This window comes from Pecten maximus, chromosome 11 (genome assembly GCF_902652985.1).
Source record: "Pecten maximus chromosome 11, xPecMax1.1, whole genome shotgun sequence".
Taxonomy (NCBI): Eukaryota; Metazoa; Mollusca; class Bivalvia; order Pectinida; family Pectinidae; genus Pecten; species Pecten maximus.
The window spans coordinates 35,690,352-35,813,263 of record NC_047025.1 but is presented as its reverse complement, the minus strand read 5'-3'; the positions used below and the strand labels follow the sequence as shown (position 1 = coordinate 35,813,263).

Here is a 122,912-nt window from a genome sequence, read left to right as displayed (position 1 = left end):
GTCTAGTTAGGTCAACCAGATACCATCTTATAGTGTATCATAATAGTAAGTGTCTAGTTCAGTCAACCAGATACCATCTTATAGTGTATCATAATAGGAAGTGTCTAGGTTCAGTCAACCAGATACCATCTTATAGTGTATCATAATAGGAAGTGTCTAGTTCAGTCAACCAGATACCATCTTATAGTGTATCATAATAGGAAGTGTCTAGTTCAGTCAACCAGATACCATCTTATAGTGTATCATAATAGGAAGTGTCTAGTTCAGTCAACCAGATACCATCTTATAGTGTATCATAATAGGAAGTGTCTAGGTTCAGTCAACCAGATACCATCTTATAGTGTATCATAATAGGAAGTGTCTAGTTCAGTCAACCAGATACCATCTTATAGTGTATCATAATAGGAAGTGTCTAGTTCAGTCAACCAGATACCATCTTATAGTGTATCATAATAGGAAGTGTCTAGTTCAGTCAACCAGATACCATCTTATAGTGTATCATAATAGGAAGTGTCTAGTTCAGTCAACCAGATACCATCTTATAGTGTATCATAATAGGAAGTGTCTAGTTCAGTCAACCAGATACCATCTTATAGTGTATCATAATAGGAAGTGTCTAGTTCAGTCAACCAGATACCATCTTATAGTGTATCATAATAGGAAGTGTCTAGTTCAGTCAACCAGATACCATCTTATAGTGTATCATAATAGGAAGTGTCTAGTTCAGTCAGCCAGATACCATCTTATAGTGTATCATAATAGGAAGTGTCTAGTTCAGTCAACCAGATACCATCTTATAGTGTATCATAATAGGAAGTGTCTAGTTCAGTCAACCAGATACCATCTTATAGTGTATCATAATAGGAAGTGTCTAGTTCAGTCAACCAGATACCATCTTATAGTGTATCATAATAGGAAGTGTCTAGGTTCAGTCAACCAGATACCATCTTATAGTGTATCATAATAGGAAGTGTCTGGTTCAGTCAACCAGATACCATCTTATAGTGTATCATAATAGGAAGTGTCTAGTTCAGTCAACCAGATACCATCTTATAGTGTATCATAATAGGAAGTGTCTAGTTCAGTCAACCAGATACCATCTTATAGTGTATCATAATAGGAAGTGTCTAGTTCAGTCAACTAGATACCATCTTATAGTGTATCATAATAGGAAGTGTCTGGTTCAGTCAACCAGATACCATCTTATAGTGTATCATAATAGGAAGTGTCTAGGTTCAGTCAACCAGATACCATCTTATAGTGTATCATAATAGGAAGTGTCTAGTTCAGTCAACCAGATACCATCTTATAGTGTATCATAATAGGAAGTGTCTAGTTCAGTCAACCAGATACCATCTTATAGTGTATCATAATAGGAAGTGTCTGGTTCAGTCAACCAGATACCATCTTATAGTGTATCATAATAGGAAGGGTAGTTCAGTCAACCAGATACCCTTATAGTGTATCATAATAGGAAGTGTCTAGGTTCAGTCAACCAGATACCATCTTATAGTGTATCATAATAGGAAGTGTCTAGGTTCAGTCAACCAGATACCATCTTATAGTGTATCATAATAGGAAGTGTCTAGTTCAGTCAACCAGATACCATCTTATAGTGTATCATAATAGGAAGTGTCTAGTTCAGTCAACCAGATACCATCTTATAGTGTATCATAATAGGAAGTGTCTAGTTCAGTCAACCAGATACCATTTTAGTGTATCATAAATGGAAGTGTCTATTCAGTCAACCCCAAAACCACTTATAGGATCAAATAGGGAAATGTCTGTTTACCTCTTATAGGTACATAATAGGAATGTCGGGTTTGTCAACAGATACCTCTTATGGACATAATAAAGTGTCTATTTACCATCTTTTTAGTGTACTAATGGAAGGTTATTTTCCATCTTATGTTATAAAAATAGGAAATTTCATTTTACCATCTTTTAGTGATCCTAAAGGAAGTGTCTAGTTTACCATCTATAGTGTTCATAAGGAAGTGTCTGGGGTTTTTACCATCTTAGTGATATAATAGGGAAATGTCGGTTTTCCATCTTTAGTGTACAAAAGGAAAGGGCTGTTAAAAACCCTCTATATGTATCATTAGAATGTTGGAGTTACCATTTATAGTGATCTAATAGGAAGTGTTGTTCTCAAAAAATACCTCTATAGTGTATCAAAAGGAAGTGTCAGTTACCAAACTTTTAATGTATCATAATAGGAAGTGTCTAGTTCAGTCAACCTAGATACCATCTTATAGTGTATCATAATAGGAAGTGTCTAGTTCAGTCAACCAGATACCATCTTATAGTGTATCATAATAGGAAGTGTCTAGTTCAGTCAACCAGATACCATCTTATAGTGTATCATAATAGGAAGTGTCTAGGTTCAGTCAACCAGATACCATCTTATAGTGTATCATAATAGGAAGTGTCTAGTTCAGTCAACCAGATACCATCTTATAGTGTATCATAATAGGAAGTGTCTAGTTCAGTCAACCAGATACCATCTTATAGTGTATCATAATAGGAAGTGTCTAGTTCAGTCAACCAGATACCATCTTATAGTGTATCATAATAGGAAGTGTCTAGTTCAGTCAACCAGATACCATCTTATAGTGTATCATAATAGGAAGTGTCTGGTTCAGTCAACCAGATACCATCTTATAGTGTATCATAATAGGAAGTGTCTGGTTCAGTCAACTAGATACCATCTTATAGTGTATCATAATAGGAAGTGTCTAGTTCAGTCAACCAGATACCATCTTATAGTGTATCATAATAGGAAGTGTCTAGTTCAGTCAACCAGATACCATCTTATAGTGTATCATAATAGGAAGTGTCTAGTTCAGTCAACCAGATACCATCTTATAGTGTATCATAATAGGAAGTGTCTAGTTCAGTCAACCAGATACCATCTTATAGTGTATCATAATAGGAAGTGTCTAGTTCAGTCAACTAGATACCATCTATAGTGTATCATAATAGGAAGTGTCTAGTTCAGTCAACTAGATACCATCTTATAGTGTATCATAATAGGAAGTGTCTAGTTCAGTCAACTAGATACCATCTTATAGTGTATCATAATAGGAAGTGTCTAGTTCAGTCAACTAGATACCATCTTATAGTGTATCATAATAGGAAGTGTCTAGTTCAGTCAACTAGATACCATCTTATAGTGTATCATAATAGGAAGTGTCTAGTTCAGTCAAACTAGATACCATCTTATAGTGTATCATAATAGGAAGTGTCTAGTTCAGTCAACTAGATACCATCTTATAGTGTATCATAATAGGAAGTGTCTAGTTCAGTCAGCCAGATACCATCTTATAGTGTATCATAATAGGAAGTGTCTAGTTTACCATCTTATAGTGTATCATAATAGGAAGTGTCTAGTTCAGTCAACCAGATACCATCTTATAGTGTATCATAATAGGAAGTGTCTAGTTCAGTCAACCTAGATACCATCTTATAGTGTATCATAATAGGAAGTGTCTAGTTCAGTCAACTAGATACCATCTTATAGTGTATCATAATAGGAAGTGTCTAGTTCAGTCAACTAGATACCATCTTATAGTGTATCATAATAGGAAGTGTCTAGTTCAGTCAACCAGATACCATCTTATAGTGTATCATAATAGGAAGTGTCTAGTTCAGTCAACTAGATACCATCTTATAGTGTATCATAATAGGAAGTGTCTAGTTCAGTCAACCAGATACCATCTTATAGTGTATCATAATAGGAAGTGTCTAGTTCAGTCAACCTAGATACCATCTTATAGTGTATCATAATAGGAAGTGTCTAGTTCAGTCAACCAGATACCATCTTATAGTGTATCATAATAGGAAGTGTCTAGTTCAGTCAACTAGATACCATCTTATAGTGTATCATAATAGGAAGTGTCTAGTTCAGTCAACTAGATACCATCTTATAGTGTATCATAATAGGAAGTGTCTAGTTCAGTCAACCAGATACCATCTTATAGTGTATCATAATAGGAAGTGTCTGGTTCAGTCAACTAGATACCATCTTATAGTGTATCATAATAGGAAGTGTCTAGTTCAGTCAACCAGATACCATCTTATAGTGTATCATAATAGGAAGTGTCTAGTTCAGTCAACTAGATACCATCTTATAGTGTATCATAATAGGAAGTGTCTAGTTCAGTCAACCAGATACCATCTTATAGTGTATCATAATAGGAAGTGTCTAGTTCAGTCAACTAGATACCATCTTATAGTGTATCATAATAGGAAGTGTCTAGTTTACCATCTTATAGTGTATCATAATAGGAAGTGTCTAGTTCAGTCAACCAGATACCATCTTATAGTGTATCATAATAGGAAGTGTCTAGTTCAGTCAACTAGATACCATCTTATAGTGTATCATAATAGGAAGTGTCTAGTTCAGTCAACTAGATACCATCTTATAGTGTATCATAATAGGAAGTGTCTAGTTCAGTCAACCTAGATACCATCTTATAGTGTATCATAATAGGAAGTGTCTAGTTCAGTCAACCAGATACCATCTTATAGTGTATCATAATAGGAAGTGTCTAGTTCAGTCAACCAGATACCATCTTATAGTGTATCATAATAGGAAGTGTCTAGTTCAGTCAACCAGATACCATCTTATAGTGTATCATAATAGGAAGTGTCTAGTTCAGTCAACTAGATACCATCTTATAGTGTATCATAATAGGAAGTGTCTAGTTCAGTCAACCAGATACCATCTTATAGTGTATCATAATAGGAAGTGTCTAGTTCAGTCAACCAGATACCATCTTATAGTGTATCATAATAGGAAGTGTCTAGTTCAGTCAACCAGATACCATCTTATAGTGTATCATAATAGGAAGTGTCTAGTTCAGTCAACTAGATACCATCTTATAGTGTATCATAATAGGAAGTGTCTAGTTCAGTCAACCAGATACCATCTTATAGTGTATCATAATAGGAAGTGTCTAGTTTACCATCTTATAGTGTATCATAATAGGAAGTGTCTGGTTCAGTCAACCAGATACCATCTTATAGTGTATCATAATAGGAAGTGTCTAGTTCAGTCAACCAGATACCATCTTATAGTGTATCATAATAGGAAGTGTCTAGTTCAGTCAACTAGATACCATCTTATAGTGTATCATAATAGGAAGTGTCTAGTTCAGTCAACCAGATACCATCTTATAGTGTATCATAATAGGAAGTGTCTAGTTCAGTCAACTAGATACCATCTTATAGTGTATCATAATAGGAAGTGTCTAGTTCAGTCAACCAGATACCATCTTATAGTGTATCATAATAGGAAGTGTCTAGTTCAGTCAACTAGATACCATCTTATAGTGTATCATAATAGGAAGTGTCTAGTTCAGTCAACTAGATACCATCTTATAGTGTATCATAATAGGAAGTGTCTAGTTCAGTCAACCAGATACCATCTTATAGTGTATCATAATAGGAAGTGTCTAGTTCAGTCAACTAGATACCATCTTATAGTGTATCATAATAGGAAGTGTCTAGTTCAGTCAACCAGATACCATCTTATAGTGTATCATAATAGGAAGTGTCTAGTTCAGTCAACTAGATACCATCTTATAGTGTATCATAATAGGAAGTGTCTAGTTCAGTCAACCAGATACCATCTTATAGTGTATCATAATAGGAAGTGTCTAGTTCAGTCAACCAGATACCATCTTATAGTGTATCATAATAGGAAGTGTCTGGTTCAGTCAACCAGATACCATCTTATAGTGTATCATAATAGGAAGTGTCTAGTTCAGTCAACCAGATACCATCTTATAGTGTATCATAATAGGAAGTGTCTAGGTTCAGTCAACTAGATACCATCTTATAGTGTATCATAATAGGAAGTGTCTAGTTCAGTCAACCAGATACCATCTTATAGTGTATCATAATAGGAAGTGTCTAGTTCAGTCAACTAGATACCATCTTATAGTGTATCATAATAGGAAGTGTCTAGTTCAGTCAACCAGATACCATCTTATAGTGTATCATAATAGGAAGTGTCTGGTTCAGTCAACCAGATACCATCTTAAGGTATCAAAATGGAAGTGTCGGGTTTAGTCAAACCGATACCATCTTATGTATATAAAGGGAGTGTTTTCAAGGGCCAGATACCATTTTTTGTGATCATAATAGGAAGTGTCTGGGTTTAGTCAACCAGTACCAAAATTATAGGGTACATAAATAGGAAGTGCTAGTTCAGTAACCGATACCATTTATGTGTATCATAATAGGAAAGGGCTGGTTTGTCCCCGATCCTCTTTACTTTTCTTTTTCGTCCTTTTTCCTTTTTTTCCCCCCCCCCTTTATTTTCAAATTAGGGGGCCCCCAGTCCCCCTACATCTTTTGTTACCTAAAAAATTTCTTTTATCAAAAAAACCCCCCCTTTTTTCTTTCTATTTATTTTCAGTACCATCTTATTTTCTTGGGGGTTTTTCCCCCAGATCCCTTATTTCTATTCTGCTCCCTCCCTTTGAAAATTTGCTTTTTCAAAAATACCTCTTTTTTCTGAATTCCCGTTTTTAAAAGAACTTCAGTCAACCAGATACCATCTTATAGTGTATCATAATAGGAAGTGTCTAGTTCAGTCAACCAGATACCATCTTATAGTGTATCATAATAGGAAGTGTCTGGTTCAGTCAACCTAGATACCATCTTATAGTGTATCATAATAGGAAGTGTCTAGTTCAGTCAGCCAGATACCATCTTATAGTGTATCATAATAGGAAGTGTCTGGTTCAGTCAACTAGATACCATCTTATAGTGTATCATAATAGGAAGTGTCTAGTTCAGTCAACCAGATACCATCTTATAGTGTATCATAATAGGAAGTGTCTAGTTCAGTCAACCTAGATACCATCTTATAGTGTATCATAATAGGAAGTGTCTAGTTCAGTCAACCAGATACCATCTTATAGTGTATCATAATAGGAAGTGTCTAGTTCAGTCAACCAGATACCATCTTATAGTGTATCATAATAGGAAGTGTCTGGTTCAGTCAACCTAGATACCATCTTATAGTGTATCATAATAGGAAGTGTCTAGGTTCAGTCAACCAGATACCATCTTATAGTGTATCATAATAGGAAGTGTCTGTTCAGTAACTAGATACCATCTTATAGTGTATCATAATAGGAAGTGTCTAGTTCAGTCAACCAGATACCATCTTATAGTGTATCATAATAGGAAGTGTCTGGTTCAGTCAACTAGATACCATCTTATAGTGTATCATAATAGGAAGTGTCTAGTTCAGTCAACCAGATACCATCTTATAGTGTATCATAATAGGAAGTGTCTAGTTTACCATCTTATAGTGTATCATAATAGGAAGTGTCTGGTTCAGTCAACCAGATACCATCTTATAGTGTATCATAATAGGAAGTGTCTGTTCAGTCAACTAGATACCATCTATAGTGTATCATAATAGGAAAGTGTCTGGTTCAGTCAACCTAGATACCATCTTATAGTGTATCATAATAGGAAGTGTCTAGTTCAGTCAACCAGATACCATCTTATAGTGTATCATAATAGGAAGTGTCTGGTTCAGTCAACTAGATACCATCTTATAGTGTATCATAATAGGAAGTGTCTAGTTCAGTCAACCAGATACCATCTTATAGTGTATCATAATAGGAAGTGTCTGGTTAGGTCAACCAGATACCATCTTATAGTGTATCATAATAGGAAGTGTCTAGTTCAGTCAACCAGATACCATCTTATAGTGTATCATAATAGGAAGTGTCTGGTTCAGTCAACTAGATACCATCTTATAGTGTATCATAATAGGAAGTGTCTAGTTCAGTCAACCAGATACCATCTTATAGTGTATCATAATAGGAAGTGTCTAGTTCAGTCAACCAGATACCATCTTATAGTGTATCATAATAGGAAGTGTCTAGTTCAGTCAACCAGATACCATCTTATAGTGTATCATAATAGGAAGTGTCTGGTTCAGTCAACTAGATACCATCTTATAGTGTATCATAATAGGAAGTGTCTGGTTCAGTCAACTAGATACCATCTTATAGTGTATCATAATAGGAAGTGTCTAGTTCAGTCAACCAGATACCATCTTATAGTGTATCATAATAGGAAGTGTCTGGTTCAGTCAACCAGATACCATCTTATAGTGTATCATAATAGGAAGTGTCTAGTTCAGTCAACCAGATACCATCTTATAGTGTATCATAATAGGAAGTGTCTAGTTTACCATCTTATAGTGTATCATAATAGGAAGTGTCTAGTTCAGTCAACCAGATACCATCTTATAGTGTATCATAATAGGAAGTGTCTGGTTAGGTCAGCCAGATACCATCTTATAGTGTATCATAATAGGAAGTGTCTAGTTCAGTCAACCAGATACCATCTTATAGTGTATCATAATAGGAAGTGTCTAGTTCAGTCAACCAGATACCATCTTATAGTGTATCATAATAGGAAGTGTCTAGTTCAGTCAACCAGATACCATCTTATAGTGTATCATAATAGGAAGTGTCTAGTTCAGTCAACCAGATACCATCTTATAGTGTATCATAATAGGAAGTGTCTAGTTCAGTCAACCAGATACCATCTTATAGTGTATCATAATAGGAAGTGTCTGGTTAGGTCAGCCAGATACCATCTTATAGTGTATCATAATAGGAAGTGTCTAGTTCAGTCAACCAGATACCATCTTATAGTGTATCATAATAGGAAGTGTCTAGTTCAGTCAACCAGATACCATCTTATAGTGTATCATAATAGGAAGTGTCTGGTTCAGTCAACCAGATACCATCTTATAGTGTATCATAATAGGAAGTGTCTAGTTCAGTCAACCAGATACCATCTTATAGTGTATCATAATAGGAAGTGTCTGTTCAGTCAACCTAGATACCATCTTATAGTGTATCATAATAGGAAGTGTCTAGGTTCAGTCAACCTAGATACCATCTTATAGTGTATCATAATAGGAAGTGTCTAGTTCAGTCAACTAGATACCATCTTATAGTGTATCATAATAGGAAGTGTCTAGTGCAGTCACCTAGATACCATCTTATAGTGTATCATAATAGGAAGTGTCTGGTTCAGTCAACTAGATACCATCTTATAGTGTATCATAATAGGAAGTGTCTAGTTCAGTCAACCAGATACCATCTTATAGTGTATCATAATAGGAAGTGTCTAGGTTAGTCACTAGATACCATCTTATAGTGTATCATAATAGGAAGTGTCTAGTTCAGTCAACCAGATACCATCTTATAGTGTATCATAATAGGAAGTGTCTAGTTCAGTCAACCAGATACCATCTTATAGTGTATCATAATAGGAAGTGTCTAGTTCAGTCAACCAGATACCATCTTATAGTGTATCATAATAGGAAGTGTCTAGTTCAGTCAACTAGATACCATCTTATAGTGTATCATAATAGGAGTGTCTGGTTCAGTCAACCTAGATACCATCTTATAGTGTATCATAATAGGAAGTGTCTAGTTCAGTCAACTAGATACCATCTTATAGTGTATCATAATAGGAAGTGTCTGGTTCAGTCAACCAGATACCATCTTATAGTGTATCATAATAGGAAGTGTCTAGTTCAGTCAACCAGATACCATCTTATAGTGTATCATAATAGGAAGTGTCTAGTTCAGTCAACCAGATACCATCTTATAGTGTATCATAATAGGAAGTGTCTAGTTCAGTCAACCTAGATACCATCTTATAGTGTATCATAATAGGAAGTGTCTAGTTCAGTCAACTAGATACCATCTTATAGTGTATCATAATAGGAAGTGTCTAGTTCAGTCAACCAGATACCATCTTATAGTGTATCATAATAGGAAGTGTCTAGTTCAGTCAACTAGATACCATCTTATAGTGTATCATAATAGGAAGTGTCTAGTTCAGTCAACCAGATACCATCTTATAGTGTATCATAATAGGAAGTGTCTAGTTCAGTCAACCAGATACCATCTTATAGTGTATCATAATAGGAAGTGTCTAGTTCAGTCAACCAGATACCATCTTATAGTGTATCATAATAGGAAGTGTCTAGTTCAGTCAACCAGATACCATCTTATAGTGTATCATAATAGGAAGTGTCTAGTTCAGTCAGCCAGATACCATCTTATAGTGTATCATAATAGGAAGTGTCTAGTTCAGTCAACCTAGATACCATCTTATAGTGTATCATAATAGGAAGTGTCTGGTTCAGTCAACCAGATACCATCTTATAGTGTATCATAATAGGAAGTGTCTAGTTCAGTCAACCAGATACCATCTTATAGTGTATCATAATAGGAAGTGTCTAGTTCAGTCAACCAGATACCATCTTATAGTGTATCATAATAGGAAGTGTCTAGTTCAGTCAACCAGATACCATCTTATAGTGTATCATAATAGGAAGTGTCTAGTTCAGTCAACCAGATACCATCTTATAGTGTATCATAATAGGAAGTGTCTGGTTCAGTCAACCAGATACCATCTTATAGTGTATCATAATAGGAAGTGTCTAGTTCAGTCAACCAGATACCATCTTATAGTGTATCATAATAGGAAGTGTCTGGTTCAGTCAACCAGATAACCCCTTTTGTTATTTTTAAAAGGAATGGTTTTTTCAACCAGATACCCCCTTTATATTCTAAAGGAAGTTTGTTCAGTCCCAAAACCCCTAATTATCTAATAGAAGGTCAAAAAAAATTTTTCCTAATAAATATAAATATTCTAAAGGGAAAGGCTGTTCTTTAAATTGTAATTTATTATTTATAAAATAGGATTTTTTTAAAAAATTATACCTAATACCATCCCAAAATTTTTTTATCTTTAAAAATTCCCAACCCGATCCACATGTTTTAAAAAATAAAGGGAAGTTTTATTTAAAGTCCCAAGATCAATTTTTACATAAAAATTTTTAAAAAAACAAACCATCGTTTTTTTTTCTAAAAAAAAAAAGGTTATCCATGTAAATTTTTAAAAAAAATGATGATAAAGGGGGGGAATTTTTGTAATTAAAAACATGAAGGGGAAAAAAAGTACCCCTTTTGTTTTAAAAGGAAATTTTTATAATTTCCCAAAGAACCCCTTTGGGTCCCCGGGGGGGGCCCCCCAGTACAAATTTTTAATCCCAAAAGGGAAGCCCCCTTAAAAAAAAGATACCTTTTTTGGTTTTAGGGGGGATAAAACCCCAATAATTTTAATAAAAGGGGCCCCACCGACCCCCAAAAATTTTGGGGCCTTTTTCGGGGCCCCCGCCCCCTTTGGGTTTTTGGGGGGGCACCCCCCCCCCAAAACAATTTTTTGGGGGAAAAAAAATTTTTTTAAAATCCCCCCACCCCAATAAAAAAAAACCGGGGGGGAAAATTTTATCCCCAAAAACTTGGGGGCCCCCCCCCCCCCCCCCCCCCCCCCCCCCCCCCCCCCCCCCCCCCCCCCCCCCCCCCCCCCCGCCCCCTTTTTTTCCCCCCCCCCAAAAAAAGCCCCCCCCCCCCTTTTGGGGGGTTTTAAAAAAAAATGTGATTAATATGAGACCTGGTTTTCCCATTTACCTTGCATCCCGAAATGTTTATCTGTTTGAGGCATTCCCATACTTGTACTTGACCAATGCATAAAGTTTGATATAAATACATACGAAGTTTTATCAAAGTCCTAGATGATGACAACATTTTAACATACAAACATAACATTTGAATAAGCAAACATTCACACAAATATTTCCTGTTTAAATACATCAACTATAATTCAAAACAAGAGGCCCAGAGGGCCTGTATCGCTCACCTGGTTTCATGAGATATGAAACAAGAATGATGCTTAAGTATATTTGTTGCTGGTATTGCTATGTCAATATATATCATAAGCATTTTATATGGGAACATGTACATCGGTTTTATTTTAATACTAAAAATGCCAAAAGTGCATTAATCCATGAAATGAAGTTGTTTAAACAAATTGACCAATTTTGGCCCCGCCACTCAGGCCCCTGGGGGGGCAGCCCCACCATTTGTACAATTTTTAATCCCCACCCCATAGGGAAGCAACCAGTAAAATATGAGCGATATCCATTGCTTAGTTTTAGAGGAGAAGTCGTTTATATAAATTCTGCAAACTGACCCCTTTTGGACCCGCCCCTCAGCCCCCAGGGGGATCGGCCCCGTCATTTGTACAATTTCAAATTAATTCCTACCCCAAGGTGATGCTACCAGTAAAATATGAGAGATATCCATTGCTTGGTTCAGGAGAAGAAGTCAATTATATGAATATAGCCCGACTGACCACATTTGGCCCCGCCTCTCAGGCCCCTGGGGGGGTCAGCCCCATCATTTGTAAAATTTTGAATCCCCACCCCATAGCCGGATTGATCACATTCGGCCCCGCCCCTCAGGCCCCTGGGGGGTCAGCCCATCATTTGTAAACTTTTGAATCCCCACCCCATAGTGATGCTACCAGGCAAATATGAGTGATATCCATTGCATGGTTTCAGAGAAGAAGTCCTTTAACAATAGCACCAAATTGACCCCTTTTGGCCCCGCCCCAGAGGCCCCCAGGGGGTCAGCCCCATCATTTGTAAAATTTTGAATCCCCACCCCATAGCCGGATTGATCACATTCGGCCCCGCCCCTCAGGCCCCTGGGGGGTCAGCCCATCATTTGTAAACTTTTGAATCCCCACCCCATAGTGATGCTACCAGGCAAATATGAGTGATATCCATTGCATGGTTTCAGAGAAGAAGTCCTTTAACAATAGCACCAAATTGACCCCTTTTGGCCCCGCCCCAGAGGCCCCCAGGGGGTCAGCCCCATCATTTGTACAATTTTGAATCCCCACCCTATAGTGATGCTACCAGGCAAATATGAACGACAGCATTTGTTCGGTTTCAGAGAAGAAGTCGTTTATCTGAATATAGCCAGATTGATCACATTCGGCCCCGCCCCTCAGGTCCCTGGGGGGTCAGCCCCATCATTTGTACAATTTTGAATCCCCACCCCATAGTGATGCTACCAGGCAAATATGAGCGATAGCCATTGCTTGGTTTCAGAGAAGTCTTTTATATCAATAGCGCCAAATTGACCCCTTTTGGCCCTGCCCCAGAGGCCCCCAGGGGGTCAGCCCTATCATTTGTACAATTTTGAGTCCCCTACCCATAGGGATGCTTCTGACCAAATTTGTTCAAATTCCGATCAGCAGTTATGAAGAAGAAGTCAAATAAGTCAATTGTTGACGGACGGACGGACGGACGGACGGACGACAGACGCAACGGTATGGCATAAGCTCACCTTGGTCCTTCGGACCAGGTGAGCTAATAATCATGTAAAATTTAACAATTGATAGTATTAATGGGTGTCAAAGTAATTTTTTGTAAAAAACACAGACTCAAGTTTTTCAATATCTTGTTTTATTTAAACGAACATCCATACAAGTGACAATTCAAGTAAAACAGTGAAAATTTAAAATTTTGACAATCTATTTAAAAATACAAAAAATCTTCAACATGATGAAAAAGATGATGAACAGACGGTTTACTGGCTGTTTACATAGGGAAGAAAATAACTAAAGTATCCCTGTAAATAAACTACATTGTCTCTAATAGTGAGAATATAATGTAAGTGTACATGTACATAGAGTATACCTGTACATAGAGTATACCTGTACATAGAGTATACCTGTACATAGAGTTCCCCTGTACATAGGGTATACCTGTACTACATAGAGTATACCTGTACATAGAGTATACCTGTACATAGAGTATACCTGTACATAAAGTATACCTGTACATAGAGTATACCTGTATATAGCTATACCTGTACATAAAGTATACCTGTACATAAAGTATATATGTACATAAAGTATACCTGTACATATAGTATACCTGTACATAGAGTATACCTGTACATAGAGTATACCTGTACATAGAGTATACCTGAACATAAAGTATACCTGTACATAGAGTATACCTGTATATAGCTATACCTGTACATAAAGTATACCTGTACATAAAGTATATCTGTACATAAAGTATACCTGTACATAGAGTATACCTGTACATATAGTATAGCTGTACTACATAGAGTATACCTGTACTACATAGAGTATACCTGTACATAAAGTATACCTGTACATAAAGTATACCTGTAACATAAAGTATACCTGTACATAGAGTATACCTGTACTACATAAAGTATACCTGTACATAGAGTATACCTGTACTACATAAAGTATATCTGTACATAAAGTATACCCGTACATAAAGTATACCTGTACATAGAGTTCACCTGTATATAAAGTATACCTGTACATAGAGTTCCCCTGTACATAGAGTATACCTGAACATAGAGTATACCTGTACTACATAAAGTATACCTGAACATAGAGTATACCTGTACTACATAGAGTATACCTGTACTACATAGAGTATACCTGTACATAGAGTATACCTGTACATAAAGTATACCTGTACATAGAGTATACCTGTACATAGAGTATACCTGTACATAGAGTATACATGAACATAACATATACCTGTACATAAAGTATACCTGTACATAGAGTTCACCTGTATATAAAGTATACATGTACATAGAGTATACCTGTACATTGAGTATACCTGTACATATAGTATACCTGTACTACATAGAGTATACCTGTACATAGAGTATACCTGTACATAGAGTATACCTGTACATAAAGTTCACCTGTACATAGAGTATATCTGTAGACAGAATATACCTGAACATAACATATACCTGTACATAAAGTATCATTGTACATAAAGAACATGAACAATATTGTAATGTATGTACTAAAGTATGTTGTTGTAGTTAATTCAGTTGCATTTATATTACATTTGTGCTATTACCTGTGAATAATTGAGGCTTATTTTGTGGTTTAACTATTTATCTCCATTGTGGTTTAATTATTGATCTCCATTATGGCTTATTTTGTAGTTTAACTCTGGGTAGTGTAGTTCATTTCTTAGTTTTAAATTATGATCATGGTAGAGTTACATGATAGAGAAACTCCTGTCATGTGTGACCATCCAAGGGAGACAACTAGAAAGGTCACATATGACAGGAGAGGGGGTCACTTAATCAGTTTGTCACTAAGGCAGGTAAGACCCTAATTACATACAGTATGTACAGTAGATTGCTCCAAACCATTCTGACAGGGAATATGTGTTATGTTCAGTTCATTAAAACAGGTATCCTCGATACTCCTTAAAAGAGCTTATATGATTGTAACCCCTGGAGTATCAAGGATAAAAAACAAACTTTTTAAGTGAGGAAAATGGCAGGAGTTCAGATAACAGAATTTGGATATGTTTGTTCTACTGTGATTGCTGTAACAAACATCCCACATACATACAAAAATCCATTTTTAAAATATACAAATGTATTCAATAAATAACACTACATTCAACCTATCAATTCATTATACACAATCAACCGAGAAGGATTTCATTCTCATAACAGAACACATGTAATGAAAACAGAAAGATGATTCAGTAACGCAATGTACAGATGTGGGGAAAGATCTGGTTCAGTAACAAGATCTGGTTCAGTAACAATGTTCACATGTGGGGAAATATCTGGTTCAGTTACACAATGTACAGATCTGGGGAAATATCTGGTTCAGTTACAAAATGTACAAATGTGGGGAAAGATCTGGCTCAGTTACACAATGTACAGATGTGGGGGAATATCTGGTTCAGTTACACAATGTACAGGTGTGGGGAAATATCTGGTTCAGTTACAAAATGTACAAATGTGGGGAAAGGTCTGGTTCAGTAACACAATGTACAGATGTGGGGAAAGATCTGGTTTAGTAACAATGTACAGATGTGACGATGTTAACACTCTCTCTCTCCACTGGTTTTCCTCTCACAGTTTATAAAGCTTATAAAACAGAAAGTTTTCTTTCTTTTTCCAAACATTGTAAATATATACCACAGAATGCTGCATATCTAAACTGATAACGGAACAAATAATTTGTTTAGTAATGTATGGGGGGCACAACAAGATAACATACAGTCTGGACATACTACAGAGAGCTTGGATACAGTGACAAATATACCACGTTAATCTGTAATATGTTAATCACCTTATTCAGTGTCCAGACTAGAAGTCTCACCATATAATTACATTACTGAACTATAAACCCATTCTTCCTCTATTAGCTCTTGTGCTCCACCTTGCGTGGCTGTTTCCTGCGTGGTGAGCTTCCATCTGATGATTCACTTACACCAGAGCTGCCAGATTGAGTATTAAGTCGTTCCTTCACATCCCTTAAAAGTTTCTTCAGTTCCTCCTACAATACAAACAAAAACACATTATTCAGAACAACAGGATTTGGTCAATCAATCATAATCCCAAATGCCATGGGAAAGCTATATACCAAATTTATTTCAAGTTACAGTATTTCAGACATTTTGGTCTAAATCTTTTCAGATATCCTTTGAAAAACACTTTATTTTCCTTTCTCTGTGATTTTTTTCAAATATCCTATTAATTTTTAATTAACATTTATCTTGTAATAAGCCCTGGGGGCCCAGTACACTGAGTTTTTCACAAAGTATAAGACTGGGCTTACTGCCAGACATGCACTTATTGATAAATATGGTACATAGAATTCATGTCCAATAACATAATCCAAGAGGGATCTTGGCAACCACCACTTAATGATCTGTATTGGTGCTATGTCAGATTGATCTTCTCTCTATTTTTCCTGTCTTTCTTAATAATCTTATAACAAGAACAAGTTGAACCTACATGCAAAATTTGAGAAACATCCCTCCAGTTCTTTTCAAGAAATACAAATAGTGATAACAAACTTCAATTCTCAAAATCTAAGTTGGTCCCCTGTTGTCCTTTCTGTTTTTCTGATCAAACATCTAAAAATTTTAATTGGCCAACTAGGTACCAAGGGGAACCTACACATAAAGTTTGAGAAATATCCCTCCAAAAATTTCAAGAAAAAGTGTTGACAAATAAAATCCAAGATGGATGCTAGTCAGCCATTTTGTTTTCCTGGTCAAAAATCTGAACTGAATTGGCACCACAAGGGGGACACTGGGAACCTACACATGAAGCTTGAGGTATATTTCTCAAGTTCTTTTCAAGAATTAGCGATAACAAAATCTAAGATGACCACCTGTTGGCCATTTTGTTTTCCTGGTCAAAATTCTAAATTGAATTGTCATCACCAGGGAACAAGCGAAACTCTTTTCAAGAAATAGCGATAGTTGTTTAAAGACGGACAATTGCCCACTGACGCAGGGCGATTGAATTGCCCACCATCTGACCATCTGATGATGGTGGGCTAAACAAATCCAATCAGACAGGGCAGCTGTGTGTCTGTGATTACCAATATTATGAAATATCCATTGACCTTCCTTGTCCTGTAAATAACACTTGTTCATTAAAACAGGTCAAGAATTTCCTGAGATGTCAAAACTTACCTCCGTGTGACGGTACATCAGTTTACAGGACCGGATATTGCGTTTTTTCTGAACATGAGCTAGTCCATGTTCAAGTGAAAAGGCCAGGTCATCAACTTCATTCAAAACCTTCAAAAAAATTAATTAAACCAATGAGCAAATCTTTTTCTAAAATATCATAGGATACAAGTTTCATGCAGATATTGCATACCTAATTTTAGGGCAAGACTCTCTGATGACACTTACTAATGACAGATAGCAGATCTTCTTGGACACATCACATGTTGTTATGATTTCCTCAACCTGACAGGCCCCTCTCGAAGGTAGATTACCCGTGGTACACATACGCTTGGAAGACTTTAGGCCTGCCTCGAACAACTGCTGCCTGTTATCCAGCTCACGTTCACTGTTAAAATATAGTAAATGGTATTCTCATTGATATACCTAGTATACAGTAAATAACTGCATTTCCAGACTGCTGGAAAGACATGCCATTTGGTTCAATTCGGCAGATGTTGGTTTATAACAATAAGTAATACAAACTCAATTCAATGTATCAGTAATTCTATAATTAGTGTTGGTGTATTCATTGTTAAAGGAGTACATCTTCTGGAGCAACATTATTTCAATATTTTCCTTCTTAGTAATGTAACCATTGGAAACTGTAATGGATGAATGTAACTATTGGAAACTGTAATGGATGAATGTAACCATTGGAAACTGTAATGGGTGAATGTAACCATTAGAAACTGTAATGGATGACTGTAACCATTGGAAACTGTAATGGATGAATGTAACCATTGGAAACAGTAATGGATGAATGCAACCCTTGGAAACTGTAATGGATGAATGTAACCATTGGAAACTGTAATGGATGAATGCAACCCTTGGAAACTGTAATGGATGAATGTAACCATTGGAAACTGTAATGGATGAATGCAACCCTTGGAAACTGTAATGGATGAATGCAACCATTGCAAAATATAATGGATGAATGAAACTATTGGAAACTGTAATGGATGAATGAAACTACAGTCAAACCTCGATGATTCGAACTTCGTTGATTCGAATTTCTCGCTGTATCGAACTTTTTGCTTGGTCCCGAATTTTCTCACTATATAACACTACTAACGAAACTATGTATGATTCGAATTTTTATAAATCGAAGTTTTCGATGTATCGAACTTTTTTCGTGACCCGTTAGCTATGATATTATAGGTAATTGACATCTCATGATTCGAACAAAAAATTCACCTGTACTGACCACTGGACAGGTGGTTGTCGTGACCCCTGCAGCAAGATTTCACACCTCTCCCCCAAATGCCCTGACTGACAAAAGGGATAACGATAGCGTGTGTTGTCACTCCCGGTCATGGGGTTAATTAATAATCAGACCAAATTGATAGATAAAAGGTGTATTTAGGAGCCATGACATTTAATCACTCCGGTAAAACATTTCGGTAGTCGCCTCTGATAATCTCCGCCGCCATTTTATATGCACATAACGTAAACGCACGTGTCTTTAGCAGAAAAGCCTAACGACTTACGTAAGTGTGCATTGTACTTCTTTTGCTTTATCTGTTAAACGCGATATAAGTGTTTTGTAACCAATACATATTTTGTTTAATTAATAAAATGCTTAGGTATAATAAATGAAAAGAATTTTTATTTTGTTTTGTTTGAGGTATACATTAACTAAACTTTTCGATGTGAGCCTGACAGGCGACGATCAACACGAAGACACTGAGGACATGTAACGTTAACAGATATGGTCATTATCAAGAAAACATTGATCTATTGTCAACCATGAATAATTCGAAGTCCCGCTGTTTCGAAGTTTTTCTGTTAGTCCCTTGAACTTCGAAACATCGAAGTTTGACTGTATTAGAAACTGAAATGGATGAATGCAACCCTTGGAAACTGTAATGGATGAATGCAACCATTGGAAACTGTAATGGATGAATGCAACCATTGGAAACTGTAATGGATGAATGCAACCATTGGAAACTGTAATGGATGAATGTAACCCTTGGAAGCTGTAATGGGTGAATGTAACCATTGGAAACTAATGGATTAATGTAACCCTTGGAAACTGTAATGGATTAATGTAACCCTTGGAAACTGTAATGGATGAATGCAACCATTGCAAAATGTAATGGATGAATGAAACCCTTGGAAACTGTAATGGATGAATGCAACCATTGGAAACTGTAATGGATGAATGCAACCATTGGAAACTGTAATGGATGAATGCAACCATTGGAAACTGTAATGGATGAATGCAACCATTGGAAACTGAAAGCCATTTGAAACTGTACACAGTTCTTACATCCATGCACCCCATTCCACAGCTGACATTATACACAGGACAGAAAATTAATTCTAAGGACTTTCCATAATTTCGTCCCTGCTGTGTGATATTTCCGGATTTTAGAATATATCTTAACAGATTTTCCCACAATTGAATAACAAACTGCTCTACCAAGCTATCTTGAAAGTACATTTAATAATGAAAAACAAAGACTAGAATTTGTTTCATTGAATTTGTTAGACATTTTAACTTACATGACTTTCTGTAACCATGGTAACACTGAGGCAAGGACATCTTCAGGAGTTGCTGGATCCTCCGCTATCCTCGTTAATAACTCATCCATGGAGAACATTTCCGGTTCAAAGCTATCATTCAACATCTGTAACAGGTCAGTTTTATCATGTCTGTTGTTATGTTTTTAGATAACATTAAATGTGAAGGAACAGTTAAATTAAGTTTTTAAAAGCTGTTTAAGTAACATTAAATGTGAAGGAACAGTTAAATTAAGTTTTTAAAAGCTGTATCACAACAACTTCCTCTGAGTCAGTTAAATTACCCGGCCTTGGATAACCCTCTGTGAATTATGTAAGATCGCCTAGTGATCAATCTCAGGAACTTTTCCTCCTCAACTTATACAAACATATAGAACTATGTCTGCTGTATATACTCCATACTTTTACTATTGGTTGACCCAAAATAAAAATAGATAGAACTTATTAAGACAGTAAAACATTTCAGACAATAGCCCAACAACAGCATCATTATGGATGTGGTACCTTTGTGGCGGACTGGCCAGCCTCCAGCCAGCTGGGCGTTGCGTAGTGGACGGACTCAGCCAAGGTATAGCCACAGCTGATTGTAGACGTATAACAGGATGGAAACACCACAATAAACTGACCAGGCTGCTGGACACATCTACTGACCGCTACACCATTTTCTGTTAGGTCATCTGGATCAACCTTAAAGTTATAGTACAGCATTCAAATTAGTTTTACAAGTTTATCATATATATTCAAATTAGTTTTACAAGTATATCATATATATTCAAATAAGTTTTAAAAGTTTAATATATATATTCAAATAAGTTTTACAAGTTTATCATATACATGTATATTCAAATTAGTTTTACAAGTATATCATATATATTCAAATTAGTTTTACAAGTATATCATATATATTCAAATTAGTTTTACAAGTACATGTATATCATATATATTTTTAAATTAGTTTTACAAGTGTTCATATATAAAGAATTACTATTGGTATCACCGCGACGTCAATGGCCTGCGAAATAGCAAAATCATCACTGCGTAAATAACAAACTATACAGAATGATTAACTGATTAATGTTTGCTTGACAAAAATGATTGAGTAAAGTAGTACACAGGTTTGTAAATAATTAGGGTCCAGTGAGGACAGTTAACAAGACAAAGTGCATTACAACACTGTCAAAAACTTGCCTTAATGATTTGAAAACACTTTTTTATGAACATACAAATGTTTTCCCTGTGTACTTACCATTACAGTATCCTCTCTGAGCCAGTGAGGGTCGTCACTGACCAGTGTAGGTACGAGTGTCGTCATGGCAGCCTTAAACGCCTCCTCCTTGTGTCCAGGCACAGCATACCTGACCAGCCAAAGAGATACAATATAACAATGCCTACTTCACAATTTTTTTAAATGCTTGGCTCTTCATTTTTCTTTGTTTTAGGTAAAAAAATATAGTAAGTGGGTATATTAGATATTACAAAAATATCTTCTGTCAGATCATCTCGTACAAGTACAGCCTTAAACACTGTCATATTGATGTCAACATTTCCCATATCAATGTCACAAGACTATTGTCTTAATTAATTCTAATATCATAGTGGCATGACTTCCTGTCATTTTGTCTTAATTCTGATATTATACTGCTATGGTGCCCTGTCTTTTATCATTCTAACACAATAATTGTATGGTGTCCTGACTATGAGGTGTCATTCACCAGACCATGACTGCCTCTGTGTGAAGGTACTGGATGTAAGGTAATCTGTATGTCAGTATAAGGAGGTGTCACTCACCAGACCGTGACTGTCTCTGTGTGTAGGTACTGGATGTAAGGTAGTCTGTGTATGTCAGTATAAGGAGGTGTCACTCACCAGACCGTGACTGCCTCTGTATGAAAGTACTGGATGTAAGGTAGTCGGTGTATGTCAGTATAAGGAGGTGTCATTCACCAGACCGTGACTGCCTCTGTGTGTAGGTACTGGATGTAAGGTAGTCTGTGTATGTCAGTATAAGGAAGTGTCACTCACCAGACTGTATCTGCCTCTGTATGTAGGTACTGGATGTAAGGTAGTCTGTGGATGTCTGTGGACCAACAGGAGGTGGTGAAGGCCATCCCCATATGTAGAGTAGGTACTGTCACTCCTAGGGCACACAAAGTAGAAAATTAATTACAGATAATTCTCTTCATTATGCAACCTTTGGTTTAAATGCATATATTGGAAAAATTTTTCTTAAGTGTTTTAAAATTATGGTGCAATAATAAATAATTATATAGATGACCTACAGTAGACAGTGCACAGACAGGAAATGTAACGAGAGAATACCTACCTGATAAATGTCCTAGGTAACGCAGTAGGGAATCAGGACAGTGTGGCAGGTTATTGAGATTCCATGGATGGCTAGGTTGAAAATAAAATAATTATCTATGTTACATCAGTATATCTGTTTCTGAAAGTCCCACGTTAACTGAGTTGGGGAAAATCTACTCATAGATACCTTTATCCGTTATCAGTATACCACATTTATATATAAGCTTATTTGAAAGGATTAAGTTGATCACATGCCAGGCTGACAAAACACTTTGCTCACACGTTCCTTCAAAAACAGATACGAAGGGATTATCAATATCAGCTATGAATTGTTAAAGACTGTAAAGGAAATCGGAATGAAAATCAAAGTTTGTGTTACTTTTTTCTCTCAGGGAACATGATGCATCTTGGGTGAACAATTAATTATGTCTTTGACCCGGTCCCCTTTACATGTTATAGTGACCCAACCCCTTTACATGTTATAGTGACCCGCCCCCTTTACATGTTATAGTGGCCCTGCCCCCTTTACATGTTATAGTGACCAGGCCCCCTTTACATGTTATAGTGACCCCTCCCCATAACATTTTATAGTGACCCCTCCCCATAACATATTATAGAGACCATGCCCCCATTACATATTATAGAGACCATGCCCCCTTTACATGTTATAGTGACCATGCCCCCTTTACATGTTATAGTGACCCCTCCCCATAACATTTTATAGTGACCCCTCCCCATAACATGTAATAGTGACCCCTCCCCATAACATATTATAGAGACCAAGCCCCCTTAACATTTTATAGTGACCCTGCCCCTTTACATGTTATAGTGACCCCTCCCCATAACATTTTATAGTGACCCCTCCCCATAACATGTAATAGTGACCCCTCCCCATAACATGTAATAGTGACCCCTCCCCATAACATATTATAGAGACCAAGCCCCCTTAACATGTTATAGTGACCCGCCCCCTTTACATGTTATAGTGACCCCGCCCCCTTTACATGTTATAGTGACCCCGCCCCCTTTACATGTTATAGTGACCCCGCCCCTTTACATGTTATAGTGACCCGCCCCCTTTACATGTTATAGTGACCCCTCCCCATAACATATTATAGAGACCAAGCCCCCTTAACATGTTATAGTGACCCGCCCCCTTTACATGTAATAGTGACCACGCCCCCTTAACATGTTATAGTGACCCCGCCCCTTTACATGTTATAGTGACCCGCCCCCTTTACATGTTATAGTGACCCCGCCCCCTTTACATGTTATAGTGACCCCGCCCCCTTTACATGTTATAGTGACCCCGCCCCTTTACATGTTATAGTGACCCGCCCCCTTTACATGTTATAGTGACCCCTCCCCATAACATGTTACAGTAACCGCCCCCTTTACATGTTATAGTGACCCCTTTACATGTTATAGTGACCAGGCCCCCTTTACATATTATAGAGACCACGCCCCCATAACATGTTATAGTGACCCCGCCCCTTTATATGTTAGAGTATCCCGCCACTTTTACCTGTTATTGTGACCCCTCCCCATAACATGTTACAGTGACCATGCCCCCTTTACCTGTTATTGTGACCCCTCCCCATAACATGTTATAGTGACCATGCCCCCTTTACCTGTTATTGTGACCCCTCCCCATAACATATTATAGAGACCCCGCCCCTTTATGAGTAACATGTTATAGTCATCCCTCCTCTTAATATGTTATAGTGACCCTGCCCCCTTTACATGTTATAGGGCCCCCTTTGCCCCTTTACATGTTAACCGTTCCCTCTTTACCTGTTATAGTGACCCCGCCCCCTTTACCTGTTAATGTGACCCCACCCCTTTACATGTCTATTTGTCATTTACCTGTAGTAGTGGTTGTCCTTTTTAGAGGAGAATGCTGTACAGTTATGAGTCTGAGTATCAATATGGCCGCCATGTACAACAACGTGAGACTTCCTGCCTTTTACGATGTTCCAGTACTCTTTCTGAAATAACAGACAATAAACTTGGATCACCAGTACTCGGACAGTACCTACACTCACTCGGATCACCAGTACTCAGACAGTACCTACACTCACTCGGATCACCAGTACTCGGAGAGTACCTACACTCACTCAGATCTCCAGTACTCAGACAGTACCTACACAAACTTCTAAAACTACCACTCACTCTTCAACATAAATTTCAGCATTACATGAACTACATATTTTGTTCCATTTCATTTTTTTAATTAAGGAATCTTAGAAATATCTACGATTGGATCAATATAAATTTTAGTCAACTATGAATATCTCCATTAGCTAATGCAGTGTAGACAACTGAGTAAATGGGTATTTGAAAGCTGTAAAGAACACATCTACTGTTACACCTAAATACTTTTCACATTCCTGCCCATCAAACTTGAACACAAACCTCAACATTTTCTGTAGAGTTGGAGGCAGGGTCCCGCAGCCATGCGGCACCAATGTTTCGGGCAGCTCTGTGGAACATAGTCAGGGACATGTTCTTCCCCTACAGAAAGCAGTAATGTGAAAATGGATATCTAATTCTCTACCAACATAAATCAAGGGTCATCGAGCAATGTTATTAAATTTTAGGAATTAAAAAAAAAATTATTGATGAAAAGTTTCATCGTGTATGAGGAAGGACACTAGTTGATTTGAAATTATTATAGAGTTATCACCAATTCTCAAAATCTGCCAAAATTAAAAAAAAAAAAATTTTTATTCAAAAGTAGGATAAAAATATTCCAAATCACTATTTTATCTGTCATAAGACTTTAAAAAGAATTGTTGAATTAGCAATAAAATCCATTTGATATCTTAAAGTACATAATTATCTACAATATTTCAAGCCTAAGCAAACCTCTTATATCATTAACTGTGGTGACTTTGACTGCATTAATTTAGTGACTTTTACCTCATCAATTTAGTGAATAGGACCTTATTAACTGTAGTGACATTTATCACATTATAACTGTCGTGACATTTACCACATTATAACTGTCGTGACATTTATCACATTATAACTGTAGTGACATTTACCACATTATAACTGTCGTGACATTTACCACATTATAACTGTCGTGACATTTACCACATTATAACTGTAGTGACATTTACCACATTATAACTGTAGTGACATTTACCACATTATAACTGTAGTGACATTTACCACATTATAACTGTCGTGACATTTACCACATTATAACTGTAGTGACATTTACCACATTATAACTGTAGTGACATTTACCACATTATAACTGTAGTGACATTTACCACATTATAACTGTCGTGACATTTACCACAATATAACTGTAGTGACATTTACCACATTATAACTGTAGTGACATTTACCACATTATAACTGTCGTGACATTTTTCACATTATAACTGTAGTGACATTTATCACATTATAACTGTCGTGACATTTTTCACATTATAACTGTCGTGACATTTATCACATTATAACTGTCGTGACATTTACCACATTATAACTGTAGTGACATTTACCACATTATAACTGTCGTGACATTTTTCACATTATAACTGTAGTGACATTTATCACATTATAACTGTCGTGACATTTACCACATTATAACTGTAGTGACATTTACCACAATATAACTGTCGTGACATTTACCACATTATAACTGTAGTGACATTTACCACATTATAACTGTCGTGACATTTACCACATTATAACTGTAGTGACATTTACCACAATATAACTGTCGTGACATTTACCACATTATAACTGTCGTGACATTTACCACATTATAACTGTCGTGACATTTACCACATTATAACTGTAGTGACATTTACCACATTATAACTGTTGTGACATTTACCACATTATAACTGTAGTGACATTTACCACATTATAACTGTCGTGACATTTACCACATTATAACTGTCGTGACATTTACCACATTATAACTGTCGTGACATTTACCACATTATAACTGTCGTGACATTTACCACATTATAACTGCAGTATTTTGATCCACACATAGTTACCTTTAAGACACATTCCTCTTCGTTCTTTTCTTTCCTATTTTTTCTGATCTCTGTTACCTCATCTTCAAGTTTTCGTTTCTTGTCAGCCGACAGCATGTCATAAGAGACCAGGAATTTACAGTAAGTGTCATACAGCTTGGTCCCTCTATCCTGTGCCTACAATAATTGTGCAAAAATGATCATTTAAAACCCTGTTTATGCAATACTTCAAAAACAAAACAATTCAGCAGTCTCCACTGGATGTGAAATTATATGCCAGGAACGCATACATGACAAATTCATGTTGGAACTGTTTCTAAAACTGAATGTCTAACAGACCTACCATATTCAATAATTTAATAATCACATTTGGTGGAAATAATGTGAATGAATTCAGAAATATCACTAACTTTCCAATCTCAATAATGCCTTGTGAAATACATTGCCAGATGCAAACAGATTCACCCGCTAATGTAGACCTTTATTAAATTAGGAATTGACAATATGATGTAGAACGTGTAGTCTGTTACTGATTTAGGAATTGACAAAATAATGCAAAACATGTTGTCCCTTACTGATTAAGGAATTGACAAAATGATGTAAGACATTTAGTCCCTTACTGATTTAGGAATTGACAAAATGATGTAAGACATTTAGTCCCTTACTGATTTAGGAATTGATAAAATGATGTAAAACATTCAGTCCCTTACTGATTTAGGAATTGACAAAATGATGTAAAACGTGTTGTCCCTTACTGATTTAGGAATTGACAAAATAATGTAAAACATGTTGTCCCTTACTGATTTAGGAATTGACAAAATAATGTAAAACATGTAGTCCCTTACTGATTTAGGAATTGACAAATTGATGTAAAACATGTAGTCCCTTACTGATTTATGAATTGACAAAATGATGTAAAACATGTTGTCCCTTACTGATTTAGGAATTGACAAAATGATGTAAATAAAACGTGTTGTCCCTTACTGATTTAGGAATTGACAAAATGATGTAAGACATTTAGTCTCTTAATGATTTAGGAATTGACAAATTGATGTAAAACGTGTTGTCCCTTACTGATTTAGGAATTGACAAAATGATGTAAGACACTTAGTCTCTTAATGATTTAGGAATTGACAAAATGATGTAAAACATTCAGTCCCTTACTGATTTAGGAATTGACAAAATAATGTAAAACATGTAGTCCCTTACTGATTTAGGAATTGACAAAATGATGTAAAACATGTTGTCTCTTACTGATTTAGGAATTGACAAAATGATGTAAGACATTTAGTCTCTTACTGATTTAGGAATTGACAAAATGATGTAAAACGTGTTGTCCCTTACTGATTTAGGAATTGACAAAATGATGTAAGACATTTAGTCTCTTAATGATTTAGGAATTGACAAAATGATGTAAAACATTCAGTCCCTTACTGATTTAGGAATTGACAAAATAATGTAAAACATGTAGTCCCGTACTGATTTAGGAATTGACAAATTGATGTAAAACATGTTGTCCCTTACTGATTTATGAATTGACAAAATGATGTAAAACATGTTGTCTCTTACTGATTTAGGAATTGACAAATTGATGTAAAACATGTAGTCCCTTACTGATTTAGGAATTGACAAAATAATGTAAAACATGTAGTCCCTTACTGATTTAGGAATTGACAAAATGATGTAAAACATGTAGTCCCTTACTGATTTAGGAATTGACAAAATGATGTAAAACATGTAGTCTCTAACTGATTTAGGAATTGACAAAATGATGTAAAACATTCAGTCCCTTACTGATTTAGGAATGCCAATGATATCTGCAACTTTTAATAATTTCTTCTTTTCAATGACATTCTGCATTCCTCCAAGGTGTTGAATAACGGCTGAAAATTTACAAATGTCCACCTCTACACCTCCAATCTGAAGAATGGAAAAATATGGTATACAGCTAATTTTCCCAATCTTGAATAATTTTCTGAATACTGTACATGATATACGGAAGATGTTATGAAACATAAACCAGAATCATAAATAGTAATGTCAACATTTCCATAAAGTATATGTTAATTTTGTTAATGGTAAAATAATCATACAAGTTAAATTCTAAGATATAATTTGTTTTGATTTTTTTTTCTTCCACCAAGTCAACTAAACATTAATTATTATTTCATCAAAAAATATCAGAACCTGTTACATATCATTTTTTTCTTCTTGGAATGCAGAGTTTCCATATACTAAATATAATCACAGTTTGAGACTAACAAGTAAATAACTAACCATGTCACAGTCACACAGTGAGAACCTAACTTACCACTGGGAATGACTCAGACACTGGGGGGATCTAACTTACCACTGGGAATGGCTCAGACACTGAGGGAATCTAACTTACCACTGGGAATGACTCGGACACTGGGGGAATCTAACTTACCACTGGGAATGACTCAGACACTGAGGGAATCTAACTTACCACTGGGAATGACTCAGACACTGAGGGAATCTAACTTACCACTGGGAATGACTCAGACACTGGGGGAATCTAACTTACCACTGGGAATGACTCAGACACTGGGGGAATCTAACTTACCACTGGGAATGACTCGGACACTGGGGGAATCTAACTTACCACTGGGAATGACTCGGACACTGGGGGAATCTAACTTACCACTGGGAATGACTCGGACACTGGGGGAATCTAACTTACCACTGGGAATGGCTCAGACACTGGGGGAATCTAACTTACCACTGGGAATGGCTCAGACACTGGGGGAATCTAACTTACCACTGGGAATGGCTCAGACACTGGGGGAATCTAACTTACCACTGGGAATGGCTCAGACACTGGGGGAATCTAACTTACCACTGGGAATGGCTCAGACACTGGGGGAATCTGACTTATCACTGGGAATGACTCGGACACTGGGGGGATCTGACTTATCACTGGGAATGACTCGGACACTGGGGGAATCTAACTTACCACTGGGAATGACTCAGACACTGGGGGAATCTAACTTACCACTGGGAATAACTCAGACACTGGGGGAATCTGACTTATCACTGGGAATGACTCGGACACTGGGGGGATCTGACTTATCACTGGGAATGACTCGGACACTGGGGGAATCTAACTTACCACTGGGAATGACTCAGACACTAGGGGAATCTAACTTACCACTGGGAATGGCTCAGACACTGGGGAATCTAACTTACCACTGGGAATGGCTCAGACACTGGGGGAACCTAACTTACCACTGGGAATGGCTCGGATACTGGGGGAATCTAACTTACCACTGGGAATGACTCAGACACTGGGGGGAATCTAACTTACCACTGGGAATGACTCGGACACTGGGGGAATCTAACTTACCACTGGGAATGGCTCGGATACTGGGGGAATCTAACTTACCACTGGGAATGACTCAGACACTAGGGGAATCTAACTTACCACTGGGAATGACTCGGACACTGGGGGAATCTAACTTACCACTGGGAATGACTCAGACACTGGGGGAATCTAACTTACCACTGGGAATGACTCGGACACTGGGGGAATCTAACTTACCACTGGGAATGGCTCAGACACTGGGGGAATCTAACTTACCACTGGGAATGGCTCAGACACTGGGGGAATCTAACTTACCACTGGGAATGACTCAGACACTGGGGGAATCTAACTTACCACTGGGAATGGCTCGGATACTGGGGGAATCTAACTTACCACTTGGAATGGCTCAGACACTGAGGGATCTAACTTACCACTGGGAATGACTCAGACACGGGGGGAATCTAACTTACCACTTGGAATGGCTCAGACACTGGGGGAATCTAACTTACCACTGGGAATGGCTCAGACACTGGAGGGAATCTAACTTACCACTGGGAATGGCTCAGACACTGGGGGAATCTAACTTACCACTGGGAATGGTTCAGACACTGGGGGAATCTAACTTACCACTGGGAATGGCTCGGACACTGGGGAATCTAACTTACCACTGGGAATGGCTCAGACACTGGGGGAATCTAACTTACCACTGGGAATGGCTCAGACACTGGGGGATCTAACTTACCACTGGGAATGGCTCTGACACTGGGGGATCTAAATTACCACTGGGAATGGCTCGGACACTGGGGGAATCTAACTTACCACTGGGAATGGCTCAGACACTGAGGGAAATCTGACTTACCACTGGGAATGACTCAGACACTGGGGGATCTAACTTACCACTGGGAATGGCTCAGACACTGGGGGAATCTAACTTACCACTGGGAATGACTCTGACACTGGGGGAATCTAACTTACCACTGGGAATGGCTCAGACACTGGGGGGAATCTAACTTACCACTGGGAATGGCTCGGACACTGGGGGAATCTAACTTACCACTGGGAATGGCTCAGACACTGGGGGAATCTAACTTACCACTGGGAATGACTCAGACACTGGGGGAATCTAACTTACCACTGGGAATGGTTCAGACACTGGGGGATCTAACTTACCACTGGGAATGACTCAGGCACTGGGGGAATCTTACTTACCACTGGGAATGGCTCAGACACTGGGGGAATCTAACTTACCACTGGGAATGGCTCAGACACTGGGGGAATCTAACTTACCACTGGGAATGGCTCAGACACTGGGGAATCTAACTTACCACTGGGAATGATGCGGACACTGGGGGAATCTAACTTACCACTGGGAATGGCTCAGACACTGGGGGAATCTAACTTACCACTGGGAATGACTCGGACACTGGGGGAATCTAACTTACCACTGGGAATGGCTCAGACACTGGGGGAATCTAACTTACCACTGGGAATGGCTCAGACACTGGGGAATCTAACTTACCACTGGGAATGACTCGGACACTGAGGGAATCTAACTTACCACTGGGAATGGCTCGGACACTGGGGGAATCTAACTTACCACTGGGAATGGCTCAGACACTGGGGTAATCTAACTTACCACTGGGAATGGCTCAGACACTGGGGAATCTAACTTACCACTGGGAATGACTCGGACACTGGGGGAATCTAACTTACCACTGGGAATGACTCGGACACTGAGGGAATCTAACTTACCACTGGGAATGACTCGGACACTGGGGGAATCTAACTTACCACTGGGAATGTCTCAGACACTGGGGGAATCTAACTTACCACTGGGAATGGCTCAGACACTGGGGAATCTAACTTACCACTGGGAATGACTCAAACACTGGGGGAATCTAACTTACCACTGGGAATGACTCGGACACTGAGGGAATCTAACTTACCACTGGGAATGACTCAGACACTGGGGGAATCTAACTTACCACTGGGAATGTCTCAGACACTGGGGAATCTAACTTACCACTGGGAATGACTCGGACACTGAGGGAATCTAACTTACCACTGGGAATGACTCAGACACTGGGGGAATCTAACTTACCACTGGGAATGGCTCAGACACGGGGGGAATCTAACTTACCACAGGGAATGGCTCAGACACTGGGGGAATCTAACTTACCACTGGGAATGGCTCAGACACTGGGGAATCTAACTTACCACTGGGAATGACTCGGACACTGAGGGAATCTAACTTACCACTGGGAATGACTCAGACACTGGGGGAATCTAACTTACCACTGGGAATGGCTCAGACACGGGGGGAATCTAACTTACCACAGGGAATGGCTCAGACACTGGGGGATCTAACTTACCACTGGGAATGATGCGGACACTGGGGGAATCTAACTTACCACTGGGAATGGCTCAGACACTGGGGGAATCTAACTTACCACTGGGAATGACTCGGACACTGGGGGAATCTAACTTACCACTGGGAATGGCTCAGACACTGGGGGAATCTAACTTACCACTGGGAATGGCTCAGACACTGGGGAATCTAACTTACCACTGGGAATGACTCGGACACTGAGGGAATCTAACTTACCACTGGGAATGGCTCGGACACTGGGGGAATCTAACTTACCACTGGGAATGGCTCAGACACTGGGGTAATCTAACTTACCACTGGGAATGGCTCAGACACTGGGGAATCTAACTTACCACTGGGAATGACTCGGACACTGGGGGAATCTAACTTACCACTGGGAATGACTCGGACACTGAGGGAATCTAACTTACCACTGGGAATGACTCGGACACTGGGGGAATCTAACTTACCACTGGGAATGTCTCAGACACTGGGGAATCTAACTTACCACTGGGAATGGCTCAGACACTGGGGAATCTAACTTACCACTGGGAATGACTCGGAAATCTAACTTACCACTGGGAATGACTCAGACACTGGGGGAATCTAACTTACCACTGGGAATGACTCGGACACTGGGGGAATCTAACTTACCACTGGGAATGGCTCAGACACTGGGGGGAATCTAACTTACCACTGGGAATGGCTCAGACACTGGGGGAATCTAACTTACCACTGGGAATGGCTCAGACACTGGGGGAATCTAACTTACCACTGGGAATGACTCAGACACTGGGGGAATCTAACTTACCACTGGGAATGGCTCGGACACTGGGGGAATCTAACTTACCACTGGGAATGACTCAGACACTGGGGGGAATCTAACTTACCACTGGGAATGGCTCAGACACTGGGGGAATCTAACTTACCACTGGGAATGGCTCAGACACTGGGGGAATCTGACTTACCACTGGGAATGACTCGGACACTGGGGGGAATCTAACTTACCACTGGGAATGGCTCGGACACTGGGGGAATCTAACTTACCACTGGGAATGACTCAGACACTGGGGGAATCTAACTTACCACTGGGAATGGCTCAGACACGGGGGGAATCTAACTTACCACAGGGAATGGCTCAGACACTGGGGGATCTAACTTACCACTGGGAATGATGCGGACACTGGGGGAATCTAACTTACCACTGGGAATGGCTCAGACACGGGGGGAATCTAACTTACCACAGGGAATGGCTCAGACACTGGGGGAATCTAACTTACCACTGGGAATGGCTCAGACACTGGGGAATCTAACTTACCACTGGGAATGACTCGGACACTGAGGGAATCTAACTTACCACTGGGAATGACTCAGACACTGGGGGAATCTAACTTACCACTGGGAATGGCTCAGACACGGGGGGAATCTAACTTACCACAGGGAATGGCTCAGACACTGGGGGATCTAACTTACCACTGGGAATGATGCGGACACTGGGGGAATCTAACTTACCACTGGGAATGGCTCAGACACTGGGGGAATCTAACTTACCACTGGGAATGACTCGGACACTGGGGGAATCTAACTTACCACTGGGAATGGCTCAGACACTGGGGGAATCTAACTTACCACTGGGAATGGCTCAGACACTGGGGAATCTAACTTACCACTGGGAATGACTCGGACACTGAGGGAATCTAACTTACCACTGGGAATGGCTCGGACACTGGGGGAATCTAACTTACCACTGGGAATGGCTCAGACACTGGGGTAATCTAACTTACCACTGGGAATGGCTCAGACACTGGGGAATCTAACTTACCACTGGGAATGACTCGGACACTGGGGGAATCTAACTTACCACTGGGAATGACTCGGACACTGAGGGAATCTAACTTACCACTGGGAATGACTCGGACACTGGGGGAATCTAACTTACCACTGGGAATGTCTCAGACACTGGGGAATCTAACTTACCACTGGGAATGGCTCAGACACTGGGGAATCTAACTTACCACTGGGAATGACTCGGAAATCTAACTTACCACTGGGAATGACTCAGACACTGGGGGAATCTAACTTACCACTGGGAATGACTCGGACACTGGGGGAATCTAACTTACCACTGGGAATGGCTCAGACACTGGGGGGAATCTAACTTACCACTGGGAATGGCTCAGACACTGGGGGAATCTAACTTACCACTGGGAATGGCTCAGACACTGGGGGAATCTAACTTACCACTGGGAATGACTCAGACACTGGGGGAATCTAACTTACCACTGGGAATGACTCAGACACTGGGGGAATCTAACTTACCACTGGGAATGGCTCAGACACTGGGGGAATCTAACTTACCACTGGGAATGACTCAGACACTGGGGGGAATCTAACTTACCACTGGGAATGGCTCAGACACTGGGGGAATCTAACTTACCACTGGGAATGGCTCAGACACTGGGGGAATCTAACTTACCACTGGGAATGACTCGGACACTGGGGGAATCTAACTTACCACTGGGAATGGCTCAGACACTGGGGGAATCTAACTTACCACTGGGAATGGCTCAGACACTGGGGGAATCTAACTTACCACTGGGAATGGCTCAGACACTGGGGGGAATCTAACTTACCACTGGGAATGGCTCAGACACTGGGGGAATCTAACTTACCACTGGGAATGGCTCAGACACTGTGGGGAATCTAACTTACCACTGGGAATGGCTCAGACACTGGGGGAATCTAACTTACCACTGGGAATGACTCGGACACTGGGGGAATCTAACTTACCACTGGGAATGGCTCGGACACTGGGGGAATCTAACTTACCACTGGGAATGACTCGGACACTGGGGGAATCTAACTTACCACTGGGAATGGCTCAGACACTGGGGAACCTAACTTACCACTGGGAATGGCTCGGACACTGGGGGAATCTAACTTACCACTGGGAATGGCTCGGATACTGGGGGAATCTAACTTACCACTGGGAATGGCTCGGACACTGGGGGGATCTAACTTACCACTGGGAATGACTCAGACACTGGGGGAATCTAACTTACCACTGGGAATGACTCAGACACTGGAGGGAATCTAACTTACCACTGGGAATGACTCAGACACTTGGGGGATCTAACTTACCACTGGGAATGACTCAGACACTGGGAGAATCTAACTTACCACTGGGAATGACTCAGACACTGGGGGAATCTAACTTACCACTGGGAATGACTCAGACACTGGGGGAATCTAACTTACCACTGGGAATGACTCGGACACTGGGGGAATCTAACTTACCACTGGGAATGGCTCAGACACTGGGGGAATCTAACTTACCACTGGGAATGGCTCAGACACTGGGAGAATCTAACTTACCACTGGGAATGGCTCGGACACTGGGGGAATCTAACTTACCACTGGGAATGGCTCAGACACGGGGGGAACCTAACTTACCACTGGGAATGGCTCAGACACTGGGGGAATCTAACTTACCACTGGGAATGGCTCGGACACTGGGGGAATCTAACTTACCACTGGGAATGGCTCAGACACGGGGGGAACCTAACTTACCACTGGGAATGGCTCAGACACTGGGGGAATCTAACTTACCACTGGGAATGACTCGGACACTGGGGGAATCTAACTTACCACTGGGAATGACTCGGACACTGGGGGAATCTAACTTACCACTGGGAATGGCTCGGACACTGGGGGAATCTAACTTACCACTGGGAATGGCTCAGACACGGGGGGAACCTAACTTACCACTGGGAATGGCTCAGACACTGGGGGAATCTAACTTACCACTGGGAATGACTCGGACACTGGGGGAATCTAACTTACCACTGGGAATGGCTCAGACACTGGGGGAATCTAACTTACCACTGGGAATGGCTCAGACACTGGGAGAATCTAACTTACCACTGGGAATGGCTCAGACACTGGGGGGATCTAACTTACCACTGGGAATGGCTCAGACACTGGGGGAATCTAACTTACCACTGGGAATGACTCGGACACTGGGGGAATCTAACTTACCACTGGGAATGACTCGGACACTGGGGGAATCTAACTTACCACTGGGAATGGCTCGGACACTGGGGGAATCTAACTTACCACTGGGAATGGCTCAGACACGGGGGGAACCTAACTTACCACTGGGAATGGCTCAGACACTGGGGGAATCTAACTTACCACTGGGAATGACTCGGACACTGGGGGAATCTAACTTACCACTGGGAATGGCTCAGACACTGGGGGAATCTAACTTACCACTGGGAATGGCTCAGACACTGTGGGAATCTAACTTACCACTGGGAATGGCTCAGACACTGGGGGAATCTAACTTACCACTGGGAATGGCTCGGACACTGGGGGATTCTAACTTACCACTGGGAATGGCTCAGACACTGTGGGAATCTAACTTACCACTGGGAATGGCTCAGACACTGGGAGAATCTAACTTACCACTGGGAATGGCTCAGACACTGGGGGGATCTAACTTACCACTGGGAATGGCTCAGACACTGGGAGAATCTAACTTACCACTGGGAATGGCTCAGACACTGGGGGAATCTAACTTACCACTGGGAATGGCTCAGACACTGGGGGAATCTAACTTACCACTGGGAATGGCTCAGACACCGGGGAATCTAACTTACCACTGGGAATGGCTCGGACACACCATGGGAATCTAAATGCTTCTGTATGGCGTTCATCTGGCATACATTGGGACCAAACCTACAATGAGACAATAATTCTATACTTGAAACTCCTTTTTACTACTTTTTACAAATTTTCTAAAACATAATAAACAAATAATTGTTCCAAAGCAGTCCAACTCTACTAAATGTATATCTTTAGATCAACATCAGATTTCCTTTTTTCTTTCTTGGTTTTATCCCTCCCTGAACAGCCAGGGTTATGTTGAGGCCGCTCTCCGAGTAGTTGATGACTATCTTGCTTCAGCTTCCCAAGAAAACCAAATTGACACAGGTAGGTGTTGAACCACACACCTGAGATCTTACCTGAGGTAATGTAGTTACATTGTAGCACTCTCAGGGGTGTAAAAATATTTTTCACACCACTTGCCCTGAGCAAGTAGAGCCCAAAAATCCACTTGCCCGATCATAATTTTTACTTGCCCCAATATGCGATATTTTGAATCATATGAGTGTTAACAGAGATTTTTAATCACAATTTAGAAATACAATCACTCAGTATTTTATTTCTTCAAAAACATTCATCTAAAATTAAAAGAATTATTTTAATAATTAATTGTGAACCACAAGTATAAAATTTTACAGTTTTTCTTTCTTTTTTTTTTTCAATTCCGGAACTTTTGGTCCAGATTCCACCTTCATTATTAGTTGCCAAATTGTACTTCCAGCAAACATAACAAAGATCGTTTTCACTTGTTAAAACTTTTTGTTGCTGTCTTATAAGAACATTTAGGCATAGATTGCAGTAAGTTAACTCTTTCCATCACTGTTTTATACTTCAGATGCAGTTTCTATTATTTTTATCAGCATAAATGTACTTAAAATGTCTTTGAACTGAATGTGCCTCTGGCGACCTAGTTTCATCGGCTTCGGAATTTTCATTTCAAACACGAAAATAAAGTAGTTTCAATAGCTAATTGATACGTTTATAATATATTTCAATTTATATATATCCAATTCCACTACAATAATTCTTCCGAATCACATATAACATGGGATTCTGGAAATTCAACATGAAAGTTAAGATAGAGACAACATTTTTTTCACTTGCCCAGGGCAAGTACACCAACATTTTTCACTTGCCCGAACTCAAAAACTACTTGTCCCGGGCGTCGGGCAAGTGGATTTTTAAACCCCTGACTCTAACTGACAGGCCTACGGTCAGTACCTGGCAACTGCCCCACGTAGGTTTCGAACTCGCAACCCAGAGGTGGAGGGCTAATGTTAAAGTGTCGGGACACCTTAACCACTCAGCCACCGCAGCCCCTCTCCTATACATACAAGTTATCGAGATCCTTACCTGTATATAAAAGATATTTAATGTATCTCATACATACCTATCATACAGTTTGTGGATATACTGTTTCTGTGTGGTGAAACGCAATTCCTCACTTATCTTGCTATCAGGCTAAAATATACAAAGATGTTTATTTAGTAGACATAATAAAGATGGGATGAAAATTAAATATAACCTACGTATATATGTATCAGTATCAGTTTTACTGCAGGCAGGTGATAGATTTACCAAAAACAAGGTTTGACACAAGCTTCTGATTCACCTAGAGACTTGTTCTTAAAGTGTAAACATTGATCTGATTCACCTAGAGACTTGTTCTTAAAGTGTAAACATTAATCTGATTCACCTAGAGACCTGTTCTTAAAGTGGAAACATTAATCTGATTCACCTAGAGACCTGTTCTTAAAGTGTAAACATCAATCTGATTCACCTAGAGACTTGTTCTTAAAGTGTAAACATCAGTCTGATTCACCTAGAGACTTGTTCTTAAAGTGTAAACATCAGTCTGATTCACCTAGAGACTTGTTCTTAAAGTGTAAACATCAGTCTGATTCACCTAGAGACTTGTTCTTAAAGTGTAAACATCAGTCTGATTCACCTAGAGACTTGTTCTTAAAGTGTAAACATCAGTCTGATTCACCTAGAGCCAAACCTTACATACTGTATACTAGATACAACAGATGAGGGATTATACAAACATAAGATAATAGAGACAGATCCCACTCATCAACAGGTAGACACAATATAAACAAGCTTTTTGTCTCTAAATACAAAACTCACTACACATCTGAGGTCTTATATTGTAGTAAGGAAGCACCAAATTTTATACTTAAAAGAGTAAAACTTATTTATACTGTGTCAGAACACCTATGTTTAAAACACAAACCTTCCAACTTGAAGGTGGAATAATCCTGCACATTCCATATGGTTCTGCTATCATGGCGACAGATTGTATATACTGGATAGGATCAGAGAATTGTTCCTCGGATGGATAAAAGGTGGGAGCCTCCACAAGTCTGGCAGGTTCTCCAGGCCCTGGAAACGGTTCCTGCTTCACCTCCCTGTCCATGGACGGGACATCCTTTGACTTCCTCTTCACTATCACATTTTATGAATTATCAGAGTAATTATCAAAACCATGAGACTTATTTCAAAGAAAATATTACTGAGCCATGAAAAAATTCTAAAATCATATCCATATATATATGGTCAGTAAAACCCTTGTCAAGGGATGGATCTTTTATCATACACTGATAAAGAGTACAGATATGTACTAAAGGCTGTGCTGTACATATATTTTTTTGTAATCTTTTTAATTATAAAACTAAATTATGATCAATTAAATATATCTGTATGTATTTATGTATAATTTATTACCATAGAGTCTCCTTACCTGATAGTTTCCTTTTCATCTTCTGATCAGAATTTTTAGAACCTTGTTTGACTGAATCTGACACCATAGCCTCTGTTTTAGATATCTTCTCTCCTTTCACTTTAATTTTCTTTCGTTTTTCATTGGAAGATAATAATTCAAATTTCTTTTTCTTGTCTAATTTTTCTTTCATCACATCTTTTGTATTTTTCAGTTTTGCTTGAGATCGTTTCTTGCTGGCTTCGAGAACTACTTTATTACTTGTTCCTGTAGCTGTTGTGTCTGTATTGATGACTGACGGGAGGACAGCAGACTCCTCCCCACCACCATCTGCTCTCAACACAACCCCTGACCTTGTATGCACCCCAGATGAACTATCACATTCTACTTGGGTGTTTTTTTGTCCTAAAACTTTCAAATTCTCTGTTTTTACTTTTTTCTTTACTTGACGTAATTTGATTTTTCCATGACTTTTTGCTTTTTGGGATTTTTTTTCTACTTTTTGAAGTCTAGTTTTTTTTAAAGGTACATTAATGGCTGAACCTGAAGATACGGGTTCAGTGTCAAAGTCTGTTTTACGTTTCCTATTTGTGTATGAATCAGGAGACTGCTTAAATACAAAGCTGACCTCATGATCAAATTCATCCTCCTCCAGATAACAACTGTTCCAGCGTAGCTTTGCTTTCCTCTGAGGAAGTCTGTGTGCAATGAATTTCGTCGCTGGCTTGAATTTCTTCTTTTTCTTTACAATATTCGAAGTGTAGAGTTGCCTCCCCTGAGATGATTTTTGGCTCAGTTTTACTGAAGTTGATTTTGTTGTTCGTCTATTCCTTTCTTTCTGTATTTTTGCTTTCTTCTGCATAAAAAAGACATATATTCAGTAAATGACTCTGATATTATCAATGTATGTGGGCAGATTACAAGAGGCCTAATCAAAAAAATAAAAGTATACTTTTCACCACATCATTAGAACAAATTGAAATTTTAACAATTTTAAACATAGTAATTAACTTTAAGCAAACTAAAGGTTTCTAATAATTGAAATCCATGCTATGACTTCTTTGCTTTCACTTTACATATGAAATTTTTCATATTCCTATATATAATATCCTGCATACAAGTAAAAGTCTCCATTACAAACTGTTTGTTTTTTTTGTGATGAATTATTGGTTAGTAAAATAGAGAAAATGCATTGATTAGTAATGATTAATGTTAGTAAACATAACAAAACAGGTTATTAAACATCAAATAATTCATTGAACAATAAACATCAAATCATCCATTTAAACAATGAAAACAGGAAACATATTCTAAACATTAAAAACATATCACATTTAATGAAAATCATTAAAAATGTGTATGTTTGAATAACTGCAGTTAAACCTATTAAATCTGACACCATGTGTAAGTGACAGATTTTGTTAGATTTAACAGGATGTGGGAAAACTGTCAGATAAGACAGGTTTTCACTGTATAAACTAAAGCAAGGACTTTGTCATTCAATCTTGGGAGATGTCAAAGAAAAATGGTTGAACATGTCGCTGTTCACCCAGTAATTTTGGAGCATTATTAAAACAGAAAATGACAATTCTTCAACTAGAATAGGCACTATTGATATGGATATGAAGCTTTGTGATGTAACATTGTGATGTAACATTGACCAAATTTGAAAAAAATATCTATAATCGGCAACATGAGTGATCAATATGAACTATTTGATTACATGGTGATAGAAAAACTACAAAAACTGAAAATTCCATTATAGCAAAAGGCACAACTTTACTTCAAAAGGTACTCATGAAATCTGATTTCAAATTTTTGAGATGTGCTCAAAAAACTACCAGAATATGAAAATATGAAATATTAAAAAGACTTTAAAACAGTTAACCTGTCCTCATGTTAAAAAAGTGTTACTCATCAACATAAGGAAAGGCCATACGGGTACGCATATAAGAGCCCCCATGTTTACCTACTGGGTGTATAGGGCCTTGTTTACCTACTGGGTCTATAGGGCCTTGTTTACCTACTGGGTGTATAGGGCCTTGTTTACCTACTGGGTCTATGGGGCCTTGTTTACCTACTGGGTCTATGGGGCCTTGTTTACCTACTGGGTGTATAGGGCCTTGTTTACCTACTGGGTGTATAGGGCCTTGTTTACCTACTGGGTGTATAGGGCCTTGCTTACCTACTGGGTCTATAGGGCCTGTTTACCTACTGGGTCAATAGGGCCTTGTTAACCTACTGGGTCTATGGGGCCTTGTTAACCTACTGGGTCTATGGGGCCTTGTTAACCTACTGGGTCTATGGGGCCTTGTTAACCTACTGGGTGTATAGGGCCTTGTTTACCTACTGGGTGTATAGGGCCTTGTTTACCCACTGGGTCTATAGGGCCTTGTTTACCCACTGGGTCTATAGGGCCTTGTTTACCCACTGGGTCTATAGGGCCTTGTTTACCTACTGGGTGTATAGGGCCTTGTTTACCTACTGGGTCTATAGGGCCTTGTTTACCTACTGGGTCCATACAGCCTTGTTTACCTACTGGGTGTATAGGGCCTTGTTTACCTACTGGGTCAATAGGGCCTTGTTTACCTACTGGGTCTATAGGGCCTTGTTTACCTACTGGGTCTATAGGGACTTGTTTACCTACTGGGTCTATATATATAGGGCCTTGTTTACCCACTGGGTCTATGGGGCCTTGTTTACCTACTGGGTCTATAGGGCCTTGTTTACCTACTGGGTGTATAGGGCCTTGTTTACCTACTGGGTCTATAGAGTTGTTAATAATGGATCAACCAAACCTGTAACTTAATGTGAACAGAACTGTAATAACACTTTTAAAATAAAAAAACATGCCAAACTCAACTGAACAATGTTAAACTCAACTGAACAAAGTAAAAAAAAATGTAAACCACTTACGTTTTATGCAGATTTCTTTTCATATCATTTCATAAATTCTGCTTCATTAGGTAAAAATACCTCCAAGCTAACTATGGCTGACAATTTAACATTGTAAAGGTGAATAACACATAGCTACCCATTTGCCTCCTCTAGGGATCGAACCCGGGACCTCTGGCTTACTAGTCTTACACTCAACCGATTGAGCTAAAGAGAAGATCTCTCTAGCCGAGCGGTATATTGCGGCTAGTATTTACCAGGGTTACATATATACTCCCCATCCAGGAAAGAACTCGTCCTCAAGTTTCCAGGGGTAACAGTGATGCTTTCGCAAGCGATGAGTTTTTTCCTCAGGGTCCCTACATGGGTGCCAATGTAACAACGTGCATGATTTATTAAATTTAAATCACTGCCTCCGCTAGGGATCGAACCCGGGACCTCTGGCTTACTAGTCTAACACTCAACCGATCGAGGTAAAGAGAAGATCTCTCTAGCCGAGCGGTATATTGCGGCTAGTATTTACCTGGGTTACATATACATTACATAGGTGTCAACCATCCCCAATTACCCGGGAAGTGTGCAGAAAATCATTAAATTTTCCCACAAATCCTGATTTGGTACATTTCCCGAATCGGGGTTAAATTTCTCCCGGATTTGAGCAGTCATCACTCATAAAACCCTGGAAATCTCAGACACTTCGACCCTGGGCTGATTATATAAACAAAAGACCCCCAACACCTGTTATAATGACTGTAGCTTCCCTGGCCTGGGGCTTGGTGAGAGGAGTTGGTCACCAGGTGTGCAGATCAGTGTATACATTACAACTGTGCCTAGGTGGCTTCTTTTGACCCCATCAGTTAAATTTGTGATTACAACTAGGATATATCACTTTTGTGGCTTTAAAATGATTTCTTCATGTAATTTCGGATAGATGAAAGTCTGATGGAGTGAGATCAGGTGAATAAGGTGGATGCTCAATCAATTTAAAGCCACAATTGTGAATGGCAGTCATGGCAATGACAGACTTGTGAACAGGAGCATTGTCCTGATGGAATAACACACCTTGCAAAAGCCCCTTGTCTTGTTTACTTTAGAGTGCTACCTCGTCAATATTAACAAACTAAATGAGACCAGTCCTTGGGTACACGGCCCTATATAGTCAGAGAATAGCAGGACTTAAAAAGAACATCCTTGAGTACCTCCTTCAATACTAGGATTACAACTTATCAAACAACCCTCGTAGATTGCTTACCTAAACAATTTTGGAATTTTCTTAGGTTAAGATAACCTACTTCCCTACAGTACCAGTAATATAATAATGTACAATTCTAGATTGCTTGTCTATTATCGTCACAGTGTTTAAATAAAATCAATAAGATGTTTTAATTAATTGATCCTAACCACATGTTTAATTCTAAAGAATTCAACAGAACATAACCCCAACAATATTTGAAAAAGAACTTTTTTTGTGATAAGCATGATGTTTATTGCAGAAAAATAAACAATATATACATTGAATACTCTTCTTATAACAATTATTTTGATATGAAAACTCTGAAACATGGAAAATGCAAAAAATTTAACAAAATAAAAAAAAAAGAAAAGAAAAAAAAGCACACCAAAAAATAAGGACACTGGCCATAAGTTGTATAAGTTTGAAGATCACAGGATAGCAATGCTGGAATGTCTATAATAGCACTAAACTGCACTTACCATATTATATCTAATAAACACAACATGAACTTAGAGCCTTCCAAAATTATTATAAAAAAACGTACAGAATTCAATCAGTTAATAAGTTGAATGAAGGGATGGGACACCTTGTCAAGACAAATAATAAACAAGGGCGATTACTAGGTATAATATGGTAAATTAGCACACCTGATTGTATAAATAACATGTTATCAAAATATGGTAATTATGGCATGCTAACAAAATATACTGACATATGATCATGAGATATTAACAATATATGCCAGAGGTTACATGGTTTTCAAAGTAAACTAGCAAAATTATGTCATCAAAATAATACTTTATGTTAGTTGAATATATTATCATGATCCCATGGACACAATAAACACCTCCAGTAAATAATTACAACACAGCTTATTAAGCAGTCAATATAACCAAATATCAACACAGTTTAACAACATACAAAATAGGTGCAAGCCTGCACAAAGAAAGAACAAAATAACCATAATTTTGAAAAAAAAAAAAAAAAAAAATACAAATTACCAAGGTACATATAGATACAACTCCTTACAAAAAAAGTACAACATAGCTACAAAACCAGTCAAGTTAGCTAAAAACCAGTACAAGCTAGGTACAAACCAGTACAAGTTAGTTACAAACCTGTACAAGTTAGTCACAAACCAGTACAAGTTAGTCACAAACCAGTACAAGTTAGTTACAAACCTGTACAAGTTAGTAACAAACCTGTACAAGTTAGTTATCAACGAGTACAAGTTAGTTACAAACCCGTACAAGTTAGAAACAAACCAGTACAGTTAACTACAAACCAGTGTAAGTTAGCTACAAACCAGTACAAGTTAGTCACAAACCAGTACAAGTTAATCACAAACCAGTACAAGTTAGTTATTAACGAGTACAAGTTAGCTACAAACCAGTACAAGTTAGCTACAAACCAGTACAAGTTATCTCCAAGATCATACAATTAATTACAAGTAAGCTACAAACGAGATGCCCATATGCTTTTACGGTCACCTGACTTCAAGTATTGTCAACTTTAGCTAATTTGACTCTATTTGTCCTGCTTTTTCCAAAAAAAGATAAATATAATGTATTTCTAAACAAAATTGCTTGCTAAATGAAAGTTAAGTAATCTTGAGGAATTTACCATACAGTACTTACATGTATATTCATTACAACTCTCCTTTCTATGAAGAGTATTTGAGCCTGATTAAATTTTGCCCCTGTGGGCCCTGGGCGTCAAATCATTCAAAATTTTTATTCCTCTTTGGGGGGGGGGGGGGGGGGGTTTCTGTTAAATTTTATTGAAGTAAAACTTTTTGTTATATCAATTGTTAATGGGTGTATGGATTTATAAAATATTTGCGTACACCCTGAACAACAGACGACAGACAAAGGTCGATCAGAATAGGTCACAATAGACTTCATCTCAAGTAACATGACAAGTTAGCTCTAAGACTGAAGGAAAGCTTCACGACAATACTAAAGAGGCTAAATAACATATATCAGCATACAAAATACAGAAAACTATTAATTATACTCAAGTCTAAGACAAACAAACAAAAAATTCTCTGGTTTATTATATACAGTCTAGCTCTTTATCAATGGAATATGGTTTGGCTAGTAGAAGGGTCAAGTAGGGGTTGTATGTTGGACAATTGGGACGGGTTACTAGTGCACTAATGGAAAGGGGACAAAGTGATAAGCGAAACATACACACTGGACACTCAATGAGTAGTATCTCAAAGTGAAGGGTAATTTAGTGTAGTGTCTCAAAGTGGAGGGTAATCTAGTGTAGCATCTTACTGAAGTAGAGGATACAATGTGTGCACTTTTAAATCTTATTTGACAACTTCCTACGATAATGGCAGGTCAGGGGTACAGTGTTACACAATCTGAATGTGCTTACAGTGGTGTATCCCTGAAGCAGAGGGCCGGTGGAGGAGGATACAGTGTTGTGATGGCAGGTTTTGACCCCTTACTTTGCTCTATCTCACTAGTACTGGCATTCACAGAGGAAGCATTCAGAAACTTGTCTGCCAGTTTACGCTCTCGTATGGAAGTCAGAACAGAATAAGGTGGGGCAGGATGAGGCAAAATGGAAGCGTTTGCTATGATAGGACAATTATCAACCCTAGCATGAACTACCGGCTTAGAACTCAGTGGGAGGTCTGATAATGGCGAACACGGGAAGTTGGATGTAGGCGAAGCTATAAGGTGACATGCAGGAGGATCTAGGATGTGGGATGCGGGTGGATCTATACGCATAATTTTGGATGTGGATGAAGATTTAGGTCTAGGTGGAGCCACAATATGAGACAGAGACTTCGGTGATGCTGACATTGGAGGGAGCAGAAATGAAACAAATGCTTCTTTTCTAGTTCTTGCTTTTGAAGAAGGCGTGGAAGTTTTACATCTGTACTTGGCAAGAATTCCCTTGTGTCTGGGTTGGTTTTTAGGGAACCGTGTTGTCAGTGTCGGAGACTCAAAGAGGCTCTTGTGCTGGGGCAGGGCTTTAGGGGACAATGATGCTTGAGTTGGAGAATGAAAGAGGTCCTTGTGCTTTGTCTGGGTTTCAGGGGATCGTAATTTCATTGTTGGAGACTGAAAGAGGCTCATGTGTTGGGGCATGTTTTTAGGGAATGGTGATGCTAGTGTTGAAGACTCCAAGCTTTCAATGAATCCACTGTCATCAACAGCACAACCTAGAGACAGTGGAGTGGCTATTTTCAATGTTTGATGTGGGGAAGTGATTCTTTTCCTAACCCTATCTAAGGAATCTCCTACACCTTCCAGGAGAGTGTCAGATGTACTTGGTAGATTTTCATTTTCTGTCTGAGTTAATCTACATATGTTTTCAAAAGTGATTTCTGAATGTGATTTACTTGCATCATTGGAAATGCCCTTCTCGGAAATTGTCAATGATGGACAATGCAAATACACTGTGTTTTCTGTCTCACTCTTTGTATTATCAAATGCAGTTTGGGACAGATATGTGTTAGTGATATTCTGTTTAGTGTTTTTTCTAACTTCAATATCTAAGTAACAAGATTGACACTCGTTCATCATAGCCTTGCATTCTGTATTGAATCCACTTTTAATCAAAGGACCCAATTGTGATGACAGGTGATCCGCAGCATCAAAAGAACTATTGAGAGAGACATTTGGCTCAGGTAGCTGGGAAGACCAGGAAATTCCACCATCCATGGATACAGAAGGAGCTGGGTTAGAACAGGATATGACATCACAGCAGAGAGCATCATGGACAGACACAAGTTTGTGGGGAGGGTGGCAAATGATATCTGAGGGTGAGGGAATAGATGGGGCATCGAAGCAGGTGGCATCTACAGAAGATTCAGATGTCTGCCAATTGAAAGAAAGATCACTGTCAATTGATACAGCAGTAGGATAGGAAATCATATCCTCTGTAGAGACAGGGGAAATAGGGACAGGAATGGAGCCCTCAATGGCCGAAGATGTTTGGGTAGGATAGGAAATCACATCCTCTGTAGGGACAGAGGAAATAGGGACAGGAATGGAGCCCTCAATGGCCGAAGATGTTTGGGTAGGATAGGAAATCACATCCTCTGTAGAAACTGGAAGTAACGGAGAATGGGAGGGAATAATCACCTCAGTTGGTGGAGGAGTTTTAATAGAAATCACATCCTCCGTAGAAACAGATGAAATTGGGATCGGAATGGAGCCCTCAATGTATGGAGATGTTTGGGTAGGACAAGAAGTGGTATCCTCCGTAGAAACAGTAGGTATCGGAGAATGGGAGGGAATAATCACCTCAGTTGGTGGAGGAGTTTGAGTAGAACAAGAAATCACATCCCCTGTAGAAACAGACGAAATTGGGATCAGAATGGAGCCCTCAATGGATGGAGATGTTTGGGTAGGATAGGAAATCACATCCTCAGTAGAGACAGAGGAAATAGGGACAGGAATGGAGCCCTCAATGGATGGAGATGTTTGGGTAGGACAAGAAGTGGTATCCTCCGTAGAAACAGATGAAATTGGGATCGGAATGGAGCCCTCAATGGATGGAGATGTTTGGGTAGGACAAGAAGTGGTATCCTCCGTAGAAACAGTAGGTATCGGAGAATGGGAGGGAATAATCACCTCAGTTGGTGGAGGAGTTTGAGTAGAACAAGAAATCACATCCCCTGTAGAAACAGACGAAATTGGGATCAGAATGGAGCCCTCAATGGATGGAGATGTTTGGGTAGGACAGGAAGTGGTATCCTCTGTAGAAACAGGAGGTATCGGAGAATGGGAGGGAATAATCACCTCAGTTGGTGGAGGAGTTTGAGTAGAAAAGAAATCACATCCTCTGTAGAAACAGAAGGGATTACAATCGGGATTGGAGTGGTACCTTCAGTTGATACAGCAGTTTGAATAGAACAGGGAAGGCCATCCTCTGTAGAAACAGAAGATTGAGCCAGGGAGGGAACAGAGCTCTTGATGGTTAGAGGGGTTTGGGTAGGACAGTAAGTGACATCACCAGAAGAAACAGGAGGGGTTGGAGAATGGGAAGAAATGGCCCACTCAGTTGGTTGAGTAGGACAGGAATGGCCATCTTTGGAAGATACACAAGGCATTTGGATGGCACATATGCAGGATTCATCTGTTAGGCTACACTTCTGACATGCAGGCAGCATTTGGGAAGAATACTGTTTTGCTGAAATGCTGACACCATTATCTAAACATAGAGTCCCAGATTGGGATGTACAACACAATGGAGTAGACTTTGCTGTCAGAGCAGAAGCATGCACTATATCAGCAGTACTGGAACAAGATATTTGAGGCAGATCTACTATGCTACAAGACTTACTAACCCCTTCACTGTCTCTAGCCTCTTCCCAACAGCTGTTAGTACCAGTCACTACACTACTTGTGTCTGAAACACCCGTTACCTTGGTCTGTCGCTGACTTCCTGGTTTTTCATCCATCGCCGACTGGTCAATAAACAAAGATTTACGCCGAGTTTTTTGGTCTGGAGAATGTTTTGAAGAGGTCAGGGTTGCAATTGCCTTTTTCTTGAGACGCTCTGCATCAGTCATTTTACCAGGACTAGCTTTACCTCGTGTTCCTTTCCCAGGAGATGGAGTTCCAGTCCGGTACGATCGAGTACACTTAGCAGGGGTTACAGCAGGTGATGTGTATCGTCTCTTAGAGGCTGCCTGTGACCTCTGACCTTGCCGGGATGGAAAACTTGCCAATCCCCTGGCTGTCTCTGGAGTGCCAGCACAAGCTCGTGCGGCCTTCCTGCTGGGAGTCACACGGCCACTGGGTGGCATCACCTGTCCAATAGAAACCATCAAACCTCTATGTCTTATACTACATCACACACTCACATTAAACATGTGATCATTCACAATGTAAAATCATCACAGACTTACAGTGTTTAAGCTCAGAACACTGTTATTTTACCAGGTTTGCACAAGTATACCCTGATGAAACTGATAAAGTTGTCCACATAATTTCTGTACAAACAGTTCCACTATGAAAAGGAAATCATGGAATGACTTACTGATTTTTTGCTCAGAATGGTTCCATTTCCAAATAACGTGAAAACAGATACTTTTGGTAATGAAGTCTCCAAAAGATTAGGAAAATTGACAAAAGATTTTATACAAGATCTGAAACCTGTCTAGCTAACAAGAATGGAAGTTAGTTTTTGTATTACATGAAGTACTTACCAAAGGAGCTGGGGAGTCAGCTACATCATCAGGTACATTACTACAGCTAGTACTGCTGGAGGAGGGAGAACTCTCACGCACAAAAGCACGACCTCGATTTGGTGGAGTGGGTGGCAGGCTTGTGTCCCCCTCATCTCGAGAGAAGTTAAAGAAGTCCAAATGTGGAGGAAGGGCCTGTGTTCCTATCAATAAGAACAATTTTTCAACTGTAAATTATGTGAAACTGCCTCTGAATGATAAAAGTGATGTAAATATTCATCGTAAACAAACATGAACCACACCAGGATCATGCTTAGTGTCATTTACAGGCTGTGGCTTTATCTGATATCTACAGACACAACTGACAGTGACGATGTCTGTCCCACTGACAGCGACGATGTCTGTCCCACTGACAGCGACGATGTCTGTCCCACTGACAGCGACGATGTCTGACCCACTGACAGTGACGATGTCTGTCCCACTGACAGTGACGATGTCTGTCCAACTGACGCGTATTACATCAAGCAGTACATCAATTTTGATTATGGAAAAGTATTTCAAATTGATGCCTTTTACCAGTAATGTTTATTACATGTATAATCTATCTGTATATGTTCTTTGTGATGTATTGCGTGACACAGTTATAAAATATTGATTGATTGAATGACTGATTACATCATAACTTCTGCTGGTACATATTTACCGACTGTGTGCGTCCCGTTGTCAAAACCCGAACTTAAACCCAGATCTTTGTACCAATACATTTACCGACTGTGTGTGTCACATTGTGCAAATCCTAACTCAAACCCAGATCTTTGTATCAATACATTTACCGACTGTGTGCGTCCCGTTGTCAAAACCCGAACTTAAACCCAGATCTTTGTATCAATACATTTACCGTCTGTGTGTGTCACATTGTCAAAATCAAGGGTCAACTGGATGTCCCGACACAAATACAATCATGTACAATGATTTAGATATAGAATAAACATTTACAATAAGTACCTCTCAAGCAGAGAAAAGTGAGGAAATCTTCAGTCTTGGCTCGCTTTGGAAAGACTTTGATGGGTGAGGATGTCTTACTGCTTTGTTTAACCGGTGTATGTTGTGATGGCACCATCGTATTACCATAGGCGTGCATCTGGGCAAACTTCCTTTGAGCTCTCACCTTTGTTCTGCTGTAAAGAACAAGTTCAAGAGACTTATCACTTATTAGATAATCTAATTGGTTACAGCACTCAGCCTGATTTTAAAATCCTCACCAATTCTTCCTATTTTGGAAGGAGACTCAAGCCTTTTAACTAAATATTAGACATACAAAATGTATTTATTTATGATTAATCAGTTAACTCTTTGACTCCCATATATCCAGTTATAAGACTGATATTTACCAATTTTTATTTAAGGTTATCTATTCCCAGACTCACTGCTATTGGTGACCAAAATTCCATATTATAATCAATCTCATCTAAAATGTTTTTTTACTTAAAAATCATGACCAAGTCCTGTAAAGTTTCAATATCCAACAGAGTAAGTACATAGTTGGATACATCATCAGATATCATGCATAAATTCACCTAAAAATCAATAAATGTTCAAATGTTTAAAAGCAATAAACTTGACTGTTAACCAGAAACAGATGGATTGTAGAAAATGTGGGTGTATTTAGAAAACAAAACTACTTTGGATGTTTCAGTGAGACTGGTTCTCCTGCCAACAACAGACAAGAAGTAATACAACGACTATATGTTCCAGAAACGCAGTGAATATTTAAAACATGGCATCTCAAGTGGTACTGATCCCCTTGATGTTTAAATTTGGCTACCCCACAACAAAAGATGGTTGGGATTATTATCACCATGTCACTCAGGAAAACACTACTAAATATCATAACAAGAGCTGCTAATGGTGAAGAATTTTTTATATAATTAGATAATCAATATGAAAATGGTAGAGCGAGGATGTCATTTGGTCATTTGCATATATAACCGGTACACGGCTTGAAAACGTTAGCGATATTCAACAGGAATTGCCTTGTTGTGTCAGCCGATACACAGCTTGAAAACGTTAGCGATATTCAACCGGAATTGCCTTGTTGTGTCATTTATGTTTACATGATTATATATATATATACATGTATGAGCCTACCACTATATCTCTTACTGACATGTTGAGAGGGGATAGGACTAATTTCGTTCTTTTTTTTTTTAATCTTTATCACACACAGCAATTGAAAATTGTTATATCAAGTATGGGTACATCCCTTTGTTTTTGCAAGTGCATCTTTGCACATTTTATACGCCTTGTTAGGATATACAGACTGGGTATTATATATATATAGCCATACCCTTTTGTTAGGATATACAGACTGGGTATTAGATATATATAGCCATACCCTTTTGTTTAGGATGTACAGACGGGGTGTTAAATATATATATAGCCATACCCTTTTGTTTAGGATATACAGACTGGGTATTAGATATATATAGCCATACCCTTTTGTTTAGGATGTACAGACTGGGTATTAGATATATATAGCCATACCCTTTTGTTTAGGATGTACAGACGGGGTGTTAAATATATATATAGCCATACCCTTTTGTTTAGGATGTACAGACGGGGTGTTAAATATATATATAGCCATACCCTTTGTTTAGGATGTACAGACGGGGTGTTAAATATATATATAGCCATACCCTTTTGTTTAGGATATACAGACTGGGTATTATATATATATAGCCATACCCTTTCGAGTCCTCATTAGAACAGCTGGTGGTTGACGACCTCACAGAGTCCTGACTACTTTCGTCACCACCTCCAATGTTGTGGTGAGATTTCAGCTTTTTGTCCGCTGGAGGGGGCAGTGAGGGACTCCGCATTGATAAACTTGACTTTGAAGTTGCAGCAGGCCTACTGGATCTAGGAGACTGACGTCTTGGCAATACTCTTGCTAGCAGGTTCCGTCTTGGGATACTGTTTGTAAGTAATGATGGAGCATCTGATTCTATCTCCGACTTTATAGCAAGTTTCTTAGTCTCCTGTAAGGAGGCGTATAACGCCTTGTTTAATTCTCTCTCCTCACGCCATGAGAGACCTGCTGTCAAATCCTATAGGGAGACAAAAAAATCCAGATGCCACACTTGGAAAAGACAGTTTTAGAGGCTATCAAGATATTATCTTATATCTAGATCATGTTTGGAGGGATATGTTGTTTATCAGGGTAACATGGCAAAATATTGCTAATCAGATAGCTGCCCACCATGTTTGAAATCAAACACTGCAGTACATTTATGCTTTCCAACAAAATCAAGAAGAGAGATATAATATAAAATCTTATTGCACTAATTTTAGACTGAGATATCGATGTTGTCCTTGTAATTGACTAAATTCAGAATAACATTCATGATTTTTTAGGTTATTAGTTCAATGAAAACAATTTCTGTCTTATCTGGAATGGAAGTCAACTTTTACTCAAGGCACAAATTAAATGAAATATAATAAATGTCTTATTTTTGGTAGCCTTACTGGGGGTATTATCTTTCTGTTAGATATGTTTAACTTTTTCCTGGCCAATTAAATCTTGGAAGACAATATCTGATGTCATCTTTTATTTTCAAAATTACTGTGTAACATAAGTGTTGGTCCTTACCAGGAAATATTTACCCTGACAATGAATAAAGACCATACCAGATTTTTCGGTGATATATTCCTGCGTAATCTCTGGGCCAGGGCAGGTTCTCCTGGAGACTTTTTCAAGGAACAGCCAGCTGGTGTGGGTGGCTTCTTCCCAACCATGATGTTGGAACTCAAACCAAGTCACACTGAAATCAGGATTATCCAAATCCTATCGGGAGTGCAATCTGCAACATGAAAGGAAACATTTTTCTAGTGTATAGGCCTAAAAATATTGAATTGGTAATACAGCAGACCAAATATATCTGGTAATGTTAACTCTGGATGTCAGACTCAATTGACCAAGATGTACATTATTGTAAAGACAACCAGCTGCATGCAACTGATTATCTTTTCAACATTGTCTTCATTAAAGGAGAAAAATATACCGATGTTAATGCAAAGTCTAGTGTTTATTTCTGAATTAGATCACAGCATTTTTAAATATTTTTTTTTTGCATTTTTTACAATGAATCGCCATTGTAGATATCTTGAAGGGATGTTCAGCGGAGTCCTCAAGGAAGTGTGTTAGGGCCAGTACTATTTCTGATATATATCAACGACCTACCAGAAGTAGTTAATGCAGTGATAAAATTATTTGCAGATGACAGCAAAATTCTACACAAAAGTGGATCAGTAAGGGAAAGAGACACACTACAATCTGATTTGATGAAACTGGAGGACTGGTCAAATATTTGGCAATTACACTTCAGTTACAGTAAATGTAAAAGTCTACATTTTGGCCACAACAACCCAAACAATGTGTACAAACTAGGACAAGAAGACATTGAACAGTCTGAGGAAGAAAAAGATCTTGGTGTAGTAGTGGACAAAACCGTAAAATTCAGTAAACATGTGGAGAAGGCAGTGAAAAAAGCAAATCAAATAACTGGATTGGTGAAAAAGAACCTTTAGTCATATAGACAAAGATATGTTTCTACCACTTTATAAATCCCTAATTAGACCCCATTTTAAATACACAGTGAGTGTATGGAATCCTATGAATCGAAGAGACACAAAAATGATTGAGAAAGTACAACGGAGGGCTACAAAACTAGTGAAAGATATTAAAAACCAATCTTATCCGCAACGACTTAACACAACTTGGCATTCCGTCCCTACAATACAGAAGAAAAAGAACGGATATGATTCAAACATTCAGAATAATCAAGGGAATAGACAACCTCGAAAAAGAAGATTTCTTTGAAATAGAGACAAACAGGAGGACTAGAGGACACAAATACAAAATTAAGAAGCCCCAAACCAGACTGAACATCAGAACAAACTCCGGATCCTTTAGTATAAGAGTAATCAATGACTGGAATAACTTGTCAGAGGAAGTGGTAGAAAGTGAGTCAATTAACCAATTCAAAAATAGACTCAATAAGCATTGGAAAGACCTGGTAATAAAATTTCACCCAAACTGTGTATAACCAAAGATCTACAAGCCAGTATATTAAAGGAAAAAGAGGACTGTGAGACAATTTTTACAAATTTAAAGTGATATTTTTAGTCGAGGAACCGGTGGAAACGGTACATAAACTTTAAGGGGTGGAGAAATTGTATATAAGCATAAAGAAATCCACAGAACCACAACAAGATATATTGATGAAAAACTTTTAATCAAGGACAAGGCGAAACAATATGTATTGATGAATTGAAATCTATCAAGGTGGTCAAGAGACGATAACGTCTAATACAGACAGAAGCCAGGTGAAAGGGAAGTTGAACTTAAGTTGCTACCCCAATTAAATTGTAAAATTTTAATGTAAAATGGCTAATTGTTTTCCCGTTTGCCTGGGCCTGTGAGGGGTGTGTCCCTGTGGGTCCAATGATTGGTCAGGGAAGTAAGCTGGTACTCACGGCCTCCGTCCAATCCCCGATTTACCCAGGGTCCCCTAGGTCCCGGTTTAGGTTTGAATCACAGAAGTTTTATTCATTCGAGATACTTTGGCTTGCGTGTCAACTTTGTTTTTTGTCACGTCAAGTCGGAAGTTCGGAGCCTAAGTCGGGCACATACGACCGAACTTTCATTACGATGGTATCAATCACGAGCATATTCGAGTAACAGAAGATCAGGAGAATCAATTCTTCGACACGAAACCTGATTAAGCTGTATAATTACGAACTCTCGAGGGATTGAATCTCCTTCAAGCAGGTGAAAGGGAAGTTGAACTTAAGTTGCTACCCCAATTAAATTACACAGGAACTCTACAGTGTAAACAATGCAACATTGTATATATATAGTGTGTGCATAATTGTATAATGGGCACTAGTGGTGCAGCACGTATATAGAGGAATAAAATCAATGTTCTTTTTTTTTTTAAGAAAAGAAATCATGAAGCTCCATGTGATGGCAGAGAAATAAAACCAAGGAGGTCAAGAAGTGTCTAGCTTATAAAAGAGTGACCACTGATATACTGTCAGGAGTAGTTACTTTTAACTAATTGAAGTTCGTGTCATTTCCTATGGTTACATTTCCTTGGCTATCAAATTTGTCTCAGTATGCTTCTGCAGTATTCATTCATATGACCATGTGATTTTAACCATTTAAAACTGTGCATTCAAGCCGACTCAGTTTAGAAGCCGGTGTCAGCGAAGTTACGCAGGCCTAGTGGTGAACAGGTGAAGCCACGCAGGGCTCGACAGTAAACGTCACAACACCCCCTGCCGGTCATATCCACTTTCAATAGTAAAAATGTGATAAAGGATGCATGTACGAATATATCACGTTACCACATAACAACATACATAAAACAGAATATCAGCGGATATTTCGCGGGTCCATATGTAAAGGAATGCACGGACAAGCCAGGGAAATTTGCAGCTTACCATCCACACTCTTTGTTCCAGTTGTTTACAATTTGCATGTGTTTCCGGTTTGAAGAAGTGAATGCTATTTTTTTTAAAAGACGTTTTTTATGTCTTTCGATGTAGTAACTCAGTCTAAATTTTTATTTATAAATCAATCGGGACAATATTTATATTTTACTAAGTAGTATTTTTTCGAAAGATTGCAAATACGCGTCATTTCTGCGATACTACTAAAATGGTGGTGACCAGTCGATCGATGCCGGGTCTGAGGGAGAAGATGTGGCTATTTTGTTTGCCGTTGCTTGTATGCATCGTCCAAGCGATACAGAATGACGACTTTAACGAAGAATTATTCATAAAACCTTTTGGAAGTGGCCATGTCATGTTTCATTTCCAATTCACAACTAAATGGAACGTCAGCATCGCAGATGAAAAAGCATGTATGTTTATTGTAATATTGTCAGTACATTACAGTACTGTACTAGGCCTATTGATAATCAACTGATAGGCTAGTGCGTATCTATAAGGTAAAACACGTTCAACAATGTGTACCGACAGGCTAAATACACATTCACCAATGTGTACCGACAGGCTATTACACATTCACCTCTTCCCTAAGTATCTGTAAGTGTCTGTATCTCTTTGTGTGTTACAGACACTCACTACCGCCTCTTCCCCAAGTCTCTGTATATATCTCTTTGTGTTTTACAGACACTCACTACAACCTCCTCCCTAAGTCTCTGTATGTATCTCTTTGTGTTTTACAGACACTCACTACTGCCTCTTCCCTAAGTCTCTGTATATATCTCTTTATGTTTTACAGACACTCACTACCGCCTCTTCCCTAAGTCTCTGTATATATCTCTTTATGTTTTACAGACACTCACTACTGCCTCCTCCCTAAGTCTGTATATCTCTTTGTGTTTTACAGACACTCACTACCGCCTCCTCTCCTAAGTCTCTGTATATATCTCTTTGTGTTTTACAGACACTCACTACCGCCTCTTCCCTAAGTCTCTGTATATATCTCTTTGTGTTTTACAGACACTCACTACCGCCTCTTCCCTAAGTCTCTGTATATATCTCTGTGTTTTACAGACACTCACTACCGCCTCTTCCCTAAGTCTCTTGGAGAAGTGATGTCCACATACGGGGTCCAGGAGCTGCACCTCACTCAGACACAGGGCCTGTGGAGGTACCGTCACTGGGGCTATCCTCCCGAGGACGCCCCACCAGGAGCTGAACTATGGACATGGTTCCAGCCTAACAAAGACAGGTAGCAATCGACTATCAACATAAGTTAGTATTGTAAATAAGATTTTCCCTAAGTTTGAAAAGGTGAACTCTTGAGCTATGAAATCATCATTTTTGCTAATGTAGGAAGTTATTTTGAAATTCATATTATAATGTCAACTGACTTGATATCGAAAGAAGTTTCATCATTGTGATTTGAAAATTTTGATTTTGATACAAACACATAAAAATTAGTAAAAACAATCTTTAGAAGTTAGAGAGTAGGTGAAGTCAACAAACACATAAAAATTAATAAAAATAATCTTTAGAAGTTAGAGAGTAGGTAAAGTCAGTTCAGAGTTGATGTTAATTTGATCTACTAAGTATGAAATCACCCAGGTACCATCACTGTATTTTTCTGTGATCTTAACCTGTTGTTATCAGTGATGTTTTCTCTGGTTTATTTATTCTTGTCATACTACTTTTGTCTGCCTTATGCTCTTTGATAGATAAGGAGCAGTGCCATCAATCTGTTCAAAGTTTTCTGAGATAATACGTCTGATATCACTTTTTGAATGTCCATTTTGTTGACATATCAAGTGACTCAATTAACAAACATTTTTACATTTTATCATGTACACCTACACTTTCATTCTCTACACAGATAAGACATATACATTTGATAACACAATTTACAGCCATTCATGTTATGCTTGTAATAAAAGGACAAATATATATATTCATCCACACATAGCTAAAAGATCAACAATCTTTAGCACCAACGTAGACTTTAAAATTCGGTTTTATATAACACAGTAATGTAACGTTTTTAATCCAAGGTTTTACTGGAGCAGTTTTACATGGTGTAATTTCTGTTGAACAGATCAGATCAAGCTGCTCGGGACAAGTTGTGGTCAAACTATGTAAACGCTTTGTCAGGACTCTTTTGTTCATCCCTGAACTTCATGGACAGCAAAGCAACAGTTAGCCCACGTTGGACATTCCGACCACAGGGGTTAGCTTCCGAGTATTATTCAATGAACTGGAGAAACCTCAAGTACTCCGCTCTACCCAGAGAGGTAGTATGTACCTGAAAACCTTACACCCTGGAAAAAGCTTCTACCATGTGATTCAAAGGTAGGACTTATGACATGTGGTGATGTTTAGGGTGACCACAGGTACTCACCTCATCTGTCAATACACCCAATATATACACAGGAACTCACCTCATCTGTCAATACACCCAATATATACACAGGTACTGTCAATACACCCAATATATACACAGGTACTCACCTCATCTGTCAATACACCCAATATATACACAGGTACTCACCTCATCTGTCAATATACCCAATATATACACAGGTACTCGCCTCATCTGTCAATACACCCAACGTATACACAGGTACTCGCCTCATCTGTCAATACAACCAATATATACACAGATACTCACCTCATCTGTCAATACACCCAATATATACACAGGTACTCACCTCATCTGTCAATATACCCAATATATACACAGGTACTCACCTCATCTGTCAATATACCCAACATATACACAGATACTCACCTTGTCTGTCAATACACCCAATATATACACAGGTACTCACCTCATCAGTCAATACAACCAATATATACACAGGTACTCACCTCATCTGTAAATACACCCAATATATGCACAGGTACTGTCAATATACCCAATATATACACAGGTACTCACCTTGTCTGTCAATACACCCAATATATACACAGGTACTCACCTTGTCTGTCAATACACCCAATATATACACAGGTACTCACCTCATCTGTAAATACACCCAATATATGCACAGGTACTGTCAATACACCCAATATATACACAGGTACTCACCTTGTCTGTCAATACACCCAATATATACACAGGTACTCACCTTGTCTGTCAATACACCCAATATATACACAGGTACTCACCTTGTCTGTCAATACACCCAATATATACACAGATACTCACCTCATCTGTCAATACACCCAATATATACACAGGTACTCACCTCATCTGTAAATACACCAAATATATACACAGGTACTGTCAATACACCCAATATATACACAGGTACTCACCTCATCTGTCAATACACCCAATATATAGACAGGTACTCACCTCATCTGTCAATATACCCAACATATACACATGTACTCACCTCATCTGTCAATATACCCAACATATACACAGGAATTTGCCTCATCTGTCAAGATACCCAATATATACACAGGTACTCACCTCATCGGTCAATACAACCAATATATACACAGGAACTCACCTCATCTGTCAATACAACCAATATATACACAGGTACTCACCTCATCTGTCAATACACCCAATATATACACAGGTACTGTCAATACACCCAATATATACACAGGTACTCACCTCATCTGTCAATACACCCAATATATACACAGGAACTCACCTCATCTGTCGATACAACCAACGTATACACAGGTACTCACCTCATCTGTCAATAAACCCAATATGTACACAGGTACTCATCTCATCTGTCAATACACCCAATATATACACAGGTACTCGCCTCATCGGTCAATACACCCAATATATACACAGGTACTCGCCTCATCTGTCAATACACCCAACGTATACACAGGTACTCACCTCATCTGTCAATACAACCAATATATAGACAGGTACTCACCTCAACTGTCAATTAACCCAACATATACACAGGTACTCGCCTCATCTGTCAATACAACCAATATATACACAGGTACTCACCTCATCTGTCAATACAACCAATATATAGACAGGTACTCACCTCAACTGTCAATTTACCCAACATATACACAGGTACTCACCTCATCTGTCAATACAACCAATATATACACAGGAACTTGCCTCATCTGTCAATACACCCAACGTATACACAGGTACTCACCTCATCTGTCAATACAACCAATATATACACAGGTACTGTCAATACACCCAATATAAACACAGCTACATGCCTCGTCTGTAAATAAACCCAATATATACACAGGTACTCGCCTTGTCTGCTATAAAATCCACTATTTGGTAAACAGTGATGCTCATGTTTGCTGTGTTTGACAGCTTGTTGACATTGTATCAATTTTAACGAAGCAATCTTACACCCTGAAAAAGAGAGTGTTTTTATCACCAAAGCAATAAACTATATTTTAATCAAATATCTGACACAGTAGTATGCTTTACAATGCCATAGATGTACAAGCTAAGTTTGTTTACAGGTGGGACTTTCAACTCTGTTCAATGCCATCAAGTTACACGACTCTTCATACCAGTCCATAGGGTTACATGTGAGGCCTGTTTGTCGGGTAAGTGACACCTCACACCAGTCCATAGGTTTAAATGTGAGGCCTATCTGTCGGGTAAGTGACTGTCACACCAGTCCATAGGGTTACATGTGAGGCCTATCTGTCAGGTAAGTGACACCTCATACCTGTCCATAGGGTTACATGCGAGGCCTATCTGTCGGGTAAGTGACTGTCATACCAGTCCATAGGGTTACATGTGAGGCCTATCTGTCAGGTAAGTGACTGCCATACCAGTCCATAGGGTTACATGTGGGGCCTATCTGTCAGGTAAGTGACACCTCATACCAGTCCATAGGGTTACATGTGAGGCCTATCTGTCGGGTAAGTGACTGGTCATACCAGTCCATAGGGTTACATGTGAGGCCTATCTGTCAGGTAAGTGACACCTCATACCAGTCCATAGGGTTACATGTGAGGCCTATCTGTCGGGTAAGTGACACCTCATACCAGTCCATAGGGTTACATGTGAGGCCTATCTGTCGGGTAAGTGACTCGTCATACCAGTCTGTAGGGTTACATGTGAGGCCTATCTATCAGGTAAGTGACACCTCATACCTGTCCATAGGGTTACATGTGAGGCCTATCTGTCGGGTAAGTGACACGCCATACCAGTCCATAGGGTTACATGTGAGGCCTATCTGTCGGGTAAGTGACTGTCATACCAGTCCATAGGGTTACATGTGAGGCCTATCTGTCGGGTAAGTGACACCTCATACCAGTCGATAGGGTTACATGTGAGGCCTATCTGTCTGGTAAGTGACTGTCATACCAGTCCATAGGGTTACATGTGAGGCCTATCTGTCTGGTAAGTGACTGTCATACCAGTCCATAGGGTTACATGTGAGGCCTATCTGTCGGGTAAGTGACTGTCATACCAGTCCATAGGGTTACATGTGAGGCCTATCTGTCTGGTAAGTGACTGTCATACCAGTCTATAGGGTTACATGTGAGGCCTATCTGTCTGGTAAGTGACTGTCATACCAGTCTATAGGGTTACATGTGAGGCCTATCTGTCTGGTAAGTGACACCTCATACCAGTCGATAGGGCTACATGTGAGGCCTATCTGTCGGGTAAGTGACTGTCATACCAGTCCATAGGGTTACATGTGGGGCCTATCTGTCGGGTAAGTGACTGTCATACCAGTCCATAGGGTTACATGTGAGGCCTGTTTGTCAGGTTAGTGACACCTCATACCAGTCCATAGGGTTACATGTGAGGCCTATCTGTCGGGTAAGTGACTGGTCATACCAGTCCATAGGGTTACATGTGAGGCCTATCTGTCGGGTAAGTGACACCTCTACTAGTCCATAGGGTTACATGTGAGGCCTATCTGTCGGGTAAGTGACTGTCATACTAGTCTATAGGGTTACATGTGAGGCCTATCTGTCGGGTAAGTGACTGGTCATACCAGTCTATAGTGTTACATGTGAGGCCTATCTGTCTGGTAAGTGACACCTCACACCAGTCCATAGGTTTACATGTGAGGCCTATCTGTCGGGTAAGTGACTGTCACACCAGTCCATAGGGTTACATGTGAGGCCTATCTGTCGGGTAAGTGACTGTCATACCAGTCTATAGGGTTACATGTGAGGCCTATCTGTCAGGTAAGTGACTGTCATACCAGTCCATAGGGTTACATGTGAGGCCTATCTGTCAGGTATGTGACACCTCATACCAGTCCATAGGGTTACATGTGAGGCCTATCTGTCGGGTAAGTGACTCGTCATACCAGTCTATAGGGTTACATGTGAGGCCTATCTGTCGGGTAAGTGACACCTCATACCAGTCCATAGGGTTACATGTGAGGCCTATCTGTCAGGTAAGTGACACCTCATACCAGTCCATAGGGTTACATGTGAGGCCTATCTGTCTGGTAAGTGACTGTCATACCAGTCCATAGGGTTACATGTGAGGCCTATCTGTCTGGTAAGTGACACGCCATACCAGTCCATAGGGTTACATGTGAGGCCTATCTGTCGGGTAAGTGACTGTCATACCAGTCCATAGGGTTACATGTGAGGCCTATCTGTCTGGTAAGTGACTGTCATACCAGTCCATAGGGTTACATGTGAGGCCTATCTGTCAGGTAAGTGACTGTCATACCAGTCCATAGGGTTACATGTGAGGCCTATCTGTCTGGTAAGTGACACCTCATACCAGTCCATAGGGTTACATGTGGGGCCTATCTGTCGGGTAAGTGACTGTCATACCAGTCCATAGGGTTACATGTGAGGCCTGTTTGTCAGGTAAGTGACACCTCATACCAGTCCATAGGGTTACATGTGAGGCCTGTTTGTCGGGTAAGTGACACCTCTACTAGTCCATAGATTTACATGTGAGGCCTATCTGTCAGGTAAGTGACTGTCATACCAGTCCATAGGGTTACATGTGAGGCCTATCTGTCTGGTAAGTGACTGTCATACCAGTCTATAGGGTTACATGTGAGGCCTATCTGTCTGGTAAGTGACACCTCATACCAGTCCATAGGGTTACATGTGAGGCCTATCTGTCGGGTAAGTGACACCTCTACTAGTCCATAGGGTTACATGTGAGGCCTATCTGTCGGGTAAGTGACTGTCATACCAGTCCATAGGGTTACATGTGAGGCCTATCTGTCAGGTAAGTGACTGTCATACCAGTCCATAGGGTTACATGTGAGGCCTGTCTGTCGGGTAAATGACTGTCATACCAGTCCATAGGGTTAAATGTGAGGCCTATCTGTCTGGTAAGTGACTGTCATACCAGTCTATAGGGTTACATGTGAGGCCTAATCTGTCGGGTAAGTGACTGGTCATACCAGTCTATAGGGTTACATGTGAGGCCTATCTGTCGGGTAAGTGACTGGTCATACCAGTCTATAGGGTTACATGTGAGGCCTATCTGTCGGGTAAGTGACTGGTCATACCAGTCCATAGGGTTACATGTGAGGCCTATCTGTCGGGTAAGTGACACCTCATACCAGTCCATAGGGTTACATGTGAGGCCTATCTGTCGGGTAAGTGACTGGTCATACCAGTCTATAGGGTTACATGTGGGGCCTATCTGTCGGGTAAGTGACACCTCATACCAGTCCATAGGGTTACATGTGAGGCCTATCTGTCGGGTAAGTGACTGGTCATACCAGTCTATAGGGTTACATGTGAGGCCTATCTGTCGGGTAAGTGACACCTCATACCAGTCCATAGGGCTACATGTGAGGCCTATCTGTCGGGTAAGGGACTGGTCATACCAGTCCATAGGGTTACATGTGAGGCCTGTCTGTCGGGTAAGTGACACCTCATACCAGTCCATAGGGTTACATGTGTAGTAGTTTTGCAGTACATTTGAATTATATTAATGTCTATAAGAACTTTGAATCACCTGGAAATCATTTGTTAAAACCAGAGATTCCATTAGATTCTACTTTATGTATGCACCTCTGTAACTGTTTGTATCTGAGCATTTTCTGTTTATTTTAACAATGATGTCCTGTTATTTGTCTGGTTTTGGTGAGTTTTATTTATATTTATCTGTTGTGGCCTTCTGAAGAGGTGCTAAAGTAATGTCGAGAGATGGAATAGTGTCCGACCCCAGGCACTATCCATCACAAGAAAATGCTATGAAGCATTGTTATGGCCTCTCAACAAGGCCATGATGGGTTCAGTGGGCCCGGTTCAGTACATGTTACTCACGATACATTCTAATTTGCCAAATTCAATATTCAACCACCAACTGAGGACTTGTCAGTTGCTTCTCATCATCAAAAGTAACAAGGGACATCACTCTAGATTCATGTTCTATTCCAGTCCAAATTTGATAGTGCCCTATCGCCTCAAACTACCCATATGTGTAGCCAATGAGAAGTCAGTATTCAGTCACGTGATAAATTGTGCTATTATTTGTACTGTAACAGGATGCAGCATGTCTGATGTCATCAATAGAACTAAAGCAGACACTGACAGTGGTGTTTGATCCCACTACAAACAGGCTTGGACGACAAAGTAAGTAATACATCATTATTATTGGTTTTTTTTTAGGTCACCTGAGACAAAGTCTCAAGTGACCTATTCTTATCGCCTTTTGTCCGTCGTCGTCCGTCGTGCGCCGTGCGTCGTCCGTCCGTAAACAATTTACATTTTCAACTTCTTCTCCAAAACCACTGAACTAAATTCAATGAAATTTGGCAGGGAGCTTCTATGGCTAAAGGTCAACCAAAATTGTGAATTATATGGTCCCCATCCCCCAGGGGCCTGAGGGGCGGGGCCAAAAAGGGTCAAATTGACTAAAACTTCAAAAATCTTCTTCTCTACTCTCAGGTAAGGTGGAATCAAACACTCTTCATAGATGAAAGGGTCTTAAGGTGCTTTACCAAAATTGTGAATTTCATGACCCTGGGGTCTCATCTTTGCCCCTGGGGAGTGGGTAAACTTTACTATATTTTATATAGGGAAATCACATTTTTGACTATTATTTGTTGGATTTCAATTGGAATTCATTCTAACTTGGTTCAAATTATCAGCATAGGATGACAGTTTGATGGTATGTACATGTTGGCCCTGGTTGACCCCCAGGGGCTGGTGGGCAGGGCCAAAAAGGGTCAAATTGACTGAAATTTCGAAAATCTTCTTCTCTACTATCAGATATGGTAGAATCAAATACTCTTCATAGATGGAAGGTTCTTAATGTGCCTTACGAAAATTGTGAATTTCATGACCCTGGGGTCTCACGTTTGCCCCAGGGGAGGGGGTAAACTTTACTATAGTTTATATAGGGAAATCACATTTTTGACTATTATTTGTTGGATTTCAATTGGAATTCATTCTTACTTGGTTCAAATTATCAGCTTGGGATGACAGTTTGATAGTATGTACATGTTGGCCCTGGTTGACCCCCAGGGGCTGGTGGGCGGTGCAAAAAAGGGTCAAATTGACTGAAATTTCAAAAATCTTCTTCTCTACTATCAGATATGGTAGAATCAAATACTCTTCATAGATGGAAGGTTCTTAATGTGCCTTACGAAAATTGTGAATTTCATGACCCTGGGGTCTCACGTTTGCCCCAGGGGAGGGGGTAAACTTTACTATAGTTTATATAGGGAAATCACATTTTTGACTATTATTTGTTGGATTTCAATTGGAATTCATTCTTACTTGGTTCAAATTATCAGCTTGGGATGACAGTTTGATGGTATGTACATGTTGGCCCTGGTTGACCCCCAGGGGCTGGTGGGCGGGGCCAAAAAGGGTCAAATTGACTGAAATTTCAAAAATCTTCTTCTTTACTCTCAGATATGGTAGAATCAAATACTCTTCATAGATGGAAGGTTCTTAATGTGCTTTACAAAAATTGTGAATTTCATGACCCTGGGGTCTCACGTTTGCCCCTGGGGAGGAAGTAAACTTTACTATAGTTTATATAGGGAAATCACATTTTTGACTATTATTTGTTGGATTTCAATTGGAATTCATTCTAACTTGGTTCAAATTATCAGCTTGGGATGACAGTTTGATAGTATGTACATGTTGGCCCTGGTTGACCCCCAGGGGCTGGTGGGCGGTGCAAAAAAGGGTCAAATTGACTGAAATTTCAAAAATCTTCTTCTCTACTATCAGATATGGTAGAATCAAATACTCTTCATAGATGGAAGGTTCTTAATGTGCCTTACGAAAATTGTGAATTTCATGACCCTGGGGTCTCACGTTTGCCCCAGGGGAGGGGGTAAACTTTACTATAGTTTATATAGGGAAATCACATTTTTGACTATTATTTGTTGGATTTCAATTGGAATTCATTCTTACTTGGTTCAAATTATCAGCTTGGGATGACAGTTTGATGGTATGTACATGTTGGCCCTGGTTGACCCCCAGGGGCTGGTGGGCGGGGCCAAAAAGGGTCAAATTGACTGAAATTTCAAAAATCTTCTTCTTTACTCTCAGATATGGTAGAATCAAATACTCTTCATAGATGGAAGGTTCTTAATGTGCCTTACGAAAATTGTGAATTTCATGACCCTGGGGTCTCACGTTTGCCCCAGGGGAGGGGGTAAACTTTACTATAGTTTATATAGGGAAATCACATTTTTGACTATTATTTGTTGGATTTCAATTGGAATTCATTCTTACTTGGTTCAAATTATCAGCTTGGGATGACAGTTTGATGGTATGTACATGTTGGCCCTGGTTGACCCCCAGGGGCTGGTGGGCGGGGCCAAAAAGGGTCAAATTGACTGAAATTTCAAAAATCTTCTTCTTTACTCTCAGATATGGTAGAATCAAATACTCTTCATAGATGGAAGGTTCTTAATGTGCTTTACAAAAATTGTGAATTTCATGACCCTGGGGTCTCACGTTTGCCCCTGGGGAGGAAGTAAACTTTACTATAGTTTATATAGGGAAATCACATTTTTGACTATTATTTGTTGGATTTCAATTGGAATTCATTCTAACTTGGTTCAAATTATCAGCTTGGGATGACAGTTTGATAGTATGTACATGTTGGCCCTGGTTGACCCCCAGGGGCTGGTGGGCGGTGCAAAAAAGGGTCAAATTGACTGAAATTTCAAAAATCTTCTTCTCTACTATCAGATATGGTAGAATCAAATACTCTTCATAGATGGAAGGTTCTTAATGTGCCTTACGAAAATTGTGAATTTCATGACCCTGGGGTCTCACGTTTGCCCCAGGGGAGGGGGTAAACTTTACTATAGTTTATATAGGGAAATCACATTTTTGACTATTATTTGTTGGATTTCAATTGGAATTCATTCTAACTTGGTTCAAATTATCAGCTTGGGATGACAGTTTGATGGTATGTACATGTTGGCCCTGGTTGACCCCCAGGGGCTGGTGGGCGGGGCCAAAAAGGGTCAAATTGACTGAAATTTCAAAAATCTTCTTCTCTACTCTCAGATATGGTAGAATCAAATACTCTTCATAGATGGAAGGTTCTTAATGTGCTTTACAAAAATTGTGAATTTCATGACCCTGGGGTCTCACGTTTGCCCCTGGGGAGGAAGTAAACTTTACTATAGTTTATATAGGGAAATCACATTTTTGACTATTATTTGTTGGATTTGAATTGGAATTCATTCTAACTTGGTTCAAATTATCAGCTTGGGATGACAGTTTGATGGTATGTACATGTTGGCCCTGGTTGACCCCCAGGGGCTGGTGGGCGGGGCCAAAAAGGGTCAAATTGACTGAAATTTCAAAAATCTTCTTCTCTACTCTCAGATATGGTAGAATCAAATACTCTTCATAGATGGAAGGTTCTTAAGGTGCTTTACCAAAATAGTGAATTTCATATACCCTGGGGTCTCATGTTTGCCCCTGGGAAGGGGGTAAACTTTACTATAGTTTATAAAGGGAAATTTTTGACTATAAGCTAATATTTGTTTTTATTGGAATTCATTCTAACTTTGTTAACATTATCAGCTTTGGATGACAGTTTGATGGTATGTACATGTTTGCCCTGACTGACCCCCAGGGGCTTATGGGGGGGGGGGGGGGGGGGGTGCAAAAAGGGTCAAATTAACTGAAATTTTAAAGATCTTCTTCTTACAACCCAAATAAGGTAGAATCAAATACTCTTCATAGATGGAAGGGTCTTAAGGTGCTTTACCATAATTGTGAATTTTCTAGCCCTGGGGTCTCATGTTTGCCCCATGGGAGGGGATAAACTTTACTATAGTTGTAGGGAAATCACATTTTTGACTATCATTTGTTTTATTTGTTTTGAAATTCATTCTAAATTTGTTAACATTATCAGCATGGGATGACTGCATGCTTAATGGTATGCACATATTGGCCCTGACTGATCCCTTAGACTGATGGGTCAGGCCAAAAAGTGTCAATCAAATTTACTGAAATATTTCAAAAATCAGGTGACCGTTAAGGCCCATGGGCCTCTTGTTTGTAGATACTGTCCAATAAATGGTCAGACAAAAGTATTCCTATTTCCTAACCTGTTTCATTGGACAACCAGATCACCTGTGATTTTCCCAGGATGGAAAGTATGACTCGTCATAATGAAATTATCATTTGTTAATCATGGCTCTTCATAAGATTGTTTGTTTTACTTGTATGGAAAAGGTTTCTATTGAAAGCCCCCTCTGCTTATCCAGGTATAAACCCTTGATAATCATTATTTATTTATCTGGAAAAAATATGTGTGTGTAAGTAGTCCACATCTGTAGGAAATAGGAAATATCAAAATTTATGAAATGACATAGAAATGTTTAAAATGAAACAAAATATCTAACATGTGTTTTTTTATAATCTACAGCCTGGAGTTTTAGCAGTGTGTTTGGTAAACCTTTACGCTCTCAGTGTCCTCTGGCCTCCAGCAGTAATGTATACGTAGACGTCACAGATAAAGATGTAGGTTTTACTTGTAGTTTATTGTTTCCTTCCTGTTGTCTTTTTGAAAGCATTATTAATTTCATATCTTCAAATTACTACAAATATGTTATATGAGATGCAAGATACATATTTTTTATAAAAATTAAGTGTACTGGTCTGTTACGATACCCTCATTATGTGGAAAGGAAACATTATGTTTTTGTTCCATCTGTTCATCTGATCCAAAGTTATAAAGATATAATTGTATGATAGCAATGTGGTGGATAGTAGTACTATCATTTTAACACTCTAAATACTTCAATATTGTTGTAAACTATGTTGATACAGTGTACAATGTATTTCTGTACTACTTTTATTTTGGATGTTCCATATATGACCTTATCTGTTATTTCCATCTAACAGAGTACATTAAGATAATTTGTAGTATATTGTTAGCCATGCTGACTACCTAGTTTACCTTGTTACAGATCCCAGAATCAAAGTTCACACTTCGTCAAGAACCATCCCAGGTTGTACCTATCAACAGGGGTGGCGACAGGAGAACTTACGCAGTCTTTGATGTCGGTGATTTTCTGGAGGAGGATGGATTCTTAGATCTAACAGCTGAATATGAGCAGAAGGCAGCTTACAGACAAGGGCCGGAGCCCTCTGTATATGCACACAGATTTGTTACAGGTATTTCTGACACCTGGTATATAAATAAGTCTTATCATTATGATACAAACTACCGAGTACTTTAATGCACTATGAACTATACATTTTAAATGTTTTTAAAGCTTTGTAAAAAGTATCCACCATACCAAACATTTTTTGATTTTAGCTCTATCAGTATGAAATAGTGAAGATAAAGACAACACAGTGTATCTGACACCAACCCTCCTTATCCACATGCCACCCCGCCTAATCTGCACACCACCCCACCTAATACACACGCCACCTGACCTAATCCACAGGCCACCCCGCCTTTTCCACATGCCACCCCATCTAATCTGCATACCAACCCGCCTTTTCCGCATGCCACCCTGCCTAATCTGCAAGCCACCTTGCCTAATCCATATGCCATCCCACTTAATCCACACGCCACCCGGCCTAATCCACATGTCACCCCGCCTAATCTGCATGCCACTTCACCTAATCTGCACGCCATCCGGCCTAATCCACACACCATCCAACCTAATCCACACGCCACCCGGCTTAATCCACAGGCCACTCCACCTAATTCGCATGCCACCCCACCTTTTCCACACTCCACTCCACCTAATCCGCATGCCACCCCACCTTTTCCACACTCCACTCCACCTAATCCGCATGCCACCCCACCTTTTCCTCACGCCACTCCACCGAATCCGCATACCACCCCGCCTAATCTGCACATTACCCGGCCTAATCCACACACCATTCCACCTAATCCACACGCCACCTGACCAAAAGCAGACACAGGTTACTTTTATGCAAGAAGGACACATTTTTTCATTTCACAAAGATTTTATTGAATTAAATTCCATGGGTATTGAGCAACAGGCAATCAGTCCTATGTAAACCCTTTCCCTTTGGTGGTATAATGGACTGTAATGGACATCAATAGTATAATAGTGTCAATAATATTGTAATAATAATAATAATAATGAAACTAAACAAGATAGCACGCATGATACCGCATAGTAAATAATGTTTGGTTATCTCCCTTTACAACATCTTTGCAGAGTTTATAGAGAAGTAAGACTCATTTTTTGCAGAAATAATATGTGTCTGATACCTTTTGGATATTTTGACTGACACCAGGCTGCCATCTTCTACACTACCTAACACTGGAACTTCGTACTTTAGGCATTTTGACTGTTATCTACTTCTAATAAAAAAAATTGTCCTGGCTCTATCTCCTGTGTTACCGGTCACTCTAACTTTATACTTGGGGCATATGTTCACCTAGGTCAGGTAGTGTGTTATATTAAAAAAGTAGGTCAGGGTCCTGCACTGCTATGTAGTCATTTGAACTTTTTACTTGAAGCATGGGTACACCTAACTTTTGGTATGGGTTCATTTGCATTGAACTTATGATAAAGCCTAGTAAAATTTGTGATGTCTGAATTAATTCACATTTATAGTTTTAAACACCTTCAAATACCAATATTGAATTATCGCATGCGATGAGCATGGTATAATTAAATCTACATAAATATGGTAAAATTGTACATCTGATTTACATATGTCTTACTCTTTATTTTAAAGGGAGATAGCTCTGACACACATTATCTGGAATATATTTGTATACCCCCGCAACGAAGTTAGGGGGGGGTATACTGGAATCAGGTTGTCTGTCCGTCCGTCTGTCTGTAGATGCATTTTTTCCGGACAACTCCTCCTAAACCGATTCCGCCAATTCCGATGAAACTTCACACAAATATTAATGATCATGTGTAGATGTGCATGCCATTTTATTTTTCTCAAAATTATGGTTGCTATGGCAACTGATCACTATAAACAGGTTTTCCGATAAGAACCATAACTTTAAGTTTGTCCGGACAACTCCTCCTAAACTAAATGGCCAATTTCAATGAAACTTCACACAAATATAGAGGACCATGTGTAGATGTGCATGCCACTTTCTTTTCTTTCAAAATTATGGTTGCTATGGCAACTGGTCACTATAAACAGGTTTTCTGATAAGAACCATAACTTTAAGTTTGTCCAGACAACTCCTCCTAAACTAAATGGCCAATTTCAATTAAACTTCACACAAATATAGAGGACCATGTGTAGATGTGCATGCCACTTTCTTTTCTTTCAAAATTATGGTTGCTATGGCAACTGGTCACTATAAACAGGTTTTCTGATAAGAACCATAACTTTAAGTTTGTCCGGACAACTCCTCCTAAACCGAAGGGCCGATTTCAATGAAACTTCACACAAATATAGAGAACCATGTGTAGATGTGCATGCCACTTTATTTTTCTCAAAATTATGATTGCTATATGGCAACTGGTCACTATAAATAGGTTTTCCGATAAGAACCATAACTTTAAGTTTGTCCGGACAACTCCTCCTAAACCGAAGGGCCGATTTCAATGAAACTTCACACAAATATAGAGGACCATGTGTAGATGTGCATGCCACTTTTTTTTTTTTTCAAAATTATGGTTGCTATGGCAACTAGTCACTATATTACTGGGTTATCTTAGTTAGCCTCTAATTAACAGTTCCAATTCACCATTGACTCATGCAGATTGCGGGGGTATTAGTAAGCCATCCTGGCGACAGTTCTAGTGTCAATCTGTCTTTATTGATGACATATTTTAAGTATACAAACATTATAACAAATAATAATCAGTATAATGATAAACTTATCACATATATTGCGTATGTATTGTTTATATGTTGGATAGTGTGGCAGGTTAGGTGTTTTTTGTCACTGGCCTTCATTGACTTCAGTGTTAATTTGTATGTGTTGTTCAGGGTTTGGCCTGGAGAGGGGAGGCATCACTTGTCAGATCTACAACAACCTGGATCAGAACCTCACACTAATATACATGGAGACCATCCCCTGGTACCTCAGAGTCTACTACAACTCTCTTAGTATCCGTAACAAGGGTACGGACATCAAACCCTGTAAGTCACTCAAACTCTCTCAGTATCCGTAACAAGGGTACGGACATCAAACCCTGTAAGTCACTCAAACTCTCTCAGTATACGTAACAAGGGTACGGACATCAAACCCTGTAAGTCACTCAAACTCTCTCAGTATCCGTAACAAGGGTACGGATATCAAACCCTGTAAGTGACTCATACTCTCTCAGTATAAGTAACAAGGGTACAGACATCAAACCCTGTAAGTCACTCAAACTCTCTCAGTATCCATAACAATGGTACGGACATCAAACCCTGTAAGTCACTCATACTCTCTCAGTATACGTAACAAGGGTACGGACATCAAACCCTGTAAGTCACTCAAACTCTCTCAGTATACGTAACAAGGGTACGGACATCAAACCCTGTAAGTCACTCAAACTCTCTCGGTATACGTAACAAGGGTACGGACATCAAACCCTGTAAGTCACTCAAACTCTCTCAGTATACGTAACAAGGGTACGGATATCAAACCCTGTAAGTCACTCAAACTCTCTCAGTATACGTAACAAGGGTACGGACATCAAACCCTGTAAGTCACTCAAACTCTCTCAGTATACGTAACAAGTGTACGGACATCAAACCCTGTAAGTCACTCAAACTCTCTCAGTATACGTAACAAGGGTACGGACATCAAACCCTGTAAGTCACTCAAACTCTCTCAGTATACGTAACAAGGGTACGGACATCAAACCCTGTAAGTCACTCAAACTCTCTCAGTATCCGTAACAAGGGTACGGACATCAAACCCTGTAAGTCACTCAAACTCTCTCAGTATACGTAACAAGTGTACGGACATCAAACCCTGTAAGTCACTCAAACTCTCTCAGTATACGTAACAAGGGTACGGACATCAAACCCTGTAAGTCACTCATACTCTCTCAGTATACGTAACAAGGGTACGGACATCAAACCCTGTAAGTCACTCAAACTCTCTCAGTATCCGTAACAATGGTACGGACATCAAACCCTGTAAGTCACTCAAACTCTCTCGGTATACGTAACAAGGGTACGGACATCAAACCCTGTAAGTCACTCAAACTCTCTCAGTATACGTAACAAGGGTACGGATATCAAACCCTGTAAGTCACTCAAACTCTCTCAGTATACCGTAATACAGCCCTCTAATTGGGACCTAAACTACCACATTTATATCAGAGTATCTGTCCTGTTTCCCCATCAGTTTTGACTACACTGATAACAATGTAATACAATCTGTGTTTTTCCAACAGTCAAGGTCCACTTTGTGCCAGGGAAGGACAGGTTACGACCATACCATCTTGAGGTTGTATTCAGACTACGAGCCAACTCTGTGACACGGATCAACCTGGCATTTGACCGTGCATTCCTCAAGTGGACGGAGTACCCTCCCGATGCCAACCATGGTTTCTATGCCAACTCTGCAGTACTGACCACTGTATTGCCTTACGGTCATTCATACACTGCTGTCCAACAGAATGCTTCCTTTTTCCAAGAAAGGTACATACGTTATTTAATAGTCTTAAGTCTTACCCTATGATTATTAGTTGACCTGGCCCGAAGGGAGGTGATACAGTGATTATTAGTGCATGCACACTTTCGTCTGTTTACCTTTTGTCAGCACTCTAACAGCTTCATTTTTTTATGCATTTTGATCAAAATTCATATAATGGTCAAGTATGAATATACCTGGAACGAGTTCATGTTTCAGGGTGCCAGGGTCAAGGACAAGGTCACTGTTACTATTTATTGAAAATTTTGCCAGTGCTCCTGCAAATTCATTATATATTGCATCTTAATCAACCTTCATATATTGGCCAAGTATGAGAATACCTCGAGTGAATTGAGTTTCAGGGCTTTAAGGTCAAGGGCAAGGTCAATGCATTGTTATTAATTAAAGAAAGTCTTTTGTTATCCCTCAAGTGACTTTATTTTCAAACAAATTTAGATCAAATTAATTGATTGATCAGGTATGAGAATACCACAAACCACATGGCTTATGGCATGGAATTTGTGTCTCTTGCAACACTTTGTTGTGTTACTTTTCAATTTTGGCAATTTCCTTAGCTGACATAATCACATTTACATTTTTAACAGTTTCAGTGACGCCTCCAACCAGTTTTTCCTGCGGGTACATACTGAGAGTTTGCTCATCTCCTTGCCAACTCCTGACTTTAGTATGCCCTACAATGTCATATGCCTCGCCTGTACTGTAGTGGCTATTGCTTTTGGATCTATACACAATCTCACAACCCGAGTATTCAAAACAATTGACCCGAAGAAGACCAAAGGTCTAAAAGAAAAAAGGGAAAGCTTTTTCAACTGGAGGAAAAAAGGTACAGAAGAAAATAAAACAGATGAAAAGAGACACGAGGAAAATGATTCCGACTCAAAATCTCCGAAAGAAAGTTGTAAATCTGTAAGTCATGAGAAACAATCATAGAGTTTATGGAATTCAATACAAGGTCTTGTGCTTCTCTGGATAAAATCTGGTTAAATTTCTAACCTTTTAAGTGTTATATGTGTTTTCTGCAATGTGAAATTTATTTTGAGGAGTTAAAATTTGTTGCCATCAATTTGAATATAAGATTATGTAGAATACTGATATCCCATACTGTTTTCCTCTATAAATTAATACTGATATTGTATATACAGCCTCGGACTTAAATATACATGTAGACGTATATCTAAGTCGGTGATACAATAAAAAACAATGGCAGCTATGCAGGATTAATTTGGGATTATTGAATCGAGGAATATGTCACAAGGTCCTAAATAAAGGCAACAAGAGATTTATCCACCAGCCTTGGTCTTTTGGTGTCTTGTGATAGCTTATTTGATCGAGCACTGGCAACATATCCTCAGCTCAAGATCTGAGGGGCATGGTTTGACACTTCCAGTCCACGTTGGTTTGTGTTTCTCAGGAAGCTGAGAAATGGGCCGATCTGGGCTGTCGTCGTTGTGTTCTTGGGCCAAATGCCCTGGTAAGCATGCGACGGTATGTTGATTAGTGAGGTACTCACCAACTACTACAAGAAGGCCACGCATCAAAATGACCCTGGCTGTTCACAGGTCGATAAACCCAGCAAACAAAAAATATTTTGGTCTTTACAAAGTGAACACAAATGCAGTAAAAAAGCACTGGATCTTGTTTTAGTGACGTGGTGATTTCTATGGTATCTCAGTCATTTTGTTTGAGTATTGGAGACTGGAGTGTGTGTTGTTGATAGATTTAGTAAAAGTTTGTTATCTCAAACTCTTGAGTGATCTCCCTGTTTTGTTTTCCTTTTTGATAACTTGATACATGATAGTAAAATGTAGAAGAACTATAAGTTGGAGTATATACTGATTGTATTTAGATTTGTCTCATCAGAAATCACATCAGACAGTCATAAAGCAAATCAGCTGTAATCTTTCTGAGAAAAGGAAAACTGAGAAAACTTTTGACCTATTGTAGTATTGTTGTTATTGTGATATGACAGCTATAGACAGCTATAACTCTATCATATACTGTCAATGATAATTTAGAAGAGTACAATATTTTTTGTCCTGTTACTTAAACTTCAAGGTAACAAAATTTGACTTTATTCAAGTTTTATGGTAGAGCTTTGTTGGATGCTCACTAATTATGTCACAAGTGTGTGTATGTGATTGTATGTTTTTTTGTGATCATAGTCAGAATTTTTTACTCTTGTAATTTTGTAATCAGAAATAACTTATTGTTTTATAGAATATTGCAAATAGGATTGTCCTAGATAAACCAATACCAAGGGTGGTATCCTAGCATAGAGATGATTTTTTTTCTGCTTTAAAGTTTGAAATGTCACAATAATTGAAAATATTACTTAAAATGTACTAGCAAAATTTTTTTTTTTTTTTTACTTATTATACTATTCTGTAAAAAATATATGATAGATATGAAAATATTTGGGGAAGATAAAGGTGTTAAGACTATTATTCAGAAAATTATAAAAATGATATACATGTACTACAATAAGATTATCCCATCACCCCAATGATCTTCTGTCATACAAAGACATAATCTTTTCTTTCAAATTTCATAGAATTTTTGATACTGGTAATATGTTTCTCATTTTTATTTAATACATGCAGATCAAATAATATACTTTTGAATTCTGTAAAAATTACCAGATATTTCATGTTTTTTTCTCTACAATGTATGCCTAGAATATCTAGACTTTGTAATAATGTAAAAATGATTTGATAGGAACATGTTGTTGTGTTATGTCTGACATGTTAAATCTAAATTCACAAAACATTTTTGCTGTAATATAAAATTAATATTCAAAGAAACTTGTGGTAACTGATCATATCAAAATAACAAACTGATTATATATTAATGATTGTATATTTTCCTTTTGGTTGATATACTGAGGGTAAAGAAAAGCTTCATTTTTATATAGAAATAATTATGTCTGACTTACAGTATTCAAAGGCACAAAAGTCTTATGCAACTCATTTAATTCTTTGTCATGATTGTCAGTCAGTACGTAGAACAACATTTTTTCATGAATTAATTGCCATTTCATTGCCTAGAACAATCAGTAAATATATGTGATACTCTGTCAGATTGACAGTCTAAAAAACAGTATAGCAAGGAAGAAAGTATTTAAAGTCTTGTCCAGTGTGGTAAGCTGTATGATTAGATAAAATATCAATACTAATGTTGACGAGTTAATCTGTCACTTTAATCCACTACTTTTTGTCTGATGACTTACAACAGTTCGACCAAACCTAATTATTGACTTCATGTCTATTAATGGTGGGTACAATGTGATGGATTGATTCTATTCTTAATATACTAGATGTAGAAAAGAACAACTTTTATCAGATGTTATTTTCCATTATTTTTTGAGGATTATCCGTGTGTGGTAAAATAAGTTATATCTCCATTATCAGTATTGAGATGATGAGAAGGGATGTCAATATAGTCACACATTTATATAGATAATGAATTACAATGATGTAGTTCTAAACATGTGGCTGACACATTAAAAGTTATACCATACTCAGGCCTTATTACCTCCCTTTGTTGACGCTCTCGTTGAATTTAATAGGCATCATGTTATGGTGGATATATCTTAGTATTACTGCATATTTGAACAGGTATCTTTTGTTTTTATTTTGCCTTTCCCCTTTGAGTAATTAGTGAGACTTACTTCCATCTCCACCAATGTGAGATATAATCTACGTACAACGAAGTAAAACCAATATACATGTAGTACAATCTTAATGACTATAACTCCCCACTAATAATAAATCATTATTTATATTGCCAGTGACAAAGTCGACCATTATAGAACTAAGGCTGTCATGTTTCCTTGTGTTCTCAATATGTTTTACTGCTTTATAGAAATGGTTTACATCTCAATATCATTTAACATACAGTTTAGATTCTCTCATAAGTATTTTACATGGGGTTTGTCATAGTGAGCTGAATAAAGGTTTATAGCTGGTGTAATGAGTGCTGATTTTGGAGCTTTGTAATTTCCATTGTATACAAAAAGTAATGACACCTGTAAAATTCTTACCTGTACTGGAATCCATACACTTGTTGTCTGCTTGGAAGGTCACTTCTTTCATCAAGAAGCGGTACATCTGTCTTAATATGATTTTGTCCACAACTTAGCTTTTGATGAGTATGATTAAAGACTAGCGTTCAGTAAAGTTTTGCAAATTCAATGATGTTTTTCTTAGCATATGTACACATTCAATTTGCTATTTGTAGTGTAATGATTGTTTTTATATTCTTGTTGTTTACACGGCCTTGTGCAATTTTCACTGGTGCAAGTTGACTTCCTTTCAATGGAAAATGACTTCAATATTTCTTCTTTTTTAAATTGTGTGATACTTTTTTTATAAGACATTTTCTTCCTTGGCTCAAAACGCTGCAGGAAGTGAAGTGCTTGGAAGTGAGTTCTTTACTACTGAATCTTACTGTGCCGATATATAGAGGATGATGCTACTTAAAATAAGATTGATCTTTAGGCCATCTTAGATTCATTAATCCCCTACCGAGGAGACTATAGGTTTCCTCCCCATCTGTCAGTCCTCCATTCAGTTTTACACACTTTCTCAGTCATGCTTCAAAGTGAAAACTGGTATATAACTTCAGTATGAGGTTCAGGGTTTTTTGGTCAATGTTGCAATTTTTAGCAGGGGCTGATAGGGGACATACTTGCTTTACAAGCAAGATACTGCTATAAAATTATAACTTAATAAATGTCTGAAAAGTCAAATTTATATTATGATTAACTGACAATAGAAAGTTTGAAGAATACTTTTTTTTCAATTTTTACATATTTACATATTAAAACAAAAAACATATTAGGTAGTTAAGACACCTTCTAGCACATAGTTGATTGTTTGCAATAATGCACTTCAATTAAGTTTCTAGAGTTAGTGTCAAACTAAAAAATGTAAAGGCTTAAATGCATAGGGTCTATGATTTTTCCTCAAAAAAGCATTGTTTTAATATGTAATGAAGAAATGTATTAGGTATTCTTTTACCTTGAATATTGCATGAGAAATGCAGTTTTTGTATGTTGAACATCAGTAGGTAAGTACGGATAATAATTAGTTGACAGAAAAAACATTGTCAATATAGTGTATCTCCTTAATTATGATAACAGCAGTGAAAACAATACAATGTTAGGTATTTTTTATAAAGCTAGTGTCTTTCGTAAAGAAAATAAAGTAACAAGAGCTATATAAGAATGATAAACAACCGTCATTTATTGTGGAACCACTATTTACCTCAGGTATTCAACTTGAGAATCGTTTTCCTGAAAACTGGATAATATATATATTTTTCACACGAATAGCATAGACCTTTTGATTTTAAGAATAAGTAATTTGAATCATGATTGCAATAGAGTAAAAATGAGTGATTGACAGTAAGGGATTTACTGTTTATTCTCAAATAAGCCCCTTCCCTAGTGTAAATATTTAGTGTTAAAGTTTGGGGAGAGCTTATTTAGCTAGCCATCTTAAAATTGATGTCTGTAAAACAGAAAGGGGCTTGTTTGTGGGCAGGAGTTTTTTTACAGATGAATAGAGGAACTTATCTACATATAGCTAGTCAAGTGTCCAAACACATCCTCACAACTGGCTAATTTATTTTTAAAATTTCATTTTTGACATAACATTAATGCATAAAAATTATGGATTATTTATGGAGGTATATGATAACCAAGGGACATTGAAATACAAATTATTGATCGATGTTTTGTTTTTAAAAAAAAACTGCGAGATGTTTTTCTTGTATTAATAAAGGGTGGATTTTCATTGGTACCGCGGTAAATGTTATTGGTAACTACATTTTATTTTGTCATTGACCAAGCTGTTTCTCAATTGGTTTTTGTTATATAACTTAGGGTGCCCAGATAGATAGTATAAAGGCACCTCTGGATTAGGATTACAATATGCAATTCATTGATTATATTGTTGGTATACTTTGTAATGTTTTTCCACACATGTAAAAGCTAATTATTTGAAAGCATTTTTTATTTTCTTATATATTAAACTAAAATTTGGAAATTTGTTGTGATTTTATTTTATTGAGGGATTCTGAGGAAGTATTACATTGTTTAAACAGTAAGAAATGACACGACACTTGCCACAAACTCTCTGTAAGTTAATGTCGTGACTCTTACAAATGTCGTCCATATTTTTCTTATGTTGTTTTGTAACAACTGTAAGATCTGGGGTCTAAAAAGGAATGAAATTGATATAAATTCAATATTTAATGTGTCTATAAATTATAAGTAATACAGACATGTTGGCCTTGGATTATATATGATATATATGGCAAGCCGTTTTAACATTTAACCCATTTCCTCTTAAGGTAAAATATGCTTCAAATTTTTTTCACTTAAGTGAAAAAAATATCCCCTTAAGAGGAAATGGGATTAAATGTTAAAACGGCTTGCCATATACAATGATATAAAATTACATACAATGTGTAAGAAACAATGTTCAAACACATTCAAGGTTAAGTCCCCATCGCACTTTGATGAAGACCATGAAGACAACCTTGCGCCATGAAATTTTCGAAAAACGCAGCGGGAATGTATTTAAAATGGAGAAATATGTAGGTTCTACGTTCATATTACGTCCCTGTCATGTTCTTACTGCGTCCGACACGTTCCCACTAATTCCTTTCCACGCGCATGATCATACTACTTTCTTTCTATGATCAACTACGGGCGCACCACGTGTGTACTATAAGACTACCAGGTTCTCACCCCGTTCATCCCACAAAAAAGTACTGCTTTACGTGCTTTTTTTTCTGTCATTAGTTGATCATAATGGCCACATAAATTATGTCCTTTGTGAAAAAAGCCAAGGCCGACCTCAACAAAGGCTACATTGTTGTCTACTCCTTCTTGGCATCAAAAGTGCAGCTTGAGCATCAAGTGGAACGTGATGTCCTTGAATCAGAGCAAGATGCAGAGGGATTTCTTGAATCTACATTGTCATCTCCTAAGGTGGTTGGAACAAAAGTGATACTGGAGTTTTACTTGAATCTAGTATTTTAATGCCGATTCTCTGTGTGAGAACCTAGCGCGGACATGTCATAAACGTAGAAAGCACATACTGGATGTATTGAAAACCTGACACGGCCATCGACGACGTGACATGGGCGTTTCGTTGTCATTGCACAAGCGTAGAGGAGTGGTAAACAGCATAGAAATAGCAAGAACGCAATGACAACACATTGAGAACGCAATCGCTACGCTTGAACATGTTCCAAGTTTGTCAATGTTTTTCAACGTTTGTAAAGACCTTACCATATCTCCCACGTCCATGAAGACCATACCACGTCCTCCACGTCTATACAGACCATACCACGTCCTCCACATCTATAAAGACCATACCACGTCCTCCACATCTATAAAGACCATACCACGTCCTCCACATCTATACAGACCATACCACGTCTATAAAGACCATACCACGTCCTCCACGTCTATAAAGACCATACCACGTCCTCCAGGTCTATAAAGACCATACCACGTCCTCCATGTCTATAAAGACCATACCACGTCCTCCACGTCTATAAAGACCATACCACGTCCTCCACGTCTATACACACCATACCACGTCCCCCACGTCTATAAAGACCATACCACGTCCTCCACGTCTATACACACCATACCACGTCCCCCACGTCTATAAAGACCATACCACGTCCTCCTCGTCTATACAGACCATACCACGTCCCCCACGTCTATAAAGACCATACCACGTCCTCCACGTCTATACAGACCATACCATGTCCTCCACGTCTATAAAGACCATACCACGTCCTCCACGTCTATACAGACCATACCACGTCCTCCACGTCTATACACACCATACCACGTCCTCCACGTCTATACACACCATACCACGTCCTCCACGTCTATAAAGACCATACCACGTCCTCCACGTCTATACAGACCATACCACGTCCTCCACGTCTATACAGACCATACCACGTCCTCCACGTCTATACACACCATACCACGTCCCCCCACGTCTATAAAGACCATACCACGTCCTCCACGTCTATACACACCATACCACGTCCCCCACGTCTATAAAGACCATACCACGTCCTCCTCGTCTATACAGACCATACCACGTCCCCCACGTCTATAAAGACCATACCACGTCCTCCACGTCTATACAGACCATACCACGTCCTCCACGTCTATAAAGACCATACCACGTCCTCCACGTCTATACAGACCATACCACGTCCTCCACGTCTATACACACCATACCACGTCCTCCACGTCTATACACACCATACCACGTCCTCCACGTCTATAAAGACCATACCACGTCCTCCACGTCTATACAGACCATACCACGTCCTCCACGTCTATACAGACCATACCACGTCCTCCACGTCTATACAGACCATACCACGTCCTCCACGTCTATAAAGACCATACCACGTCCTCCACGTCTATAAAGACCATACCACGTCCTCCACGTCTATAAAGACCATACCACGTCCTCCACGTCTATACACACCATACCACGTCCCCCACGTCTATAAAGACCATACCACGTCCTCCACGTCTATACACACCATACCACGTCCCCCACGTCTATAAAGACCATACCACGTCCTCCACGTCTATACAGACCATACCACGTCCCCCACGTCTATAAAGACCATACCACGTCCTCCACGTCTATACAGACCATACCATGTCCTCCACGTCTATAAAGACCATACCACGTCCTCCACGTCTATACAGACCATACCACGTCCTCCACGTCTATTCACACCATACCACGTCCTCCACGTCTATACACACCATACCACGTCCTCCACGTCTATAAAGACCATACCACGTCCTCCACGTCTATACAGACCATACCACGTCCTCCACGTCTATACAGACCATACCACGTCCTCCACGTCTATACAGACCATACCACGTCCTCCACGTCTATAAAGACCATACCACGTCCTCCACGTCTATAAAGACCATACCACGTCCTCCACGTCTATACAGACCATACCACGTCCTCCACGTCTATAAAGACCATACCACGCCCCCCAAGTCTATACAGACCATACCACGTCCTCCACGTCTATACAGACCAGACCACGTCCTCCACGTCTATACAGACCATACCACGTCCTCCACGTCTATACAGACCATACCACGTCCTCCACGTCTATACAGACCATACCACGTCCTCCACGTCTATAAAGACCATACCACGTCCTCCACGTCTATACAGACCATACCACGTCCTCCACGTCTATAAAGACCATACCACGTCCTCCACGTCTATACAGACCATACCACGTCCTCCACGTCTATAAAGACCATACCACGTCCTCCACGTCTATAAAGACCATACCACGTCCTCCACGTCTATACAGACTATACCACGTCCTCCACATCTATAAAGACCATACCACGTCCTCCACGTCTATACAGACCATACCACGTCTATACAGACCATACCACGTCCTCCACGTCTATACAGACTATACCACGTCCTCCACATCTATAAAGACCATACCACTTCCTCCACGTCTATACAGACTATACCACGTCCTCGACGTCTATACACACCACACCACGTCCTCCACGTCTATAATGACCATACCATGTCCTCCAAGTCTATAAAGACCATACCACGTCCCCCAAGTCTATAAAGACCATACCACGTCCTCCACGTCTATACAGACCATACCACGTCTATAAAGACCATACCACGCCCCCCAAGTCTATAAGACCATACCACGTCTATACACACCATACCACGCCCCCCAAGTCTATACAGACCATACCACGTCCTCCACGTCTATACAGACCATACCACGTCCTCCACGTCTATACAGACCATACCACGTCCTCCACGTCTATAAAGACCATACCACGTACTCCACGTCTATACAGACCATACCATGTCCTCCACGTCTATAAAGACCATACCACGTCCTCCACGTCTATACACACCATACCACGCCTCCCAAGTCTATAAAGACCATACCACGTCCTCCACGTCTATACAGACCATACCACGTCCTCCACGTCTATACACACCATACCACGCCTCCCAAGTCTATAAAGACCATACCACGTCCTCCACGTATATACAGACCATACCACGTCCTCCACGTCTATAAAGACCATACCACGTCCTCCACGTCTATACACACCATACCACGTCCTCCACGTCTATAAAGACCATACCACGTCCTCCACGTCTATACAGACCATACCACGTCCTCCACGTCTATACAGACCATACCACGTCCTCCACGTCTATACACACCATACCACGTCCCCCCACGTCTATAAAGACCATACCACGTCCTCCACGTCTATACACACCATACCACGTCCCCCACGTCTATAAAGACCATACCACGTCCTCCTCGTCTATACAGACCATACCACGTCCCCCACGTCTATAAAGACCATACCACGTCCTCCACGTCTATACAGACCATACCATGTCCTCCACGTCTATAAAGACCATACCACGTCCTCCACGTCTATACAGACCATACCACGTCCTCCACGTCTATACAGACCATACCACGTCCTCCACGTCTATACAGACCATACCACGTCCTCCACGTCTATAAAGACCATACCACGTCCTCCACGTCTATAAAGACCATACCACGTCCTCCACGTCTATAAAGACCATACCACGTCCTCCACGTCTATACACACCATACCACGTCCCCCACGTCTATAAAGACCATACCACGTCCTCCACGTCTATACACACCATACCACGTCCCCCACGTCTATAAAGACCATACCACGTCCTCCACGTCTATACAGACCATACCACGTCCCCCACGTCTATAAAGACCATACCACGTCCTCCACGTCTATACAGACCATACCATGTCCTCCACGTCTATAAAGACCATACCACGTCCTCCACGTCTATACAGACCATACCACGTCCTCCACGTCTATACACACCATACCACGTCCTCCACGTCTATACACACCATACCACGTCCTCCACGTCTATAAAGACCATACCACGTCCTCCACGTCTATACAGACCATACCACGTCCTCCACGTCTATACAGACCATACCACGTCCTCCACGTCTATACAGACCATACCACGTCCTCCACGTCTATAAAGACCATACCACGTCCTCCACGTCTATAAAGACCATACCACGTCCTCCACGTCTATACAGACCATACCACGTCCTCCACGTCTATAAAGACCATACCACGCCCCCCAAGTCTATACAGACCATACCACGTCCTCCACGTCTATACAGACCATACCACGTCCTCCACGTCTATACAGACCATACCACGTCCTCCACGTCTATACAGACCATACCACGTCCTCCACGTCTATACAGACCATACCACGTCCTCCACGTCTATAAAGACCATACCACGTCCTCCACGTCTATACAGACCATACCACGTCCTCCACGTCTATAAAGACCATACCACGTCCTCCACGTCTATACAGACCATACCACGTCCTCCACGTCTATAAAGACCATACCACGTCCTCCACGTCTATAAAGACCATACCACGTCCTCCACGTCTATACAGACCATACCACGTCCTCCACATCTATAAAGACCATACCACGTCCTCCACGTCTATACAGACCATACCACGTCTATACAGACCATACCACGTCCTCCACGTCTATACAGACTATACCACGTCCTCCACATCTATAAAGACCATACCACTTCCTCCACGTCTATACAGACTATACCACGTCCTCGACGTCTATACACACCACACCACGTCCTCCACGTCTATAATGACCATACCATGTCCTCCAAGTCTATAAAGACCATACCACGTCCCCCAAGTCTATACAGACCATACCACGTCCTCCACGTCTATACAGACCATACCACGTCTATAAAGACCATACCACGCCCCCCAAGTCTATAAGACCATACCACGTCTATACACACCATACCACGCCCCCCAAGTCTATACAGACCATACCACGTCCTCCACGTCTATACAGACCATACCACGTCCTCCACGTCTATACAGACCATACCACGTCCTCCACGTCTATAAAGACCATACCACGTACTCCACGTCTATACAGACCATACCATGTCCTCCACGTCTATAAAGACCATACCACGTCCTCCACGTCTATACACACCATACCACGCCTCCCAAGTCTATAAAGACCATACCACGTCCTCCACGTATATACAGACCATACCACGTCCTCCACGTCTATAAAGACCATACCACGTCCTCCACGTCTATACAGACCATACCACGTCATCCACGTCTATACACACCACACCACGTCCTCCACGTCTATAAATACCATACCACGTCTATTAAGACCAAATCACGTCTATTAAGACCATACCACGTCCCTCCACGTCTATAATGACTATACCACGTCCTCCACGTCTATACAGACCATACCACATCATCCACGTCCAATGACAATGAGGTATAGATCTACAATCCTCCGCCAGCCAATGACAGAGGAACAGATCTACAACCGTCCGCCAGCCAATGACAATGAGGTATAGATCTACAATCGTCCGCCAACCAATGACAATGAGGAACAGATCTACAATCGTCCGCCAGCCAATGACAATGAGGTATAGATCTACAATCGTCCGCCAGCCAATGACAATGAGGAACAGATCTACAATCGTCCGCCAGCCAATGACAATGAGGTACAGATCTACCGTCGTCCGCCAGCCAATGACAATGAGGTATAGATCTACAATCGTCCGCCAGCCAATGACAATGAGGTATAGATCTACAATCGTCCGCCAGCCAATGACAGTGAGCTACAGATCTACAATCGTCCGCCAGCCAATGACAGTGAGCTACAGATCTACAATCGTCCGCCAGCCAATGACAATGAGGTACACATCTCGACAAATTATTTCTTCTGAAACATTGAGTGGTCTACTGAGATATATTGCCAAATTGCAAAAAAAAAAAATATTAAAATTAATATCATAATAATCTTTTATTTACCGCAATCAGTTGACTTTCCTGCGGCTCATGCAGCAATTGAGTATGGTAAAAATAGACAGCAATAGTTATCTTTGAGGCGGTAATGTAGTGGGAAAGAACATTCCCCATAGCAACGAAGTTTGCCTAATTTCCCATAAGCATAGTATTGTGAGTAAGAGAGGCGCAAAATGTGATAGGATTATATTATAATTTTACGGTATAAATATAAGAGCTAAATGAACGCTAGATCATTATCACCCGGTGCCTCGCATTCGGTTTCTATCATATCAACCATTGCTATGGGAGACGACGATCCATTTCGGCACAAGTCTGTTGTGTCTAGGGTTACTGAAGACACAGACGACACTGGCGCTTCTAGTGCTGATACACGTCCACTAGCACGCGAGGAATATGGCGGAGGTGGTGACGTAGGGAAGTCTGATTGGTCTGTGTTATCACGTGAACCTGATGGAACTAGCTGCGCGTGTTGTGACGTCACTGTTTGACTAATAGCTCCGGGAAGTACCAGTGACGGGCGTGACTGCCAGACTCTGTGTGGGGAATAGACTGGGCCTGTCCTTGTTACTGGACTAGCCGTGTAGTCAGGTGGTTTTGGCTCTAGAAAACACATAACGAAGATATAAATATATATCAACATGATGTACAAAACAGGCACGAGAAAGTGTTTTACAAGGGTTTCTCTTGATTTCCTGCCTGGTATAGGTGATTTCCGACAAAATGAAGTCGTGTTGCCGTTCTTTTGTTCTCATTCTACATTTTCTTTCCCCGCCATAACTAAATAATTAGGTATATATCGCTGAATTATTAGTCGCTAAATATTCTTTGTATCCACCCGATATCTATGGCAAGCCAAGTTGTCATCTATTCACAAATTACATATCTAATATATCTCTTATAAACTATCTTACCTATACATAAGATACTGTATCTTACATCTTTTATATTAAGCTATAGTTTATGAGATATCCTATAAACAAAGAAGATATCTTATATAATTTGGTAAAATACTTGATCAACATTGCTCCGCGAATAGTAAATTATACAGTGTATTGATGTTGCGGTATAGTAAATTCTACAGTGTATTGATGGTGCGGTATAGTTAATTACACAGTGTATTGATGTTGCGGTATAGTAAATTCTACAGTGTATTGATGTTGTGGTATAGTAAATTCTACAGTGTATTGATGTTGTGGTATAGTTAATTCTACAGTGTATTGATGTTGCGGTATAGTTAATTCTACAGTGTATTGATGTTGTGGTATAGTAAATTCTACAGTGTATTGATGTTGTGGTATAGTTAATTCTACAGTGTATTGATGTTGCGGTATAGTTAATTACACAGTGTATTGATGTTGTGGTATAGTAAATTCTACAGTGTATTGATGTTGCGGTATAGTTAATTACACAGTGTATTGATGTTGTGGTATAGTTAATTCTACAGGGTATTGATGTTGTGGTATAGTAAATTCTACAGTGTATTGATGTTCCGGTATAGTAAGTATTACACAGTGTATTGATGTTGTGGTATAGTTAATATTACACGGTGTATTGATGTTGCGGTATAGTAAATTATACAGTGTATTGATGTTGTGGTATAGTTAATTACACAGTGTACTGATGTTGCGGTATAGTTAATTATACAGTGTATTGATGTTGTGGTATAGTAAATTCTACAGTGTATTGATGTTGTGGTTTAGTAAATTCTACAGTGTATTGATGTTGCGGTATAGTTAATTATACAGTGTATTGATGTTGCGGTATAGTTAATTAAACAGTGTATTGATGTTGCGGTATAGTTAATTACACAGTGTATTGATGTTGTGGTATAGCTAATTCTACAGTGTATTGATGTTGTGGTATAGTAAATTCTACAGTGTATTGATGTTGCGGTATAGTAAATTCTACAGTGTATTGATGTTGTGGTATAGTTAATTCTACAGTGTATTGATGTTGTGGTATAGTTAATTCTACAGTGTATTGATGTTGCGGTATAGTTAATTCTACTGTGTATTGGTGTTGCGGTATAGTAAATTCTACAGTGTATTGATGGTGCGGTATAGTTAATTACACAGTGTATTGATGTTGCGGTATAGTAAATTCTACAGTGTATTGATGTTGTGGTATAGTAAATTCTACAGTGTATTGATGTTGTGGTATAGTTAATTCTACAGTGTATTGATGTTGCGGTATAGTTAATTCTACAGTGTATTGATGTTGTGGTATAGTAAATTCTACAGTGTATTGATGTTGTGGTATAGTTAATTCTACAGTGTATTGATGTTGCGGTATAGTTAATTACACAGTGTATTGATGTTGTGGTATAGTAAATTCTACAGTGTATTGATGTTGCGGTATAGTTAATTACACAGTGTATTGATGTTGTGGTATAGTTAATTCTACAGGGTATTGATGTTGTGGTATAGTAAATTCTACAGTGTATTGATGTTCCGGTATAGTTAGTATTACACAGTGTATTGATGTTGTGGTATAGTTAATATTACACGGTGTATTGATGTTGCGGTATAGTAAATTATACAGTGTATTGATGTTGTGGTATAGTTAATTACACAGTGTACTGATGTTGCGGTATAGTAAATTCTACAGTGTATTGATGTTGCGGTATAGTTAATTATACAGTGTATTGATGTTGCGGTATAGTTAATTAAACAGTGTATTGATGTTGCGGTATAGTTAATTACACAGTGTATTGATGTTGTGGTATCGCTAATTCTACAGTGTATTGATGTTGTGGTATAGTAAATTCTACAGTGTATTGATGTTGCGGTATAGTAAATTCTACAGTGTATTGATGTTGTGGTATAGTTAATTCTACAGTGTATTGATGTTGTGGTATAGTTAATTCTACAGTGTATTGATGTTGCGGTATAGTTAATTCTACTGTGTATTGATGTTGCGGTATAGTTAATTCTACAGTGTATTGATGTTGCGGTTTAATTAATTACACAGTGTATTGATGTTGTGGTATAGTTAATTACACAGTGTATTGATGTTGCGGTATAGTAAATTCTACAGTGTATTGATGTTGTGGTATAGTTAATTCTACAGTGTATTGATGTTGTGGTATAGTTAATTACACAGTGTATTGATGTTGCGGTATAGTTAATTCTACTGTGTATTGATGTTGCGGTATAGTAAATTCTACAGTGTATTGATGGTGCGGTATAGTTAATTACACAGTGTATTGATGTTGCGGTATAGTAAATTCTACAGTGTATTGATGTTGTGGTATAGTAAATTCTACAGTGTATTGATGTTGTGGTATAGTTAATTCTACAGTGTATTGATGTTGCGGTATAGTTAATTCTACAGTGTATTGATGTTGTGGTATAGTAAATTCTACAGTGTATTGATGTTGTGGTATAGTTAATTCTACAGTGTATTGATGTTGCGGTATAGTTAATTACACAGTGTATTGATGTTGTGGTATAGTAAATTCTACAGTGTATTGATGTTGCGGTATAGTTAATTACACAGTGTATTGATGTTGTGGTATAGTTAATTCTACAGGGTATTGATGTTGTGGTATAGTAAATTCTACAGTGTATTGATGTTCCGGTATAGTTAGTATTACACAGTGTATTGATGTTGTGGTATAGTTAATATTACACGGTGTATTGATGTTGCGGTATAGTAAATTATACAGTGTATTGATGTTGTGGTATAGTTAATTACACAGTGTACTGATGTTGCGGTATAGTAAATTCTACAGTGTATTGATGTTGCGGTATAGTTAATTATACAGTGTATTGATGTTGCGGTATAGTTAATTAAACAGTGTATTGATGTTGCGGTATAGTTAATTACACAGTGTATTGATGTTGTGGTATAGCTAATTCTACAGTGTATTGATGTTGTGGTATAGTAAATTCTACAGTGTATTGATGTTGCGGTATAGTAAATTCTACAGTGTATTGATGTTGTGGTATAGTTAATTCTACAGTGTATTGATGTTGTGGTATAGTTAATTCTACAGTGTATTGATGTTGCGGTATAGTTAATTCTACTGTGTATTGATGTTGCGGTATAGTTAATTCTACAGTGTATTGATGTTGCGGTATAATTAATTACACAGTGTATTGATGTTGTGGTATAGTTAATTACACAGTGTATTGATGTTGTGGTTTAGTAAATTCTACAGTGTATTGATGTTGTGGTATAGTTAATTCTACAGTGTATTGATGGTGCGGTATAGTTAATTACACAGTGTATTAATGTTGCGGTATAGTTAATTACACAGTGTATTGATGTTGTGGTTTAGTAAATTCTACAGTGTATTGATGTTGTGGTATAGTTAATTATACAGTGTATTGATGTTGTGGTATAGTTAATTCTACAGTGTATTGATGTTGTGGTATAATTAATTCTACAGTGTATTGATGTTGTGGTATAGTTAATTATACAGTGTATTGATGTTGCGGATAGTTAATTACACAGTGTACTGATGTTGCGGTATAGTAAATTCTACAGTGTATTGATGTTGCGGTATAGTTAATTATACAGTGTATTGATGTTGCGGTATAGTTAATTAAACAGTGTATTGATGTTGCGGTATAGTTAATTACACAGTGTATTGATGTTGTGGTATAGTTAATTACACAGTGTATTGATGTTGTGGTATAGCTAATTCTACAGTGTATTGATGTTGTGGTATAGTAAATTCTACAGTGTATTGATGTTGTGGTATAGTTAATTCTACAGTGTATTGATGTTGTGGTATAGTTAATTCTACAGTGTATTGATGTTGTGGTATAGTTAATTCTACAGGGTATTGATGTTGTGGCATAGTAAATTCTACAGTGTATTGATGTTCCGGTATAGTTAGTATTACACAGTGTATTGATGTTGTGGTATAGTTAATATTACACGGTGTATTGATGTTGCGGTATAGTAAATTATACAGTGTATTGATGTTGTGGTATAGTTAATTATACAGTGTATTGATGTTGCGGATAGTTAATTACACAGTGTACTGATGTTGCGGTATAGTAAATTCTACAGTGTATTGATGTTGCGGTATAGTTAATTATACAGTGTATTGATGTTGCGGTATAGTTAATTAAACAGTGTATTGATGTTGCGGTATAGTTAATTACACAGTGTATTGATGTTGTGGTATAGCTAATTCTACAGTGTATTGATGTTGTGGTATAGTCAATTCTACAGTGCATTGATGTTGCGGTATAGTAAATTCTACAGTGTATTGATGTTGTGGTATAGTTAATTCTACAGTGTATTGATGTTGTGGTATAGTTAATTCTACAGTGTATTGATGTTGCGGTATAGTTAATTCTACTGTGTATTGATGTTGCGGTATAGTTAATTCTACAGTGTATTGATGTTGCGGTATAATTAATTACACAGTGTATTGATGTTGTGGTATAGTTAATTACACAGTGTATTGATGTTGTGGTTTAGTATATTCTACAGTGTATTGATGTTGTGGTATAGTTAATTCTACAGTGTATTGATGGTGCGGTATAGTTAATTACACAGTGTATTAATGTTGCGGTATAGTTAATTACACAGTGTATTGATGTTGTGGTTTAGTAAATTCTACAGTGTATTGATGTTGTGGTATAGTTAATTATACAGTGTATTGATGTTGTGGTATAGTTAATTCTACAGTGTATTGATGTTGTGGTATAATTAATTCTACAGTGTATTGATGTTGTGGTATAGTAAATTCTACAGTGTATTGATGTTGTGGTATAGTTAATTCTACAGTGTATTGATGTTGTGGTATAGTTAATTATACAGTGTATTGCTGTTGTGGTATAGTTAATTACAGTGTATTGATGTTGTGGTATAGTAAATTCTACAGTGTATTGATGTTGTGGTACAGTTAATTTTACAGTGTATTGATGTAGTGGTATAATTAATTACACAGTGTATTGATGTTGTGGTATAGTAAATTACACAGTGTATTGATGTTGTGGTATAGTTAATTCTACAGTGTATTGATGTTGTGGTATAGTTAATTCTACAGTGTATTGATGTTGTGGTATATTTTATTATACAGTGTATTGATGTTGTGGTATAGTTAATTCTACAGTGTATTGATGTTGTGGTATAGTTAATTCTACAGTGTATTGGTGTTGTGGTATAGTTAATTCTACAGTGTATTGATTTTGTGGTATAGTAAATTCTACAGTGTATTGATGTTGTGGTATAGTTAATTACACAGTGTATTGATGTTGAGGTATAGTTAATTCTACAGTGTATTGATGTTGCGGTATAGTTAATTACACAGTGTATTGATGTTGTGGTATAGTTAATTCTACAGGGTATTGATGTTGCGGTAAAGTTAATTCTACAGTGTATTGATGTTGTGGTATAGTTAATTACAGTGTATTGATGTTGTGGTATAGTTAATTCTACAGTGTATTGATATTGCGGTATAGTTAATTCTACTGTGTATTGATGTTTTGGTATAGTTAATTCTACAGTGTATTGATGGTGCGGTATAGTTAATTACACAGTGTATTAATGTTGCGGTATAGTTAATTACACAGTGTATTGATGTTGTGGTATAGTTAATTCTACAGTGTATTGATGGTGTAGTATAGTTAATTCTATAGTGTATTGATGTTGTGGTATAGTTAATTCTACAGTGTATTGATATTGCGGTATAGTTAATTCTACTGTGTATTGATGGTGCGGTATAGTTAATTCTACAGTGTATTGATGGTGCGGTATAGTTAATTACACAGTGTATTGATGTTGCGGTATAGTAAATTCTACAGTGTATTGATGTTGTGGTATAGTAAATTCTACAGTGTATTAATGTTGTGGTATAGTAAATTCTACAGTGTATTGATGTTGTGGTATAGTTAATTCTACAGTGTATTGATGTTGCGGTATAGTTAATTACACAGTGTATTGATGTTGTGGTATAGTAAATTCTACAGTGTATTGATGTTGCGGTATAGTTAATTACACAGTGTATTGATGTTGTGGTATAGTAAATTCTACAGTGTATTGATGTTGTGGTATAGTTAATTACACAGTGTATTGATGTTGTGGTATAGTAAATTCTACAATGTATTGATGTTGTGGTATAGTTAATTACACAGTGTATTGATGTTGTGGTATAGTTAATTCTACAGTGTATTGATGGTGTAGTATAGTTAATTCTATAGTGTATTGATGTTGTGGTATAGTAAATTCTACAGTGTATTGATGTTGTGGTATAGTTAATATTATACAGTGTATTGATGTTGTGGTATAGTTAATTCTACAGTGTATTGATGTTGTGGTATATTTAATTCTACAATGTATTGATGTTGTGGTATAGTAAATTCTACAGTGTATTGATGTTGTGGTATAGTTAATATTATACAGTGTATTGATGTTGTGGTATAGTAAATTCTGCAGTGTATTGATGTTGTGGTATAGTTAATTACACAGTGTATTGATGTTGCGTATAGTTAATTCTACAGTGTATTGATGTTGCGGTATAGTTAATTCTACAGTGTATTGATGTTGTGGTATAGTTAATTATACAGTACATTTATGTTGCGGTATAGTTAATTATACAGTACATTTATGTTGCGGTATAGTGAATTCTATCAGAATTACACCTATTATTACAATCTGTATTGCCTGGAAAGGTATTCTTCTGAAAATAATCTAAATTCTTTTTTTTTTTTATCTTCGTTGCTTAAATTGAAGGGATTTACCATATAAACCAATGAGTATACATTAAATCTACTAACGGTACTGAGGTAGACTGTTCGCAGTTCCGTTTAATGATGTAAGCGACGTCTGCTTCCGGTTTTTTACACATCGTTTGACAACGATGGCAAGACAGATGCCGGTGAGGATTAAGATCGGGAGGCCAACAAATATACAGATGAGAATGACGATGAGAAAATTGATGCAGCACAGTTCGGAGTCTTTAGCCAGTTTCTGTACGTTGTTAGGGATACAGCACCCGCCAACTTCACAGTATTGGGAAACGGTCAAACTCTGTGACGAAACCTCACAATACTCTCCACCAATGACGCCTGGAACAAGAAAAAGTAATTTGCTGTTCAATATTGAATATGACTTCCACAATGAACATGTCAGGGTATCGGGCCGACCATTACTGTGCCATTGAAACGTTCCTTTTAAGAACGCCGATGTGGCGTAGCGGTATTATAAGCTGCGGGTATTTCTGGCTAGGCGATTGGGTGCCGTAGATCGTGAGTTCGAGGCCCGGTCAGGGCACGAGTCAAAACGTTGTTCCTTCGTCAATTGTATTACTATGATATATATTCTATTTTGAGCTTGAGGACTATCAGTCTCAGAGGTCTCGACCAAATTTCCCATCCACACTATCTTGTCAATAGGAATCTGGAGAGTCCGACACACAAGACCAGGGATTCCAGAAGAGTAAGGGCTTTCTACTTCGTCGACAAAACCCGCCAGTCAAATCCAGGTTAAGGCATTGGTATGAGAACCAGGACGGTGATATCAGAACCATCAAACAATTGATAATCGAACAACGAATACGTCAGAGAGGCTTTAAACAAATAAAACACGTCAGCATTGACGTAATACATGTATGTAAAATATCGCTGAACTTAGAAATAAAATAAGCGTTCGGTTTTTTCTGGTGGACTAAGAGTCCCCGAAGTTCGCCGTTACCCTGCATATACATCTTATCCTCAATTCTCCAGAGTTACGTTACTAATGTGATCTTAACCCCAGAGAATCAAGAATACTCGTGACCCACGGAGAATCAAGAATACTCGTGACCCACGGAGAATCAAGAATACTCGTGACCCACGGAGAATCAAGAATACTCGTGACCCACGGAGAATCAAGAATACTCGTGACCCACGGAGAATCAAGAATACTCGTGACCCACGGAGAATCAACGATGATCGTGACCCACGGAGAATCATGAATGATCATGACCCACGGAGAATCGAGGATGATCATATCCCACGGAGAATCATGAATGATCATGACCCACGGAGAATCGAGGATGATCATATCCCACGGAGAATCGAGGACATGATCATGACCCACGGAGAATCGAGGATGATCGTGACCCACGGAGAATCGAGGAGATGATCATGACCCACGGAGAATCGAGGAGATGATCGTGACCCACGGAGAATCGAGGAGATGATCATGACCCACGGAGAATCGAGATGATCATGACCCACGGAGAATGGAGGAGATGATCATGACCCACGGAGAATCGAGGAGATGATCGTGACCCACGGAGAATCGAGGAGATGATCGTGACCCACGGAGAATCGAGGAGATGATCGTGACCCACGGAGAATCGAGGATGATCGTGACCCACGGAGAATCGAGGAGATGATCATGACCCACGGAGAATCGAGGATGATCATGACCCACGGAGAATCGAGGATGATCGTGACCCACGGAGAATCGAGGAGATGATCGTGACCCACGGAGAATCGAGGATGATCATGACCCACGGAGAATCGAGGAGATGATCATGACCCACGGAGAATCGAGGATGATCGTGACCCACGGAGAATCGAGGAGATGATCATGACCCACGGAGAATCGAGGATGATCGTGACCCACGGAGAATCGAGGATGATCATGACCCACGGAGAATCGAGGATGATCGTGACCCACGGAGAATCGAGATGATCATAACCCACGGAGAATCGAGATTATCGTAGTTCATAATTATTGGTTAATTGTATCTGCCGTTCTGTATTTTAATACATAATTGGGACTTAATCCCCTCCCTTTTATATTTTAATAATTATTTAGAGTTTAAGTGTCTCTCCCCTTCTATATTTAAATACATAATTAGAGTTTATAGTGTCTCTCCCCTTCTATATTTTAATATCTATTTAGAGTTTATAGTGTCTCTCCCCTTCTATATTTTAATATCTATTTAGAGTTTATAGTGTCTCTCCTTCTATATTTTAATACCTAATTAGAGTTTATAGTGTCTCTCCCCTTCTATATTTTAATACCTAATTAGAGTTTAGTGTCTCTCCTTCTATATTTTAATACCTAATTAGAGTTTATAGTGTCTCTCCTTCTATATTTTAATACCTAATTAGAGTTTAAGTGTCTCTCCCCTTCTGTATTTTAATACCTAATTAGAGTTTAGTGTATCCCCTTCTATATTTTAATACCTAATTAGAGTTTAAGTGTCTATCCCCTTCTATATTTTAATACCTAATTAGAGTTTAAGTGTCTCTCCCCTTCTATATTTTAATATCTATTTAGAGTTTAAGTGTCTCCCCTTCTATATTTTAATATCTATTTAGAGTTTAAGTGTCTCTCTCCTTCTATATTTTAATACCTAATTAGAGTTTATAGTGTGTCTCCCCTTCTATATTTTAATACCTAATTAGAGTTTATAGTGTGTCTCCCCTTCTATATTTTAATATCTATTTAGAGTTTATAGTGTCTCTCCCCTTCTATATTTTAATACCTAATTAGAGTTTAAGTGTCTCTCTCCTTCTATATTTTAATACCTAATTAGAGTTTAAGTGTCTCTCCCCTTCTATATTTTAATACCTAATTAGAGTTTATAGTGTGTCTCCCCTTCTATATTTTAATATCTATTTAGAGTTTATAGTGTCTCTCCCCTTCTATATTTTAATATCTATTTAGAGTTTAAGTGTCTCTCCCCTTCTATATTTTAATACCTAATTAGAGTTTATAGTGTCTCTCCCCTTCTATATTTTAATATCTATTTAGAGTTTAAGTGTCTCTCCCCTTCTATATTTTAATACCTAATTAGAGTTTATAGTGTCTCTCCCCTTCTATATTTTAATACCTAATTAGAGTTTAAGTGTCTCTCCCTTCTATATTTTAATACCTAATTAGAGTTTATAGTGTCTCTCCCCTTCTATATTTTAATATCTATTTAGAGTTTAAGTGTCTCTCCCTTCTATATTTTAATATCTATTTAGAGTTTAAGTGTCTCTCCCCTTCTATATTTTAATACCTAAATAGAGTTTAAGTGTCTCTCCCTTCTATATTTTAATACCTAATTAGAGTTTATAGTGTCTCTCCCCTTCTATATTTTAATATCTATTTAGAGTTTAAGTGTCTCTCCCTTCTATATTTTAATATCTATTTAGAGTTTAAGTGTCTCTCTCCTTCTATATTTTAATACCTAATTAGAGTTTAAGTGTCTCCCTTCTATATTTTAATACCTAATTAGAGTTTATAGTGTCTCTCCCCTTCTATATTTTAATATCTATTTAGAGTTTAAGTGTCTCTCCCCTTCTATATTTTAATACCTAATTAGAGTTTAAGTGTCTCTCCCTTTCTATATTTTAATACCTAATTAGAGTTTAAGTGTCTCCCCTTCTATATTTTAATATCTATTTAGAGTTTATAGTGTCTCTCCCCTTCTATATTTTAATATCTATTTAGAGTTTAAGTGTCTCTCCCCTTCTATATTTTAATATCTATTTAGAGTTTAAGTGTCTCTCCCCTTCTATATTTTAATATCTATTTAGAGTTTAGTGTCTCTCCCTTCTATATTTTAATACCTAATAAGAGTTTAGTGTCTCCCCTTCTATATTTTAATACCTAATTAGAGTTTAAGTGTCTCTCCCTTCTATATTTTAAGACCTAATTAGAATTTAAGTGTCTCTCCCTTCTATATTTTAATACCTAATTAGAGTTTATAGTGTCTCTCCCCTTCTATATTTTAATATCTATTTAGAGTTTAAGTGTCTCTTCCTTCTATATTTTAATACCTAATTAGAGTTTATAGTGTCTCTCCCTTCTATATTTTAATACCTATTTAGAATTTAGTGTCTCCCCCTTCTATATTTTAATATCTATTTAGAGTTTAAGTCTCTCCCCTTCTATATTTTAATACCTAATTAGAGTTTAGTGTCTCCCCTTCTATATTTTAATACCTAATTAGAGTTTAAGTGTCTCTCCCTTCTATATTTTAATACCTAATTAATCTAAACTGCACAAAATCCGCATGATGAGAAACCTATAGACTGGTTTTATTTGTGACATTGACGTAAGAGAAGAAGAATACCATTGTTCTAACTGTGTTCAGGATCTGATACAGTGTTCAAGGCCTGATGCGGTGTTCAAGGTCTGACATAGTGTTCAAGATCTGATACAGTGTTCAGGATTTGAAACAGTAATCAAGCTCTGACACAGTGTTCAGGGTCTGATACAGTGTTCAGGGTCTGATACAGTGTTCAGGGTCTGATACAGTATTCAGGATATGATACAGTGTTCAGGATCTGATACAGTGTTCAGGGTCTGATACAGTGTTCAAGGTCTGATACAGTGTTCAGGGTCTGATACAGTGTTCATGATCTGATACAGTGTTCAGGGTCTGATACAGTGTTCAGGGTCTGATACAGTGTTCAAGGTCTGATACAGTGTTCATGATCTGATACAGTGTTCAGGGTCTGATACAGTGTTCAGGGTCTGATACAGTGTTCAGGGTCTGATACAGTATTCAGGGTCTGATACAGTGTTCATGATCTGATACAGTGTTCAGGATCTGATACAGTGTTCAGGATCTGAAACAGTGTTCAAGCTCTGACACAGTATTCAGGATCTGATACAGTGTTCAAGGTCTGATACAGTATTCAGGATCTGATACGGTGTTCAAGGCCTGATACAGTGTTCAGGGTCTGATACAGTGTTCAGGGTCTGATACAGTGTTCAGTGTCTGATACAGTGTTCAGGGTCTGATACAGTGTTCATGATCTGATACAGTGTTCATGATCTGATACAGTGTTCAGGATCTGATTCAGTGTTCAAGATCTGATGTAGTGAAAAAGTGAAATCATCTAAATTATCCTCTGTAAGGTTTTACATACAATTCAAGAATGTCTATAACAAAAGTTAATGGAGAGGGGGTATGCCACTGTTAGTTATCGAGAAAAGGTCATAATAGAGAACAGATTATGACGTAAAAAAAACTTACCATGAATAAAATTTGAAAGTAAAACAGCATACAGCATGACATTCTCCATAGGCCAGTTTTCACGTGTACACCTGTAAAACTTCAGTAGGACAGGTCTCTAACACTAAACCTAAGTTGGATCACTACTGCAATACATCAAAACTCTCACTAATCCTCGTCTGCATGTTTGTATACAACCTGTTGAATAGGCTGTAGGGTTGACTGACCGTATGACGTAAACAATAGCCGTCTAGGTGGAGAAATACAACAGATTTATAAACATGATATGTAAATCTCGGACGGGGTTTAATTTTCTAATAGGTTCGTACCATACAGAGTATTTACTAGATGTAGATAAAATACATATGAAGGAGAGTTTTGTGTGGGTCATTGTGTACAGATGTAAAATTCAATCAAAGCATTTCAAAAAGGTTATCAGGTAGATTTACATAAAAATCAGCACTATAATCAAATATAGTAATCCTCACAATTATTGTTAAACATATTTTCTGTAAGAGTTTATGTCAGTGATACCTATATACAGGTACATTATGTATGTAGATAATGTATTTTATAGGTTATATACCTGTAATCAGTGGAGGTATTCAATGAACCGATTGTAATGAATTAACATGCGTGATATTTCCGCCAACATTTGCTTTGCTGCAAAAAAATACTTTGCCTATAATTTTTCAAAATCTTAACATTTTGGGGAAAAAAATGCAATTTTTCAAAAAAAGCGACTATTTCTTAATAAGAATGATAAAACATCACAATTCTCTGTTAATGTCTAGTGGTTACAGGGATAATCCTATTTAAGTTGAAAAGCTTTTCCCACAAGTAAGAATTTTAGGGGCCTTATTTATTTCAGAAAAAAATGGAAACTCAAATATATATTTTTTTTAATTGTCAGCGAATGAAATCACGATAGATTTATACTACATCTGATAGGTATTAGAGCGCACAGACAACATAACTCTGACAAGCTGTACTTAAAGATGCAGGTCTGACGTTCGGATTGGAAATCTTTTCTTTGGGTGACAGCTTTCGTATCTCGTTAAAATTTCCTAGTGTTAGAGAATCCAAGGATGAAAAGTTCCAAAATACTGGCATCGAAACAAGTACAAGACGAAAGCAGAAAGCCGACTAAGACACAGGGACATTGTGGGCATATAACATATGTACGACGACAGGGCTTGGGAATGGCAGCTAAGGGGGACATTTGACAAGGCTGGAAAGAGGGGAAAAGGGACCAAGATGACAGTAGCAAAATGGGGGAAGAGATCAGGAAAGCAAAAGTGGCTGAGATAGGGACACAGGGAGCATGGACCGGGTGGGAAACTGTAGATAGACGATCGACATGGTCTGACATCGGACGATTGTCAGTTACAGTTCCTACTGATAGTCAGTGTACGAAATGATGCCATCGCCATCAAACCTCTACAGATGGGGATTGGTGGGGATGCGAACTTCAAATTGTGTGACAAAGCAGTCACCCATAGCCATTCGCATTCTGTCTAAGTAAAACATCGTTCTCATCCAGGAAACAGCTAGCTCAGGACCAAGCGTTCATTAGTTGTGTACGTCCTGGATAGGCATGACAAAGATCCCACCAGACGGAATCCTTGGTGGAACACAAGGCTGGGAAATGAGGATGAACTTGGACAGAAGGCTGGTTTTCCTAGTCATAATCCACGCCAACCCTACGCTCATCTGGCCAAATCAGGGTAAGAAAATTGGCTTGACGGAGCTGTATTACCCTGTGAGGAAAGGTGCGAGGAGACATTACAAAGGACGAAAGGAAAGTATTAAAGGTGAGAGCTCTAGTTTGGAAGGTTTGTGTCTTCTCTGTAGAGATAGGATGCCAGGGATGTTCTCGGCACTAGAAGTCAAGGGTAGTTACAGAAGAGCAGCTGAGAAGCTATCGTAAAAGAAAACAGAGAAATAGTCCATGTGGGTATGATGGAGACGACAAGAGATTGGTGGAGGTCATCGACAGACGGACAGTGAACTGTTCTCATTGCTGTCTGTTTAGGAGTCAAAACGTCTCGTAAGAAGTGAATCTGAATGACGACTTCTGTGGATCCGGAATTCAGCAATTGTATTAAGGTAACATAATAGTACTTCTGATGTATGTAATATAACATCACAGACTTTTTATGTATAGAATACCACAAAATAGTATTTCTAATGTATATTTGTATGTAACATTATATATGGAATATCACATATTATTGCATTTTTGCCAGTGAAATATAGAAACTCATCAAACTAGAATCTAATAAAACTTGTATTTTCACTGCAGCGATGAGCAGTGAAAATATAAGATTTTATATTGAAAATTTAAGTTTTTCCGTTTTTGACCAATCAGAGCGGACCTTTGTATTCACCTCGTTGAAACATGCCGATTTTTCCAATCGAAGCGGAGATAGATCAATTGGTTATTTTGCTGTATTTATGAAATTATCAGACTAGTTTTTGACAAAATGTTCACTTGACGTTAGCTATTCCTGCACAGATTATCTTATAACAGCAGAAAACACTTAAACTGCGTTGATCAGTCCTTTCAAAATGGCGCCGTCAAGTTGACGTGGAGTAACGTCACAAAGAGATGATGTCATTACTGATTCCCGCACTTCTTGACTATTAATTTTTCGTTGTTTTTAATTTTGTTTTTAATTTGATGAAATGCAATAAAAGGAAAATTGAATGGTTTCCCGTTAAAACATATATTTCACTCGTATGACAGAATATTTCGATAATTTTCAATCGTGCTTCGCACTCGTGAAAATATCGATATTCTATCATACTCGTGAAATATATGTTATGTTAAACGGGAAACCATTCAATATACATTTTGTAATCTATAAACCTGTATTCTACCTGGAATTATGTTCCATATATTTCTGATCGAGTCTCTTTGTAAGTCCTTCGTTTCATCAATGTTCTATTACGACTGTCTACATTACGACATACTCTTGTTCTCTTCAGGAAGAGGAAGCTATACTCCGCGCTACTCCCACCAATATCAACGATGATATGCTATGGATTAGTGATGACCAGTTGACATATTATTAAATATACGGCATTCAAATTTATATGAGCACTGTTTTAAATATCACCAAACCAGCTATAAACTTGCTGTGTTTTGTAACATTTAGAAACGTCATTATCAACAGATTCTACAATAGGATAAGATCACTGTGCTGTATAATTCGCGTGTTTTCTCAGTCACGTGATAGAATCATACTTATTATTGCGATGGAGGTCAAGATACGGTCTATTGGTATGGACTGGTGCGTTAGATGCACTGGTACATGCCCGCACGAGTTATTAATGTTCTGTTACACACTCCCTTCTGTTGTCGGTATTAATGTTCTGTTACACACTCCCTTCTGTTGTCGGTGATATCTTCATTCGAAGATGTATGCAAATTTGTTTGGTTGATGGCAAATTGTACTTAAAACTGAACCTGTTTAATTCGCACCTGCTAAACATGCATATCTTCGAATAACAGATTTTAACATTATTCAGTCAGATTTAAAGCATGGTAAACGGGACACGACATGTGGTGAATAAAGCCATTATCTAGTCAAATCTTATCCAAACTGACGATATGGTAACTTATATAGTGGTTATAAAAACCGATTATCATATTTGGGATACGAGACACGGTGATGTAGCATATTTAATTCAGATACCGTATATAAGACACGGAACATGGTGAGTAAACATTCATCCACTCAGCTCTAATCTAGATACCGTATATAAGACACGGAAGATGGTGAGTAAACATTCATCCAATCAACTCTAATCTAGATACCGTATATAAGACACGGAACATGGTGAGTAAACATTCATCCAATCAACTCTAATCTAGATACCGTATATAAGACACGAAAGATGGTGAGTAAACATTCATCCAATCAACTCTAATCTAGATACCGTATATAAGACACGAAAGATGGTGAGTAAACATTCATCCAATCAACTCATCTAGATACCGTATATAAGACACGGAACATGGTGAGTAAACATTCATCCAATCAACTCATCTAGATACCGTATATAAGACACGGAACATGGTGAGTAAACATTCATCCAACAACTCTAATCTAGATACCGTATATAAGACACGGGATATGGTGAGTAAACATTCATCCAATCAACTCTAATCTAGATACCGTATATAAGACACGGAACATGGTGAGTAAACATTCAGCTGTAGTACAGATATGATAGATTCGATATTGTGCGCTATGATTACTTCTATACCTGTTTCACCAGCTGTATGTTCTTAATATGCAAAGGTTGATTTGTTTTCACAAGAGTAAATATAACTGCAGTATTCGTAATAGTACAAAGTTATTAGATTTATGTCACAGGGTTATATTTTATGTAAAATCATTGTATGTTATATTTCATGGAGTGTGCATCTTTAATGTACTGTTGGTATTTGTTTGGTGTGAGAAACCTTAATAGGAATGAAAGGAATGTGAGTATGTATGACATGTGATCTGACATGGACAATTTCATTGGACAGTTTTTACCTGTATTGCATGTTTTTAATCCTCTTAGTATTTCAAATCACTTCTCTTCTGGCGCTCTAGCTGAAAACAATCTGTAGAAGTCAGAGCCTAAATTATATTGAAGATCTGGTGAGTTTTTACTTTCATTTGATACTATTTTGTAACTAAGTATATATTAATGTTGTATTATAAAACAACATGTAATATCATGTTTTAATAAGTATTTTGAAAAGATCTGTGTAGAAAGCATATCCGGTACTTTGTCAGAAGTTATGTGCTTCATGTATGTTTAATTGGAATTGATAGATATCATAATACAATATATTTTGTATATGACCTTTTTATTTGTATATATATTAGACCAGATTATTCATTGATTACAGCTGGTGATTACTTGTGAATCTGGTTGGTGGTAATGAATAATGTTCCGGAAACCTCCGCATGATATGTGGGGTGAGTTGTAGTTCTGGTTGTTTTAATTGTATGAATTGTACAGTACATTATGTACATGGTGATTTCGTCTGATGGAAAATTACCAATGTTTTATATATATTAATAGTAATGTAAGTGATAAAGGTAGGGATAATTTCCTAATTTGATATTTGTATATCTATTGTGTCTAAATAGTGAATAACTAGTTTGATATATTCTAGTTATCGATATGTGTATTCTAAAAACATAAATGTATTAGTATTTGGTTCTGTTAACGTATTTATACCAGAAATTGTGCCATCTCTTTGTTATCGGTTCAAATATGTTACATGTAAGAGTTATGTCCCTTGATTGTCATGTCTGTAGTTTAGTATGTATGTGTGTATGATTAGTATTTCTTGTAATTGTAGGGTTTTATTAATGGATAATAAAACTACCATGAACAACAAAGTGGCATTGGATTATATATACCCACACCTGTAACAAATGGCGCCCAACGTGGGGCCCACACCTGTAACATTTACACTAGACAATGCTCTTTAAACACATCTATATATCAGTCCTCCAACGTAATCCACCGTCATTACATTAAAGTATATATTCATTTGCAATTATTTGAATATTCTCCTTTAGAATTAAATATCAAATGCAGCATTACATAACCATGGTAATACAGACTAATTACCGATGAACATCCATCATATTACCTCCCCGTTAATGTTCAGACTGTTACAGAGGTGCAATCTAGACATTGTTATAGTTCAATTTCATTTTGTTTCATGAAAATGTTACTATTGAAACAAGTTACTTTCTAAACAGCTTAATTATCATTTATTCATGGATTTTAGATAGATGATGCCATATTCTGTCGGTAAAGTAATTAGTTTTAGCGGTAAAACCACCAATGTTATGGATAATATCGATAGCAAATCCAGCGATGTTTTATAAGCATATAAATAACTGTTCCAGCTCAAAGGAAGAGGAGATTAATTGTTAAGGTGTATCACGGCTATCCATGGGTCTTGACATTTAAACTGTTAAGCTACTTGTACATTTTGGCAAAACATCCATAGAATGTACGTTTCGGGAGAACAAGAAAACTCATGTTGATCAGACATATTGCACAAAATAACCATACCGTTATCATCACAAGTGTCTATAGCAGGTTGTGCGAGCGTTTTCTGACCAGATTTGACTTTATTAAAACATAAACGTTGATTCTCTTTTGACCTTGAAATGCAAATGGCGACTATGAATAATATTGTACAAATATTGCATATATGGGTATTTGTGTACAGAAGAGCAAATATCACAAAAGCTTTCACGAAATGTCGAGATATTTGTGTAGAGAAGGGCAAATATCACCTAAGCTTTCACGAAATGTCGAGATATTCGTGTACAGAAGGGCAAATATCACCTAAGCTTTCACGAAATGTCACAAACTGGAAAGATTATGAATATCGGGTCATACGTTGAGGACACATTAGGCACCGACTATTTAACTTCAAGGGGGGGAGGGGGGAGGGGAGGGGGAGGGGGAGTGGGGGGGGGGGGGGGGAGCTTTTTATCATGGTCAATTTTTTTTTCAAACTCAGTGGAAGACAGTTTATTTTTTCTGCCTAGAAAGAAAGGCAAACTTTTTTTGTCAAAACAATTCAGCAACAATTCCTTTTCATATTTTCATATCCGTTATATTAAAGTTTAATAACTAATATTTTTACTTCGATTTGAACTTTTCAAAGTTTTTTTTTTATTTTCCAATGGCATTGTGAATATTTCATTCGTTTTGAAAATAAAGTGTTAATATCAGTGATTTCAACACCCATTCCTCCTATCTATATCAGTTTATGAAATTTGATCATTCATCCTGTACAGTAGTCCATCTTTTAATTGATAAGAAGGATACCGATCTAATGTATGACAAATATCAGCAAAATATCTTGATTGCCAACTTAGTAAAGGGAGATAATTAAGTATTTTTGGTGTGATCAATAAGTTTAATAAAATAAAGCAATACTAGCTGTTATATATGCAGATTGAAACAAAACAACAATTTAATACAACACAATCACTTTTATTATGCTATTGTAAGAATAAATTTCACACAACAATTATAACACATGTATCAAATGTATTAAAAACAAATGTGACCTAGTAACCCGGTGATGTAGCATATTTAATTCAGATACGGTATATAAGACACGGAACATGGTGAGTAAACATTCATCCAATCAACTCTAATCTAGATACCGTATATAAGACACGGAACATGGTGAGTAAACATTCACCCAATCAACTCTAATCTAGATACCGTATATAAGACACGGAACATGGTGAGTAAACATTCATCCACTCAGCTCTAATCTAGATACCGTATATAAGACACGGAACATGGTGAGTAAACATTCATCCACTCAGCTCTAATCTAGATACCGTATATAAGACACGGAACATGGTGAGTAAACATTCATCCACTCAGCTCTAATCTAGATACCGTATATAAGACACGGAACATGGTGAGTAAACATTCATCCAATCAACTGTAATCTAGATACCGTATATAAGACACGGAACATGGTGAGTAAACATTCATCCACTCAGCTCTAATCTAGATACCGTATATAAGACACGGAACATGGTGAGTAAACATTCATCCACTCAGCTCTAATCTAGATACCGTATATAAGACACGGAACATGGTGAGTAAACATTCATCCAATCAACTCTAATCTAGATACCGTATATAAGACACGGAACATGGTGAGTAAACATTCATCCACTCAGCTCTAATCTAGATACCGTATATAAGACACGGAACATGGTGAGTAAACATTCATCCACTCAACTCTAATCTAGATACCGTATATAAGACACGGAACATGGTGAGTAAACATTCATCCACTCAACTCTAATCTAGATACCGTATATAAGACACGGAACATGGTGAGTAAACATTCATCCACTCAACTCTAATCTAGATACCGTATATAGACACGGAACATGGTGAGTAAACATTCATCCACTCAACTCTAATCTAGATACCGTATATAGACACGGAACATGGTGAGTAAACATTCATCCACTCAACTCTAATCTAGATACCGTATATAGACACGGAACATGGTGAGTAAACATTCATCCACTCAACTCTAATCTAGATACCGTATATAGACACGGAACTATGGTGAGTAAACATTCATCCACTCAACTCTAATCTAGATACCGTATATAGACACGGAACATGGTGAGTAAACATTCATCCACTCAACTCTAATCTAGATACCGTATATAAGACACGGAACATGGTGAGTAAACATTCATCCAATCAACTCTAATCTAGATACCGTATATAAGACACGGATTATGGTGAGTAAACATTCATCCACTCAACTCTAATCTAGATACCGTATATAAGACACGGAACATGGTGAGTAAACATTCATCCAATCAACTCTAATCTAGATACCGTATATAAGACACGGAATATGGTGAGTAAACATTCATCCACTCAACTCTAATCTAGATACCGTATATAAGACACGGAAGATGGTGAGTAAACATTCATCCACTCAACTCTAATCTAGATACCGTATATAAGACACGGAAGATGGTGAGTAAACATTCATCCACTCAACTCTAATCTAGATACCGTATATAAGACACGGAACATGGTGAGTAAACATTCATCCACTCAACTCTAATCTAGATACCGTATATAAGACACGGAATATGTTGAGTAAACATTCATCCACTCAACTCTAATCTAGATACCGTATATAAGACACGGAAGATGGTGAGTAAACATTCATCCAATCAACTCTAATCTAGATACCGTATATAAGACACGGAATATGTTGAGTAAACATTCATCCACTCAACTCTAATCTAGATACCGTATATAAGACACGGAAGATGGTGAGTAAACATTCATCCAACAACTCTAATCTAGATACCGTATATAAGACACGGAACATGGTGAGTAAACATTCATCCAATCAACTCTAATCTAGATACCGTATATAAGACACGGAACATGGTGAGTAAACAGTCATCCAACAACTCTAATCTAGATACCGTATATAAGACACGGGATATGGTGAGTAAACATTCATCCAATCAACTCATCTAGATACCGTATATAAGACACGGAACATGGTGAGTAAACATTCATCCAATCAACTCTAATCTAGATACCGTATATAAGACACGGAACATGGTGAGTAAACAGTCATCCAACAACTCTAATCTAGATACCGTATATAAGACACGGAACATGGTGAGTAAACATTCATCCAATCAACAAATCTAGATACCGTATATAAGACACGGAACATGGTGGGTAAACATTCATCCACTCAGCTCTAATCTAGATACCGTATATAAGACACGGAAGATGGTGAGTAAACATTCATCCACTCAACTCTAATCTAGATACCGTATATAAGACACGGAACATGGTGAGTAAACATTCATCCAATCAACAAATCTAGATACCGTATATAAGACACGGAACATGGTGAGTAAACATTCATCCAACAACTGTAATCTAGATACCGTATATAAGACACGGAACATGGTGAGTAAACATTCATCCACTCAACTCTAATCTAGATACCGTATATAAGACACGGAACATGGTGAGTAAACATTCATCCAATGAACTCTAATCTAGATACCGTATATAAGACACGGAAGATGGTGAGTAAACATTCATCCACTCAACTCTAATCTAGATACCGTATATAAGACACGGAACATGGTGAGTAAACATTCATCCAATCAACTCTAATCTAGATACCGTATATAAGACACGGAACATGGTGAGTAAACATTCATTCACTCAACTCTAATCTAGATACCGTATATAAGACACGGAACATGGTGAGTAAACATTCATCCACTCAACTCTAATCTAGATACCGTATATAAGACACGGAACACGGTGAGTAAACATTCATCCACTCAACTCTAATCTAGATACCGTATATAAGACACGGAACATGGTGAGTAAACATTCATCCAACAACTCTAATCTAGATACCGTATATAAGACACGGAACATGGTGAGTAAACATTCATCCAATCAACTCTAATCTAGATACCGTATATAAGACACGGAACATGGTGAGTAAACATTCATCCACTCAGCTCTAATCTAGATACCGTATATAAGACACGGAACATGGTGAGTAAACATTCATCCACTCAACTCTAATCTAGATACCGTATATAAGACACGGGATATGGTGAGTAAACATTCATCCAATCAACTCTAATCTAGATACCGTATATAAGACACGGAACATTGTGAGTAAACATTCATCCACTCAACTCTAATCTAGATACCGTATATAAGACACGGAAGATGGTGAGTAAACATTCATCCAATCAACTCTAATCTAGATAGCGTATATAAGACACGGAATATGGTGGGTAATTATGTAACAAGTCAGCTGTAGTACAGATATCGTATATAAGACACGGAATATGGTGGGTAATTATGTAACAAGTCAGCTGTAGTACAGATATCGTACATGAGACACGTGATAAGGTGGGTAATTATGTAACAAGTCAGCTGTAGTACAGATATCGTACATGGGACACGTGATACGGTGGGTAATTATGTAACAAGTCAGCTGTAGTACAGATATCGTACATGAGACACGTGATACGGTGGGTAAGTATGTATCAAGTCAGCTGTAGTACAGATATCGTACATGAGACACGTGATACGGTGGGTAAGTATGTATCAAGTCAGCTGTAGTACAGATATCCCGTAGATGAGACACGTGATACGGTGGGTAATTATGTAACAAGTCAGCTGTAGTACAGATATGATAGATTCGATATTGTGCGCTATGATTACTTCTATACCTGTTTCACCAGCTGTATGTTCTTAATATGCAAAGGTTGATTTGTTTTCACAAGAGTAAATATAACTGCAGTATTCGTAATAGTACAAAGTTATTAGATTTACACTAGACCATGTTCTTTAAACACATCTATATATCAGTCCTCCAACGTAATCCACCGTCATTACATTAAAGTATATATTCATTTGCAATTATTTGAATATTCTCCTTTAGAATTAAATATCAAATGCAGCATTACATAACCATGGTAATACAGACTAATTACCAATGAACATCCATCATATTACCTCCCCGTTAATGTTCAGACTGTTACAGAGGTGCAATCTAGACATTGTTATAGTTCAATTTCATTTTGTTTCATGAAAATGCTACTATTGAAACAAGTTACTTTCTAAACAGCTTAATTATCATTTATTCATGGATTTTAGATAGATGATGCCATATTCTGTCGGTAAAGTAATTAGTTTTAGCGGTAAAACCATCAATGTTATGGATAATATCAATAGCAAATCCAGCGATGTTTTATAAGCATATAAATAACTGTTCCAGCTCAAAGGAAGAGGAGATTAATTGTTAAGGTGTATCACGGCTATCCATGGGTCTTGACATTTAAACTGTTAAGCTACTTGTACATTTGGGCAAAACATCCATAGAATGTACGTTTCGGGAGAACAAGAAAACTCATGTTGATCAGACATATTGCACAAAATAACCATACCGTTATCATCACAAGTGTCTATAGCAGGTTGTGCGAGCGTTTTCTGACCAGATTTGACTTTATTAAAACATAAACGTTGATTCTCTTTTGACCTTGAAATGCAAATGGCGACTATGAATAATATTGTACAAATATTGCATATATGGATATTTGTGTACAGAAGAGCAAATATCACAAAAGCTTTCATGAAATGTCGAGATATTCGTGTACAGAAGGGCAAATATCACCAAAGCTTTCACGAAATGTCGAGATATTCGTGTACAGAAGAGCAAATATCACCTAAGCTTTCACGAAATGTCGAGATATTCGTGTACAGAAGGGCAAATATCACATAAGCTTTCACGAAATGTCGAGATATTCGTGTACAGAAGAGCAAATATCACCTAAGCTTTCACGAAATGTCACAAACTGGACAGATTATGAATATCGGGTCATATACGTTGAGGACACATTAGGCACCGACTATTTAACTTCAGGGGGGGGGGGGGGGGGGGGGGGTGGGGGGTTGGGGGGGGGGGGGTGAAAGGCAAACTTTTTTTGTCAAAACAATTCAGCAACAATTTCTTTTCATATCCGTTATATTAAAGTTTAATAACTAATATTTTTACTTCCATTTGAACTTTTCGAAGTTCTTATTTTTTTATTTTCCAATGGCATTGTGAATATTTCATTCGTTTTGAAAATAAAGTGTTAATATCAGTGATTTCAACATCCGTTCCTCCTATCTATATCAGTTTATAAAATTTGATCATTCATCCTGTACAGTAGTCCATCTTTTAATTGATAAGAAGGATACCGATCTAATGTATGCCAAATATCAGCAAAATATCTTGATTGCCCACTTAGTAAAGGGAGATAATTAAGTGTTTTTTGTGTGATCAATAAGTTTAATAAAATAAAACAATACTAGCTGTTATATATGCAGATTGAAACAAAACAACAATTTAATACAACACAATCACTTTTATTATGCTATTGTAAGAATAGATTTCACACAACAATTATAACACATGTATTAGATGTATTAAAAACTCCGGCGTCGGCGTCGGCGTTGAAAGGCATAGTAATTTATAGTAATGTGGTCCCTGTGGGGGTTAAACTATCCCCTGCCGGAGTTAAACTAAAGATTTTTTGGAGAAAAAAAACAGATTTTTGATTTTTTGGACTTCGAATAATTCTGCGTTAAGTTTTTGGTGCAGGTGTTAAAAGGTTTTGATACATCACTTTATTATTATACTAGGGTGCTGATATTTGGCAATAGAGTCCCTCTGGGAGTAAGAATATCCTTTCCTGGAGTAAAACTAAAAAAATGATTTTTTCTTTTTAAATGTTATTTACACTATCCCTTCTTGGAGTGAAACTGAAAAAAAAACAATGTGAAAATGCTCACATTAGACAATTTATACGATTCCATATTTTTCAAGGGAGACAACTCTCATTAGGATAATATTTTATCAAAAAAGCAATTATTGGATATATTTTTTCAATCTACAACAGCAGAGCTTGTGTCCCGAATGTTTGTCAATAAATAATTTACATATATATATATATATATAAATTGATATGGTTTTGAAAATTGCATGAATACACAATACACAATCTGATCAAGTAAATGATATAAAAATTATTAATGCAATTTGCGAAAACATACCAATTAATATATTTTAACTATGTATTGACAAACTTTTGCGAGACGAGCTATGTTGTTCTCCAAGAGCTCTTGTTTAGTTACGACCAGCATTGCCGATGGAACTTGAGACACAGAGATGGTGTAGTATTGTTACTGATCAGAACGATGTAGTTTCCATAGATGATCGGTAAACTATACACGTGAGGATTGTTTCCACGATATTTTCGTTTTCACCTGTTCCATGAATACCACATATATTACATAAGAATACCACTCGGTAAATGTTCACGGTCAAATGTTCGTCGTGTATTTAGCGTAAATTGATCTCGTTAATTGATCTCGGTAATTGATCTTGGGATACCAAGCTCGACAGTCCTACACCAACAATGGTATACAATATATAGATCTATATGACGGGCTCCAACTCTCACAGGAATACAGCGGATGATCATGGCTACCCCAATTCTGTTTCATATCCCGAGTTTAAACTTCACTGTAAATATTTGGCGACAAGGGGAGAATTCTCCGTTTTATCAACAATTACACTGAGATCTAGCGTTCCTATGTAGTTTTCTGATCTGTCTCCATTAACCGACAAAAGTACAGCCGTGAATTACCATCAGACAGCTCTCATGAAATATGCATTGTAAAATTGTAATACAACGGTGTCTCTCCCTTACCATGCATTCTGCCTGTTCTGATATCACACATGTACGGCGAACGATAGATCTCCACGTATTGTGATTATAGTTAGAGTTTAAATAATATCTATTTGATTAAGTACCTATTTAGATCCACTGATCCAAGCCGTACAGATATAGCGATGATAACTATGTTGTCATTGTTGAATCGTGTCCTAAAGGTTCGGTATAATAGTTCGGAGGAGCTACACTGGTACACGTGGGCCGGACTACATGTCACCAGACTTGGTGGAACTTATACTTTAAAAATATGGGTTTACGGAGTTTACGTAAGTTTATTATACTTCTCATTTCTTTGCGTGGTTTGGTAAATACTGTAAATTAATATTATATGGTTGTATTTAGTTTTTTAACAAGTACGTTGTATATACATGTATATATAGAATAATTGCTGGGTTATATCATTGGACGTATACCTATAATCAGATACACACCGAATTATACCTTAGTCTCAACAATAACACTGGACGCCCCCCGTAGTTCCCAATATACACAATGTACTTCTGACATAAACTGGGTCCCGAGACATTGTCAGATCATTTCTACCGTATTAAGTTTTGTTCTAAATTATCCCAGTTCTCGTTAGGGAGATTAAAACAGAATTTTGGTATATTTTTATAAAATAAATTAACTTTTGTGGTTCTTGAAAATGGAATGAAAATAAAACACGACGAAGTTAAATAAGTGAGATTTAGAACAACTAGCAATTGTATGTCATTGTTTATCAGTAATATACACAATAATTGTTTCTCGTAGTGAATGATTTTGTAAACAATGTTTGTTATTTGACTGTTACATTGATTTGACGATCACATTAACATATCTTAGTTTCTATGGTAGACGGACTTGCTTACCCATCTTTTTGTCAGTATTACTTTGCGGTCAGTAACTTGTAGGGAGCTAGTACCAAGACTATCCCGGATCACCTCTCATTAATGTCGGAACTCACGTCACAAATTGGTATTGCTTCGTACCGTATAGTCGATCATCGACATTCTAACATCATGACAAAACCGTGCTGATTGAAGATTGTGTGTACACGTAATGTGTGTGTATATAGTGTACATGTGACATGTGTGTGCATTTTGTGTATATGTGATTTGTGTGTGTTTTGTGCATATGTGACTTGTGTGTGTTTTGTGTATATGTGACTTGTGTGTGTTTTTGTACATGTGACTTGTGTGTGTTTTTGTACATGTGACGTGTGTGCATTTTGTGTATGTGATTTGTGTGTGTTTTGTGCATATGTGACTTGTGTGTGTTTTTGTACATGTGACTTGTGTGTGTTTTGTGTACATGAGGCTTGTATGTATACAGTGTAAATGTGACTTGTGTGTGTTTTGTGTTTATGTAATTTGTGTGTTTTGTGTACATGTGACTTGTGTGTATTTAGTGTACGTGTGACTTGTGTGTGTTTTGTACATGTGACTTGTGTGTGTTTTTGTACATATGACTTGTGTGTGTTTTGTATACATGTGACTTGTGTGTGTTTTTGTACATGTGACTTGTTTGTGTATTTAGTGAAGTGTGACTTTTATGTGTTTTTGTACATGTGACTTGTGTGTGGTTTTGTACATGTGACTTTTGTGTGTTTTTGTACATGTGACTTGTTTGTGTGTTTGTGCACATGTGACTTGTGTTTGTAGAGAAGTTATACTGACCAAATGATAACACGTTTTGATGAAATTCCAGTTTAGTTTACATAACCACAAGTATTATTCTATTTTAATAAGTATTTCTTCTTGATAGATATCATAGTAGGGAATTTGTTTGGTGGTATATTGTTTTCCATAAAAATAAAGAAGGGAGAAAGCATTTCATGGAAAATTATATTTTGTTAAAGGGCTTTGTGTCACAAAATGATCCAATATTATAATTAATTATGAAGTTAGCATGACTGAGTCCACAAGCTGGATATTTTACGGTCTGGCTTGTGCAGCCTTCATTTGAAATAATGCTGGGGAACCAACCTTTAGTCAAGAGCTCGGTTGGTGAGCAGAGAGCACAACAGCCATGATCATTCTGACTAACTTCTGAGTAAAACAATTGTTTGTTAAGTGCCTGACAGAGATACCATGCTCTAATGAGTCCATTCGCGTGATGATGTTATCAGTTACGATCGAACGGTACTCACGACCATAGATGGTTTCGTTGACATAACACTCGCCTTTTCCTGAATTGGTAGTTGGTTGGAGTTCATGACAATACACAACTGATGGCACATATCCTTTTATTAGGCGACAAGAGGTGTGTAGATCTGGTGGCACATATCCTTTTATTAGGCGACAAGAGGTGTGTAGATCTGATGACACATATCCTTTTATTAGGCGACAAGAGGTGTGTAGATCTGATGGCACATATCCTGTTATTAGGCGACAAGAGGTGTGTAGATCTGATGGCACATATCCTGTTATTAGGCGACAAGAGGTGTGTAGATCTGATGGCACATATCCTTTTATTAGGCGACAAGAGGTGTGTAGATCTGAACATTAGAACGTAGTTATATATAGACAATTGCAGCCTGTCCTCATTCATTATGTGCAATAGATATGCGATTGTAGAGTCGGATTTCAGGATATATAACATACCTGAAATGTTTTTATTACGACTGATGAGAAAGACAATGCATCTGTATCTTATATATACCATACTAATAATCTTTCCTCTTACGCACAAACAGCTGTTACTACACACATAAACAAACAGCAATAAATCTACATCGAAATCAAATCAAAAGCATGTTCGGAAAAGGTTGTTTATACTCATTAATAATTAAAACGGACAGTAAAATATTTGTGCTTTTATTGATATCGATAGACTGCTGACTGTAAAATATTGGAAAATGTAAGCAGTGAATTTAAATATAGCTGTTCTAGCGAAATAGATGCCCGTAGAGCTATCTCTTAGTAGTTGTTGGTGGTGTAATACAATAGGCAATGTATTGCGTCTTTCTAACAATTACGTTGATATATGTATGAATTTTCGTTTTGTTAGATTCATCAGGAATCGATCGTGTGACGAATTGACTAGTTCGTGTTTAAAAAAGAAGTTTCCGTTTTGCATATCGAGAGAATGTGTATGTGTAGAAAATTACCACAAGTTCACACCAGGCGTTATATGAATCTATCAATAACTGGTAATGTTGTTATAGAACGCTCGAGCACGTGCGACAGGCACTTAATTAACAAAATATCCAGGGATAAGTCGGACACGGGTATTTGGTAAATCTAAGTCAGATCAACGACACCCGCCACACAAATCTAAGTCATATCAACGACACCCGCCACACAAATCTAAGTCAGATCAACGACACCCGCCACACAAATCTAGGTCAAATCAACGACACCCGTCACACAAATCTAAGTCAGATCAACGACACCCGCCACACAAATCTAGGTCAAATCAACGACACCCGCCACACAAATCTAAGTCAGATCAACGACACCCGCCACACAAATCTAAGTCAGATCAACGACACCCGCCACACGAATCTAAGTCAAATCAACGACACCCGCGACAAAAATCTAAGTCAGATCAACGACACCCGCCACACAAATCTAATCCTGGTTTAGTCAGAATCTCTAAATGAGAAATGGGCTGGTGACATCAGAGCCACTAGACATACCAACAAGCCTCGATAACGTCCGACTTCATATCGCACAAGAAAAAAGAATATTTCTAAATGATATCCTGATGTCGGCTTTCCCAAGGCCTTCGTCAACCTTCATCTCTAGAGACCACCCTACACTATACTGGCCCTTTAATAGAGCGGGTAGAAATGGAAATGACATAGTTAGGGTGAAGATAAAAACACGTACAAAATATCTTTTAATTATGAATGATAAACATTGATGATTGGATGAATGATAAACATTGATGATTGGATGAATGACGAACATTGATGATTGGATGAATGATGAACATTGATGATTGGATGAATGATGAACATTGGTAATTGCACGAATGAACATTGATAATATGATACTGCTTCAGAAATTCTAGATAAAGGTAAAAGATAAACCCAAGTTTTACCAAAGAGCGACTACAATTATGTCGAACTATAGGGACATACGTAAATGTACATCATGCTTGAACACTTAACTTACAAGAGGCCAAGGCCACGTAGTTCTCAGGTCATGGTATCATTATTCTGTTTATTGTTGTCAATTTTCTTGCATTCGGTAATTGTAATTGTTTGCCAGAACCAACATCTCAACTGTAAACGATCTTTTACAGTGCAGCTCTTACGACTTTCTCAGCTAAAATGTCCAACTATCCGCTCAGTCGGCAACCGTAAATCAACAATCAACCTACCATCAACCAGTCTGTAACCGAATAACCGATTACATTTGATCATCAATCAAAAATCGATAATCGATGAAAATCAATAATTGATCACAAACGAATAATCTGTTTTGAACATTTGCTAAAAATGTTATTATGATGTATCACAGTATCATACATTACAATCTAAAATTAGTTTCCGGTGACCATTTATGATTATTTTTTATTTCTATAGCTGTCGTCGTCCGAATGCTGTTAATGTTGTCAATATTTGTAAGTTATAAACTATAGTTATAGTGGACATTTTGAGTATCTGCATGTTTACATTTGAGGGAATTAAAATTATTCAAAATATGTTCATATTTACTACTTTTATAGAAAAGAATCAGATAGCGAGGAACAACAGTCAAAACGACCCCTATTTGAGATGTGGTTGATAAGGGAGAAATAGCCATAATGTGTACAGGTGCCTAGTAGGAGGTATAGCTTACATGGTGTTGGCTGTGGTGTACATGTGCTTTGATACTAAAAATAGACATTAAAAAATAAATTTTCTTTAATTAAAAGCATTCCAGTTGATATGGAATATTCTCATTGTTATCAACACAACAACTTCACAATATCAATTATCTGGCATCACAACATACAGCCATGAATGCACAGTTAGGCAAAACAAATCTGTTTATAAGGTGCAAAGCAGCATATTTTTTCGACCGCTGGCTATTGTTCTCGGGGCTATAAATAGCCCCAGATAACTAACAAATCATCTACATGGAAGAAATATGTTTTGTCGTTTGTTGATTTTCAATTTTTAATAAAGTTCTCGAAAAATCCTCTCAGAAAGTACTTGAAAATGGGGCTTTCAGACAGTCCTAAAACCCACTGATAGAAAAAAAAGTCTGATTTTCTTACCAGTATAGTGTCTTTGATCAAATTTACTAAATGGTATTTCATGAATGAATTCCATATTCTAAAGTTGTTTTTTCCAAACGTTTAGCACAATTAATGGTATACAATATGTACGTATATAACATGGCCAGTTATCTTTGTTCGTATTTGGATTGTTTCTGTGCGTCCATGATCATCGACCTGTAACAGATAAAGACTAGGTCGGGTTTGTGTGTAGTATTAGCTTAACCACACTTGGCTTGTTTTACCGAAATATTAATGACTATTCCGACATTCCAGAGGACGGACCACATACACGGTCTGGGGCATGAAGCACAGCTAAATTAGGGGTCGACTCGAAAATACAAATTAAAAAAAACCTCCAGTGTAAAAGTGTGTATATAAAGAAAGGCATTGTATTTATATGAGAGTACTGTATACCCTTATACAAAATACTTCGCCTCGCCTCTGTCCTATGACAGAATATTAAGATATTTTTCACTCATGCTTCGCACTCGTGGAAATATGGACACTCTGTCATACTCGTGAAATAGATGTTATATTCCACGGGAAACCATTCGATATCCTCCATATATCCACCTTCAAATGACCATGTTGATAGGACGTAAAACAATTCAAAACCTATCCAAATCTATGTACAACATAATTTTTTGTTTTTGGTATCTATTTCATTTTTCATAATTTAACATGGTCAACATAAATGACATATAAACATCTTTAACACACTCACACACTATCAAATAAATAGAAGGTACACTTTAATTGTTGATATTAGCATCCTCAAAGACTTTCATTACCATTATAAAGCTTTTTCAATGCAGGAAAGAGAAAAAAGGAAAATCAAGGGGAGAATAAGCATGAGTAAGTAAAATAAGTAAATACTAAGTAAATACAAATAGTACAGTAATTACATACATAAATAAATATTTATATTTCCACTCAGTTCAGACTCAATGAACCTACCACAGTTAACTCGAGTCATTTTTCAATGAACTATATCAAGTCCGGCGTAGGAATACATTTGTCGAGCTTGGACTATATTTATTTAATTCCTTTTCAAAAGTGATCATATTTATATGAAATAAATTCCTTTAAAACTAATATTTGTTTTAATTCGCTATTAAGTTTGTTCACGAAAGAAATCCTGAAAGTATTAACCATATGTAGACGAAGAGTGATGACGTACATTTCGGTAAGTTCCGTGGTAGACTTGCACAAGTCCCTATTTGTCAAAGACAAAATATCGTACAAAATATCAAAAAAATATAAATATAAGGATTGAATAAAGTTATGTTGAGCAGTTCATAAAATTTGTCTCAAGACCTATTGAGGTTTATACCCCCATACACCTCAACATAACATTATTCAATCCTTAAATAAATAAGTAGAGAGAGAGAGAGGAAATATGGGAGGGGGAGGAGGAAAGAAGAGGGGAGGGAAGAGGTATATTTTTCTTTATACATTTGATGATATAATAGATTTCATATTAAAAATAAAATATAATGTATAATACTAATATTAAAAATAAGTAAATAAATCGGCTACGCAGGTGATATACACTTACTTTATCGATTAAAATCCTGAATATTACAATATATAACAAGAGTTCCAAAATACGACCCGTCGTTGATGGACATTTAATAATATATATAATATTTCATGGCTGTTCAAGGTCATTCAAAAACACTGAAAGTTTGATTAGCTAAAGGTCTAATAGAGGTTTCCATTTATTCCATTGCTTTGAATATTTTCTTTTTGATCCTTTATGTATTTTTGAACCTTGAAATTATCTTTAATGGTATTAATCAAAGCGTTGATATTCAGAGAACTGTTAAGACATCTAGTTTTGTATATGTGTTTTTTTATAATAATCAATATTTCATTATCAACATAGCTACATTGGTGTGAAACTATTCCAAAAAGAAATGATTCTTTATTATAAGCAAAAGGTACTAAAAGTATATGTAACAAGTTTTCTAATCTCTAATCTTCTACCAAGGGAGGTAACTGATGATACTAAACTTATTAACTTTCATTATAAACTAGTACACAGGATATTGTATACCAACACTAAGTTGATGAAATGTAAACTTTCAGAAACTGAAAGATGTACCTTCTGCACAATTGGAAGGGAAACTATTCTTCATTTATTTTTGGAATGTAGTGTTGTTAAAACTTTCAGGCTTTTGTTTATGGAAATTTTGGAAAACAAATGCCAAATAACTTTACCTAGACATCCAATGACCTTTCTTTTTGGTGTGACAGACATAGAACATAATTATGAGATAAACTTTGTATTGCTGCTTATGAGATACTATATATATTTGTGTAAATTGAAAAACACAACTCCAATATTTTCTGAAAGCAAAAAATACATCAACCATTACAATAAAATAGAAGATATTGGATTATATACATATCATCATAAAAAAAAACAAGAAAAGGTGAAATATAAATGGATTTTTATTAATTAACTTTTAAATTAACAAATTAGCTGGTTGGTAAATTACACAATATTTGTCTATTGTTAAACTAAGGGGTTTGTAAACTACACAGTTTCTGTTTAAAGTGTTACCATGTTTCGTGAGGTAACAACAGGTACATGTCCATATTTTACATGTGTTGTACTTTACATGTATATTAGGAATATAAAGATAAGGTCAGTAAAAGGGAAAAGGTAAAATATAAAGTTAACTAATTAGCTGGCTGGTAAATTACACAATTTTTATCTATTGCTAAACCAATGGGTTTGTAAACTACACAGTTTCTGTTTAAAGTGTTACCATGTTTCGTGAGGTAACAACAGATACATGTCCTTTCTATTTTACATGTGTAATGTACTGTACATTCAGATTAGGAATATAATGATAATTGAAATAATCTATTTAAAATTGTCATTGTATTAAGTTGTAATGTGAATAATACGATATCCACTTATATATGCGATGTATAGATGTATGTGATTATGTGGGGAAAAAATGAATAAAAAAAAAGTTTTCTAATCTCTGTATGAGCACTTGTACTTCTCTACATTCCCATAAGCAATGCAAAATTGACTCATTTTCTAAATTACAAAAAGTACCTAAAGGACTTGGTTTTAAGTTTATTTTATGGAGAAAGGTGTTTGTTACTAAAATATGGTGGATGATTCTAGTTTGAAACCATATCAATTTTGAATTTACATTTTTGACCATTTTTCCTTATCAAAATTGAACTCCTGAGTTCCATTTACTGGTGCCAGTAGGTGTTGATGCTGGAGCTATGATTGAATTGTAAAAGTCTTTGACTCCCTTTTTATTCTTGAAAAATATTTCTAGTATAAGTGGTATAATAGGCTGTGGAATTCTTTCTATCTGAAAATCGTGATTTCTAAAATACCTTTTGAAAGCCAAAATGAATCCATGATATTGCAGAAAATTGGTATTAATTCTAAAATTTTGTAAAAACTCATTAAGAAAGAAATATTAAGTTGTCTGGATTTTTTATCAAATCATTCACTATAAAAACACCTGCCTTGAACCAATTTTGAAAGAAAACAAACTTATTATTAACCTGGATATTTTTGTTTAACCAAAGAGGAGACTTTAGAATATACTTTTTCCTGCTCTGTTTCATATACTCTGAGTTGTTCAAAATGTCACAAGCTTTAAATACATCTTTCCAAAATAAATTTCTGCTGTTAGAACTACATAGTTGCTTGTTTAAATCAACAGTTGA

General features: G+C 38.0%; 3 protein-coding genes and 1 long non-coding RNA gene across 8 annotated transcripts; 1 reads left to right on the top strand and 3 right to left on the bottom strand.

The window, feature by feature from the left end:
• Positions 1 to 13,364: 13,364 nt before the first annotated feature.
• On the bottom strand, positions 13,365 to 13,782 carry LOC117338026. The gene is made up of 2 exons (XR_004534950.1): positions 13,684 to 13,782; positions 13,365 to 13,649 (listed from the first exon to the last, which is right to left on the bottom strand). It is a non-coding gene; the product is annotated as an uncharacterized LOC117338026 (long non-coding RNA).
• A 791-nt stretch (positions 13,783 to 14,573) lies between these two features.
• LOC117337516 (protein Jumonji-like) lies at positions 14,574 to 56,218 on the bottom strand. Of its 5 annotated transcripts, XM_033898527.1 has the most exons (23): positions 56,097 to 56,200; positions 53,361 to 53,533; positions 52,419 to 52,780; positions 50,679 to 50,851; positions 49,695 to 49,876; positions 48,831 to 49,295; positions 39,409 to 40,243; positions 38,902 to 39,113; positions 38,056 to 38,126; positions 36,659 to 36,737; positions 28,102 to 28,227; positions 26,329 to 26,484; positions 24,722 to 24,820; positions 24,173 to 24,294; positions 22,326 to 22,396; positions 22,025 to 22,139; positions 21,249 to 21,357; positions 20,507 to 20,689; positions 19,985 to 20,109; positions 17,666 to 17,825; positions 17,441 to 17,548; positions 16,125 to 16,290; positions 14,574 to 16,087 (listed from the first exon to the last, which is right to left on the bottom strand). In XM_033898527.1, exons 2-22 carry the CDS (start codon positions 53,466 to 53,468, stop codon positions 16,156 to 16,158), a joined length of 3,996 nt encoding a protein of 1,331 aa, XP_033754418.1. In that variant the 5' UTR covers positions 53,469 to 53,533; positions 56,097 to 56,200; the 3' UTR covers positions 14,574 to 16,087; positions 16,125 to 16,155. The 5 variants fall into 5 exon arrangements, with proteins under 5 accessions (XP_033754418.1, XP_033754419.1, XP_033754417.1 ...); XM_033898528.1 differs by having other exon boundaries at positions 14,574 to 16,290; positions 56,178 to 56,218; XM_033898526.1 differs by having other exon boundaries at positions 14,574 to 16,290.
• Positions 56,219 to 56,395: 177 nt separating this feature from the next.
• Positions 56,396 to 80,249, top strand: LOC117337515 (GPI transamidase component PIG-T-like). Its single transcript, XM_033898524.1, is given in 11 exon segments — positions 56,396 to 56,599; positions 57,258 to 57,435; positions 58,276 to 58,483; positions 58,485 to 58,529; positions 60,657 to 60,743; positions 64,637 to 64,724; positions 69,007 to 69,101; positions 69,551 to 69,758; positions 72,537 to 72,689; positions 73,940 to 74,186; positions 74,784 to 80,249. Coding segments are annotated over 11 exon segments (1,839 nt in total). The 5' UTR covers positions 56,396 to 56,415; the 3' UTR covers positions 75,130 to 80,249.
• A 6,937-nt stretch (positions 80,250 to 87,186) lies between these two features.
• LOC117338384 lies at positions 87,187 to 100,294 on the bottom strand. Its single transcript, XM_033899725.1, has 3 exons — positions 100,141 to 100,294; positions 94,946 to 95,236; positions 87,187 to 87,806 (listed from the first exon to the last, which is right to left on the bottom strand). The coding sequence occupies exons 1-3, from the start codon at positions 100,187 to 100,189 to the stop codon at positions 87,421 to 87,423; spliced, it is 726 nt and encodes a 241-aa protein (XP_033755616.1). The 5' UTR covers positions 100,190 to 100,294; the 3' UTR covers positions 87,187 to 87,420.
• Positions 100,295 to 122,912: the final 22,618 nt, after the last annotated feature.

What these genes read in the sequence shown, in the direction of transcription:
- LOC117337516 (XM_033898528.1), bottom strand. Translation starts at nt 53,468, where the DNA reads ATGGTTGGGAAGAAGCCACCCACACCAGCTGGCTGTTCCTTGAAAAAG. An exon ending in ACTCTACAGAAAATGTTGAG is followed by an intron (nt 24,295 to 24,721) that starts GTTTGTGTTCAA and finishes CTGTTATTTCAG; the next exon opens with AAAGAGTACTGGAACATCGT. An exon ending in ACAGAGGCAGATACAGTCTG is followed by an intron (nt 21,358 to 22,024) that starts GTGAGTGACACT and finishes TTGGCTGGTCAG; the next exon opens with GTATGCTGTGCCTGGACACA.
- LOC117338384 (XM_033899725.1), bottom strand. Translation starts at nt 100,189, where the DNA reads ATGGAGAATGTCATGCTGTATGCTGTTTTACTTTCAAATTTTATTCAT. An exon ending in ACTTTCAAATTTTATTCATG is followed by an intron (nt 95,237 to 100,140) that starts GTAAGTTTTTTT and finishes TTCTTGTTCCAG; the next exon opens with GCGTCATTGGTGGAGAGTAT. An exon ending in GAACAGTCTACCTCAGTACC is followed by an intron (nt 87,807 to 94,945) that starts GTTAGTAGATTT and finishes TGTGTTTTCTAG; the next exon opens with AGCCAAAACCACCTGACTAC.